Source organism: Manduca sexta, chromosome 27 (genome assembly GCF_014839805.1).
Source record: "Manduca sexta isolate Smith_Timp_Sample1 chromosome 27, JHU_Msex_v1.0, whole genome shotgun sequence".
Classification (NCBI taxonomy): Eukaryota; Metazoa; Arthropoda; class Insecta; order Lepidoptera; family Sphingidae; genus Manduca; species Manduca sexta.
Window position 1 is genome coordinate 2,304,037 of NC_051141.1, and position 144,179 is coordinate 2,448,215.

Sequence of the window (144,179 nt, forward strand, 5' to 3'; positions counted from 1 at the left end):
CAGTAAATAAAGCTGACGGACATGCAAATAATAAGTGAATTTGGCAGTCTTGCTTTACATAACCTAAACTAACCTATCTTAAACTGTTTGAAGCATTCATCATTTCCCGCACGTTTGGTTTAACGTCGAGGCTATTTTTCGCCGCTAGACCTAACCCGGGAATATGGGATTAATACTTCAAACAGTTCGCAGGGGGCGCGAGATGGTCAGCACCCCTCGCAAAATGGGTGTAAGCATCTTAGGGGTCCCTAATAACATGCTACTTCCCACTTTGCGAAAGCACCATCAACACCAACAAAATAGAGCCAAGTTAACATTTATTCGATATTTAAAACTGGGCTGGTAAGTTTTAAATATCGAGTAAGTTGGAAGTCGGCTTAATTCTGTTGGTGCGGGTGATGCTTAATCCCTTAGTCGCCTCTTACGACATCCTAGGAAGAGATAGAGCTGCCCTATTCTACGCCGGGGCCAGCACGGCCCAACATTCCAAAAGGGGTTTCTGAATGGTTCATAATTTTCCTCAAAATTTTGTTTATATAAGTGGATTTACTTTTGGAAATAATTTGGTTTTAACAAATAGTGTTAAGTTGACACCAGCCGCCATAAGTAACACGATGTAAAAACAAAAATCAATCAAATGGATAACCTTCTCTAAGTCGGTTGAGAAATAAATGCATTCATAAATTACCAACATTATTTTCGCTACTTGTCCATTACCTTCTTCGTTATTATGAACCGTTCAGGTACGGAAGCAAAGGTGTACGTTTCAATGGAGCCTGGTTATGAATGGGAAAAAAACAACCACAAATTTGTTTTTGCCATAGAATAAATTAACTTCGAAAAATATTTGTATCTGGTCTTCAATGGTTGAATCATATAGATTAAAATAACCTAAACATTGTCATTAGGATATAATAAACACATTTCGAAAAACATTTCGAATTAACCTCCGCTTAAAATGTAGAAGAAGAAGATTTAAACAAATTGATAAGCGTGTGGTAATTCCCACGTAAATAATAATTATTAATAAAAATATATTATTTGGAAATAGAATTTGTGATGTGAATATTGACAAAATTTGGTATTGTCGATCCTTCTATATGGTATATCCTTAGTGTAACAACTGTTTTCCCAAGTTAGAACCACTTCACATGATGTTAAACATACTCCAGAGAGATTTGGCTTTCATTTACATGGGCAGGTAACATCTTACTCACTTTGAAGTCCTGTATTTAGATCTGTATAAATAAATCATTGAATTTAATAGATTATTACTTATTGAGTTAGATTTAAACGTAACAAAGTTCTTAGTAACAATACAAATGTTTATGGAAGTTGTTTGGATGTTTGTTCGAAGTAAACGCATAAACTTTAAGATTTTGATTAAGCCGGTAGGTACTCAGATACATCAAGTCTTGGAATAGCATAGAGGCTATTCTTTATCCCGAAAAAATACGCAGTGGGATTCTTATACCGAGAAAGGTCTTTTAAGTTGCCGTGAGCACCATCAAGGTTTTAGTCAAAATTAATTGATTTACTAATGTTAGTATTTATAATATTATAGTTTATTGTTGTAATTTATTGTTCTGTTGTTATTGGTAATGTAGAAATAATTAAATACCCATCCACAGTATTCACGAATTCTATTAACAAATAATATAATTTTTTGACGCCACAAAATATATGCGTGTACCTTAATGTCTAATTTTGGAAGCTGTAATGCAGATGTTAGCTATGAATTTTACGTTTTTTTAGATTAAATAAATGTATGATAATATCAGTTCTGTATTATGCACTGTTCCGCTGTTAGGAAAGGGTCTTTTATACTGCTGGGAGAGATTAGGCCTTAGTCCACCACCCTGGCCTAATGCGGATTGGTAGACTTCTCATACCCTTAAAATTCCTCTAGAGAACTTCTCAGGTATGCAGGTTTCGTCACGATGTTTTCCTTCACCGTTAAAGCTAGCGATAATTCCTAAAGAATGCAAACATAACTTTAGAAAACTCAGGTGCGTGCCCTTGGGTTTTGAACCTGCAGATTTTGGTCTTGGCAGTCTGCTCCACTCCCAACTAAACAGCTATCGCCACTTTATATTTATTACTGTTTCGCTAATATTGTATCATGTATGTCTTCATTCTTATAATTTTAGATATTGAAACTATAACTTTTGTTTTTATGTTTTTGAATAATTGATGATATATAAAAAAATATGACGTTTTAAGTTTGTGTATTTTGCAGCCGCGCGGTACGGTCTACCATAGCTAGTATTCCTCCAAAGATCGATAGGTTACATTTAATTTTCTCGTTGCAGCCTGTCTGAAATTCTTAACTTCTTAATTCTACGTAGATGATCTTAAAAATGTATATGGCATAAATAAACAATAAGAGTACGTACAACTTCCAAAATGTGCCATCAGTGGTGCACCGAAATCTTTGCAGCGCCAAAACTCAAAGTAATTTAACTTATATAATGTATGCAGTGCAGAGCAACGAAATGTTAACGTAGTTAAAGATCTTACACTAGGTCAACGGCAACAACGCTTACATCCCTAGGCAAGATGCGTATAATTTAAACATGATTATTAAAATACATTTAGATGTCAAGTTATACTGGTTAGTTTTTGTGTAAGTTATTCATTTTAAAACAGTAAATAAAATATGTTCAAAATGATTCCAGTTCTATTGCAGTCATATTATGGATAATTTTTAAATAATTAAAAAAGAAAATGGAATATGTTTAATATTGAAATGTTTTGTTTTATCGGTTCCAGAAAACTTACAGCTAATACGGGTTTATGTAAGGAATTTGCTTAATTTTATTACGGCAGTTGTAGTTCCAATCAAAATATTTTTATTCATGAAAGATATAACCGTTGTTGCCGTCATATGTTTTTGGTATTTTTGTTTTTTTTTGGCGTTCTAATATAGTAGAAATGAACAGTACCACTCGTCTCGTAAACTATATCCTAAACATCAAATCTCTAGTCTGCTGAATGGTTGGTGGGTCAAGAATGAAACTCAAGCCTACATACCCTAAGGTATAGGTAGACTTTAACAAGTACACTGAGGGTTGCCTGGACTTATTTTATTACCACAGGTAGGTGGGTACCGATATTAATATGTATCGCTCATTGTGGAATGAGCGATACATATTAATATCGGTCAATCCTTATCATTGTGTACTCGTTTAGCTACTAAACATGCATTCAAATCCAAACATACTTGCACACAAAAAACCATGCAGGCATCGTTAACCTCATAAAATTACATACACATTCGCCGTTACGCATACATACTCACAACCTATTTACTCACTCTATTAACAGCGCATTAATTGGTATCAATGCTTTCCCTATCTCTCTCTCTTTCTCACTCATACAGACAAACACAGACACGCACGCATGAATAAATGCTCTCCCTCACGCACACAACTCACTCACACCTACCATTAAACTAATTCTTAATTTATATTGATTTATGCATTATTACATTGCAATCAAAAATATATTATCCTATCGAAAAGTAATGGTTCGATACTGTTCATCTCTATATACTATATAACCCTTCTCTTATTCAGTACAACAGATAGAGATTATTTCGCACAGGTATTGTGTCCTTTTCAAATTAGTGAAGACAAAATATAACTAACATCAAATTGTGTTATTAATTACTTTATAGGCCAATCATAAAATAACATTAATAAATAATTATATCCGATTAGAAAAAATAATCGATAATTGACGATTAAAACAAAAAATAATTAATTTTGACAAAATAATTCAAACTGTGCCGTTTTCATTAATTTTGTGTGCTTTCTTCAGAGACTATGATATTGGATTTCCCTGGGATGATTTCTCTAGCTACGGTACTGATTACGAGGCTCTACGAGTGATAAATCTATATGTTATGATTATACTAATTCTTGTAAAAGCAAAAGTTCTGCTACCTTATATCTATCTACCTTATCTATTTAAGATCAAAAAGACATTGACTGTCTTGCTACGAAGTAACTATCCGCTTCAACACTTAAATTTTTTAGAATCAGATGTTTATAATATTGTATTACCTACATAAAGAAGTCAATTTATAAAAGGTAGTATTAATGATTGTGTTATAGTTATAATTAACAGATTTTATATGAGATAAATTCATAAATTAACCATTTCTATCCGGATAATTCCATTTATACACAAAAAGAAAAATGTTGTCACGATACGTACTGTAGTAAGACAGCCAATGTAATTATGTTTTCCTTTTGCTTTCAAGATCACTACTGCAACTGTAATCAGTTGTCAAAAATATATTCCTCTACCTATACTTCTTATGTTATTATAAACTCTTCGTATATACTCTTTCTATTTATTTACTTTTATTATAATATAATCTCTGAAACCAAAAAGGTATTTTACCGAATTTCCTTATCTATTTACAATAATTGAGTATAAATCTGCCTTATATTTGAAAAAAGATATAAATTTTTTATTTTCATAATATCTCTTAATATAATTTTAGAATCTAATAATTAATTTCTAACAGGAGTCTCGAAATTATTTACATTAACTAAATGTAAAATTGGGTTGAAAGAATTTTAACTTTCTTTTCTTTTTCTTAGCCTTATTATGAAAAGTGGTCCAAAATTAATATCACAATGGAACGGATAAATTGGCTGCTATTTTTGTTAGAATTATAAAAATTGAGCTCCATTTTCATGGAATGTTTATTTCTGACATTAAGTCGAAAAATTATAACGGTCAAATGGCTACCTTCTGCATTGATGCACACACACATATACGCACACGCACACACACTTGCAAATTCCTTATATCGGGATTGAGTTTAATTCCTGTAATTAAATAAATAAATATAACTATACAATAATTAATATGATTGTAATATGAATAAATTTCAGTGGCAGTGGAAGGTTGTTGGTGCTTATGACGTAAGCACTCACGAATGGCACAATAATTTAGACTAAGCAATTATTTTTAAATAAATTAAAAAATCAAACATCAATAGAACACAAAACTGCTATTTTTTTGCTCGAAAGTTGCAAATATTTTTACAAATACGGCGACGACAGGGACAGCATGATGACGTTTGATCGTTATCATGTTTTCGACTTATTAATTATACAGGGTCATTTTGACACTACGTTACCAAATGAAACTACATATTCGTCTTTACCTTTGTTGACATTGTACCAAAAATCATCTATTAATAACGAATAATTTCACCAAAAATCCTGCTTTTAGTTTTCCGATTTTTTGATAATTTTTTTAGTTTAATGCGAATATGGCGTGTGCGTGAGTATATTTCGGACTGAAAGTATGATGTTGCCGCTGCGACGAATTCTCCTAGAGTAGTAGTAGCGGCATTAGGGCGCGTAAAATTAAAATTACTTTTTATTAATATTTATTTTGTTCGAAACTTATTTTTTTTATTTTACATCTTCGGCTTAAGTAACATATTGTAAAGTGTTATTTCTAAGTCGATAAGAATGTGGTTTCATTTAGTAACGCAATGTCAAAATGACCCCGTATACATTTGAAATAAACTTTTCGCAAAAATGGCACCATTTTCTAATTCAAATCAAATACAGATTCCACACACCATGCGAAATTACTTTTGCCCGACTTTCTAAAATCCCTGGAGGTAAAATTAATTAACCAAAACAGAATGGGATTCTCATAACTATTTGCCAATTAAATTTCAATTTCGGTTGAAACAATTATATATATTTTTTTATTTTCCCTTAGTTGAATTATAAAATTTCTGGGGGTGAAATAAACAATTTAAAAATAAATACGATATAGCACTATAACTCAAGTCGAAATTATTATAACTTTTTTTGTATTTTTTCTTTTTTAGCTTACATTATTGTAGTTATATTTTTATATTATATTACCTACGTGTACCTAGTCTGAAACTGAAATATTTGTTGAACGAAATTAAGAAAATCTCGCGTATTGTGTCACAAAACTCAAAACCTGTTTCTATTGTAATTTTGGAAAACTATGTAGTGAAAATATTATAACCAAAATCAAAATCATTGCATGAACTGTGTTGAAAATTTTAATACCAACATAATATATTATATAACATACGGTTTGGAAGTCCGCGTGATTCTAAATACTAATACTATATACATCTCGTGGGATCGACTGCGCGATCAGTTCATTATCCTAGAATGGTCTAGCTGCTTCTACATGGCAACATCGATTACTTTCTAAATGGTGTGACAGGAACTAAATGTAATTGGCGGGTGTCGTCATACTCGACATTCATTAGGATTATTTTTTCATTTAGTTCTTCGTGCGATGTTTTAATTTTATGTTTACCTCTTTTATTTTGTTCTGGTTCTTAAGCCAATATATTGTTAAATGTATTTTTTTCTTTGAATGACGAGACGAGCTTGCCGTTTGCCTGATGGTAAGCGATACGACCGCCTATAAACAGTAGAGACACCATCCAACAACTTGAATTACTAAGTATTGTTTGGTATTCCACTGCGCTCGCCATCCTGAGACATGAGATGTAAAGTCTCGTTATGTCCAGTAATTACACTGGCTACAATGTCCTTCAAACCGGAACCCAACAGTGACTACACACGCTGCTTGGCGGCAGAAATAGACATTGCGGTGGTACCTACCCAGGCGGACTGTCACATATGAGAGACCTACCACCAGTATAGTCCTATTATTCTACCGTAAATGGGGGATGTTGAAACTGATCTAAATGATTGGTACATTTATTTAATTTGCCGAATATTACGAAATTTGAATGTATACGTTAATTGTAATTACTATTGTATTTAATAATAAATAAATAAGATATAAATATTATGATATTTAGCAACATTGATAATGCGTTACGTTGCCAGATGTTGCACAACATGTATATTTTGTTAGTTAGAATCGACATGACTCGTGTCGTGAAATGTTGCTAAACATATTGGTCACTGGCTCCTAGAGTTGATATATATGTTATATATGTAATAATGTTAAACAAGGGTGTACTTCAGAAAATATATACTGTGATTAGTAATGCTCATTGTAAAACAGCAACGAAAGACCTTGATCGTATATTTTAGATTGTATGTAAAGTTCTAATAGTGAAATGTTTAACTTCCTGATAATGGTATATATAAATAATATAGGTCACAAATGTCCTTTAATCATCAATTTACCGGAAAATTACTTAAAATTGAATGCCGCGGACGACGACACAGCCGCTTGAAAAATTAAAACCATATTACGAAGTTTGCAATGCTATGAAGAGACTAATGCACTTTCGAATCCAAATGATTCCGTCTATTCCATTGCCTAACATAATTTTCCTTAACTTTAATGCCGTCTTCTCTGAATTATACGCTATGTTTATCCACTGGTTCGTTTTTAATTTTTATTTCACTTGCATTCCTAGTCCGTTAGCAGTCTTCCATATGATATCTTACTTTCCTAACTCTAATCCTTTCTAAAGATTTCTGCTCTTCAGTTATTCTATACTTAACCTTACATCCATCTTTAGTCTCATTTTGCAAACGAATAAAATGATAAATTTACCACAAAAGTTAATTTGATTGAACATATTGGTAACAAAAGCATTTTTGCAAATATTGTAGCTATGTTATTGAAAACGTCTAGTAAACGTTTGTAACACACAGAAATCGTATTTAGAACCAAATTGTAATAAACTGGCTCTAAGTACATTTCCTAGGTGTTAAATAGAACCGCTTATCCCATCATTTTCAATAACAATACACAATCAATAAAGCTAATTATTATCTAAAGGTGATCTTAGCCTACGATGATCAAATAAATAATAATAAAAAAAAAAATTGATCGGATCTGTTTTTCCGTAACATTCAGATAATTTTGAATAAATATTTAAAACAAATATTAAAGAACTAATAATCAACTTATAAATAAAATTAATATATAATGTAACGCCTGATAGAAATAATAATGGCCTAAACGAAAATAAGAATAAAACACTTACGGTAATTATATTAGGTAAACACAACAAAAAATCCAGTAATATAAAATTTGTCATCACAGGAGGCCCCCTCAACTGCGACCTTATTTACAATTCTTTCCAACGGGCACCCTCGACATGTTGCAAACCTTACGCGTACCCAAAGTAAACCAAATTTCCCTTTAGAATACTTTGAGACAATAAATAAACTTAACCTACTTAATAACTTATACTATTATTGCTTGTTCATGTGGGAAATGCGCGTAGTATTGTGTTACATAAAGCCCGCAACACGTAAGGTATAAGTATATATTACTGCATTACTTATTATGTTTATAACTATACTATTATGTAATACATGATTCGCTACTCTTGTATTGCTGTGTGAGAGAATACACCGTTCCGGTTTTCCATAAAATATACAAAATTAAAGTAATGGAACCAAACACATTTATAAGCGTTGTATACAAGCGTTTCTTATTCAAGCTGTCAAACAACTTTCCCGCCATAGCTGAGTAAAGTTAGGATTAAAATTATACGAAGATCTTCATATACTTGGCTTTGTGGATTATTACTATGGACTTTGTGTAAATATCAGATTTTTAATGCTTTTTGTACTAGAGAAAAAAAAGATTGAATTTTAATTTAGAAATATATCCTCACGTACATTATTAAAAGGCCCTGATTTTATATTCAACTTTCTAAGGTCTTAATCTTGACAACCTTTCACACTGTAAAAGCATTGACTTCTCCCTTGGTTCCCTCACATCAACATAGCAAAACCGAATTTAGGCTAAATCTAGATTCAACAAGCGTTTTGTCACTGTCATTTTACTGTCAAAGTGACAGCCCGATTTTTAAAACTCGATTTAGTCCCAATCCGATTTGGATCGTTAAACCTTTTGCAACTGAATAAGTGCTTTGGATTTGCGCAACACAGCACACAGCGTGTTGCACGCAGTTGCGGCGTCTCGCAAGGAGACTGGTTAATTTATTTGCAAGTAAGGGTGATATAGTTGGCGGTGGAACAGTAGATCATTGATTCATTTACGTAAGACGCAATCTGTAGTCGCAAAGTATTTGTTTGGGACCATCGAGTTCTGGGTGGTGGATCATTGATATTTGTGAACCGCTAAACAATTTAATACTTAACTACGAAGAGAATGATATTCAACAGCTTGTATAATATGATTATATATTAATATAGATTATATGAGTATAAAATGTGCAATAGGGAAGTAAAAAATTTTAGAATATTAAATAAGAAATTAAATTATCAGATATCAACAAATTGTTAGTATGTTTCGTAATTGTGAAGTGTCAGTTTTTAAGGCCAGGTGGTCGGCTATTTCTTAATAAAATATAATGAAATGATGTGATACCAATTGTCCTTATGCGACGCGCTTTAAAGTTGTTAGCTGTTCACCCATGGCCTTTTGGGCAATATGATGAATAACAACGTACATCGAGCGTTGATTCGTACGGAAGTTTCAGACGCAAGACGCACTTGGAAGCGCAGGAGTGCGGATTTAGTTTTATGTTCGCAATTTAGAATTAGTATGGTATTTTTTTGCTAAAAGTGTTTTGGTGTATCTAGAATACATATGTGAATTAAATAGGTATGAAAAATACATTCCTTATGCCACGAGACAAAATGTAAAGATTGTTTATAAATGTGATTTTTAGTTGTAGTTTTTAATTAATAACAATTTTAGGAATACAATCCTTAGACTGTTTTTAGATGATTCGTATATTTGGACTATAGCGAAGTTACTTTTATCTACAAAATGAATCAGCTTGACTAGTTGCGCCGTTAGAAAAACCTAAATGTTGCTCTTTTGAAACAGAATTTTGATATTTATGGAAGACTCTTACCCACCTAACCTTACCTAATAAACAATCCATGGTGGGGTTTGTCTAGTATTCCTTAGGCAACATGACGCAACACGTGATGCTCAACATTGGAATAGTACTACAACAGCGCAACGTTGCCAGATGACGCGCAATTAAGTATGATTATCAAAATAAGGCGCGGTGTACAATACCGAAGTTGTCGCATAACACATGTTGCTTATGTTGCATACAGAATTGACTTCCCTGTGTCCCATGCCTTCCTATACATTTTGTCTCAAAGCATATCGATTGGATATTAATATATCTATAGTCGATAACGTGTTGACGTTCAATGCATGAATAGTGTGTTGTCATCATTGACTTGTTACATAAAGGTTCGATTCTCGCATCGGATTCTTGTTGGATTGAATATCAAGATTGTTATATCGATAAACGTTAGATGGTAATTATGTTCTGGTATGAATTTATCACCGGAAAATGATGGAAATCAATGAATTTTTTGTGTTACTTTTAAAAATATAACGGTACAAATTTGTTTTAATTTATCTGTTTTTTGAAATAAACCCGTTGTCCGAAATTTTGATACTTAAGCCAATACCAATTGCGTTTGAACTTAATAGTTTTAAACGGTGCAATTATTGTTTTGATACTTGTTGTTTTAATCCTAAAAATATATTTGCGTGTGTTTGAAAATGTAAGATTTTCCTTGATTTTGAAACATGCTGCAATGAACGTCATATTGTTATCTCCGCGACTCCTGCGCAATGTCGCTATTAAATACATTAAAACGTCTACACAAAACGTATTGCTTACTCTGTACCGGCATTAACCCTTGAATGCTTATAAAATATGGTTAACAGATGTAAATCGTATCTGGATCAGAAATGTTAAGGTGTTTTTTTTATAAATTAACCTGGTTATTTGGTTTCTATTGGATTATATTTGTAAAATTTCAAGAATATTATTTTTTAAAATGTAACTGACTGGCCAGTATTGTGATTGTTCTACTGTGATTTGTAAAATTATAGTATTTTTTTTACGTGGAACTGTTACTGACCATTTTTGATATTGTTCTATTGTAATGTGTAAAAAATCGATAAGATTTATTTTTAAAAATGAAACTGTGTCTGGCCAATACTGTGATTTGTAAAAAATCGATGTGATTTATTTTTAAATAAAAATGTAACTGACCGGCCAGTATTTTTTTTAAAGGTAGGTTATTAAAACTACCGGAAAAGGGTATTGGCCCATCAGGCCGGTATAATGCAAACATGAGAAATACGTGGCTTATGTAGACAGTTTTAAATGCAGTAAACTCTAAGCAGTGGCGAGAGGACAACAAATCCATTGAGCTGCTTTAAAAAGTGTCATAAAAAAATTTAGATATAAAACACAGGTGATAATTTGTTTAATTGCAGACATTGCTATTGTTTAAATATAAAGACAACATTTATCACGTACTACGTTGTACAACCTGTTGAGTTTCTGTTCTGTTATTTATAATTTATATTAGACGTAACCAACTGTAATCTACTATAAGTATATATTTACGGAGTAGGTATTATACAAAACGAAACAGTACTATAACGTTCTCGTCTGGAAGTAATTGCCTTTCGCCACTGACTGACTGATTGACTGACTGATGAAATGACGCTATGTACAAAAGACAATGGTTTTGATAAAAAAGGGCTGACTCCTCGCGGCCGTTAGCTCCGAGGTCTAGGATGGGGTAGGTGTTCCACGCACATTTAGATATGAAAAAAATAGCAGACCTCACTTCATTGTACCGTGGGTGTCGAAACTTAAGATGTTTATCTCACAACGAATGTTGCAAATTTTGAACGAGTCTTAAATTGCCAAAAAGAGCAAAGTTTAGTTGATAAAATTGAACTCATACTATTATGGAAGTGTCTCTTAGGTCATTTGTAGGGGAAACGTCCACCAATCTAGGTAAATCTATGCGATGGTATGTAGGTTTGTTAAGTTGAAATTAAATGGTATTATAATTTTTTGACAAATTAATCTGTTACTGTTAATACAAATGTGTACCCACGTCGGTTACCAGTTTTGATGGTATAAGTCGTGACAATGAAGTGCGGCCGCCACAACTATATTACGGTTTCGAGTAAATATTAATTACTTATTGAATAATCTTACGTGACATCAAATACACCGTACTATTGAAACATCAAGTGATTAATGTAATATGTCTTACAGCTACGTGGGGGTGGCAACAAGACAAGGTTGAAAGCTATAGCTAAATGAGTAATTCGGTGTGAGTCACATTGTGACATATGCTGACACGCCGCGCCCGAAAATATTGATTTAAAAGCAAACAGAACAACGTCACCATCCAAAAATTGGCCCTTCACGATCATATGTCGATCACATTCGTGTTACTAAAATATCTCTCTCATGAAATTCGCTTTGTTACATCGATATTTGCGGAGGCAGTGTGACCTCAACCTTACGTGCCTGATCGAAGAAAACAAGAAGCACAGGGGGCTAACGACGCCCTGGAGGCCTTCTCCACCTCCCAAAATACAACCTTACATTTTTAAAACAGGTTAAAAAAATAGGAGTTAGACTTTGGATATACTATAGACCAACGGCCGACCTTGATTTGAAATCACCATTATGTTTTGCTTTCCATTTTAGATCTTGCATCATCTGACTTAAAAGTCAGGTCGGAAACTGGTGTGATGTTGAAGTTCAAAGCATGGCCCGCTCCTAGTCTAGAAGGCTACTACTTAAATATTCGATAAAAACAATTGCCGCTCGGCAGCACGCAATAAATAGATGTTCAGAGCTGACGGCATGATCTTAATTAAATATATTAGATTTTTACAGATAACTAAGGATGTGGTGAAGCTACTGTAGAAGCAATAAGAAAAGCCGTTAGCGTAACCATGACAATAGAGATAGGGTTCAAATTCGAGTGACAGTTCAGATTAGCATAGGCCGTAGAAGACATTGCGAGGAACGGAAGATAGCAACTAGGGAATAAAAGAAAATAGGCACTACGCGACTGGTATTGTGTAACTGACATCCGACAGCTGGAAGCTACACATGTCGTGAGTAAGTCCCTGGGATATATGTTGACACACTTACGCCACATAGCTAAAATTCGGAGCTCGAATGCGTTCAAAACGGCCAGCCGAATCCAAATCTCAGATTCGAAACCCGAATGCATCCGAACGCCTTCGAGTTGCGAATGTCAGCCTGATCCACTTCGGATATCATCAGAGGTGTCCAAATCGATGATCACGGGTCTACAATTCGCCTTTGCCCTCGAAAATATCCCAACCGTAGGTTTAAAGGCTGGAATACTTCCGAAGGCATCCGAGTTACAGCTATCGGGCGCAAGAGTCCGACGAAAAATCCCAGTTCCAATCCACGGCACGTATTGCATGCCTGTTACTCGTTACCTGTCGCGTAGTGTCTATTTTATAATCGTCTAATTAGTATTTTTCCTTCTTCGCGTCTATTTCTGCCTGTGCTGCCTACATAAAATATACTTCGAAGTGTGTGACTAATAAATAGTGTGACCGTTAGGGTTGGATGGTTTGTTCTTCCGTGCCGTATCCATCTGATTTACGTGACGCTCACAGCCTTTACAGTTCGCTTCTACAGTAGCGTATGTTTAAAAAAAATTCATATGGCACTAGTATACTTTGGGTGCTTATGAAATTAATCCTGTCTCTATATATATTGCCGGCGAAAAGATAAATGACATGATTCTTGTCTCTTTGATTTATTTAATTAATATCATGTGCGATGAAATGTTTCTATCGTACATTAAAGTAGTACTTAAAATAGGGGCTTGCCGTAAAGGCAATGATAGTGGAAGAACATGGGAGCGCTAGGCGAAGGGCGCTGGAATTAGCGTGAAAAGGTACGCGAAAACGATGCTCCTGCCAACCCCGTCCAACAGCTCGCAATGGTCAAGTGAAGTTTGTGACTAGACATTGGGAGCAACATCATTTAAACCGCAACTAATCGATTTCTGAACCGGCATCGGTATCGATAAGTGCAATCTTTACAAGCGCACTGGTGCGAGCGGCTTCAGAAACCAATTTAGCCGCTCTAAGCATCGACTCCGATTAACATCGGAAACATCGATACGTCCTAGGTGTTTATTGTGTGTTCTGCGCGCTCGCTAACACACGTTGTACACACTACACTGTGTGGTTAGCAAGCGAACTTAACAGCGCGAAGCGGCACGCCATTAGGACGCGATGTACCTTAAATACATTACTTAACCTACGTTAATACTGATTATAATACTGCCCGATTTCCCTATCGTATCCTCTATGCAGTCTGTTCAAATTTTCCTAGATTGTCCACGACACTTCGGGCGTCTTAGAAGCTATCGATATGCTATTATACCTTAAACTACAATAAATATGTTTTCCTATATCATATGACAAGCTCGCACGATTTTAGGCCCTGACGTTAGTGGAGCCCGCACAGGTAAAGTCTATTTAGCGGTTTGATGGGGGTTTGTAGCCGTGGGTCATCCGCTCCAGGAAGCGGTGCAGGTCGTGGAAGCGGGGTCGCTGCATGGGCTCGCGGCGCCAGCACTCGTGCATCAGGTCGTAGAGCTCGCGGCGGCAGCGCGGCGGCGGCGCGGCCGGCACGCGCGCGCCTCGCCCGCCCGCGCGCCACTCGCTCGCGTTAGCTACCACCTGCAACGTTTTGGGGGCCTAACTCAAACTGTCCATCCTAAACCTACCGTCCTTACCCGTGTCCAGTTAATCAGATCAGTTTTGGTTTTAAGTCATCAGGACCTATCAAGAGAGGTCAGAACACTGCGCACGTCGGCTTTTTAACATCATTTTAAGAGTCGCGTTGCCAAGTGCTTTATATAAAGTGATAAATGAAAACCGTACCTGGTCGTCGGTCATTTCTTCGAATGGTTTCGCGAGGCAGTAGGTGAGGACTTCCCAGACGGTCACTCCGAAGCCCCACACGTCACTTGCTGGGGAATACATGCCCTGGGAAAAAAATAAACATCATAAATAATTTAATTGAACACTTGTCAAATAATTGAGTAAGCATGACGCCATTCTACCCATGTTGAAATTATTCATAATTTGTTGATAAGTATACTATAACATTGCACAGCATTAATCCACTGTCAAGTTAGTGAGGACAGCCTGTATTCAAGGAATAAAGAGCACCCCTCACCATGAGCAAGCACTCCCAGGGCATCCAGCGCAGGGGCAGCCGTGACCCGTCCGGCATCACGTGGTAGTCGCCGATGAACTCCTCGCAGAACATCGCGTAGTCTGACACTTTCACGTTCAGGTCTTCACTCACTGTTACGTTCCTATAACGGCAATTGATGAATTAGGTACAATATTATCCTGACAGCATTATAATATAACATGAAGATGAATATTTGGAGAAATCGTACGCGTAGAAATAATTAGCTAGTTCATATTGAATTTTAGACTTAGTTACGTGAATATGGGTAGCTTGGTAGACAGTTTTACTTAAAGAATTAATACACTCGCCCAGGTTATCCTTGATTATAGAAAGTCCATGTACAGTGACAATGCTGTAACCTCTTTTTGCGATGTTAGCGGGAGTTAGATTAAATAAGATCCTGATTTTTAAATATAATGTCAGCAAGGCTCGAACCCTTTAGCAATACAAGTACATACTTACGTGGCAGATTTAAAAACTTGACTGACCGAAATTTAGCTCACTTACTGGTTTACCGGTCTGTTATTCTAAAATATATTAAAATTCTTACCGAGCTGCGAGATCGCGGTGCACTAACTCGAATGACTCCAGATACTTCATGCCTGCTGCTATCTGACAGCATATGTGTATCAAACTCGAATAGCTGAAATGGTATGGAAGCATTGTATTTACACCCATATGGCGTGGATTTGTAAGGTGACAATGGTCGATTACTATTATCGTCAGCTACAAACATTTTGACTATTTTCATAATATTAAATAATTATTTCCATTTGGTTGTAATTAATAAAAATATTAATACTTTGGAAACGCTGTGCGAGCTTCGGAATCGATAATCGGGTTTCTTCGTTTCTTATATTGTGCAGCTAACATTTATACTACGAAAAATTTGTGACATTTTGATTCGAGTACATGTTACTGATGTAGTAATATTTGGGAGTGACGATTTACCCAAACCCACTTGCACATACACGCCAGTAGTGTTATCTGAAGTCACCAAATTAGATGCTACCAAGTCATTAACTTGTAAATTCCTCCAACGAACCTGTTAAAATAACAACAACATGGCCTCATTCGCTAAACATCGCACGATGTTATTTCGCTTAGTTATAGAACTTGTTTAAACATAGTTGCGCCAAAATCCCCGACATGAGAAGTTGAAAATTGATCTCGTTACAGCGAGCTGGACTGTAACTCAAAATTTACAACGATTGCTGAAGAGTTTAAAACTAGAAAATTGAGTAATCTTGAAATTCGCGCTTTGGACTCAGCGGAATCGGGGCCCCGTTACTAGTGTAATGCAGTGAGTCTTGCCTCAATTTCCTGTCCATCCTGAGCACGTTGGGCAGGGGCGCAGCCTCGCCTCGGTCGAGAGCAGCGCACGGGGGTTCGAGCAGACTTAATCCGAGAACTCTGGCTAGTTGAGGGTGTTTCAGGCCGGCGCCCCACGTAGCCTCGCGGGCAAACGCCGCTCTGTTGACAAACATTGACGATATCATTTTTCTTTAGGAAGTTGTTGCAAAGGAAGCTATTGGAAATTGCCTACATGGATGAGGATTTTTCTTATATAATCAGTAATCTTAAGAAATCTACAAGTCTATTCATGTAGATACAATTTTGTCACGCTATAATGAAACCTATGTTGTAGTCATGGATTTAATATCGATAGTCCGCTAAGAACCGTTAAAAACCGACAGTCTTAATACGACGAACCCAACCTCAACTACAGTATAATCAAATCCTTACTTTTTCGTCATTATTCATACACTCCACTCTGCACGGTCAGTATGTCGGTTTGTTTAATCCAGTTACTGCTATCATTTCGTAGGTATTCACGTACAACGTACTAATTCTACCGAATGCGGTCTCCACACGGAACCTATTTACCGAACGTTCAAAGTTGGGTTCGAACTGATCGTTAACAAGAGATAATAGGTACGACGTGCTCGGCTGTCATTCATGTATCTAATTTTTCTAGACGAGATGGATGACTAAAGCTTAGTTCAAACTGCGCAAGTAATTTATCGAGTAATATAGTAACTCAGCGTGTCTAAACACAGTAAATGCAGTCGAGGTGTCCAGACACGTTAAATTATTAAATAGTTGCTACTCGACTAAACTATTAGCGTATTTCGGGTTAGTTTCGGCCAGTTTTAATGCTTGGACGATTCGTAAACCCTGTGGCATGTGGACTAATTGTTCAGCGTGGACTTTGTGGAGTGATAAGGCAAAGGTGTCAGGGTCTGTTTTATTCTGCGACACGGTAATGAATATTTAAGCCAATAGACAACTAGATCGTATGCTTTAGTCCTGACTATACTTTTATTATATACCCACGTTCTAAGCGAACATTTACGACAAAAAAGAGTAAATACAATGAACTAGGAGTCAAAATATTTTATTACTGTAGTGCGAGCTTTATAATACAGAGCAAGTTTAGGTTGTAAGTCGGGTGCATAACACGCAAGGACGCCCTTAGTTTAAAAATACGCTAATAAATGAATTTACTGTGGACAGGTGGTAGATATCGTAAAGCAAATTGTCTTGAGATACGACGGTACAGGTTAGAGATTATTTTTATTGATTTGAATAACGAGACTGGCTTGCCTTGCGCCTGATGTTAAGCGATACGACCGCCCATAAATAGTAGAGACACCATCCAACACTTTGAATTGCAAAGTATTGTTTTGTATTCCACTGCGCTCGCCATCCTGAGACATGAGATGTTAAGTCTGATGTCCAGTAGCTACACTGGCTACAAAGATGTAAAATGTACTCACTTGATATCGTTATGGCAGCCGCGCCATAGGGTTTTTACAACAACAAGCCGACGGCGGCCCCCACTCGGTGATTCCTCGTCGCTCAATTCTTCGATTCCATCCGTCTCGCAGATCTGGAGCTGTTGGCAAAAACAAAACATGGTATCTACTGTATTGAGTAAAGTATTCCTAAGGTAGGGAAGTCGTGCCAAGAAGATGAGTTTGCTAATTTTATTTTATTAAAATAAGTTGATAAAAATTTTTTAGAGGTGTGTGAAGTTCGCCAAAACGCGTTAGGCTAACGTGGTGGTCTAAGGTCTCTCAGTCGTAGAGGAGACTTGTGTCCAACAGCGGGTATTATATAAAAAGTACAAACGAATTCCAATCATATTTCGCCCTAATCCTACCTAATAAAAAGTGGAGAAAATACGACGCCGCTGAGAACAGGTATAAAATACCCTGCTAATTCGCAAATTTGTTAGTCACGTAGCTCCATAGACAAACGTTACTAGGATATGTTAAACTAATTTAATCGCATTGATGACCAGTGTATTAATTATTGTTCAGTAGTTAGCAATTTAGACATTTGATATAATGTAAAAATATTAAGTACCAAATTATTAAGAATATAATTTCAATTGAATTTAATTAAGAATTGTTTTTCGTAGATAACTTAACGCTAAGGTTCATTTTACGGGTAAATGCGTAGGAAAACTGGCCTTAACGTAATCCTGTAAAGATATGGAAGTCATTTCAACAACAAGCATGCTCGTCGAAACGTTACGCTCAATATTTTCATGAAAATATTGCCGATTTACGGAACAGGTTTACTATCAGATTTGGTTGGAGAGGATGTTGCGAATTTACATTTTTATTCTACGACACGCGGGTATATCACGGAGATAGTTCTTAAGCACGTAATGTTGTGAGGGTGGTAGTTTCCTGTATATTTCGCCTAGGCCTACTTTGGCCCAGTTTCTAAATTTACCGAGCGTAGAAAATGCTTTCGCGCTCAACGGATTTCCAGGCCTTGAGAAAAATCACACCCTTTTTTGTTTAGAACGACGTTGGTTTTCATAGATTTTTTGTGGCATTTTAAACCATATATTTGTGTAGCACGTTTGATTTTTAAACTAACGAAATATTGCTTATCGAATTCTTTTTGACAATATTATATAGTTCAGAATAAGAACAATTTTATAAATATAGATTTGTGTGTATGAATTGCAGAAGAAGTCGAATGCTTGGTCCATAAATCGGCAAGTTGATCTAATGTAGACTATAAGGTGATATTGTATATAAGTAAGATTAGTTTGGCTCTCAAAATGTTTGCTATCATATAGCAACAGGTTAACATCGCGAATGCGGTTCCAACAAAATGATATAAAATATTGTTTTATACATATTACGAAACATGGAAAAATCTTGGCGTGTTTTTATAAAATTTGCTCTTATTTTAACGTTATGGCGGCCGCTGTTATTCTTTCATCAGCACAGAAATAACGAAGCAAAATGTCATGTTAAAAAAATTATACAAATTTTTCATCAACGTAGATATGGATTGTTTATGATAATGATAAGACGGTTTATAAATATTTATGGCGGGAATTTGTTTTCTTTCGTTCGTATTATTTACGAGCTAAAATGAAAACTAAATAAAAAAGGATGTCGTTCCACATTTCGTGCATAATTTAGTTTCGAGAATTCGTAATGGAGATGTTTTATGTTTATTATACTTGAATCGTGTTAATAAATAATCAATAAAGTGATGAGGAGGTCTCAAATATATGCGCTGGAGCTATAATATCAGTTATATAATGAAATATCTGCCATGCTTTTGTTTGTTTTGAAAATACTTAAATGTAAAAGATATAAATTGTAATTCAGTCGCGGATAATCTTAAAAATCTGAAAAATTTTGTTTGCGAGGAAACAATAAAAGTAATAAATGCTATTGTGAAAGTACTCTTAATATTTTATCATTGGAAAATAATTAGGATACAGACATTCGACAGCTAATCCACAGTTGCAATAAGCATGTAAAAAAAACCCGAATGTGTTATATACACGGCACTTACCTATTTGGCGCAAAACATTTGCATACTCTCGTCTGCGAAATTAGCATTTTTACATTCAAAAGCTCGTGATTCACACGATAATTATTTTTTAATATCGTTCCATTAACAGTAGAGTGCTCTATCTCCCCTTTTTTATTCCGTTAGGGTAAGCAAGATGTTTTTGTCCACACTTAAAAAATGACGCTAAAATTTAATATTTCCCTTAACGCTTCACACTCGTTTTAAATTCAATTTCATGGCTCTATGCATATATTGACTGGTACATTGTTAATTATAAAAATAGGGAAAATAAACGCTGCAAGCCGGGGGTGTGGTGGCGCGAGGAGGCCGGCGGGGAGCGTGGGCAAGATTGCATACTCTTGCTACGGCCAGTAATCAATTTTTATGGGTACTTTTGTAGATCAACGTTCTAGCCCCTTTCACGCTGAGAATGAATGCGGTGTACTAGCTCGCTCATCGATAATAACATCTATTGTATTCAAAATTACATTTCGCAAAATTATTTAATTCTTCGCTTTTATAGGTAAGATCGAAGCTATCTCATCTACTAAATATACCTATCCAAGATAATACGTGTGCAAATGATTGCACATTGTAAGGGCCTGTGCGCATTGAAGCTGAAAAGAACGAGCCAGAAACAGACTTCGAACATCAAAGTCGAGCAAGAAATAGTGATTATATTCGTAGTTGTAACAAACATTTTGTATTAAAATGTTCATTTCTGACGAAGTCTCAGGTAATAAATCATTGGCACAGGCTATCTACGTGGACTGAGCGATTACGTGAGCTGTCGTCAGCTTATCACAGGCGATGAAAAGCAGGGTTATGTGGCATACGGCTGACAGGAGACGAATGGCCAAGGAAACTAAGGAAGCCTGCACATTGAAGCGGGGCGGAGGTACAAAATATCCGACCTTAGAATTTAATAAAATGCACTTCCCTATATCTTTGAAAATACAGCAAGAGACTTAGAATTGTGTGATAGTATAATCATGTTTTATTCCTGTTAAATTTGGTGATAGGTATCCTCAAGTGTTAGGTATATGCCATAATATGCCATTTCTATAAGTTTATTGAAGGTATATGATCGCAAATAACTCAAAGAATATAATAAGAGATAATAATAAGAAATTCGTTTAAACGGCAGGTACAAAATATCAGAAAATAACAAGAAATGTAGTTGTAATAGAAGGCAAAGTAATAAACCTAATAAATGGACTATGAACTTTATAGCCCCATTATAAATAAACCAAATAAAAGACTTTGTTTGTTACAATCCAGTAATTACGACACAGGTATGAATAAAAGTACTTTGGATATGAATAAAAGTGCTTATAGCGATCGAAAGGTGAAGTAATGAGGGCAATTATTTTAAAAGGTGCAGATTAAATGCCAGACCGGCGATATTTATCTTTTGCAGTAAAATCTTTAACGTACAATGTAAATTTAAAAATGGAATTTACTAAATTGACGTTGTTTTTATATGAATTATAGAATAATAAATATATTCATAAATTTTATGTGTGTATTCTATGTGAATTATCGCTTGCTTTAACGGTGAAGGAAAACATCGTGAGGAAACCTGCACATGTGAGAAGTTCCCTATAGGAATTTCGAAGGTGTGTGAAGTCTACCAATCCGCACTAGGCCAGCGTGGTGGACTAAGGCCTAATCCCTCTCAGTAGTAGAGGAGGCCCGTGCTCAGCAGTGGGAAAGTATATAATACAGGGCTGATATTATTATTATACATAATTAACGCTTTGAGACACCCGCTCCCCCCGCCTCAGCCTTCATAATAATTTGAAATCTGTTTTCTTCTAAACGCATATAAATGATTTCATTATAATAGTATGTGCCTATTTAAATTAATATATTTAAGACGTATGCATCAAAACACGCGATATCTTCAATTCATAGTTTATTTACAGCCCCTCCCAACCATCTTACCTCTATACCTCGCACTATTAGTTACAGTAACCAACCTTGTGTTATACCAATGTCAATATTAATACGTACCGTGTTCCGGGAATGGCCGGCTTATTTCCGTTAATTAGACACGGCCAAACCGCTTAATGACACGGGATTATAAGCATAACATGTCAAAGTCGCCTGAAGATATCGACTGTTTGATGACATGGGCAAACGTAGCCAGATAAGAGATGGTTTCTTTGTTTAAACACGTTTAATTCGGGAAATAGCTGTTTGAATTCCGAAAATACTTTCATTATGTAATTATCTCTGAGCGGTATAGATTAGTTTATATTCTGAATGAGAACTTTAATGGGGCGGAGCTGTAAGTGAATGTTATTGAGAAATCACAACTTCCTGACTCCGAGCTGCGACTGAGTTATTATATTTTGGCCCGACCCGCGATTCGAACCCAGAACCTCAGCGCTGTAGTCGTAGTAGTACCGATTTGTTACAATTACGCCATCAAGATAGTTTGTGTAAATATGTATTGCCGTATCTCGCAAAGCTACATACATTGTTATATATTTATTGCTCAAGCGTCAGATGTCTCCAAGCAAGCTGCGCCCTACATTTAGTTGTACAAAAAATCTTTAATTAAGCCCGTTTTGTTCAAACAAAAATGCCTTAATAACGTACTTGATGACATAAAGAGCATATTTCAAACGGAACGCGGTCCCAAACAAACGTACATGGAAAAATTCCAAGAATTAATTTTAATATCCCCCACATTTCTCTCCAGGGGTTTAGGTGTTTTCTTTTTGTTAGAATTCTTGTTTTTACCTTATCTCGGTTAATTAAAAAGTATATTCAAATATTATACAGAGTTGTTATTATAACATCAATGTATCCATTTTAGGGCCGCCGCGCTTGGCGGCAATTACAAGGGGGGGAGCAGGTCAGGGGCAGGGGCAGGGCAGGATTACCACGCGAAAATGTTCTACTTTAGGCTATTAGGTTATTAAAAACTCTAGAAAATGGGATAGTCATAAGTTAGATAAAATAGTTAAACGTTTTAAAAATACGAAGAGCTATCATTGGACCCATGATGTAGTAAAGACATTCTAAAAATTATAAAGAAAGTAATGTCAATGATGTATAAAAAATATTTCGAAAACTAACAGTTTAATAACTACTAACAGTATAATTTACACTTACGCTAGAGTTACTAAAATGCAGCCCTTCAAAGTATAGATATACCGGGGAATGGTTAAACAAAACGGGATTATCCGGAAAGGGTATTAAACGGTGGCAACCCTACAAGACCCGTAAGCTGTCTAATCGGCCGGCTGAGTCCAGGTGCCGGTATAATTTCGGGGCCGAGAATCGATATATGAAAAGTAAAAACACACTTTTACAGATAAACAACAAAATTTAAACAAATCGAATAAAATTGCGGCGTTCAATCGCTGAATAATTGACGTGACATGTAATGCACGTGATATCAAACTGGACACATTTGGCAGGGTCATTATAAAAACGTTAACTTGATCCAAATCATGTTATACGCGATAGTTGGCATGAACTGTCCCTGGGTGCCAGGAGCTAGCGGTCGGGTGGACGACATAGCATCGCATGATTTCAGCTACCAATTATCTACCCATCTGACTGATTGTCTAATAACCGTCGAGACGCCAATAACCACGCTGCCGAACTAACGTTGGTTAATCCGTCGTTTACTGAGGTTCACCGCCTACTGTTAAGCCGCACTCGGCTAAAGGGGTAATGGAACGGACTTAGTTAATTGATTTCAAAATTCGGACACAGTTATTGAGTATAGTTATTTCATATGATTTTAAATGTGTGAGGGTCAATTTTATGTGCATATTTATATTTCACGCTTAACAGAGATAGTTGAAGTGTATGTTTGTTCGCTGTACTTGTTTCTATGATGTCACGGGCGAGTACATCACTACATCACCACACTAAACATAAAAATTCTTTTTTATTTTTTTTTCATATTCTTATTCAATAAAAATAGTGTTCGCATTTGGTCCTGGATTTGTCTTAACCAAATAAGGCGGATAAGTGGATTAAGTTGTTCATCAATGGAGTAAGGAATAGTACCTATTTCATTCCAAATTCAAAAACAGACATCAAGCACTAATAATTATAAATCGTTTTTTCTTTCAACAACATTTTACACATTATTGTGTAGTTTACGTTCAGCCTATGTCAAGAAATAGAAAATTATTTTGAATTAATAATTCTTAAGATTATTTGGTACCAAATACCAGCTTAACCGCAATAATGCTTGCCCATATCTTATCATGTAGAACCCGCGGACGGCTGGCGCGGCCACAGAAATGTTGGGCAAACAGAGGCGCGTGCCGCTGTTGTATTTTCATTAAGGATGTGCAAACAAAGTGAATTAGGGCCGCCGCCACCTGGCTCTTCTCAATGACAATTCACATCACACACGGAATACTTTCATGGCGATAATTATAAGAAACTTTTTCGACGTGTCTTGAAAATGAAATCCTCGCAGTTTATCGTAGACACCGCATTATTTTACATCATGCTTTTATTGATTGTTCTCTATACAATAGTTTTATAATTTATCTAAATATATATTTTTACTGAGACTGGTTAATATGATTATGATGGGTCAAATATTTTTAACGGTAATTTGTTTTTATTTAATAAATTCAATATCTGCACCGTACTACGTATTAGCCGTATAAAATAAATACGTACTTACATCAATGATTTCGTTGGCAACATGTTAATTTAAATTTAATAACGGTGGGACGTCGCAGCTGGTCGCCAGATTAAGCTAAACCGTTTGGCAATAGGCGATAATTATACGAGTATGCCGCAGTTTACTCCGCTATCAGCTCGCACTGTGATTAATATTCATTAATATTTACTAACTACAGCGCTTTGCCTATTGTTTGTTGTATTTAGGGTAATTACCAGCCATATTTCTTGTTCCATTCTCGTAATAATTTATAAAGCGGAAAAAGAACATTCGATGTTCACGAGAAATTTGTTAGGCAAACTTTTTGCTTTCCGATGAAACCGCTGTCGTCTTTCTATCACAACTGTCACATGAAAAGACTCGAAAAAAATCATACAAAACCTTGACATCTGACAATAAAATCATGTTTGGGATATTGTAAAAGACAGTCTTTCAATAACAAGAAAATATAAATATGGATACTTTTTTTAGGAATTTGAGAAAGAGGCTCTCTGTCGACAATCTGTTTATGAAAGGTAAAGCTTATTGTAGTGTTTTGACACATCCGTGATAGTGATCCGGTTTACAAATATTTGTTTACAGGAAGCGATGAGCCGTTAAATAAGGAAGAAGACCTTCGCAAGACGCTGGAGAAAACCGAACCGAACGACATCATCCACGTGACAGAGATCACAGAGAAGCTGAACGAAATCACGGAACTCTCGAAGAAACAGTTGGAGGAGCCGAAAAGCAGCCAACCAGACAAGTCCAAATCGAACTTCAGCGTGCTGCAGAAGACCACGCCAGAGGAAGAGGAGAACCCGAAAAAACAAGACAATGTTATGGCGTTCCTCGACTGATATTGCTATTCATAATACAGCTAAATTACAAAAATTTCATGCGAAATAAAAGTAAACTCTAATATGGTGTTTCATTCAATGGTTTCATACAAACGCTTACCGCAGCCTAGCTTGTAGCAGCAGGCACTGTTGCTGAACTAATAAACTATTCCTATTATAAATTGAAACGGGTGACGTGAAATATGCATACATTTTGCAGTTTAATAATATTACTTAGCTCATTCACGTCAAAAGCACCTTAACAATGCCGTAAAACTAAAATAACTGCGGAAATCACCACAATTTGTTCAAACTGCTTCAATAAAGACTTAATTGTTCGAGAGAATGATAAGGCCGACATGTTTTCATGAGCTTTATAGCTGATAACTCAATGCTATTGGTTGTATTCATTTAAATAAATAATTTTAATGGTGCAGAGATAGTATTGGTGTGTCCTACATCTCTAACAAATGATTATCTAAACAGCTCTGCTAAAAACTCCCTCTAGGTTACAATGTCATCATTTACATTTTAAAAACGATTTTAAGGCGACACGGAATTTATTTAAAACGATATTTTCTTGACATCACTAAAAATACAACAAAGCTAAACATGTGCTAATCTCAAAAAGATCAAAGAGGTGTCTACAAAGGTACTACTCACACTGCCATGAGGTCCCTCGCCTAGGAAGGTAACTGGTCGCATGCGCCCCCGCGGGAAGTCGAGCAGGGGCGCCACTCCGTTTGGGGGCTCGGCCTCAGGAAGTTTGATGGAGGTGAACAGCCCGGGGGCCGGCCGCTCTCGGCGGCATGCACGCTCGTCCGGATACGTCTGTGGGCAAACAATAACAAGAAATATAACTTATGATATACAAAATAAGGATGAATTTTACTAATATTGTTATGCTAATGTTTGTGAAAATTTTTGAAGGTTTGGTTATTTGGATGTTTGTTAGAAGTAAACGTTGTAACCGCTGCACGGATTTGATTCAAGACAAATAGACTATGATTTGGATTACCATAAAGGTTACTTTTATCATTGTATTTTGCTTCAATATTTAAATATTTGAATTAAATTAGATTTTTAAGTCGAATGCGTCGTATAGATGGCACTATTGATAACTAGAGTGATTTAGGGATATTTGTAGCGATAATGGTTTATCACGTGAAGCTTTTTCTCTTTTCAGGGATAGGCAGAGCGTTTACCACATGTCGACGGCTACGATACTTTGCATGTAGTAAGGGGCATATTGGCATTTACTTGGCACAATACCAATCTTCGCCGACCTGGGGTTTGAACTCAAGACCCTAGTGCGGTTATCCCACTGCGTTACAACTACGCTATCGAGACCATATAAGCAAGGATAACGGTTGGCATCTTCAAAATGGTTTATGAAAAAAAAACACGTTTTAGTTATAAAGATAACTCTGTCCCATTAGAATATTCAAAAAAAAGCGACTCCTAAAAATTCGTTTCATTTTGATGTTTGTGATTGGTCGAGAGACCAATGCAGTCACGTGTTGTTTCTCAACCACTTATAATAAAACGATATGGAGTCGTGTCGTGTTTTTACCACATTTTAAGAACTCTGATCATCGATGTAGTTTCCGTGGATTTACATCAAAGGTTCACAAACTTTTTTTCTCATAGACCACCTATTTTATTTTTTTTTTATTTTCCTTTTTTTTTTGCTGGTTCCTGTGGATCCCCTGTGACTAAATTTATACCATATACCGCATGCAAGTTTCTACATGTAACAATCGCTGAGATTCTTAAATATATTATCTGCCTACATTGATAGGTGAAGTCGAGGCAACATTTTATTTCTTTACTATTAAAGCCATATAAATCCGTAGTTGACCTTGGTTACGAATTGTGAGCCCCCATTTTGTGGTGATGCCAACGTAGATCACCGTCGCGTCTCCTGTGGATGGAGGGTCCTGGATCACTTCGGGAATCAAAGATCTACATCCTAGCCAGAATTAGAAGTAAATATACGCTGTAGTTTGGTTCGTGGCTTCGCCCGCGTGAAACACGTCTTAGGAAAAAAAATGCCTATATCGTTTTTTAAGGCCCAAAAATTCTTAAGGCCTATTTCACAATAAAGTTCATCAACACCGGTTTAGTGGTTTAATTGTGAAAACGCACTATACAATGTTTTGCATATTCAATGCCACTAAAGCATGCTATTCATTAAAATTCCATATTACCTCGCAATTGAAGTGATATTAACTGAGCAAGTACATTTTATATGAGTCGGTAAGTAACAGGTTCTCAACTTAATTGCTATCCCCCCGCATTGTGCTGTAATTTATATTGTTCTATGAATCATTGTATGTATGTATGTATGTATGTGAACTGTAATTATTGTGTAGATACGGTATATTACGTGCCGTAGGGCTTTGTATATTGTGTAAAGGATTTTTACAGGAAATTGTCAGCAATTAGGGTTTATTGCTTCGTTAAATGAATTTATAACGTTCTTTTTTATTAAGTCGTTTGCGTGATAAGAACGTGAATGCATAAACAGTTGCAACGTAAAGAACTTAGAAACTAAGCCAAATATATCAGTTCCTACTGATGTATGCAAACAGACTCGAAGACATTACAATATTATCGTAAATAAACTAATTAAAAAAAAAAAAACAATAAAACTAAAGCACCATAAAACTTGGCAGATAAATGGCGGGAAGTATGCCCCAAATACAGCACATAACCTGCGAACTAAATACCATCAGCCCGCTAGTATAACGTTATGAGCATTTATCATTTTCTAAATGGCCACATAATACCCCTAATGAGTAAATCCAAGCATACCTTGCAGTGCCGTTATTAGACCCGTCTCCCCTCACGTTAGGTAACGGTACAAATAGGGGGTGAATTTTTAATTAATTTCGGACGTGGCTTCGTAATCAATAAGTTGAATTTCGTGTTACGAATGTTTTGTTTGAAATTGTCGAGTTTGTGCAATGAAATAGAATTTGTTTCATCATGAATTATTTTGTGCATAAATTTCGATGCATTCACTGTTAAGTAGTCTAGTAAATATAAAAATTAAAGAAATAAATAAATATTATTTGCATGAGTGCAATTTTACTTTGATGGAGTAGACCAATAACTTAATATAGTCTAGATTTCAATCAGTCGAGTAAATAAATTAAAAAGGAGTTTTTATTGTGCGAATACTTCACTGCAGACGAGATAAAAAAGAACACCCTTTGATTTATTGCACTCTAAGGCTTGATAAAAATAAAGGAGAAATATCTCCAGCACTTAAAGTGTAATTATGAACAAGGCTACATTGAAACTATATTCTCTACTAATATTTTAATGGGTGACGTTGTTCGTTCACCTCTTAAGTGCTAAATATAGAAACGAAATTGTTTCATAATTACGGAAAACAGAACACAATTCACACAATAAAATTAGAAACACATTTAAATCCCGAAAATTCATAAGATTTCAAAAAACGTATGAAAATGGGAATTATACAGCGAATTTAAGTATCAGCCCGGAGTCTGGAATTTGTGCCTGATATGGCGATAGGCTCGCCCCCTATCACATCATGGGACGGAACATACTTGGCGAAAAGTGGGTGCTCTAGTTGCGCCTCTGCATACCCCTTCGGGGATAAATGCGTGATGTTATGTATGTATGTATGTACAGCGAATTTGTAATATGAATATATATTTTATACTTAAAATGTTTGCCAATCGAATAAAACGAACATTAAATTCATCTCAAGTGACACCCCTAATAGTGGGTAGAGTGGGGTGTTCGGGGACAAGTGACATATTCCCGGTGCACACGGGGGCTCTTACAGTAGGGCTGCGGCTACACCGAGTAATGAAGTATCGCGGCAAATGCTCAAGCGTTTTCCACCATTGTGTTATTGTAGTTTCTTAATTTTAATAGTTAATGTATGTCATAGAACGGAGTGAATCCCACCATTAGTGTTATTGTAGTTTCTTAATTTTAATAGTTAATGTATGTCATAGAACGTAGTGAATCTCTTACCAAGCTTATTTATATTTTAAAGCTAGGGATAATGTAACGTAAACATTTTTATAATGCACGATATTTTTTCTCGCGTCGCTACGGAAGATCGGATCTAGAAAATTGACGCTTAAATTTGAAACTTAACTACATTGAGAGTTGAAATGATGATGTATGCAATTATTTAAAAAAACACACTTAAAATAATTAGGGTACTGCATCTGTAAATTTTCACCCCTTTAAAATCTCGCCCTTTATCACAAGGGTTGAGAGTAAGCTCGGCTGATCGAGCCATTAGTGCCTGCACCCTCAAAATATTACGCTTCAAAATAAAAGTGTATAACAAAATACACGCTTTCCATCCAAACATGTTAGTGAAATCCGCGATGTCAAAACGCGTGAACGAGCAGCATAAATCGCATCGTTAACCTAACCATTGTTAGTTTTACGTTGCCGTTCGATCATACGCAAAAATGTCCTCTCAATTTAATACTAGGGTCACGAATAACGTTATTGAGCATGTTAAAAATGTTGTAAAGCGTAAAGTTAGTGACAAATAAGGCTGAGTTAATAGTAAAGGATTTTTGGAATTGAACAGTTTTGTCTTTACTTCAAGAGTTGAAGCACAAAAATATAACGTTGTAACTAAAATTTGATTTGTATGTAAAACGAAATATAAGATCAATCTTATCTATATATATCTTGAATATTCAGTATACACAATAATCATAGATGACGTCATTATTAAATGATGAGTAATGGATCTGCTTGATGGTATTGACCAATGCAAAATCAACTTAAAGATCAATTCTACTGACGTATTTATCAAGTTTGCCATATCCCCAATCTCCTCATTTCCACACAAATGTAAGTATAATCAAGTGCATTCTATATGACCTATAACATAAACGCATAAATGCCGGGAATGTTATTATTCCCCATTGAACGTGGTGAGCATTATGTAACTTTTAAAAAGGAAATAATGTAGTCAAATCGAGATGTAACTTACTAGCAGCTATATGTACCGCGGGGTACCCACGGGAAGCGTAGGGAAAGTTGCTCTGAAGTAGTTTGTAATAATACTTTAGTCGGTAGACTGGCTCGAATATTTTACGCTGGCGTACCGAAAGAGATTGTAATTTAATATCCGTCTTTTTGTTAGGTTTTCATGTTTATTTTACTTTAAATTTTACTTTTATGCGAGCACGCCACGTCACCTCACTGCACTCCAAGTAAGTGGGGTGAAGTCAAATAGAATGACTGATGAGAGATGATTAGTCCTCGGCATTCGACACGATTATGCCGGAACCGTATGTACTGGCTGATTCCGGAACGCGACACACTTACGTGGGCCATTAGGGCGGGTTTTAACACCCTGTGTACGGTGGTCGCTATCCGGGCGGATATAAAATATATCCTACCATTAACATCTTATAGCCTTAATGCTGGAAAAAAATGCAACATTTCACCATCAAAAATAAACTTCGCACACTTTGATCTGATTTCTGATCGTCGGTAAGGGCCTTTAATTATTAGGGATTGGGGCATCGATATATAAGCCGGCCAAAAACAAATGTCGTACACTAATATATGCTACAAAATAAGTGGTAATAACACGAGTAATATTTACATTAGTTGTTTAAAGCAACAATTACGGTTAAATAATTACTTGAAACTTGTGAAACATGCCTTCAAAATACGCTATTGGTGAAAATCTTAAAGTTTATTAAGAACACCTCGCAGGCGTCTAAAACCCACATATTAACCAAGGAACATACTTCATTATTCACTTCAGCATCCGACAGCGTTCAGATGACGTCACTAAGAATTACCCGCGTCTCAGGTGCGCACCACTAAACGCATTAATTAAGATTGTAAAAACCTTCAACAAGCACCCTACAGCGCGACTAATTAGTTACCGTGTGTGCCACACTTCAAATAGTATGTAACAACGTGCTTTATTAAATCCAACTGCGCAACTCGGCTTGAGAATTTAATTTTATTTCAGTAATTTAGGTATAACTTGTATTGATTTCTTGAGGTTATGCTTATCGATATTTCACATAAAATCGATTGCAATTATAAAAAAAAAAACAAAGCAATCATAGAAATTATAAAAAAATAGACATTATTGCTCCCACATACCTCTTTAAGGCAATTTCATTCAATTCACGAAGGTATTTAATCTGTACTTAAAATATATGAAAGAATTCCATCTTGAGAAACACAATAACAAAACATCTCGACATAAAAACATTCCAACAAAAGGCGCAACCCTAAATGTAATCCCTGAATGGGCAGCCAGCACATGTCGTTTGGGCAAACTCCCTGTGTCATTATAAAATACGGGTCTCTATGTGGATACACTTTGAGAAATAGGGGGTGGCCTCGGAACACCTGCGGCCCCGACTACTCGTGTTCGACACCGTAGTTTTACAGAGTTCCGCACATTAAGGGGTGGACCTTGGCCCTAAATAATCACTTGTGGACTGTGAGTGATTTCACCCATATCTATTGAATTGAAGTTATAGTTTAAACATTAATTATGAGATACATTTATTTCGTTTTTAATATTTTTCTCTACCCGGTTATCAGTACGATTTAAAGTTAAACCTCTAATCACTAAATGTTATATTTATCACAAGATTTCGATTATTAAACTAAAACATTTGATTCCGTTTATTCCGTTTCCTTTGAGTGCTCTCAATGACCTCATGAACCAACTATTGTATTATATAGATAGCTAAGATGTTGTTCGGTAGTAAAACAAAAAGTTGTTCAACCACCGTAAATGTAAATATTTGTTCTTAGGATGTTGGGGATCAGTCCTTCGTACCGTCAGGTTACATCTGATTGCCAGCGAAGCAACAAAACAACCCTTCCTTTTCTTACAGTTAGATAACTTACCTTAAATTGTTTATTACTTTTAGGCCTAAATAAATCTTCGTCCATGCCTTTACTATAAAAAAACATGCTATTAATTAATCCATTAAAAATTATAATTACGTAGATCATTTTAATTTTGTATCGGGGAGAAATAGCATTTACGTTCATCGAAAAGTATTTTGCTGTAGATATACAGAAAAATACTATGTAGGTTGAAATGCAATTGGAATATTCTAAAGAAACTTTATTAAATAAAATCACGCATGCCAAGCTTCCTTTGCCTTCTCAACACGGAAAAATAATAAGTGGAATAGCAACTATAAGTATCAATTTATTCCATTGAACTTTTGTTTCCGTCCATTAATCCCTCACAATTTATTGCTCAGTGCACAGCCGATAGAATTATTGTTGCAAGTTGTTTTATTTTTGCCGGCGTGTTGAATGTCGGTACAACATGTGGGGAGCAAACACCGCCCCCTCTAATTTGTTTGCCGCAACCGTGTACCGTGTTTTACCGCCAAATGTGTCGGAGAGGCAGGGACGGACTTGATACTTTGTGTACAGTTACAAAGGAGTTTGTAGATTTCTAAGGGTTATTTATTTTTATTCAGCGATCGCCAAGTGAGCAAATGTATATAATAGACGATGATTTAAAAAACAATCAAAAAATAATTCCCAATGTGTTGCCATTCCATGAAAGATAAAATTAACTAAGTACTACAATTGTAAATCTGTTGTCATTTGGGTAAAGTAGGTTATTATAACATATTTTTTCTAATCGGTTCCCTATTTCCACCGATTATCCAACGAGCAAATAGCTCTTTATTATATAAATCAATATTAACTCAGTTATTAGTTGCAGCTGTTCGGTTACAATGATTCTACATTCTATAGTTTCCTGCAGGGGCTACTCAGTGATTAGCTAATTTTAAACATGATTGTTATTACCAATATGTAGAGTAGAAAAACAAAAAGATTAACAGGTATGGCGAACTTGTATATTAATCGCAGTTTTTGGAATCTTAGTCGACTACTATTATTAATAGAAGTAAATATTTTTTTAGATTTTATAATACTGTATGAAATTCGTTCGGCTCGCTCAGTGCCGTGATTCAGACCCATTTACAATGGATACAATAACAATACATTAGCGCTTGCAATATCCTTTTTGGAAGAAATTAACAAGCCTGTAGTAAACAAGGTCTAAAAATAGTTGGTGATTTTCATTAAACTATCAAGTCAATAAGCATGTTTCTAATCAAGCGCTTTTGACGCTTAAAATATTTGTCGGAATTAATTTTAATATTGTAAAATATAATTATTAAATTTTACTAATGACTTTTCTAAAGGTCTGCTTTGTGTATTAACATACTTTAACTGTATGTAGACATATCGATCGCTCCTAAGTAAAACTAGAAAATATAAAGTTATTAAATATTGTTTATAAAAAAGTTATTTTTAATGGGTATAGTAGTAAACAGTACCTAGATAAACGATAAAAAAATTAAAATCGCAGTTTTTTTGATACGGTAGTTTACTTGGGAGCTATCGATATTTTTTATGTAAAATGCACATAAGTTTTAGAACTAGTCTGATTGCATGCCTGCTGCTTTACATTTACGTAGGGTGAACATTTTTTGGAACAAGACAGAACATATTATATTTAATTTTATTTTTACAAAAATACATATTCTGAATTGTAATTAAGATTATGTAAATATTTTCGGATAGTGATTTTTGTCACCCATCTTAGTGTATTGTCAGTTACAGTAAGATTGATTTTTTTCTTCCTAACTCAATTTCAGCGACGGCGGCCAATCTCAATGAAGATCAGCCAACTGCGCAAGAGATATTATAGTGCACAAGTGTGTGCGCAATACACAGGTGGACTCTCTGTTCTTTCACACTTATAGTACGGGGAGATGGCAATCCGTCACGGCCGAAAACAGATCAGGCGCAGAACCAACTGCTTTACGTGCTTTCCGAGGAACGAGGGTATCACAGAACCAACTTCCTAACTCCGAGGTGCGGTTGATTAATTTTGAAGATAGAAAAACCCAGTCGCAGTTCTTTTGGCCCGACCCGGGATTCGAACCCAGGACATCAGCGCGGTAGTCCGTACACGTACCGTGTAGTTAGAATGAATATTGTTGAGCCGGGAAATGGGATGGGAAAACTAAAATGGAACTTTAGGTTAACTCCGCAAAAAATATAACGGTGAAACCTGCCGTGTGGTTACCCTACATCCGCCGTAACGCCACACTTTAATTATGAGTTTTCCTCTGAACGCCTTTCTCAGCAACCATGTTTTGTGAAGTCGAATTTGAAACAATATCAGCCAAATATGAGCTTTTGAGGCGACCCTTAAGATGTATGGAGCTTTCTTTGTTTTGTAAATATTTTCGTACAATTACCGCCTAATAAATGTGTTTATGTGCGATTCTTGAACGTATTTTATATATTAAATGATATTTTAAGTCAGAGATAAGTCAGGCTGTTGGTATTGTTGCGACTCACACTTATCATGACTGTTACACCCACAACTTTATAACAATTATACTTCCAAATGATATTCAAAAGCAGTGCAACATTTCCATTAGACATATAGAGAGCCTAATTTTATATGGCACACAAACATAAAAATCCACAACATAATCGAATTACAAATTTCGAACCTAGAACCAAACCCAATAAATAAAGGACTAGACTTAGTCCCAGCAATAGTATATATGTAAAGTAGCACTATATATGCAAGTAGGGCCAATGTTAGCATTGACGACCGAAGCCCGAAGTGAGAAAGTTCCGTGGAGCTCGCTTCTTGGCAAGTTTTAATAAGAAGGCAGGTGTGCTTTCAATGAATGTTTTCATTCAGCTATAATTGAATTTTTCAACCTATCGTATAGATTACTAGTTTTAAGAGAAACTCTTGGGATATCTTTAGAAGTGACCATTGTTATGTAGCATTAGGTGCGTTTATGTCTTATGACGTCGTTATGTTGTTTATAACCGGTCTTGTCCTTATTAGACTTGTCTCTATTTTAATTGCTTTGAATGACGCGACGAGATTGCCGTTCTCTGATGGTAAGCTATACGACCACTCATAATCAGTAGAACCACCAACACCTTGAATTATAAAGTATTGATTGGTATTCCACTCCTCTCGCCATCCTGAGACATGAGATGTTAAGTCTTATTATATCAAGAAGTTATACTGGCTACAATGTCCTTCTAACTGAATTACAACAGTGACTACACACTGCTGTTTGGCGGCAGAAATAGACATTGCAGTGATACCTACCCATGCGGACTCTCGATTTACCACCTTCTATAAATTAGTCAAGATTATGACGAATCTCTTTGTCCAGTAAACATGGCCAACCCTCAATGTATTTGTATCATTCTTGTGACTTATGTTGTTTACATACAAAATATATATTGAATACCGCATTACGCAAGTATTCTAGTAATTTCGCTACTGACCCGAATATAAAATCGATGTTTCGCAATGATATTTGAGAGTCAATTTTTGTATTTCTACATTTATTGACCAACTCTACAGCAGACACATTTTAGAAGAATTCATGGCTTAAATTTATTTCTTTTCAACGAAGGATGTCGTTTTTCATATGACACTTAAGTTGGTATCCTGATGATATAGAAAGATGTTTAGTAATGTGGCGGGCGTTATTGAGGAACGACATTTTTTAATCGATTGTATGAACTGATTTAACATGTTTAAAACGTCCCATTTTGACTTTTCACTGGTAATGATCTAGGGTCAACTGGTATACAAAAGAAGGAAAGCTATAGTCTATCCTTCATTTTATGTAGTCATTTTGCCAGAACAAGTGTCTAATAGTTTTTATTCTTCTAATAATTAATTTCTATATGAACATACGTTTATAAAGAATACATATTACTTTATCTAACCTTACGCTGAACGAATCTATGGAACCATCACATTTTTTTTGTACCTATTACAAATTCGAAATGAATTCATAGGCTTAAGATGTCACATGTCAAGTTTGTTACTATCGGCTGATACTTGTAACAGAAACAGTAATGACAGGCACCGACTAATGAACGCTAGGCAGAGAGCACTGCAGTTATAAATTGTACTAACGTCGGGCCAAATGTGCTATTCTGTTGGCGGATATTAAAACGATATGAACTGCTTGTTTTTAAACGAGCACGACAAAGTTACCATAGTTAAGAGCATCAAGCAGCGTAAAGTTTCGTGCCTAGGTCATATCCTGGGACATGTACGATCTACTGAGAGTCATAGTTATGGAGAAAATATCGGGAAAAAGAAGTGTAGGAAGGAGATGGAAGTTGTGGCTGCGCAATATACGGGAGTGAAATAAAAACGGTCGAAGAACTGTTCCGGCTAGCCAAGAAAAGGTTCAAAGAACTGACTGTCAACCTTCAGTAATGGAGAGGCACAGTAAGAAGAAGAAGACAAAGTAACCTCTCTGCATCTGATGGTAAGTGGAGTGGGATCCAAAAGAATTTTAACTCATGAGAGATGATTACCTCTCGGCAGTCGACACAATAATGTTGGCCTGTTGGAACTCGATATACACAGCCTGATCCCAGAATGGGCACTTACATGGACCACTATGGTGGGTTTTAGCACCTACACACTTATTGTTCTGTGGAAGCGATACTTTCCAATGTGTATAGTTCGTAATTTCGTATATTGTAAAATATATACTATTTTGAGAGGATAATAATTAATACATGATTTGGCTAAATAGAAAATATTGTACATGTACAAAAACAAAAAAATTACAACGTGGACTAATATTGTGTCTGTTTAGGCGACGTATGCGTTTCCATAGGCACGTCTATTTCATACCTTTTTTTGGCTTCCTTTTAATGAGAGTCTACTGAAGCGAAGTTTCATCTTTGACCAATCACAAAGCCCTGTTCTATCTTAAGCCTACGCGTTGCGAACAAACTCTATAGCATGGCTTTATATTTAAAAGTAAAGTTTGTGTACTAGTATACGGTTCAAGAAATACTTATTCTCAATATGTAATACAAATGGAAATTATATAATTCCACGGAACCATTTTCCCCTTAAGAATGCTCAGTAAAATACTTAGGAGGACTATTTCGATGAGCATTAAAGCTATCGATTCTGCCGTAATTTTGGTTGTGACTTAAAAAGTAGCATAAAACCTTAATGATAATATAGCTTCCTATTGTTTGAAGACTTTTCATAATCGGATTAATAAGATATTACTCATATTTACAAAAATTACCTTTTTACAATATTAGATATAAGACTGTATATATTGAGGCAGTATAAAATTTAATTTAAAAAACAATTTGTGAACACGTATGCCGTAGACATTATTTTCGAATGAGCGTTACTCTCCGTGGTCATTATGCAAATGTTAAGCGGAACAATTTACATATCGTTTTAGTATCGTCACAGTATCGATTTATATCGATTCCCTGCGGACAAAGCGACACGTGTACGATTTTTTTAAAACTTTTTTAATCGCCTCGGCAGAGAATGGCGTAATATGTTTCGATTATCGTTGCATTGGCTTCTATGGAATTGAAAAATGCAACTTTGATACGATAAACTCGTAGTCGTTTTAAAGTCGCGTGAGCTTTTGCATGAAACCTCTGATGCGATTACTCAAATACGTTTGAAGATTTAGGGGATGATTTTGCATATTTTCAGCGAAGTTTGTTCAATAAAGCCTTTATTAGTTTAATAGGGCTTTACCTGTGTACAGGCTTGGATATAAATTTGTTTTAGTAATATCTATATTGTTACATAAACCTGCAGGTATTTGTTCGAATGCGATAAATTCTAAAGCCGCTATTCAGCTTTTAAAAATTCCATTGGTAATTTAGTGATAACGGCTTTTTGTTCAGGAAACGGATTGGTACGGTTGCCTGAGTTTTGTCGGCTTGCTTCCCACATACAGTATACCCACCGACCCCTAAACCCCACTCGTAGGTACAAGTCAGGTTCCGCCCTGTGGAATGGGGGCGTTTGGAGAATTCCACCACGGTATCCCTGCCTGTCGTAAGAGGCGACTAATAGGGGCCACGAAGGGGGTCGTCGGCGGGCAGCAGGGGGCTGTCCGCCCTAGTGCATTTCTGTGCATCTTTGCATATTTGTCGGTTAACCCCCGGGTTGGACGGCAGTGTGTGTAGTTGGCCTCACGCTGCCGTAGACGCCGAGGGCGTCCTTCGGTGCGTGCTTCTGAGCCCCCCCCCATAGGAGACGGGCCGCAAGGCGGCACCGCGCAGGGGCGGCTGCGGTCGCAGACTAGACACTTCAACGTCAGAGGAAGCCCGCAGCCGTCCCTAATGCGCCGAAGAGGGCCACCGCGGAGTTTTAGCTGGTAGGCCGTGCATAGGTTTAAGTTGTATATAGGGTTAGGGACTCGGCCCGGCGGTCGCCCGAAGGTCGTCATCAAATCCGGGCGGCTCAACGCCGGGCCGTAAGGCACGGTTACCCCAGCATAACCGCTCAGTCGCCCCCCACGAAGGCTGGGCGTTAGTAATAAGGGACTTTCTCCCTCCACGAAACCAAAAAAAAAAAAAAAAAAGGTACAAGTCAGGTTAACCTAGCGTATCTGTTTTTTCAAGTCCATTATACACAATGATTATTAAGTATTGATAATTCTGCGATAATTTAAAAAAGTATTCCATACCCACATACACATTTTTAAAGTTGATACAGGAGTACATAGAAAAGATAGCTGCTATTCGTCATTTAGATGTGTGCAATACTTTCAATTGGAACAATGTTGAGTCCTCGGATTGATATTGATATTATATTTTTAGTAAAATATTGTTGGAATTACCACATAGTAGCATCACAGAGACAAACATCGCGGGCTAAAAGATGAAAACAAGTCCTTCCGCCACATAAATCAGTAGTCGAGGACCTGAAAGCCATCGTGTTCTTAACAGTCCGTTTCGAGAAGTTATGGGACGTAGTTCTTACGGACCACTTTCTTACTATGGGAATTCATTTCGACAAATTATATTTATGGTCTAGTTCTTGGATTTATTACGTATCTTAAACGACAATGTTATAGTAATCTGTGTGGTACAAAACGGCTATTTGGATGAGTTATTGTTATTCACTGAAACTATTTATAAATGTAAAATTGAAGAAAGTGACCACTATAAAAAGATGGTCACTATGTAATTTGTAATTTTTTAAACAAATTATCATATCTCATTGAGCTTCGATGTCCCTAGAGGGGCAATATCTGTTCAGGATATGTCTAACATTACCGCCATTCGGTGCACACTACAGATTTCAAGTCTTGAGCAATTAGGATCCGTCTTTCGTAAATTGTCTTTGTTTATATAGTTAAGCTTGTGAATAAAATCTAAGAGATGGTTTGCATAATGTTGACACTTTACATGTCGGACTAAAGCTGACTTAGTTGGTATGTTAAAAATGTATTATTTTATTGCTTTGAATGACGAGACAAGATTGTCGTTTGCCTGATTAACCACCCATAAACAGTAGAAACACCAAACACCAAACACCTTGAATCACAAAGTATTGTTTGGTACTCCACTGCGCTCGCCATCCTGAGACATGAGATGTTAAGTCTTATTATGTCTAGTAGTTACACTGGCTACAATGTCCTTCAAATCGGAACCCAACAGTGACTACACACTGCTGTTTGGCGGCAGAAATACACATTGCGGTGATATCTACCCAGGCGGACTCTCACATATGAGAGACCTAACACCAGTGACAAGCACCAGTGTTCCAAGACAATGCTATAGATCAATACATTTATATAACTGTCTGCATTACCAATGATGCACAGAAGACAGACCAATCCCGGCCTCATTTCAGTGAGGCGTAACCGGCTTTGAGTTCGACTCGGCTCGCCTTGGAGTCGTGACCTCGACACCAGGGCTGCCACCTGCATGTAATCTTACTAACTTTGTAATACGCTAGACCAGTTTTAGTATGCTTACAGACACTCACCCCTTTTACCCCGACGGGGTAGACAGAGGCGCAAGTAGTGCACCCACTTTCCGCTGATGATGTGATGGTGGCGAGCCTATCTCCGTATCGGGCACATGTTTTAAACTCCGGGCTGATGCTGAGTAGAAAACCAAATTGCCCATTTTTCAATTTTTTTTATTACTACAAAAAGCTAGAGTTATTGTGTTTTGCTCAATATGACCATTAATGGAGGCTGATCATTAATTCAGTCATCCCGCATATTTCTGACAATATTCGTATATCTTTTGTTCCTCAACAACATGGAAATTTAAGACCGTAAAATATGATTATTTCGATGTACCAAAACGTAAATATTTACATTAGAATGTAATGGACATGTGAATTTGAGTTTTAAAAATTCATAGACTGATGTACTCGCAAAGAAAATACGCAAACGCTCCGTAGTTTTATTGCTCTTCGGGCAGTGAAATAGTAAAATGTCACTGAAATGTCCCTTTTACACCTGTTTATTTATTAAAGGCGAACTGTATAGCGTTTTAAAATTATTTCTTATTTGCTTATCTTGTTTACTAGCATTAAGAGACTGCGAATGCTATTTGCTGTTTATATCAGGTTTAAATGATTTTTGGGTAATTAATAAAATTAGGAATGTTTCTAAACATACGAAAAAGGTAAATATTTAGGTTCTGGTCATGGTGTCATATATTTGGGATTTAGCGGTAATTCTTCAAAGAATTATACAAAAGTAAAGATAATTTAAGGAGGAAGGATGATTTAACTATAAACAATAAGATTTGAGGTCACAGGTAGACTCGACTCTGCAGTCGCGATTAAGGTTTGACAAAATAGTACTACCCTGTCGACAGTAGTCTACAGCGTCAATAAGGGCTCGGGTAGGATCACTGTCTCACAGAAAACGAACATGAGGCGACAGTTTGCTGTTCCGTTTTGTATTGTGACTGCGAAATCCGAAGGCCTAAAAACTTCCTCCTCCCTAACTTAATCCCTATTAACTTCCTGGACCGGCAGACCATCCTTAATGCTTCTAAAATGAGTATTCTTAGCAAACATAGGTAAATTTTGACAAACTCGTTTAATGGTTAAATGGTATTCAAAACTATAGCGAGATTAATATAGGTCAAAGAACCTCTCTATATCTCCAAAAATAACGCAGGTGACACGAATAAATGCTCGTTCCACTTACTAACCCAAATAAAGATATGTGAATAAAGTTCATTAGAGAAGTGGGCGGTAAACGAACTAATGATGCATTCAGATTTCAGTATCTGAGCCTCTTGTCTTTCAAAGAGGTGCTTACGTGTATGCCGCGGGCGGTTCCGGGGTCGGTGTATAGTTCACTTGAATGCCATTAGCGATTCATTACTTAAATGAATTATCCTACTGTAAATGCGGACGTCAAAATCTTTTGATGTTTTTTAGATTAAACCTCAAATTAAACATGAAATATAGATTCCGACTACAATGAAAGTTACGAAACATCAATCTTATTCAACCCGGATAATACAGTTTCTATGCGAGAGTGAGTGAAACAATTAATGCTTCATGGTTTTTAATAATTTCCAAAGTTAAATATGAAATGTGGATAGACAGGTTAAAATTATCCTTCTAAATTAAAAATATGCGACCTTAATATGACATTTTTCGAAATATCACACCATCTCAATTTAGTTGGATTGCTAATGTGTCTGACGTATAATGGACGGTAAAAGTATATTTGGTTTAAAATATTTATTTTTATGATATATTAACTAAAATAAATTATAAATATTTCAAATTGATATATCGACTCTGTCTCGAAATTTATGTTGAGCATGGCATGTGGCATGTGTAAAAGCGGCAATAGCCTAGTTGGGTGTGGAACGGACTGCGAAGACGAATGTCCGCAGGTTCAAATCCCAAGGGCACATACCTCTGACTTTTCTAAAATCATGTGTGTATTCTTTGTGAATTTATCGTTCGCTTTAACGGTGAAGGAAAACATCGTGAGGAAACCTGCACATCTAAGAAGTTCTCTATAGGAATTTCGAAGGTGTGTGAAGTCTACCAATCCGCACTAGGCCAGCGTGGTGGACTAAGGCCTAATCCCTCTCAGTAGTAGAGGAGGCCCGTGCTCAGCAGTGGGCAAGTATATAATACAGGGCTGATATTATTATTATTATTATTATGGCATGTGTGGTTATATGTTGCAAATCACAAATAAGCCGGAAAGGATGAAAATAAAGAAAATACGTATAAGTTAGTGACTTTTCATAGCTAAGTTTTTCAGCAGAGTTTCCATTTTTTCCTAATCATTGAAGAACTAGATGTTCAGAATATTCTATTAAATTGTTTGAACTATAGTTTCCACGTAATGTTTGGACTCTTTCATTGCATTTTAATTCAACATTTACAAATAATTTCATTTATTTTAAAGATTGTTGTTTTAGTTATTGTTCTGTGGATTAAACGACAGATTTGGATGACATTTGGCACACATACAAAACATGTTTTTAATTAACAGAAGAAATAATCCACAATGGCAGTTTTATTTTTCTACAGTTCTTTTATGCGGTCTAAGTATAACTGTATGAGATACTTATGTTATTTTAAAATAAGTTTATAAATTGGGAAGGGATATCCGAAAAACTGATATTAATTCTTGCTTGCCATGAATTATTGTTACTTTTGTATGCCAAGTATATAATCGAAATATAAACTAATTAATATGTCATAATGTTTAAACAATTTAAATTAAAATATTTGTATAGTGAATAATCAACTTGCATCGACGCGACAACCCTATAAACTCGTGGTTCAAAGTCATCCATTGTCTTTGACGGAGCGATGGCAACGAAACAAAGTTAGTTGCGGTTGCTGCATAGTGCATAGAGTTTGCATTGAAATTTCCATAGGGTTCGTTATTGCTTTTTGAAAAGGCTATAAACTCGGACTTTCAGATGCACTCCGCGATTTAATAATAAACCATTTTAGTTTTCATAATAACTGCCATCTAAGTTATTTAATTAAGGCCGTCTTCTGATTGTACTTTCTCGGTGGCTAGAAATGGTGCAGGTTCGAAGCGCAGTTGTTTAATTGCGTAATCTCAGTGTTATGTAGTTGGAAGATCCTTGTCACTTTTTATTCTTGTGGTGCGATTTGCAAGTTTTGTATCTTGCATCATTCATTGCCTTTTATTCTAAAATAGTTTGAACATGCTATTTTACCTGCTTTAGAAGTTTTTTTGAAACTGTAGATGATAATTGTCTTATCTTACCATATTAATTTAGATGCAACTAAAAATATTATAATTTTTTTATTTAAGATATAAAACGTGTAATACCTTTATAATATCGGTAGAAATAGAGTGAATAAAATCGAGTTCAGACCAATTCCTTATTCCTTTGCCAATGACCGCCTTACTTGTTGATAATGCACGTCAGTTTTTACGTCTACGCACCAATATTTGATATACTAGTACTACTCATGCATTTTATCATTCTCTCACAGTTCCGATTCGAAAGTCACTAACTCCGATATTAGAACCGATTTTCCCACGTTTGTTCTGCTTATTTTATAAATATTATAAGCTCCGCAATGAATTACAAAAACTCGTTTTAATCTTCAAAGCAGTCATGTCCAGCTAAAAGTGAATTGATTACAAAGCCCTCAGGAGTTGAATCTGCACGCTATTAGTGAGCTGTCGGTTGCATTCCCAGTTGTTACCGGCTATGATGACCTCCGGCGTGGGCATGTAATTATACCCTTTTAACGTGTCAATCACGCTATTGAGGGCCATGTTACTTAATCGAAATTCTGATGACACGTGGCTTATAGCTATCTGTAATGGAATTGGGGATGATGTGGTATGCTTATGTTGATGCTCTTTTGTTTGTACTGATGACTATTCATCGATTTTGATGTCATGTGATGCTTTGATTCGTCATGTTTATAATTATCGATTGCGTTTGGTTTGGTAGGATTGTGGATTATATTTGTGATCATATTTAGACAAACTTATTGCTTGGTTTTGGATAATTATAAAAGTAATTAATTGTGTAGAAATTATTGTGTTTCTAATTTATATGTATGGTATTTAAAATATGATATATTATGTAACATTGATTTTTGATTTTTGGGATCAGTGCTTTAGTATTTTCGCAAGAAATATACTTAATTCATAACGATTATTGGTACTATATGTCTTAGAAGAGAATCAACTACTATACCTAACAATTCCACGATACCTACGTCAAACATTAAATATAAATATAGTATTATTGATCAAACTAATCACTTCATCTCAAACATAGAAGTTCGCGTTCAACATTAATAATGTATTCGGAAGCACTATATGACAGTATCGTGCAAATTAAGCTATGTATTTAATATTCAATACGTAGTAATGGCTGATTATGAATTATTCAATTAATCGTTTAATCTAATACTGAGATAATAGAATCAATTAGGTGAAAGTTAACTCCCTATTAGTAATGGAATTTCAGTTATATTAAAGCCAGCTCCACATTCTTGCCAAAACTACATGAGAACAGCCAAATACGAGAGTGTAGACACCATATCTGTTAAGTCTCGCCTATGTTCGTGTGGTTACACGTCACGAGGTATTATGGACTCGAATGAAGGGATTCTCTTATAGTTTTGGGTTTTTTTCTTGAATTAACAAACAATTGACAACATTTCAATTTTTAAATATACTCAAATGTTATATTTTATGAAACTAGATCTAAAATTACGAGACACATATTTTATTCTTTTTTCAAAATTCCCATTTTTTCATTTTGAATTTGGTGATGTCTAAAACGACGTAAGCACAAAATGACGTCATATATACGGCCCTAGACGTAGTGACCTTTGATTTGTAGTAAAAAAGAAGTGAAGTGATAGTTTTTTTTTCTTTATCTCTCTCTTTGAAAGTAACAGTTGTGACGTACCCATTGTAATATTGAAATTTGACATTGACATATGACGATGTCTTAGTTGTTTTAAATAAATAGTAAGGCCAAGGAACAACTTTATTCCACCGTATGTGTGACGTCATCAGACATAGTTCGGGTTTTAAGTTCTTTTTTCGAAATTAAATCTTAAAAATAAATAAAAATACATAACCGAACTCAGGGTAGAAAAATTAAGAAACGGTATTTTTGTTTTAGGCACGTTTAGATTTTGAAATGTTGTCAATTGTAATGTGCTACAGCACATAATGCTACAGCGACAGACGTTTCTAAAACGTCCATATTATATAACTACCGAACGGAAAATTGGTAACCGGGAATATGGAGAACTACTCCCTGTTCATCTTCCCTTCGTGCTCCCTGTGTCATCCTGTCTTGGCGAGACCTGAGACCAAGAACTCTCAACGAGAATGTAAATTGAGCTTATGTACAAATACAAAAACATTTATTCGCACAACACCATGACGCATTCAATTTAAGTAACTTTGATATTGTTTGTTTCTGTCTTGTCGTGAGGGTCCTAGTTCCTATTCCAAATGTGGCAATATTTTGTGTCAACATTTCTAACATTTTTTATCTCGGAGTCGGGACTGGATCTTTCAGAGAGATCATTGAAAGATTGTTTAAGGTTGAGAGCTAGTCACCCAAGATCTAATAAGTCTTAACCATTTGAAGGTAACAAATCAGTAATTCGGGCAATAATTAGTTCTATCACGGCCCTAATTCGATTTCGATGTCTATAATGGATTACCCTCGTGCTTGAATTTCAATTAAGTCGATTTGAATAATCGTATTGCTGTTTTGCAATTTTAATTGTCGACTTTTGAACAAATTAGGCACTTCGACCGGCTGCCAGATTTTGCACCGGATCAATTACACCGATCATTTGGAAAATTGATTTATAGTTCAATCTCAGTTGAAATTTGATTTCCGTCTTCGGTTCCGATTTGTTTTTTCGAGTGAATTAGTTCTTTTTTTTGCAGCAATGTGAAGAGTTTACCGATGTTAGAGAATATGATTTTTTGGGTCTTCGGTAACCTGTGAAATGATGTTTATCCTTGTTTTACATATTTTCAGTTCTTAACACGTGATTATGATTAGACTCACATGACGTCAGACTGATGATATAAAATTAAGAAGCTATTTTGATCCCTGGAATCTAGCACTTTCCTCACATCAATACACCGTTAAACAGATAAAAGTTAATAAAATAGGTCATTAGCTCAATCATGTGCGGCTATTTCAGACATCTAAAAAGTTAATTAGTTAGACAGCTAATGAATAACTAGCTTTAGGGTGTTGTCGCATTCATAGTTATGCGGTAACTGTGCGGTCGCTGTGCGGCCGCGATGTTGCAACCATGAAGCATCCGCCTTGATATCTGCGGTTACATACAGCTATACGATGCCTTATTAGATGTATGATTCAATTAACCAATTTTGAATTTCGAATTACATTTTTGTAACAGATTTGTGTGGAGTCCGATGCGAATCTCTTTCTGTCCGAGATTTAAAGTTATTGCTTCCGCAAACTAAAAATGGAGGTAGATAAAGAATTTTTTGAGATGGTTATGGAAGTTCCAGTGCATTGTCAATAGTTGAAGCAACTGTAAACTAATTAACTAATGTGTTACAGTGCTTTTTCTTTTCAGCCGTAATGCACTAATGCTATTATTGAAGTACCAATTATTCTGTAGTATTTACCTTTAGCAACAGTCCAGTTGGGAATGGAATGGTTTATTAAGACTAAAGTCTTCAAGAACTTTAACAATTCGATGTTTAGGCACTTGTGTATTAATTTCCGTTATGTCTCGCTTTTACGATGAAAAAAACATCATGAGGAAAACTATATCTTATTTAAACAATAATCTCGAAGGTATGTGAAGTAAGCCAATTCGCACCGGGACAGCGTGGTGGTCTAGGGCCACCTTTCTCATTAGTAGGCGGTCCAGCAGTGGGATAGATTACACGGGTGGTATCATTAAAACTTAAAAATTAAACTAGCCTTTAACTCGTTCACTAGTAGGCCAATTCCCAACAGTGGAAAATACAAAGTTAAAACTATATAGTTTTCATCACCCCCTAGACTAAAGCTTCCGGGATAGTTTTTCCAAGCAGTTATAAGCTCATTAGAAATTGACACTGCATCGAGGGTATATTGCGGGGGCTGCGCTCCCTCGGGAAATCAGGCAGGATCCGCGAGCCCCCACCGGGTGCATAACAATACTTTACCTGTTTACTTAACTCCACGTTTTTTAAGTCCTTTTGTGGAAAATAGAATTATATTGTTAGTTTAAATATTTGTGCAGCTGAGTGGTGTTTTCTTTATTTGTAGACAGTTCGGCTGATACCATAAACTTGGTTGTTCCCGCCTTTCGGGAAGGGTGAATAGCGATGCAACTTATGGATCTATGTTAAATAAATATTGTCGAGCTTATGTTTAATATATTGCTGAACTGTACGATTTCTCATGAACTATGGTGGATTAAGACTGGACTATGATACAGAATCTGTGAATAAGAATCCCGTGCAACCTTTAGTTCGAATGTCACATCTCACAATTTATTTTACCAATGATAATCGAACCGAGAATATCACGATTTATATTATGTTCGCTTTAAAGAGAAATCTGACGCTTAGTCTCAATTGCATATATAATATATTTAAGATGAACAATAAAGTTTAAAATGAAATTAATGATTTGGCATTATCGATCTTATTGTGACCATCAAATCAATCAATATCAAGTAACCATTTATTTCAGCGATAACCATTGACGTATATTCTATAAACACGAGCGTCCATATAAACTATTTATTCAAAAACTGAATGAAAGTAGCATCCTAAGCGTCACTGCTACAGCTTATTTATTCACTTGAATAACAAATAATTGTACTTATTTGATGAATATTTTTTATTCAAATCTACGTTTACACTTAGACTTGAGTTCTTATATTATAAACGCCACTCTGGATACAACCACAAGCTCAGTATTGACCACACAAAAGTCAATTTGAATGGATTGCAGTTAAATTCAGTTGAAAACAGTGAATGTTCGGAACGCCAAATCTAGTACGTAGTACATATATATCGATGACGATTACTGTTTTCATACATCTGTCATTTGTCAGTAACCTGTGCAATTAGCCTGTTTGCTCGTAATTCTCGCCCATAAATTATCTGCCTAATTTAACGCTTTGATCTAATCATCTGATATGAGACCAGATGACCATGATTTGGACAGTCGAAATTCATTTTACTGTTCACTGATACACGTTTGACATTTGACAAACAGGGCCGTTTTGGCGATGTTTGACGTGATAATTGATTCTCGACTTGACGAGATTAAATGGATCGGAAATCACAATCAAGGCCGCATTGTCGAACGTGTTATGTATACTGCCTTAATATACGATGGTTGGGTGTCACGCTTGCGTAAATTAACTTTATGTCAAAAGATGGAAGGAAGACGCGCAATTAGGAAGAACATTTCGTTGTGTTTACATCTCATGTTTTGTTTGGGGCGACCGCGTTTGGCTGGTGGTATGATATTTGTACCTGCCTAGACAGCGACCACCGTACAAGTCGTTGAATCCTCAAAGTTGCGTGCATAAGTCGTTTTCGAGATCAGAATATCAAAAGAAGACATTCGTTACAAACTGTAATCACATGCAACTAAGTTAATTTTTGTACTGACAAGAATACAGTCGGTAATCGAACGCAAAACACGGTATAGAACTACACTACCACCAGACCAGAGACGCGATTAGACCCCCCCACGGCCCCTAATGAGGGCGCTTTATCCCTTTAGCGTTTAACCCTTTGTGGCAGTACTGCTGTAAATGCGAACCGACTACCTGAGTAGATCCTTTCACCGCAGATCTGTTGGTAGCCGTTTGATTTATAAAATATTTCAAGGATCAAGACTATTTTAGTGTTTGACTAGAACACGGCTTATAATTTGCTTAAAAAAATCATTATATTTTCGCTACTTTCGGTGATTCAATTTGTAAAAAAGACATTCGCTTAATATTTTCGGGACAATGTCACTCAAAACCGGATTAGTGTCATATCCGAATTAATCTTACAGCTGATCGCAATTATTAGTATCATTTTAGTATTAAAACTGCTGGATTTAATTAAATAAATAAATAAAATCGGATGGTCACCTTAATGGGAGAAACTTTGAACTGCACCGGAATGCGAGCGATGAATCTCGGCAAAGAGCGAAACTTCGAACTATTGTTTGCGTAGTTTTCGCAAAATGTGGATCACTTATGTTTTCTATAGGAAATTTATAGTAAAGAGTTAAAGTTTGTACTACGAAAAACAACCTTAAATGAGCAATATTGTGTCTTTTAATTGTTTACTCCGGGATACGGGCGGTGCCGCGGGCAGCGGTCAGTCCACGCTTTACATAAGGTTTTGTAAAAAACTGTCTAGACACGATGAAGGGACGTGATTGATTGCGGCCCCTAACTGGTCAAGGTGGGAGGGAAAATTAACGAAATTTTCGGAGCATAAAAATTAATTACGCTGGTGAACTTTTAAATTTTGCGGATTATAAAGGGCATCATCACGCGTATCTTGAAAAGGTGGGTAGATGCATCGAATTGCATTTAGTATGATTCTTAATCTTATGTATCGCAGTATAAAATATTTCCATGAACATTTATTATCAATTATAAAAACAACGAAAACACATTGTGTTACGGCATACATTTTGAATAATATTTAAATAGAAGGTCACTTTTCTAAATTTAATATTCTCTATATTTTCGAGACAGTCCATCTTCTACGCAGTAATTTCAAAGGCCTATGAATAACTGCGTATTTCGCCTCGGGAGTTGAGTACTCCTAAATACTAATGTGCGCGCAAAAAGTGTTCATTAAATACGTCGTCAGCATGGCTTTATTATTATAAATTTATATATCTATGTACTTACATGATGTATAATGTCGGTGGCAGCATAGAAACTCTCGTGCGGATCAGGTCGTTTCATCATGTAGGGACGCGGAAACTCTGTGTCCTCGCAGATTTCTAAAACAAAACAAATAATTGTTCAAATATTTAAGAAAAATGGCAATGACATAGATGGGAATTATGCGCCCAAGGTTACCTTGTCGAATAAGCAGTTTATCGTTCTGGGCTAATATTTATACTCAGCAGAAAATTCAAACATGGAACCGGAAATTCGAGTTAAAAAAAACGAGAAAAATAAAAATAAGTAAATCTTCGAAAAAAACAAACTGTTCTTTTTCGAAGCCTGGGAATCAAACCCTACGTAAAACTAAAAAAATACAGCACTACCTAAAAACAATAAAATAACACTAAAATATTTCGGTATTTTAGAAAAGTTAAAGCATGACAGAGCTGTAAACATTATGAACATTGTGAAACACGATATCGTCTAAATTGTACGAAAATATTTTTAAACCTGTCCACAATTTACACAATCTTATCCCACGCCATTCAACAACCGAAGCCCATTATCCTTTCGCGGCATCATCTTTTCAATATGGCCGGTGAACAATGCCCGCCTTCCATCCGGACGTCCGGCCCTCGTAACGAGCACACATCCTATCTCAGTTTTATTTTTAAAGTATTTTCGTGCTATTTCGGCCAGTACGAAAACTAACGTTGTTTAAAAAGGTTTTATAAAGGCTACAACGAAGTGTTATAGTCTATTATCTATAGGGTTATGTTTGGCTTTTCCTAATCGAATTTTGAAAATATCGCGTAATAAATACTGGCAACAATAAAGTTTGTTTTTATTTTTGTTATTGTGTTAGGTTGTTGTTTTTTAATTAATGCTTGTGTTAGTCAACAAGTATGGGATAAATCAATAATATTATTGCTTTATCTTTATTTCGTCTACGTGACAGGATAATACATTACAAATAAATACAATTTTTTTTATCTTTTAAAAAAAATAATAAGTATCTGAATATTTTATTTCAAAAATGTTTACATCACGAAGAAATGATTAAGTCGTACCGTATACAGCGCAGACGAACGAAGCCCGGTAAGCGAAAGCTAGGAAAAGTAACAATCTAGGGGCAAGTGCTCTCAAAAACCTAACGAGTGCAGTGGAGAGGCGAGTCAAGTGTCGCCGGCGAGCTAACTAGTGCCAGTAGGAAAAAACACGAATATTCCACAAAGATTTTGTTTCGCGCCGTAATTTAAAAATGGAACGCGTTTGAAAAACGCCATTGCGTTATTTAAAAATTCGGAAAGAAATATACTTAACTTCTTTTTTTAAATTCATTTTGATTTATTAATTACACAATACTTGCCAGTAACATTGACTTTTGGTACATACTTCTATTAGGTAAGAACTTATAATTTTAAGACAAAAAATATTTAAGCCCCCATTTATTTTTGATCTATAAGTATTAATATATATTTACTACGGAAACAGTTCTTCATTATTACATTTTTCGTATATCAAAATACTTTTAGCTTTTAAGTTAAAACCTAATAACTGCTTGAAGCTCGAGTTATCCGACTTCCTTCGTCCATTGATCAAACAAGTACGAAATTACTACATGAAAACTGGTTTAAAATCGAGATTTAAACCCAATTGCACATTGTAGGCCGCAGTCGTTCCTTATATTTGTAACAAAAATTGTTCTATAGTCTGTTCGTTTGTTAGTATTGTTTACAATAAGGGGCTGACCCCATGGATTAAACAACCCCAGCTTTATTACGTTTTTTATCTGTGTACTTAAATTCTTTTATGTTTTCAACCAAAACAGCCCTTTGGCTGTTTGGATAATCTGACAAAGAAGGTTTTTGTGTCAATAATTGTAAATGATAGTACTACGTTAAAATACTGATTCAGTATAGTACCACTGTTTTCTGTAAATTGAATGAATGAGACAGCTTTGTGAGCGCTTAAAAGTCACAAAAAATAATACAAAAAAATATTATGGTTATGGAATCAAACTCAAGGTGTCGCAATCCTCCGACTTCATTGCCACTGTATCAATATACCATAATATATACTTTGTATATCAGTATAAATTATAAATCCGATGTACCGTTTCATGTTCTGTTAGAATGCTACTATTTCCCGCGCGTTCGGGAAGGGTCAAGGGTGTAAGCCGAGTACATTTTACAAAAGCATTCCTAAGGTTTGGAGCCTATCGCTATATCCATTCTGTGATTATTACGGTTTCCGCAATAAAATTTACCGTGAAAGATATCCTCATTAGAAAATTGAACCTTGTGTATTTTTTATAAAGTCTTTAATTAATTGGCAAGGAACAAATTAATATAAAAAATGGCATACACCTCTTTAATAGATACCAAATAATAATGCCTTTTGATGACTCCAACGCTTACAAGTACCAAAAAATGTTTGCACTACAGACCTTTTACAGCAAGTACGGGAATTAGACCTTTGGTGGTTTTATTAGCTGCTTAAAAGGCGAATTAATATTTCTCGGAATTTCCACTTACAAAAAGAAACTAACCTAAAATATAATATGTATTATATTAAAGAGTATCAGTTGTATTTATATAAGGTGAAGAGGTTTCCTCAATGGCTTATAGGTCTGATGAAGTCCAATAGTACTGGTATAATATACCCACCTGGGTACGCAATGTTTTTTTAGCGACAGAAACTTTACTAATAATATTAATGCAAAATTTTGTGAATATTACAATTTTTTTAGAAGTATGCCGAAATCGCTAAATGGAATTGCTTAAAAGTTGGCACATAGCAATACTGTGATATCTACATGGTACGGTACTCTAGATTATATAGGCTCCTTTTTATCACAAAGCATATAAATAGATTTTTCATTCCCTGCCCATCACGCAACGAAGCAATACCCAGTTAATGAATAAAATGAGTGGATATTTCTTGAACAGAACAATTTACTTTTATCAGCTTGTTGGTAGGATAAGAAACTCACCGTTATACTCATTCTGGTCGTGGACTTCTCTCTTGTCACGGCGTCCGAGCGTCTCTCTCCAGATGTTGTACGGCTCTCTGTAGTCCTCATCCACCACGGCAGGTCTGGAGAAATATTTGTATTACAATCTCGTTGTCGCAAGGGTCGAAAAGAATATCTTACAATTCATCGGCATCAGAAACCATAATCGAATTTAAAATGTCTTTATTATATAAATTAAGTACGCTGTCATTGGACTTACGACACAATATTATATTAATAATAATTAATTTTCGCTTTCATAAGTCCACAGAAATAATTAATTCCAGCCTTCGAAGTTTCAGTTTTATTCGTAAGCGTAATTAAAAATGAGTAATTAACTATTAATTCGTGTCTGAAAATTAATAAAAACGGCAATCTAATTAACTTACCGTAGCATGTGGATGGGCGGGCAGTTGGCGAGAGCCAACGCGAGTCTTGGTGCTCTACGATTGTTCCTCGAATTTGAGTTCCCATGTCTAAGGGATGGGCAGAAAGGTTTCTTCAGGACGTTCGGTATTCTACGCCTGGTGCGTTTAGTCAGCAGTACTGCAGTGGCGGCTATGAACGCTCCTCCTCCTACCAGGGCTCCGCAGGCCAGTCCAACTGACACTCGCAGTGAGGAGTTGCGTTTCTTTCTGGATGATGGTGGCATATCAGTTCTATAGTATTCTTCTAGGAATTCCACCGATGCATTGACCACTGTCGGTGCTGTTGACAAGGAGAAACAGAATCATATTTCTATAGCTGACGGTCGCAAATCGACTGAAGTAAAATCACCACGCTCTTAAAGGAAAAGTATGCTACACATGAGAAGGTTTGGTGCATAGTCGAAGGAATGAAATAACAATTTTCGCGACGCGACGCGGATGGTGCTTGAATAGACAAATATTTATGTGATCACAATTTTCTTGTTTTGTGTGTTGTAGGATCGATAGTACACCTACGTTGGTATACAAGAGGTCAGGACATGAGTTAAGTGTTAATAGGTGTAATGGCTCAAGTCAGAGAATTATAAGCGTGTCTGTAAGCCTGGCGATACACATTTTACAAATTAGAATTCTTCTTGAATCAAATAGCACAATTATTAAAATAAACATTCCATTGATTGTATGTAATGTAATAAACAGACCATAAAATTTTTGGCCGTAGCTCGAGTAGATCTCAACTAAGTTCCGTAACATTTTTCTAGACAAAACCTAACTTTTACAGCGAAGTTGCAAATTGTTTTCCCTCTCATAGCTCGAATATCCGACATTAAGGCTGTAAAATCCTTTGTAGGTCACCGCTTTGTAGCTCAAGATGAGGTCAGATGGTAGCCGGTCATCCGAACCGCCCACTATCTGTGTCGAATTTTCGGAACTACCCGTCCTTAATAAAGATGTTATAATGTGGAGAGGTTTCCTTTGACAACTGATAGCTCATAGGATGGGATGTACAGTTCTTTACTTTATTGTGTTCGATTCCAATTTGCGAATGTCCATAACTCAGTTGCAAGTTCGATGCCCGTTCCTACCACATTCCTACTTGGTAAGATAATGCACACTCGTGAAAAGGGCGCGGTACTGCGTGAAAATAGGCCCTCGGCTTTGACGTAACTTGGCCTTTAGGGGCCTTTGTACAATATGGCGGTGTATAAAATCGGTTTAAAGTGAAAAGAACAAGGCAGAAAACCATATTATTGGCGCAGGACGCTAACATGTAGTAAAAGAGAATAATTGCAAACAGAAATAGAGTATCTAATTCTCGGCTCTCTTACTCTCCCTAGCCTCCGTTACTTTTTATGGAATGACAGGTGGTTGCAGTAAAGTAATTTGTCAGTTAGAAGAGTGTTAAAAACAATTTATTACCACAGATTTCATTTAAATTATCACACGAGTCCGTTCGAAACTGATGTATAATATTTGTTGTTAGCGTCACTACAAGCAAAGATATTTTCCATCATTTCGAGGCTGCGACAGTAACCGATCTACCGGTCTTAATATATGCGATAGATCGTACAAACTATGCAAATTTGCAAACCATTTGCTATTTCAGGACGTGTGTTTTCGGATCCATAATAGCTTCACGCATCGAATAAGGGGAAACAGAGCCGGCCAAGACAATGCGAGCTAATGAATGGCTGTCCAGGACAGACCTAATTGTTCGTTCACAATACGAGACTTGGAGCCTGTGGATTTTGTATTCGGTGTCTGAGGTATCACGTACAATTGTGTAGCTGAAGGTCAAGGTATATCGTGAAAGTTCATTGCATGTACAGCTAGGAGAAAGGCGATGCGATATAGAAAAACGATAGCATAAAGGACAGACATTTGGTCATTATTAGCCATAATAAAACAGTGAATATTACCCATACTTATAAGTACACTTTGTACCCATGATAATTAAGCGAAGTTCATCGCTTGATTGCGCATCTCATTAAAAATTTTAATTTCTTCAAATTCCTATTAAGTCCCACTAATTTTAACCGCTTGTAATATAATCTAACGTAACTGCAAAGCTGCATTTTGTTACACAAAAATATGATTCCCAAAACACCTACAAAATTTTGTTATGATGCACCAAGTGTTAGAGAACAAGAATTAGGTCGGGCACAAACAGTCAAAACTGGTTGAAACTGAGGTATACGCGAATGGCAGCATGCCAGTACAGCTGTAGGTGCCAAGAGTCAGCTAATTTCTTATTGTTCTGCTAATTAAGTGTATCTCAGGTCAGCAGAGAACAAGTTTTATTAGAATTGGGGCGAGGTACACGATGTGCGAGATATTGAAACAAATACAATGTATGTGCTAGATGATTTAGAGATTAATTTGAGAACTTAAGGGTAAAAAAATATACGCGTTTCGGTTGGAATTGCAGAAATAGACCTTTATTATGAGTGTAATATTCCACAGTATACAAGCCTATATAGGAGCAGGACTATTCAATCCATACTCCTGCTACTACAACTCCTGGAACTGGGAAAAAAATTGCTACATATTTATGAGAAAACTGTGATTACGTTTACGGGTACTTAAAGTCTAACAAATGATACCTATCCTAATAACCTTAGATATTTATATTGCAACTCGTCCCAATGAGTACAATCAAAACAAAAATGAGCAATCGAACGAACACATCCTCCCAAAATATTGTCGCTTTCGCATAAATAACTATGTAATGTAAATCGTTTAATACTTTTACCATAATCTATATATTTAAAAATTAATCCCTATTTCCCTTGGTTACGCCATCATTAGAAAATTTAAGAAAAACTTAACAAAAATATAAATTTTATTTAACTGTCAATTGTTTGAAACACCTGTCAGCGATTGACAGAAATTGGCGCGCTGCAAATTCATAGTTAAGACGGGACAACGTCTGTCGGGTCAACTAGTGGAATATAAACATGGAATGCAAAATTCAAAGTAATAAACACTCGTCGTAATCGGCCAAAATACACCATGTTCCAATAAAAATACGTGAAATAAAAACTGAAGTGTGACCCGATTGGTTTTTGGAATAAAATAAATGGCGTTAAAAGGGAGATGCTGTTAAATCAAGGTCGAGAGATATCTATATATATAAAAATTAATCCCTATTTTCCTTGGTCACGCCATCACGCGTGAACGGCTGGACCGATTTCACAATATTTTTTGTTGTGTTTGTTATTGTCTGGAGATGGAAAGAATGAAAGAAAAAATTAAGGAAGTTGAGCGGAACGTTAGAAAATTTAAGAAAATTTAATTTCAGCGATTGACAGAACACGCGCTGCAAATTCATAGTTGACAGGACATCGTCTGTCGGGTCAACTAGAATAGAATATGTATATCATATTGCGGAAGATAAGATACGCTGTGGTTCCATCACGACTGATGGAAACAGTAACAAAGATCATAGATGCCTTTACATCCTTCTATAATTGTGTTATTAATGTAAATTCTGATACATTTCAAGGGCTAGAACTCATTTTGATGAAATTTATTACGAAGTACCCTTGGTATTCAAAATAGACATAGGCTAGGTTTTTTTTACAAATTAATCAGTTATAATATCTCTCGAGCTGGCTTTTTCACGAAAACAAATTTGGCTTCTTATGTCGCTAAGATCGAAATATTGTATCGCAAAAAAAATAACCTTCCATAAAAACCGTTAAATACTCATGAATTATGTTCTTAAATGTTCATTTCTCCGCATATCTGCAAACCACGGAGTGCTCTAAGATCTCAAACAAACCTTTTTGAATGAATGGACATAGTGTCAGTTTTTTCTTTATTGTGACACGGCAAAGGGATCCCCTACACCTGATGGTAAGCAGAGTGGGGTCCAGATAGAGTGTGAACTAACGATATATGATCACCCTCGCCAGTCGACAGGATTATGCTGGCCTGTTTGAACCGCCTAGTTTATAATACAGGAAAAAGTTTTCACTTTCCTCCCGACCTCCAAATATTACATTGGAAACACATCTCATTGTATTCATACAGCCTTTTTATATGTATTAGGTACCTATGTACTAATGGATTACGTGTCTTGAATTTCCATCGGTTGAGTGGCTTAAAATGGAACCAGTATTTTTCGTTCTGTCTGTTCCTGCCAGTCATTATTGAATTTAGAATTGTGTTTATTGTTTTAATATTTAATAGTGGTCTCTAGTAGTCTATATTGTTGTCAAAATAAGTTATAGCTAGCTATGTGCAAGGTCTAGTTAATTTTACGAACTTAATTCCATCTCAATATTGATTGAGGGAAAATCTATTTCCATATAAAATATACTGCATAATTTTTCTTAACAAAAACCATTAATTAAGTCTTATATCAGCAATTGTTTTATTACGTAACAAAAATTGTTAATTTTAACATCTCTAACCCCGTATCTAAAGGAAGTTAATATTTATACTGACCTTCGGGGTAATTCTCAGCCCTAAGACGGTTTTTGTCGACTTTGTGAACACCCTGTAGTCTCAATTACTAAACAAAATACAACGTTAAAGCCTTCGTAAAGCAATTAGGGCATAGATCAAAGGTTATTTGAAGTCTATATTTTAAAGGGTCTTGGTATTTGCTTTATTATTCGTTACGCAAAATTATAGGCTATGTTTGGATTGTAAACGAAGTCTTGTTTCGTTTTTGTTAAGCTGTGTTTTTTATATATTTCCTTTAATAACATTACTTTTTTTGTAGCATTGTGTGGGAATTGGTCGGTGAAAATTTTAAAAAAAGTAACCCATGTTCATTTTACACCTTAATACTTCCAAACCTATTTCATAAAAATCAGATTATTTCTTTAACCAAAATGCAACAGCCAGATATTTTTGAACGTATCGTATTACGTAATAACTAAGACTATTACAATAGTTCCTTTATTATAACTTAGAACGAAACGAGTGAATGAAACTTATAAAGGGAGTAAAGATTTCGTGCAAAGTTGACCTGAGGATCATCGGACGATCGGCTAAGCCACTGATTTCATGTCGAAGGTTAGAATAGCGTTTAACCCCGCTATCAAGTTTTCTTTTAAAAGATACGAGAGGAATTTGAAAAGCACAAAGATGTTTTCCTTAGAATGAAGAGGTTTTGTTTTCGGTTCATTTAAGGGTTATTTTCAAAATTAAAATGGGGTCCCCATTATTGCATAAGAAAGAGGTGAACATAAAGTAATAATTATACAGTTGAGTTCCAATGAAGTCAGTGGCACTGCGTTTGTTAAAAGTAAGTTTTAAATGATATTTCAAACGGAATTAATCAAATTTATTTCAACGCGCAAGGATACAGGCCGCTTGAAGTCACTTTAAAATCTTTTCTAGCGGGCTCTGTTCATTAGTAGACATTCTGATGATGATCAACTTGGATGAAATTAACGCATTTATGTACTGTATTATGGGTTATATCGTGTAGTTTTAAGGTGTAATTTTAAATGGCCCTAACAGAGCAATAACAATACTTATGTAACCTAATTGGAGTATTATGCATTATGCTGACATCGGTGTTTCGCTGCGGTGCCTTAATTATGGACCCGGTTCTGGCAACTTCCGGTTTTAGGACTCTCTATGTACTATGTATTATTATATCTATATGTAGATAAATAAACGTAGACGATACATATTCGGGAACTATGTATGTATGATAGAAGATTGAAAAAAATGTAGTACTGGCCACATGGGCCTAAACATCGGTATTATTTTTGATAATCACGTGGCCTTTTAGTATTTTGTTTGGTTAAATGTTTTTTTGCTCTTCAACTACTATTCTTTCTGCGAAGGCAAGCACATATGTACATAACAACGTTATTGTAATCTTCATAGGTAACGACTAACTATAGCTTACTCGTTTAATCTTTTGCTATTTTATAGCACAAATTATAAAACAATGTCTTTTAAGTATATAAAGTTGTTATAGCCTGGATTATTTTCAAGGTAAGGTCTCTGTGACAAATGAAACAGAAAGAATAAGTCATCTGTTAAAATCGTCGTCAGAATTAGAATACGCAATCTGTATATCGGAACTTGTGTTCGACGATATCAATTAAAATTCATTTTGAGCCGGATAATACTCCACCTCTCCGCTCTCCCCTCCGAGCCGCGGGTAACGTATCGTGGCCCGTCCTAAATATAATTGGGGAACGGAGTTATCCAGATCAAAGATTTTCTTTAATTACAAGTTCTTAATTTAGCGCGCAGCGATTTATCACTTAATAGGCGATTTCCTCAAAAGAGCTGTGGATTAATTAGTGAAAGATAAAATTTGTGAAATAGCCGCAGGCGTGCGAGTGCTCGGAACAGATAAGGGAGGCTCGATGAGGAGTAATGGATCTATTAGCGTGCCTGTCCGTCCTATGCCCTCTGGGAGACCGTCTTTTTGTTCGCGCGAAAAATCGCCCGTGCTCGCTCGCTCTTTTTACCCCAGTAATTTGCCCGAATAATTTGTTTGTATAAAACGTTTGATTCGATAAACAGTTTTGGATTCTCGTCTGCAAATTTCAAGTATGTTTATTCCCAGAGTTGCGATGTTTATTTGTACAGTGTAAAATCAGTTGCGAACGAATTCCAAACAAATTATCCTCCGTTCTGGTTGATTTGTTTATTTTTAAGAAGGGGCATTCGATTTGATGATTTATACACTCGCTGCACATTCTTGTAAATCGTTCTGGGATTGGAATTGGTTGGAATTCTACATTGTGTTTACAAAGGGTTGATGTAAATAAAAATACATTATACAAGTTAACGGTCCCGATGTCTCTACAAACCAGCATTAACCAGTATTGTGTCATAGGCATCAGGAGCCAAAATAAACATTCGGCTTTATAACAGTCACAAAAACATCTTCCCTGAGCAGTGATTGTAGGCACCCGCGACCTTCCCACAAAATAGACAAAAGTACTTACCGGATTTGAAAGTGATCTCGCTTATCAGTATCCATTCGTGCTGGAATCTGAACTTCAGCATGATGTGCTGTGCTGTTCTGTTCTGTAGATCAACGCGGACGACGCGCGCGTGCTCAGACACTTTGTCTTGCTTGGGCTCGTAAGACACGTAATCTTCTTGCCATCTCTCTCCTTCTAGAGAGAAGTATATCTCGGCTTCTTTGAAGAGCTAGGAGGGGAAGATATTAACGCTCATTAGTAATTGACATTTTTAAGAAATATAAGTTTTTCTTAAGGGGTGAGGAAGTGTTAAATTACTAATGAAGGCTGTTTAACTATGACGTCACTATCATTAGGGCATTAGTGTGCGAGGAAGACAATAATATAACTGTTTACTAATGCTTAATTTTTGATTATATGTCAAAATATCCCTTACCAGATATTTCAAATACAAAACTACTCAAATTTATAATGCATCAGTCGCGTAAGCATTAGTACTAGTGAATTAACTTACTTGTACGTCTTTAGTAAACATGTTGTTCGTATGTATGTCGATGTGGAAAAACACCCGTGTTGAGCTGAAGTTGAACGTCATTTCAGCTTCATCGTCGACCAGCATGGACCGGTTCCAGCCGACCCAACGTGTTCCTAAAAGGGGCGGATAGAATTTTTGAAAAATGTTCTTATAAGCTGGATTTAACGTATTGAATGAATCAGTAGAGCACTCCTCATTACTAATGTAACATTTAATGATTCTCAAGTTAGCTGGATTCAAAGTAGAAAATGAATATTACACCTCTTAATATTTATGTAATGTTTGATGTTTTTTGATTAAATAATTTTATTAATCTTTTGGCATATACCATCGACTTTATATCAGACAAGCTTGGCGATCAGGGTTTTGAGACTGCATATAGATTCTCACGATACGTTATCTGTATCTTTCCACGCTTCCGAAGAGATCGGTTAATTTGGCCCCGAGGGAGTAATCCTAAATGGCCGGGCGAACGTTACTTAACTAAGTTAATCAACCTTACGTGTAGCCGAGCTTACACGCCACTTCACTTACACGTTAACTGTTTATCTGTATGTAATATGTACTTTGTAGGTAACATGAATTTGGTTTGCAATCTGACCTAATCGAAGCTTCATTATGATTAAATCACGAGACGATTGGAGAGTTGTATTCTATACTGCAAAGTAACAACTATTTACCGCTAGTGTCACTGGGGTCAGGCAGTTCAAAATCATTGGGCCCGAGGAGAGAGTCCGTGATCTGCCCGAGGCCGTCGACGAGCCTCGCATTTCGCATCACGCCGTCATACGACATGTCTTCGAAGCGCGCGCCACCTGTCATCGCCTGCATGTCGCCGCCTTTCGACGCTGAGTACGACACTATCGCCTCTGTGGAAAATAGTTATAGATAAATACACCGCCATGCGGCGGATTTTCGGTCGCTTGGCTATATCGCATGAGCTACGTTCGCATTGCATGTCCCAGGACGCCAGCGTGTGCCATCAACCTACGTTTCCAACGGCATCCGTATAGTTCCACTCGCATGCACGCGGTCCTCGGGTGCGCTGCGTACGGGAAGAACCGCACTTTCGAAGCCACGAAAGGAGCTTCGAGTGTGGTCTTCCTTGGTGTGTACGTGTTGACGTTGCCGGGTATGAGCTGGAACAAATTTACTTATTTGTATGTCTGTTATATATTATACCTATACAGATACACACATACCTATGTTACCAATAATGTTTATTGATTCGTGGTTCAAATGTTGTGTTATTTTAAATTCAATTTCAATTATTGCAATCTGAATAAGAGACACTTACTGAACCAGTGGTTGCATAAAGATTTTTTTCCATTTATATAAAGAACTACCGTGATTTAGTATCAACGCCAAGGCCATCGAATACATTTGGTAAATAGAAACATAAAAGTTCCATAGCAGCGGTGCAATATGAAAGGATTTTCAAATATCCATAGGGATGAAATGGAGGATGAAAGATTGTCAGGATTTCATGAACCGGGGGAGCAAGTTTGGAGAATATATCCTTTAGGGTGTAGGCAGTAAAAATATCGCGAAAAAACTATTATAGTATAAACTAAAAACCATTAATTATGTTTGCGTGTAAATAATAAATATAATACTAAAAGTAGAAGTAAGTAGAACATCTAACTAATCTGGTAAACAATGGAAGCATCTGAAAATCAATAGCGTTTCCCGTTAATTATTAATAGGTACGATAAGACAAGAGCGTAGGCAGTATCTAACCTCTGCAAAAACTGGAAGCAACAGAAAATCAATAATGTTTTCGCGTCATTTATTTATGGGTACGATGCGTGGTAGATATAAGGTTACTTTACGCTGTGGGCTTAATTTCGCGTAACCCGAGCTCAATGTTTTCGTAAACCGACACTCGGTTACTCTGATCTTTCATATGTAGAACGGGGCCACTGATATCTGTCTAATTTTTAAATAAATCAAAACGTTTTAAAATATCGGATAGAAAGTTTCATATTGGATTAACTTGTCAAATGTTGGGGTCGAGAGTTAGCATTCTTATTAAAAATTTGCTTGATTTTTAAGATCGGTATGTGGATGAAAGGAGCAACAATGACACCTAACATATTTGGAGATTTTGTGCGGTAGTGGCATGAAGAGTTATAAAAGAGCGAAATAAATTATATTAAGTCATATGCATGTCGTTCTCTGTCACTTCACACACGGTAAACTTTCTTCACATTTCATTATCTTCCATTTAAATATCATTAATTCCTGTTCCACAATTAAAACAAAAGTCCTAGATGATTCTAGAAGGGACTTGCTTGTCTCGTGATATATTAGCAGAACTGCCCTGTTAATCCATAAACATCCATCAACTATAGAGCATTTTGGAACACTAAAAGGAATCTCTAATATACTTACCCGGCTTCCATTGAAGTCTTTGTATTTGACCCAGCGGTTAAGCGCCGCGCGCCAGTACTCGACCGAGTAGCTCTCCACGAATTCCACTCCGACCGAATTGGCGAACCGTCCCTGCGATTCGGTGGCCGTGATAAGATATTCATCACGCAGATCTATTTCCAGAAATTGGCGGTTCTCCGGTGATATGAGGCCGTTCGCACACCACGCGCCGCCGCGGATTTCAGTGCGGATCCTGTTGAACATCGTCATGTAAATCCATGAATGTGTTTAAAGATAATAATAATAATATTAGTAACACACGAACGCTTAGTACACCCGAAAGTTTGCATGAGTTAGAGTTGGCTCTCGAAAACACCAAGTGGGACATCTTGGTTTAAAGATAGGTTTTATGAAAATCTTTACCCTAAGGCAAAAGAGGTGTAGCTCAAATATGATCTCGGATCATAGGAGACGTAATTCCAATAATGAATTCTATGAAGGATTTGAGTTAGATTTGCATGGACTTTATACAGAACTAAAGTACAAAATAAATTACAATTAAAATTAGAACACATTAAAAAGTTGCAAGTTGGAGTACAAAGTGCGAGACATCATAAACATTCGTTTAAGGCACGTTCCCGCATAAGTAAATGAAATTAGCGTAATAGTCGTTGCAAATACACTAAACCGTTTGTTTCGTCTGTCAACAGAGGTGCGGCGGCCGTCCCATTTGAATATCTATGCGGCGATCTCCCCAAGAGAAGAAACAAAGCGCTAAACACCGAGGTACGACCACGTTGAACTGGGCAGACGCCGAGAATGGGGTATTGTGTTTTTGCCTACGACTCTGTATGAGAATGTCACGTAATATTTACAATAACTTTATATGTAGGTGGGACAAAATAGCCGCCACTATCTGATCTACTAATTATCTCAAAAGTCATATTAAACAAATTTCCTTATCGCAGTATTTAAAATTAATCAACACATATTCTCAAAATATTAAAGATAAAACTAAAATGTTCTGCATTGTTAATACAAGCAATAATTAAGAGAGAAGATGTTGATATAACTCCGAAAAGTTAGACGAACTCGTCCCTAAAGAAACAAGCTATTCGATTCCATTAGTTTCCTTTTTAAATGTAAGCATCAATATTTTTCCTAACAGCTCGGTCGCACCTCCGCCCGGACCCTACACGTTTGCATGGCTTTATCACAGCATTTATCAAATCCAGACCTAAGAAAATAGTCTAGATAAGGTCTAGACATATCCGACATGTCTGATCCCTAACAAAGCCCAGATAGGCTTTTAGGATCACAGAATATGAAAATTTAATTTTCTGACAGCGAATTTCACAAATGACAGTTGAGTTTTCGCGCTATTGTCTACCGAGGGGCTTATGCGGGCTCAAGGTCCAAATGTGGGACCCTCTGTTAATTGTTTGAACTAAGCATGAGCATTTTGCGGTCGGGGATTCGCAATTATTGTAACAACCCGCCCATATCATATCAGTTTATTGTGGAACAAAGGCCGCGTAAGATGTTATATCGATTTAAAAGCCATTTGCTCTGGATTTGTGGGATGAGAGTGTTCTCTGGACGTTGTTTGCCACTAGTTGCTTTTGTTATGTTCGAAATGGTTTGCGATTTGTCGGTGGATAGTTTGTGATTTTGTTATCGTAATGCATAGTTTTATTGCGAGCCGTTTTATTGTCTGTGCTTTGTTAGAAACTTGTGCATGTCAGTGTACAAGATGTGGGTTAGATTGTTGAATCTCAGCGTAGTCCTATAGATGCACCGCAATTACTCAGGAGTGGGATATTTTTTTAACTCACCGCGAGCTGAGAGGCGACACACTCTGGTCGTAGCTGGAGCTAGCGGAAAGAGATTCATTGGATATCATCCCGCTCTCCATACCCAGGGGCACCTCGCAGACACCCACGTCGGCTGCAACAAAAAAGTATTTATAATACTGTAACAGTATTTGAATTTAGGACTAGGCTCTGTGTGAAGATTGGTAGTCCTGTACAATCGTCTTGTTTGGGAAGAATAATGTAAGGATATTAGATAAGCACGTATAAATGGATGACTTGGGTTGTAAGATACACTGACAGACAAAAACCTGTCTTAATATAAGTTACTTTAAACTCAATGTTGAACCATGAAATCTTTGTTGCGGAAAAAACTCCATTAATTGTAAACGATTAGGTAGTTTCCACTTGATATTTTTCCGGCAAGACTCATTGGGCGGAACCGCGGCCAAGTTATTAGTTCGCCCTCCATTGGGCAACTCGGCTCTTTATACTCAAACGTCTTAGTTTCATTAGAAAAGAACTAATCTCTTAATCCTCTCTGGGGCGTGATTTTCGCAAGTTTCACGACTTGATATAAAAACTTCGGAAATTGCCTAGTTTAGTCGAAATAACATGACGTGACGTTTACTAAGTTGTCCGAGTATGATCTGTGGTTTTTGTATTAATGAGGAGATTTGTTAAATATCGTGTATCAACCACATCTCTTAATGGTAAACGTTTACTTAAATGTATTCTATCTCAGTGCTGGGCAAGAGGTTAGGCTAATGGGTCGGTAAGGTATGTGAAATACTCGGATATTATGTACGACTAAGGTATTTGCAATAACAGATTTCATGTGGCTGATGATGATGATAAAATTGTGTAGTTTTCTTCGCTCTTTTCCCTGGGCCATTGGAGCAATAATTAATACCGGTTTTTTTAAAATTAGAACAAGCCTTGATCATCAACCACTCACTCACACCTTCGCACTAAGCTTCGCTAAAACAAATATTTTCGAATATACTTCTATATCGATATGGCGTAGAATCATTCAGAAGTCGGGTGATATTTGCCTAAGTATCGTATCATTGGCATTTCGCTGCGGCGGTATCGCAAGTAATAATACTCAGTTTTATTTGACATTGCGCCAAACAGCTAGCACGTTTCGAATAATCGCACCGGCTTTTTGTTTTATCATTCGAATGAATGTTCGATAATATTTTGGCATTTGCAGTTATTTTGCCGATTGCAATACACGAAATCATGGTATTGGACTTCTGTCAGAGACAGTGGGATTCGGGTATTATCAAATAATACGTCTAAAAAAATATTAGAATTGAATTTTGGTTATGAAAGAATTCCAATCCTGGTATCGTACTATCTACATACATCGTCTTTATCGTGTCAATTAGTAAAGCAAGTACTGCCTTTTTCCGAGGAAATAATGGTATTCAATGCAATTAGTGCATATTATGAATAAAGATTAAATGTCGTGATGAACGCAGTTAAATGCTACATAGAACTTAATTTCCTCTATGCTTTCATGGCAGAGTGACATCACTGCACCTGATTGTAAGTGGAATGGAGTCCAATAAAATGGCAACTGACGACAGATGATTACTCATCGGCAGTCGATATAATTATGTCGGCCTGTTGGTGCCGGATATACACAGGCTAATACCGGAACGCGACACACTTGCGTGGGTCATTATGGCGGGTTTTAGCACCTTGTGTACGGTGGCCACTGTCTGGGCGGATATCATTCTACCATCATAATATACCGTACAAGGGTTACATGCTATTCTGATTGTATAAATGTTTCCATTGTATTACATTATTACCGCATAATCAGAGCGCAGCTGAGTTATAAGCCCCAATGTAAATAATACTTAAGTCCCCACTGAGGTCCAATATAATAATTGCTTGGCGATATATTTACCGTGTTACGTTCTAACAGGGCTCAGAGCTCGCTATAAGCGATTTGGGACATAGTTTGTTATTTATTACCCGGTAATTGAACGTTCAGGCGGAAACTTACTTTTATATACCTGGTTAATATAAAAAGAATCACGTATTACGTAAATCTTATAAGTGACATGAGATACACGAAAAGATTTTCAGGGAATAAATATAGTTAAATTCAGCTTAATGATCCTAGTCATAGTAGATATGGTATATATGACTATATTAAGGTGGATACACATCGAAGTGGTGGTTTTACTATGTAAGGCGGTGTTACTGAGCGAGTCGCTACTACATCGCGCGGTGTCACCTCGCTTAAAGAGCCAATGACCATCGCGGTGTGTTAGTTGGTATCAGTGTCGTCGAAGTAGTATTTTTCAATTCAAAATTGTAAGTTGACATTAATCTACATGATTAGATATGGAAGTACAAAATAGGATACCACTTTGCACAATCCTAACAATTTGTTATTATTATTGCTATTTGTTCTCCTATTTTCAACCTCGAGACTTCGAACTAGTCTGACTAATTAAATTACTGTAACGTTTGTAAAGGATACGCGATAGATGGTTCTAATAGTGTGCATCATAACTCAGTTGTATTAACCGATATTATGTAAGTGCATGTATGTAAATAAATTTTATACGTCTTTCCATAATGTTTTCTTTCCACGCAGTTTACTAATCTAATTAGCCACATTTTAAACTTCTACATTTCCAAACCTTCATAAGAGGTCTATTCCATTTGCGTGAACGCGCATTTTCAAATGAATCTTTATAAAGAATATTACTTTGAGAGGGTTCCAAACGCAAATGTACCCTGTAATGTAGCAGGCATTAATTTTATTGAGTTTTTTTCTTTCGTTTGCTCTCATTTACGTATCTAGTTATGTACTGGCGCCGCGGGCGGAGTGCGCAGACATATATCCACTTCTGAGGGCAGGTGTGTTTGCCGGGACCGTCGGAAATTTTTGTTTGTTTTTCCTCCTTTAATAAAACGAACACAATACGAAACACAAAGGGAAAAATTCAAATTCAGCTGCGCTTACATTAATATGTTTCGGTTCATTTTTCATTTACTTAATCGTATTTTGGAATTATTCGCTGTGTACATCCGTTTGTCTTCGTTTCTTTTTGGTATCTATTCTTTTTTGATAGTTATAATGGCGGCACGAAAGTTCATTGATTCCGATTCCTAAATTGATGACAAAAAGGATATGAAGCTAGGTTAAAGTTCAATGTTCGTTGGCAATCATGTACAATTCGTCAGTTCATTACAAGTCGTATCTAACTTTGTTTAGAATACTGCTAAAACTAATTTATATTTAAAACATATTTTTTTTATAAGTGGAATTACGATACGATGATAAATATCTATTGTTGCTAAGACACTGATAAACATTTTGTATATGCTCTATAATGTCGTGATATTGGTCCTGAATTCTTATATTCAGTATAAGGAATGCATCAGTGTTACGCTGCTATTAAAGTTTTCCATGTGTATTGTAATTTAAATAGTAAATTCAACGGCACTAAGTCCAAAGTTGATAATTATATCGGTGGTCTCTTGCTCTAACTGCAACACAACGGTGGTTTTCTAAATGTTTCAGACATAATCACATCAGTTCCACTGTTTTCGCTAAACTAAACTAGGCAAATATAATAATATCAGCCCTTCATTATATACTTGCCCACTGCTGAGCATGGGCCTTCTCTCCTGAGAGGGATACTATATAGGGACCTAGGCAAGTCTGATGACCTAATCCAAACTGGACCACGTGATTTATTACCCCAGCAAATTACATGAACCGACGAAAAACTACAAGATGAACGAGGTAATTGTCACAGGGTTTCAATTACATAATTGGTCTGATTTAATTAACGGATAGCACTTCGAATAACTCGTATTGAGGTATCTTGTATGTGAGAATACAAAATATATTTAACAGCTAGGCCTACAGAAAACGCTGTGGTTTTGAAATGGAGGACACAGCGGCTAGTGTGATTCCTGGGTACGAATATATGACGTCTTTCATGATGAAGAGCGTAGTTTAGTGCTCTCAAATTCTGTGTTGGTACTATTTCGAGCAGTGATTACAATATACGCTGTATTATAGTAGAAACTGGAAATATAAAACAGATTAGCATTTTATGACCCTAATAAAAATTTAACTCTGAACAATCAACAACTCTTGGACATTTGACTGCAGTGGTAAAATAAGGCGTGATCTTAACAAGAATAAAGGCTGAAGGGACAATGAATTTGGGTAAGTTTATTAGTATCCGCATCAGACACATTATAAATACGACGTACAGAAAATATTATGAAATATCCTTGGTGTCAGATAGATACTTCGCCAATATTCGAGATTTGAAAATAAGAATAATGTTATTTAGAAGCTAAGTTGCTACGACAAATATAAAGATAAATGATACACAGCCAAGTTGATCACAGCTTCAGTTAATAATACGCGAAAATTTAATAACAATAACGTTAAATAAACATAGCGAGGAAATCTAGCGGGGAATTAACTCCGTTTTGTAGTCCTCCTCGAGGGTGAACTAAACTTGCTACGTCATTACATTAATTGCCCGTCGCAAAAGAGAATAACTATAAAAAATTCATTGTAGCCAGCCTTCCGCCAAGTTCGCTCGAATAGCATTATTAATATTTAATACTACCGAGACGCCGCGCCTAATGCTCTTAATTTAAAATTCTTACCAAACTTAATATTTGAGCTGCCTGCGCCCCCAAGGATATTGTGCCTACCGAAATGTATCGAATTTTTTGTTTATTCGCAGTGGTTCGCTTTACGTTGCTGCATGTGTAGGGAGCGCGGCAGGTGCTGGCGAGCCGGCGCGGCAGTAGACAGCGCGCTGTGGGAACAGCCCGCGGCTGTGTAGTCACACGGCGTGACGCGGTAAGAGGCCCAGTCTTGCACGCTCAGTGGTACATAAATTTTCCGTGGGTACCGCATCGGAACCGCAGTAGCTAGAACGACGTCCGTACCTCGTACGTGTTGCGGTGCTAAATAAAAATGTGGAAGGAACCTTATGTTGAACATTAGGTACGCCGCCATCTGCGAGTAGATACGTACGTCGAAATGGGATATCTCGGCCCGTAACATGTGTCCTAGTGCTTTATATTTTATTATACAAATTTATTATGATGTGTAATATTCTTTCGTGTTTATTTGTGACTTACTTTGGCGTTTCTCATATAAGCTTCTGTTGTGGGAGTAGAGTTTTCTACATGACAGTTTCCTGGGTATCCACTTTGTATAGCGCAGTGCTAGGTTTACTCTAAGTCTTGGATAGCATTGTCAATGTTCCGTTAGCTATAAAAAAGTTAAATTACAAACAGTCAGATAGAATGGTATCTAGATGTCTTGAATAAGATGTCTGAAAAGTGGGTTACGAACTTGAAGTTTTATTCTTTAACGAGCAAGTTTAATGGAGGCGTCCGCGATCGGAGTTTCTCGGTATCCCTTCATTCTATATTCATATTTCAATTGTAAATATCCATCGGCATTAAAACTTTGTTATTCGAACTATTTGTAAAAGCAGGAATTGGTTCACAAATGACCGTTATCCACATTTTGTGTCGGTGATTTCTCTAACCATGTTTTTCCTGACTCAAAATATCGGTGGTAAGATCGGTGATTAGTTAAATAATTGAATTATAAATTTATTTATCAGGAAAGTTTACTTATCGTACTTACGTTAGTTTCAGCGGACAACTCACAAAAATTTTAATTTTCGTGAAACATACTCCTTACGAACACACTAACGTTTATAGACGTTTTCAAATATCCCGCACAAGTATCTACACATATTGAAAAATTTACGACGGCTCTGTGTTTTATTTGCTTCCCGTGAGACTCCCAAAAGGATGTATTACATATTAAAGTTCGTCTGATTATGTTATTTAAGGTGGAAAATAAAATTATTCATAAGAAAAATGTTGCAACGTAGCAGTTCGACGTTATATGACGTTAAGATAATTAAAATTGAATGACTCAATTACTGAGTGTATCGTAGTCTCGTCTAATGTTTTGTCTATTGTATAGGCGAGTGAAAAACAAAGTAAGATATTATGAAACATTAGACGTCTGTTGACGTCTGGGTAATTTAGGACATTGTAGCATAGAGCATAGAGCGTTAGTAACGTTGTGAATTTATAGGGCCTCATACATTACCACTAAAGTATAATGCACTGCGACACATGCGCGAGATACCGATTGTAGAAAACATATTGTTCATCTTTACATTACGTTGTATAGTACCTCCTACGCCTCAGGACGTGATTATCAATAGAATACATTTAATATATTTTGATAGATTTATTAGAGAGTTAATTAATTTGAAAGGTGTCAAGGCTGAACTAATCAATTCCTCACCTCATACCACTATATATTTCGGCATAGTTAAGAGCTTTACATATACATTATTAACAGAATATGTTGCAAACGTGGAAACATCGTAGAGACGTGGTTACACGTTCAACGCGTGAAACAAACAGGGGATCCGCTGGCTTTGTTATCGTGGATATAAACATGATGGATGCGTCAGTATTTTGCATGTCAGCGTACAATTTGTTTGGCACGCTTTACCATCAGATTTTATATGCTTAAGTGCATTTTACACTCGAAGAAATACGGGACGTCTTTCTTTGTAGAGGAACCCCTTTACAATACCGTTCTGTTAATTCTATGCTATATAGTCCTACATTACTGACGTTTATGTTTAACGGTCGTACACAAAAAAAACTCAATACAGAAATACAAGTCTTAAGTGATGGGTACCATTAACTACGGCAGGTATTTCTTGAACTGAAACAAATATTTGTGAAGGGCGAATAACGAATGACGTGGGTTTTGATGACTTAAAAGCAACTTGGTGCAGTGTTATCAGTAAGATTTAATCTGGTCATGTAACATTTGTTTGAAATAGCAAATATACATATGATATATAAACATTGCATTGTATTATTTATGCTGTACACTGTCATCCACAATCCGCACAATAATTCTTCGAATGAACCAACAAAATGTACAAACAAATGTAGCTGAACGGTCACGTGTGGTTTTGTTGTAGCCTGTAGCTAATCTAGCTGTGTTAGGGCTGTGTATGTGAACACAAAATGTGGTAAGTAACGTCGCTTCGCCCGTTTCAGACATTAGGTAGAAATTAATGATGTGGCACCGTGTGCCGCGACTGACAGACATCTAGCTTCGGGTTCATTACCCTGTCTTGTTAAACACACAGGGTAACAACGGAAACGTCGAGCGAGAGAGATAGTGTGTTGGTAACATTGTATTTCGACAGATGATTTTTTGTTTTGGTTTTGATACCATGAATAGCTACAGTCTTTTGTTAGTTAATTGTCTTCGTTCTAGAATGTCTTGCAAAGTATACGTTATATTTTGCAGTGGTGTTTATTATTATATGTGAACCTTGCATCATAATCATCGTTCGATGGATTCGAGGTATTACAAAATAAAAATATTGCATTAAAATTATTTGTGTGTAAAGCATAATAGTATATTCTAATTTCTCATTACGAAAACAGCTTACGTTCTCAAAGTTTCGGAATTTACACTTAAAGATTAACAGTTAGAAGGGAGTTTGTAGGGAGCTGTAACTACCCTTCCACTACCATTGTAATTGTTTTGTTTACTGTTTTCCATCCGCATTGTTTAACTTGACGACGTCAAATAACGCTTAAGTATTCTCTTCAATTGCTTGTTCAGTTAATACCTGTTGTTGATCCGTAATTGTACGTTTTCGCATTAATTCTTTGCATCACTGATGTAAACTGCTTTAGTTGTCTTTTATCTTGCCACCCAATTTTAAGCTTTAACGGCCAACAATACCGCTAACCGGCTTTGGTGTTAGGAGTCTTTCAAATTAAGATTAGGTGAAAATCATGTCTATTAAGTTTAACTTGGTTATTTTTTTTTATTGCTTTGAATGACGAGACGAGCTTGCCGTTTGTCTGATGGTAAGCGATACAACCGCCCATACACTGAAGAAACACCATCCCACACCTTTAATTACAAATTATTCTTCGGTACCTATTCCACTGCGCTCGCCATCATGAGACGTGAGATCTTAAGTCTCATTGTAGCCAGTGGCCAGTGTAACTACTGAACATATCCAGTAGTCCATCAATCATCATCAATGTCCTTCAAACCGGAACACAACCGTTATTGAAAATGGCGGTTAATTATTCTCTAATGAAGATTGAGATTGGGATAGTTTACTAACAGCTGTAAGTCAATAATATGTCTTAAATCCAAACAGTCGACTTTGATAGACTGCGCCCAAGAATACCCGTTTCTCTAACTGAACAGTGATGTTTCATTGTATACAAAATATAATAACTTCCGAATAGCAAAGTTACCATCCCGTTTAAACATTTGTCTAGTGTCTGGAGCTAGAGAGATAAGTTGTTGCTGTCTAGCACTCGTGATAACAAATTAGTGGAGTGGCTAAATACTGTCAGCCGTCGATGTATAGTAAAAACAGAGGAACAGTTAAGTTTATTGAAACTCGATGAGGTTTCTTTGGGAGGTATTTGGACTGGCATCGTTGGATTCTAACTCTAAATACACAACATCACGCATTTCCTCCGAAGGGGTGTGCAGAGGCGCAGCCAGGCCACTTTTCGCCAAGTGTGTTCCGTGATTCCGAGCCTATCGCCTATCGGGCACAAATTCCAAACTAAATATTAATATAGGTTTGTGAAAGATGATTTTGGAATACATTTGAGTTTCGTAATATTATGTTAACGATATTTGTAGTTATGGGAGCTTGGTGCAAATGGTAGACGCGCGTCTACCTTTTCAGCATGCAAGCCATCGCCATTATGAGTTGTGATTCATGATTACCTCTTAGCTGAGTTTCGACCACGGCAGCTATCACAACGTAGGTCGGCCAGGTAAGCAGGAGATTTTATACTCCAAAAGTGTGTGCGCAATACACAGGTGCAATCTCTGTTCCTTCACTCTCATAGCTCGGTGAGACGACAATCTGACATGACCGGAAAGAGTTCAGGCGCAGGACCAACGGTTTGACTTTCCGAGGCATGGAAACAATATCACACCGCCAACTTCCTGACTCTGAGCTGCGACTGAGTAATTTTTAAGATGGAAAAACGCAGTTTTATTTATTTTTTGGCCCGATCCGGGATTCGAACCCAGGACGTCAGCGGGTTAAGCGTACTCATACGTGTACGTATTATAACTACGCCACCGAGGCCTCATTTTTTTTATTGGATCCAATAATGTGATATTGCAGTGCAATTTTCGTTACTTTGCTTTTGAAAACATTTAATAAAACGATTGAATATCAAAACGAGAGACTAAAGAAAGAAGAAAATATTAAAGGTAAACAATATTGAGTGGTACAAGTTGTTTCTTTGAATTTGCACATATTAAGAAATATGCAACTAGCAGCAAATAAAGAGTTCATAGGGAAACTTCGAGTGCACTTGACGCATCAGTAGATACACTAATTGGGTAGCGAAGCGGCTCACATAACTCCGTACCAAGTAATATAGAAATAATTTTTTCCGATACGAACAATCTGAAAACTTTGCGTGTTCATCAGATGGAAGAGATCGTCAGTATTTATTACTTAGTTTTTTATAAGTGAGTCGCCTGTTTTACTACTTTTTATAAGCCTCGGAAGTTTCTTTCACTACAAGGTATTGATGCTACAGTTAGATTTCTAATCAAGGAATTATAATGATTATTTGGATCAGAATAACTGCTCCGTTATCGTTGGGGACAGAAATAGACAAAACTTGAGTACCACCTCAGATGTAGTTTCTCATGTAGGAAGTGCGATGCAGCGAAATTATAAATTAGTTCACTGTCAACATGGGCTATATTCGCAACTTTTTGTTATGGTAAACAAAACTCTAATAAAAACGAATACGGACTAGATTTGCTCGAGTTGACAAACTATCTGAATTCTAATTACACTAATGGTGCGAATAACTGAGAGGTAATTAACAATAAGTATAGACGAAGTAAACTTCGAATGTTTTAGAATCACAAACTCCCTTGAAAAGAAACAACGTTACGCAATGTTTGAAGTACTTAATTGGAGGCAATGAAAAGGAATCTAAGTAAATGACAACTTCATAATGGATCAGGTCGACTGTCACCATCTCTTTGAGAATACTCACCAAACTTTGCTGCTATGTTTTAGGGTGAATGCGATTTTTGCTCACTTAAAGTAAACTTAACAGTAACCATCTCCCATTTTAGAGGTATTGAGAAACACCTAAAGGAGGTATCAGAGTTCTGTATAGTTTCGAACAAGCGCATTAGGAGAATATATCCAAAAAATAAAATATAGGTAAACTTAAGCATTATGAAAACCACATTGACATAACCATGTGCAACCAAGTGATTAGTAACTCCTTAGACTAACTTCAAATTAATTCAAGCCAAAATACATTTTAATACAGCAAAGATCACAGAAAAATCTATCGAAATGGCACTTTTAATAACACTATGGTTAATTGTAGGATAAAATATTGAACTAAATCTTTTCTAGACATATCATATGTCTACTTAAATGTCATACATATTAAACTAGTATTGACTCCTGGAGGGCATTATGCCGTGTCTCCAATCAAGATAGCAAACGTTCTACGTAATATAGGCTACTGGCAATTTAGTTTACCAATCTGATGTATGATTAAATTATCAGACAAAGGTTCTGATGCTCGAGTACCAGTTGTTGAAATGAATTCAAGTTTTTAAGTTCAATTATTTTGCCTCAAAATAGATGTAATTATGCCAAAAAGATCTAACTCGTAAACTTTATTGAAACAGAGTTATGTGTACGCAATGGTTCCTATTATTTATCAGGTATAAAGGTTGGTAGGTACCAAAGTACCTACATATAGTTTATATATACTTGTATGTTTAAATAAATCTCTCCTGTACCAGATTTAATTAGTACAATTATAAAATAAACTTTTTAGTAATGGAGATTTTGAGTTGTGTTTAGTATGCAAAACGTGGTGCCCGACACAATGCGACTGATTGCCTCACTGAACTACAAATACCGTTTCAAATATTGATCTCGAATGAATGAAGACTTTACAATTCTCATTAAATAATTAAGTAATATGAACATATCATATCAAACATGAACATATAAGCACTGACAACCAAAATTTTTATTAACATGTACGTAGTCATGTGAATTACCAGTTAATGGAATTTAAGTCTTATTTGGATAATGTTAGTACGATTTTTCATTAAATTGTGAAGTATACAAATTAATAACGTAGGTAAGTCGACCGCATCACGGAAACTTGGTGTAATTTTGCGGTAAAGGTACAGCTATCAAGCTATCAATATTTTATACAGCTCGTTAGTGTTTTAATTAAAGTCTATTAATTTGTTGCCGTAATATCGTTTGCCGCAACATTGGCCGCCGTAAGTTGTTCTGCTCGATTAACCCCTAGCCTCGCTCTCCTGAACTTTATAGTAAGTAAAAAAATATTATCCCCGAGCCGCATTAAATATACTGATGAAGACTAGAGATTTTGGGACACAGTTCCCTCTCAATTCAAACTCTTTAATGAAATTATTAAAAAACTACACGAAACAACTGCAAAAGACGAAGTCGCGTCTTGACTAAAAGTTAGATGCGGACTTTTTATGTGTAAAAAAATTAAAGTCCCCCTGAAAGGAGGTCTGTTATAAATAGAAAGTCTAAAGTAAATAAAAAAATACTTTTAGCTTGCGTGTAGTATTTTAAGAGCAGGAACAAGATTCGAGAAAGAAATACAGTTTGTATAAGAAAACCACTTGCACAAATGGACCACGTTATGAAATGTAAGGGGAAATAATAAAAGATGTAGACGGCATAACCGTTGCGTATAATTCGCTCGAGTAGTGTTTGTACTCATTTTTATAGTAACAGGGCTTTATACGGAATTGATTTAAGAGTCTGGATCTCGGAAACTTCGCTCTAAGACGTGTGTTTCGTTTTAATCTTACGCCCGATATTCTACTGCAGGTTGAATGTATTTTGTACAATTGATTAACAACATTAGCCGGTAATTGTATGGGAGTATCACAGTTCGTAAACACTAAATCAGAATAGAATCACAAAATATTAAAAGTATCGCTAGTGGTAACGCACCTGATCGTTCCTGCGAAATATATTGCGGTAAGAATTTGGTAATCTTAAATTAGAATATATTAAAATTCTATTCTTGATCATAATTACTTAATTTTCCGACATCCAGTTGCGTTTTGTTTGTTTATCCATTTACCTGGCTCACCATGTTCCCGCCTTTATTGCACACCGTTAAAATTGTGTTTACGTTGAAAATGTCGAGTATAAATTGCCTACCCGACAAATATGTACCTGTTAAGTACACGTTGTCAAAATAAAGCCAACGTTTTCAGGTACCTACGGCGACCTTTGCAAATTAGCTAACTTATGTTTTGGACGGTGGTGTTGCTCCTACGGGTTTTGTTAACGATATCAAATAGTAGTAATAGTCCGGCTTTGATTGATGGAGCTATGTAAGTTTTTCAGTTTAAGCAGAGTTGTCCAGGAATGGAATATTATGGCTTGTCAATGACAAAGTGACGTGGACATATTGAGGATTGTTAGAGAAACGATTACGTCATCAATTTATCAATACAAATATACAGGCATGAGTGATTTGTCTGTGGTAGTGAGTGTTCCTTTAGCGTATATTCAAAACCACCCCTAATCTCTTCGTATTACAACAACAACTTTAATATACCACTTAATTTATTTTACACTTGTATTAATAAAAATTGGCTACAATTATTCCGGTACATTCATGTTATGGTTCTGCATAACAACAGAGCTAGAGAGGGACGCAAGATACTCCCGGTCACGTGTAGAAGAGGGACAAACACACCATCCTCTTGCGGGAACAATTTGTCACTGTCTCCGCCAATTTCCTCTTGTAACTAGTTTTTTCTTTGCGCCACGTAAATTTAATTTCAGCTCTTTGTTGAATCGGTCTGAAGCGGTTGCAGCTAGTGGTCGGTAACTTTTTTCCAGTGTTCCCGTTGTTGTACGAATTTCCTACTTTCATTTAGTACACATTTATCAGGGTTGCGTGCTATTTGGGCAGCTCAGGAGTTAATGCGGAGTGTGTTTAGTTTTAATTGTTATTTAATTGGGGACTGGGGATATTTATCATCCTCGCTTTTGTGGCTGTAGAAACGTTAAGGAGAATATCGAACAATTTTGATGACGAGCATGAAACGAAGCGTCTTAAATGCTTACATCAGAACAAGTCACTACCGTGACCATATTAACAGTCAAGTCTGATACAAAATATTGTGATATCCAATATCCGTATGATACAAACGCGGACCTCACCTCCTGCCTCCGACGAGGTGACCATACTGAACGCGCAAACATTTTGCAGCGGTGTGAAAATACAAACAAGTTCCAATTAACTTCGATATCCTTTAATCCCTCTCTGTGCCGCTCATAATGATTTTTGCATCATTACAATAATGATGCACTTTGCTCTGAATTACATCGAATTTCAGTAACCAAATTTGGCGTGCTACGAAAAATAGCACTTATGTATTTCTGTATAGAGTGGAAATTACGTAGATTGTATATGGTAAATTTGTTACTTGCTAGTGTTACAAAAAAAATACAGTTTAGCATTGCATTACGTAAAATGAGCGAGATTTCCAATGTCCGACACATTCTCGTTCAAAATCTTTATTTCTCGACTCAGAAGTCGGCAACGCAACCTCAATTCCTCATCAGTATTATATTCATACATCAATAAATTAATACTATCAGTTGACCTATCGTTTGCCCTCTTCTGCCTTAAAACAATGAACGTTAAAGATGTTATTTAATAATCGCATTTATCTCCATCGCCAAAGGCTAGATAAAATCCTATCACCAATAGCATTGTATGATCCAAACCTTAACCCCGTAGGGGTAGGCTCACTCTATGATCAATATTCTCGACCCTAATGGTAAGATTACAGTTTTTTATTGCAATTCAATAAGGAAACGAGTATTCCATTCGCCTGAAGACAAGCCATACGATCACCCATAAACAGTAGCAATAAAACTATAAATTAAAATGTACTGTATGTCATATACGCTCGTTACCCTAGCATATAGTCCCATAATGCCCAGTGATTATTGGCTACTGCGTCCTTCAAACCGGAACAAAACAAACATACTGCTGCTTGGCGGTATAAATAGACATTGCGCTGGAACCCAAACGCCCATACGCGCACACATATAAGAGATCTCCCACTGAGAAATTGTCAAATGTTAAAAAGGGGTAGCCTAGGGCATTCCATCGCCGATATTTCCACCCCAAGTGATAGCATGATTCAATTACTATTTGTGTCGTATTAAAATTCTGTTCATAGTTTAGCAGATGAATAAACGGCAGCGGGTATAGTATCGTGCAATGGCACGGTGCCAACCCGACGAAATACTTGTAATATTTTCTTAAAATTTAAGTCCTGTACATTGTTTTTACAAATCTGGAGTTAAACAGTCTTATTTACTTAGGTTTTTCGACTTAACACTCTATTCATTTAGAAATGTTTGTAATAATAATATCAAGTTTAGTTGCGTTTTCAACTTTTCAAGGAGTTCATGTATCAATGCGGAATATATCTATACTGATACACAAAGCTGAAGAGTTTGTTTGATTGCGCTAATCTCAGGAACTACTAAACCGATTTAGATTTTTTCTTTTACTAATATATGTAGGCAAAATTGTGCCTAAATAAATAAATAAATAAAGCGGGTAATTTATCCCGGAAGAACATTTTCACGTGGCCGTAGCCGCGAGCTTAGGCTAGTATTACAAAAATCTGAGGACGATGACCGCTAAACAGACTTTTGTCTTAAATAGAACAAGACAACATATTGGATTTCCTAGTCTACTCCACGACAATTACCTTCTAATTCGATTCTTGCTCATTCGTTTTTTTCTAAAAGTTGCTCGAAAATGGAATTTGCTCGTCATGGCTATAAGTTCGTTTACTACCCTCCGAGATGTAAACTCAGCGAATTATAAATAGGATGCATCTCCCTATCTTTTGCATATTAGTGCATACGCAATAATGCAATAAGTGCGCCCATCATTCTAGTTGTTTGGAGTTTCTATAGTAAATCACGGAAGCTTTAAATGGATGGAATGGTAAAAAAACATTTTACGTCTCGAAAAATATTTTAATGAAGTATTTATTCAGAAAAAGACTGTTCCGTGGTTGGAGACGCGAGACGAGCTGTACAAACATAATTTCATTTAATAAAGCTGCCTATTGTATTTATTTTACACAATGGTTCCAGTGCTTAGGAGTCACGGAGGGTCGAAATTTAAGGGTCTTAAAAATTTTGTTGTTACATTATAAAATCCATTCTACTAGCCGAACGATCGTCCCTTCCCGTAATGGCGAGGTCTTTCTGTAATAGACCGATAAATCTATTTCGTGGAGCTATTTTTGTTATTTTTGGGCGAATATTTTGTATGAGATCCTATCAAGTTTCGGGACTTTTGCGAAATATTCGGGATCCATTAAAGCATTGCGGCCACGGTTAAATACCTCGCAATCATACGACTCTAGCGTGGTATCGTGGATAATGTATAAATGTCGTAAAACATTTATTATTGTTTCATATCCAGTGGCATTTTATGTATCATTTGGTTTCATTGCTGCATTGCCATTTTGTGGTACTTAAAATGAATAGTTACTTTTACATCTATTATCTTAATTGGTGATTTGCCACACGGACTATATAAAAGCGTTTTGTTGTTTAAAATGTGCCAACATTACGATATAAGCCTAGTTGTATTAAGTGGCTACCAACATACTAAAAAAGATATTGTTAAAGGCTACTTTAGTTAATGGTGTAAAATATAGGACACCCGAAAAGAAAAAACAAATTTCAATTATCAAGTTGACTAAGTTACAATATCGATACTAAAACGAATAAATTAAACAGAATTCGGGTGTTCAGTGGCTCATCTCTCTAATATACCTAATATTGGTACGTTACGCGTTCAAGAGCCATGAAATGACGATTCGGGCACCGCCCCGGGGCCGGCCAGTCGACTGCGACCCTCAATGTTTTTATTTTCTTTAGGGAAAATTAGAACCAACGAACATTTGAGACAAGTTTTAAGGTTCGATTTATTTGGTAGTCAATATTGGAATGATTATAAATTTTTAAAGCTGTTGTGTACGAAATTTGATAAAGTAGGTTATAGGAAGTTTGTATACTGGAAGATAAGAACCGTGGTGCCAACTCAAATTATTTGTAATGTCTGAGTGACTGGGTACTGTTTCTATAATGTCGCTCGAGTGGTTTGTTCGTCTTGAAATTTGCATAAAACTTACCCACATTAATATACGCAACATAATATAACTAAGGATTTTTTAATACTTTTCAGGTCAAAAATCTGTCAGTAACGTGAGTTAACCATTAACGTGGGTATAATAAAATGTTTGTGGCATCATGCCAATTCAGAAACCGTAGCGCGATATTAATGGAGTGAAGGTGTTTAATTAGCTCTCATTTCACTCGTATTTTAATAGCGATATCAAATCTTAAATGGGAACGTAGGGTTATAATATAAATCTTGTACCATCTATTACAATGCACAAGATTACGTACAGAATTTAATGTGGCCGTATTCGACACAAGTTACAATTACAGTAGTTCATAATTGTTGAACCCGGGGCATCGAAATCGCAGTCGAAAATGTAGTACATTTTTGAGACACCCTTACAATTATATATTTATATCCTAAACTAACCTACTACTACCATAAATAAATTAAACATCACCGTCGGGAATATTAAAACAGTATTAGCAGTTTCGTAGTGAGTGAACTCAGCGCATTCCGTCGATGACCGGGAGTTACTTTCTCAAATTACACCCGCCCTTTGTTTGGGGGAAACAATTTGGATGTCCTCACGTCCTTGATGGAAGACATTCCTTGAACCCCTCGCAAACTATTCGCCTTAAACGAACGCCTAACCGTTGCATGCCTGGCTACTTAATGGTTTCTATCTTATATTTTTAATTCATTTTCAGCATCGTGTGACGTACAGTTTTAAGATACCTAGAAATGTTATCAAATTAAAGAAAACTTAGTTTTGGGTCTACCATTGAGTTTTATGGCGTGTACTTAACTCGTTTTTGGTGGCTATGGGTCAGTAATAGTACAGATTAATGCGCGTGTAAATGTATAACACGTTTGAACGTTGTCTCTTTTAATTATATATATTTTAGGTTCAACGCTGCTTTATATTTTTTCGTTCAAAAATCTAGAAATGTCCTGAAATTGGATCGTGCTTAAAAATGAATGACGAAGAATACTGACTAAAATTATTTAATAGTTATAATTTTGTCCGACGTGGCCATCTTGAGTTCTTGCTGCGGAAAATTTATAGAAATAATAAAAAAATCTTACTATGATCCAAAGTCCTTGGGTCAATGGTAGTGGTTGATGGTGTTGTGATGTCCTCTTCATCATCATAATGTTCCGTGGTGGTGGTGGTGGTGGTTGTGGTGCGCCGGCGGTTGCGTTGTCTGCGCTCTTGGCGCCGTGACGGTGCCGCCGTCAGGACTGGCTTTACCGTGGTAAGTGGTGTGGTGACTGAGGTGCCGTTGCCACTGCCAGGGTCGGCAAAGGCAAGCGCCACTAGTGACACGGCCACCAGCCGGATCACCAGTGGCGCTGAGGGCCACATCACGCCTGGGGAAAAGAAAAATGTATTAAACAAACGTAATCACTAAATATTGAACATAAATAAACTGACAGTAAACAAATTCATGAGGCAACTGACGCGCAACATAATCAATAAAAGTTGCAATTGGACGAGTCGAAATAATTTCCTTAACTAACGTCATACGACGTTCTTCACAAAGGTATTAGGCAACAGTGAAATAACGATACGCAATATCGCAAAACCGTTTGAAAATAATATCGGGTTGTTGACCACGGACATCTGTCAGCGGCGTAATGCGGCCATTCCGAAACGGTTAATGTCGCAGGGGTCAAAACGGCCATTGTAAATTCTTTATAGCATTCAATACGCCTACCTCGCCAAATGGGATTTTGCTGTTAAGGGACATCAACACTTAAATCGAAGTTTCATGGTCCCGGCTACCGCGCAAGGCAAGTCGCATATGAACACTGGGAACGGACGGTGACGGACGTATTATCACGTCCATATTGCGTTTCTAATATGGCCTGAATCCTGTATGGTAGTATAACTGAAGTGACTTTCAACACTAAAGCGTAAATATATTTCGATATATCTTCGCGAAAAACATTATACACAAATTGAGTGTGATATTAGAAATTTAGACAAAAGCATTATAAACAGCTTTGTGTTGTTACAATGTGATATCACGTTATTTGTTAGATACGAGTTCGTCACATTATAAAGGTTATTATCAATATCCTACCTATTCTTTAACAGAAGTTTAAGGGAATAATCTTTATTCCCTACCAATTTATATGATACCTGATTATTCTTCTAACACAAAAACGTCTATATACGTTATATACATGATATAAACTACCAAATATTGTACGCAATAAATTAAAGAATCCACGTGACCATAATGCTCTTTTTAATAATATCCAAGTATAAGACATTATTTAATTATTCCCAAATATTTGTTTATTATGACTTCGTATTTACAAGTTTAGGATAACGGGATCTCAAATTCACATAAATAAAAAATTATAATGAAATATGAATCATAACGCCTGTTTACACGTGTCCCGGTGAAAACGGTACAAACATTTTTGTAATATATGTTGTTCTGTCAATGACAGTCATTTATCCCGTATCTCCCCGGGGAGCACACTGAAAGCCATCTCGATTCACTTCGCGTCAATGATGTCGCCAAACACCTTCCTTATTTTTCGCTTTTCACCGCTGACAAATAAGTGACAAAATTCTTTCTTTGTATAAGGGAAATAACGTTTCGATTTCTGATCTTGAATTCGGTGACTCGTGAGGGGAATTACACGGCAAATTAGAACGTAAATATTTAACAATATTTGTAATGTGGTTTTATACATGTTAATTATGAGATAAATTACTCGCCTGATGGTGTATCACTTGTCGCTACGGACTATATTGCGTATTGCACGATGCTGCAGTACGCTTGACATCTTGAGATATTGGTTGTAAAGTAACGAGATATCCGCTAATTATACTGGTAATAATGTATTTAACAAAACGCGGAAGGCGGAAATTAATTGGAAATGGAGATTTTGATAAAAACAATACTAGTTGCGTTGTACAGTAAATGGATCCGTCTATGATAATGAAAAAGCTCAGCGGAGAATGCACTAGTTGTGCCCTGCAACCGATTGAAATATAAACATATTTGTATTTCCCAATAAATTGTAACTTTCCCACCAATATTATTAAAGTAAAATGTCAAACCGAGGATATGAAAACATAAATTCCAAATATTATTACTTCTTAAATTAACAATTTCGAGTTTGAATCGAGTTCCGTTCGAAAGATCAATGTCGCGCCAACTTTAATTAAATTCATTTTGCTATTGAATAAATGGAAGGAGTGGGGCGGGCAGACTGTAAACGTTAAAGTCACGTATTCACTAGCCAACTTGTTGGCCATCCATAATTTTCAACGTGTTGTCAAAAATGGACCTCGATTGCAAGGGTATTATTGCATTATTTTATCACTACGTGTTTTACTATGTAGTGAATATACGGTTTTATGTATTGTAAACAGTTCACTGCGATGTATACATACGGATATGAATATATAACGTGCGTTGTTGCCTAAATAGCTAAACTAGCTACTAAAATCAATCATATTTTTTATTGATGCGTAACTTTGCCACGTGAATTATTAAAGTTGCGCAACTGTCCTCTCATGTTGCTATCAACTCGTTGCGCCACTGTTGTGTAGTGTACACGTGGCTTAAAGGAAACAGTCGGGCAATAATAACTTTGACAGTTATATCCTAGCAGTGCTCACTTTGCCGACGTGAGTGGTTAACGTAACTTTGACACTTTAAGTCCGCTAGCTAAACATTGCCTGTCTTTCATTGGTTGTTTAGGTTAGATATTAATTTATTAATTATAAAAGTAGTAATATATAATAATATAATATATAACAAAAAAAAAAAATTAAAAAATAATTTATTACAATAAAATATTTTAATAAACAAAAGAAAGTTTTGTGTCGAACATAATGCCCGTTTAAGTTTAATTTAATAACAGGAAACCAAATTAAAATATACTGAAAGACAGACTTCTAACATAAACAAAAAAGACCTCTTCGATTAAAACTTGCGAATCATAATTTAATTATAATAAATGGCAAATATTTATGGAAGGTAAAAAAGGAAAAGATCCGCTGGTTACAATTGAAATATATTACTACGTACCTGTAATACGAAAATACCTCATTATCGGGCGTGTATGCGCAGCGGCGCGGGCAATTTATGACCACTTACAATAATAAGCAATAGGCGACTATTTCTCTAGCTTCATGAAAAATACTAGCCTTTCTTTATAAAGTGTTCGTGTGTGGAAGAAATGTTAAGCAATACGCACTGTACCGATCAATCACTGCGTTTTATCGTAAAAAACTGGAGGCCTTTTCGCATAAACGTGGTTGTATTTTCTATCAGGATTTATATATCTCATCTGTAAGATTTTAAAGTAGTCTCGGTAAAACTGAATCCCTTGAGACGTGTTTTAGGGGTGGGATCAGTGATTTTCTATGAAACCGATATAATTTACAAGAAGAATAAAAGAATCAGGAAGAACTAAAGCGAGGTTTAGAAGACGGTATTGCAAGGACTGGTATTTAAAGGTATAAACATTGTTTCATTCAACATTGGCTCTTAAAGGCATAGGTGAAGTTATCGACAATCGCACAACTTGAGACTGACTGATTCTAAAGCGAGTGAATCTTCTCGAACAATCCGAACTGTAAAACTTTCTAAATACAGAACAATTGAAGGAAAAGGGTGACACGAACATTTTGGATCCAGAAGTATACCTTCTCATTAATAGATGATAAATCGTTTTATATGTGGTTGTCGTATATGTTTTTTATTTATTTATTTCGTAACAATATAACCTACACCATGTCGTTCAACTAACGATAGCTTTGTTTTAGACTTCTTACCGCCAATCACCTACAATAATTTATTCAAATCAATATGAATGTCATTGACTGGACATTTTTGTTCTTTTATTTTTTTACACTGCCCCATAGCTCGTGATCTATACTGACTTGCAATAAATCGAAAAGTAACTCGCGGAAGAATCGCAGATCACAACAACATCACAATAACTATGGATCTGATTGTAATCTATCGTAAAATGTAGCGAGGCTTCTTGAAAGAGATTAGATCCTACAGCTCTTTGTATAGATATCCAGTTCATAGAGCCACAGTACGCAGGTGGTAGATAAATGAATTTTCCCAACTGTAGGAAATTGATTTTCATTCAGTGGAAGAAAATCGACAGATTTTCCTCCTATTATGCCGGAGTCGACATCTCAAAGAAGTCACATCGAGCGCACTGATTATTATAAAATATTTTTTAAAACCATCTTTGTGTTCGTTCCCGTTCATTCAGCGCAAACAAAAATCACTCGTGAATCGTACATTTTATTGACGTTGAACACAAAAGTATTTGCAACTTTTCCATTTCGAATCACTGTTACAGTTATTATTTTAGCATTTACGAACGATACTGGATTACCTGACGGTATAAACTTTGTATTGCGCGGCTTAATTAAAAAAGTTTCCGTTGATTGCTTTATAACTTGATAGGTTTTCTGTGTTACTTGTCTATCATTGGTCGGGCTTCCTATTTAATTATGCTGATGGAAATGTCAAAACTCTATTCTCGAATGCCGTTACCGTTATTGTACTTTGTATTCGTCTTCACTATTTGTCGCTGAACTTTGTTCGGCTTGATTAACTTTAAATTTTGTGCTCTTATTTGCTTTTCGTATGTGAGACTCCGTCTGGGTAATATTGCTTTGTGTGTTTTTGAACAACTGTGTAATCACTTTTATGACTTTAGGGACATTTTATACATAATTACTTATCTCATGTGTTATAAATTTTATGTGATGCTATACGTACTTCAATTGTCTGTTGTCGTTGGCAATCATTATAATCGAAACTCATACTTTATAAGAATCTCATACCAAGCCTAGTAAGTGTATCCAATAACGCTGCAATCTTTAAATCATGGCTAGTGGCACAGCCGCCCGACGGTAAGTATGCGCTCTATGTGTAACTTGGAGCACGGCTGCTGAATACCCCTTTACTCAATTTATGACGTCGCCGTGCATTTGAATAAGTTTACCATAAAAATAGGCGTTCTGAGGCAGAAACTTTGGCAATAAAATGCAAATGGTGACATTTGTGGCGTTCCTAGATTATGGACCGTCTTCGGGTACGTACCGGGTATTGATTCAACGGAATGGAGTCGCTGATCATTGAGTTATGATGTAGTTTTTGTTTTACGTATATTTAGTACTGTAAATGGTGCGAAATGTAATCGTTTTAACTTATCATTTTATGTAGTATGTACTTTAAAATCAGAGTAATAAGGGATAAAATTGTTATTATTTTGCGCAGTCTAGTTTATTATTGTTAAAGCTTGCGAAACGCCACCCCTTTACCTGTAAAAATAACAGTAATTATGATTTATCACCTGGTATTGAAACGGTTAGAGTAAACAGACTTTAGTTCATTGAACTCTACTGCTATATATAGTTGATAGAGCATTGACTCGTGGTCTGGTACATACTGATGAACTTTATATCGGGTTTCAATAGGTACAATAGTCCAGTACCTGTAGCTGAGCAGTGCGCGAGGAAATAGGAAGTCGAGGGTTCGATTTAATTTTCTAATATTTGTGTATATTACTTTCGCTTTCCACTTCAAGGATTAAGGCAAGTATTAATATTTATTTGCCTTAGTATTCAAACTTACGTAATAATAAAAATCGGTTCAATTGCGTAATTTCTTTCGCATTTTAATGTTATTTATTTTAATATTATGACATAACCAGTTTTTGCTCGCGGCTTCGCCCGCGTGGGATAAAAGTCCCCTTAAATTTTTTCCCGGGATAGAAAGTAGCATATAACCTTCCCAGGGTCTTCAACTATCTCTATACTAAAATTTATAAAAACTGTTCAATAAGTTTTGAGAAAATCAACAAAAAAAAAACATACAAAGAGATAGAAAAAGGGACTTTGTTTTATAATATAGAAGTAGTGTGACTAAAATATTTATATAAAAGTCGTCATTTGATCAATAACGTAATATCTGGATAACGTAATGTGTTTGAACTATTTGGTAGACTATAAATACTTGTGAAAACTTAGATACGTAAGTTGGGCCGAGAAACTTTTGTAATGTAACTTGCCTCAATTTTATCAGAGCAGTTAGTCACTTTGGATAGATCTTTTGCGAAAGGAATTTCATATTGTTAGAAGCGATTTTAAATGGATAAGACTAGGCAGATGGTATTGCAATTGGTGACTTTGCTATTATAAAATAGGGTGATTTTTTTGTTGACGTTGCTTGTTTAATGGTATAGAAAGAACAGGTTATCTTCTCAGAACTTTCATACGAGGCCAAATTCAATTCCAAAGAACCATTATAACCAACAGTAATAATTATTTGTTTATTTGCAGTTTACCGAAACAAAAATATTTTTTGTTTGTTAATTTCCTCGACTAATCTTGGCCGAAACCAGTTTTGAGAAAACTTTGTAAAATATTTTTGATACAGCTTTACTTCCATAAATAATTTTAGATAGTAAGCCATCGCGATTATTTAATCATTTCTGCAATTCATATTACAATTTGTGGTATAAAGGAGGGTAGTTTGAACAATCTGTTGTGTGATATGTGAGACATTTTAGCTGATTCAATGGTGAGAATGATTGATAACATTCTGTACATTTCGCTTATCCGAAGAGACCATGTTGGCAACAAAAACTAATTCAGGGGGCAGGATGCATTTCAACCAACCACATATATTAATTATATCCTACTCATATTATAAATGCTAAAGTTTGTGAGGATGGATGTATGTATGTATGTATGTTCCTCTTTCACGAAAAAACTACAGAACGGATTTGGATGAAACTTTATAGTAATATGGGTCATACATCAGAATAACACATAGACTACAATTTTTAATGATTTTATGTAATTTGGTCACAATATACATATGTACATATCAAGTATGTCAGAGAAAAATAGCTATCTTGGTGTACATAGCCTAAATCGTTGGAGTTAGACAAAGATGATTTACCGTAGGATTGTTTGTCTTATATATTTCTAAATAAAAGTCCGGGACAGCATATATCTAACTTTTATATGGCAACCACTATGAACAAAATAGTGAGCCGTAAATATAATTATGGTCGTAAGTAATATATAAGTTAGTACAGATCAATACAAGCGATATGGGTGATCATGACAAGTGATTATATATATCAACACTGCCAGAAACCCTTCTTTAAGGATCATTATTGGATCAACATTACGCTTTTCCTTTAGTACCTTTTAAAGAGACTTGTCCATTCGAACATACTTGCAATAAAAATCAACTACACAGCAGTGTTTGCGCTATCCATATGATTTTAAAAGCGTCCGCATTGCTGGAATAATAAACAGGGGAATTTGAAAAACCCTCGGGAGCTAAACTATGCGGGATATGCTTCACGTTAGTTGTAGTATGGTAATTATTATGAGTTGTTAACAGATGCATGCGTTGCATATGCATACTAATGTTAGCTGGTTCGTGCTCGCAATTTTAAACAGTACCGCTCTTAGCATTTGGGTGTGTTTACTGTTACTCGGGCTCGGATAGGATTCGATTCGGGTTGAGATATGCGATGAGTTGCTTGTTGTCGGATGTAAGCTTGGCAAAAATGGGTGCGCTAGTTATTTATTTATTTATTAACACTTTGTACATATGGTATACAGGCGGACTTAATGCCATGGGCATTCTCTCCCAGTTAACCTTGGGGTGGGAGAGAATGCCTTATTTATATCTCTGTTTAATCCTTAGATGGTATGGATGAGTTTAGGTATGATTATTTATCCGGAAAAATGTTATTTCAGTTCCTAAATAGTTTATCGCGATGCTGAATACTGCATTACAATAATTTCCGCTAGTACTGTAATGCACCTTAAACAAGAAACGGAAAATTACAAGTATAACAACGAACAAAAGCCATTAAGCATTACACGTATTGTAATTTATTTAAATCGGGCAATCTCTCTCACATACGGAAAACGTTGCCGCAACCTGTAGAGTTTTGTGCCTTAAATTATTTCTATTAAAGTATAATTTGCGTTATATCTTTATCGTTATACTTTTGAATCTAATACAGTTTAGATATGTTAATATAATATGATTTAGCAAATAGGACTGTAACTCAATCTTAATACGACAAATGTTTAAACAGAGACATCAGTAGATATGCTATTTTTTTACAATGATCATATGCGACACTATAAACTGAACCTACCATTAAATCGATACTAATATACAAAGCTGAAGAGTTTGTATTTTTTTTGAAACCGTTAATCTCAGGGTCTACTAAACCGATTTTTTTTAGCTATTAGATACCTAAATTACTCCTGAGGGCTACAGGCTACATTTATTCCGAGAAAAACTTTCTCACGCGGACGGAACCGCGAGCGAGACGTACATATCATGGTTTAATGTGCGAAAACAATTCATCCACGGACTTTATTTGCCACACGTGAAAGGTCAAATAATTGAGTCCGAGTGAAGTCTGACAACACGTCACTAAGGTGCCCGAATTGCTTCTGCGAAATGGATTGAGGTGGCTTATCGTGTGACGTCACACTTTGTCGCAAATTAAAGCCAACAAAACCTATTTTCGGTTAAATTGTAGTTTTTATTGGGATGTTGTTTTGCGTTGCTAATTACATGTTTAACATTGTTTTTTATTGACTCTATTACTGAAAAATTAGGAATTCTTTTATGTATATTCTGAGATTTAATGGTAACCATAGGTACAAAGGAAGAATTTTGGCAAAAGCGATAGAAAAGTGTAAAAGAGATAGAGCGCTAATGCGGCCAAAGCTAAGAAGAACGTCTACAACACAGATCTACACCAAATAAACAGATTTTGGCCGCAATCGTTGTCTCTTTCTACGGAGTCCATCTTGTGAGGGTATTATTTACCATTCTCTTTGTATAGAATTAAACAAATCAAACATTAGATGACTGACCAGACCTTGATGGCGGAATAAAATATTTAAAACAATAGCGGAGTTTCTATTTCCTCCGACGGTCCTTTTCCTTTATAGTTGACCTTAGAATTTTTGAAACAGAATAAGATATTAGCTTACATCAAAGCGATATTTGCATCCACTCAAGGAAAAGTCTCTCTCTACCATGAATTTTGATACGAATATACGATCGGAATTGTTGAATATTTGCCCCCACACATAGACTTGGTTCATATATTTGAGATGCAGGACTTAGGATGCTGCGATTTTAAAGTTACTTTTCACTTATCAGACCTTTGCTATCAATAGGCACCCACCACCGAGCGTAGCGTTTATAAGATTATATCCTTTGTGTACTTAACATTCCTGCAAAATTTCATTTAAATTTTATATTGGAGTACAGTGAAATGATTATGCCGATTTTACCAAATCTTGTTATCATGTAACAATGTTTGAGCTTTTGTTGATTAAAATTATCCCATCTTTCTTTCAGCCCACCGTGATTAGACTGCCCATTTCCCAGAATAGGAAATGATAAAGTTTTAATGAAATCGTAAACTCCATTGCCCTTCCCTTATTTATTATTAATACTATTACAGTAAATAAATCTACGTTGTTTGTTCATTACGCATTCTTTAAGATTTAGGACTCTAATTTGTGAGTAAGCGAACACTATATTATTCACAATCGGTTTATGAAAAACTGAGCCAGCTTTTACCTACTTCTCTGTTAACCTTAAGGATATCAATAATGGCCAATGAAGTCTACCGCGAAACACTTGATTATAGATAATAGCAGTTTATGGGATATTAGTGTTTTTTTCGATGACACAAACGCTTTTATGATGGTAGTCGTCAAGTTCACATATACGAAGCCACTAGCAAAACCAAGTATATCGTTCAAATATACCTAGCAAGTCTGTAATCATTTCGATGTAGTATTCATTCGATCAATGGCCTCCCCGTTGCGCAAGAAAAATGTTTCAGTTATATGCCACGTTTCTCTCCAGGGTACGTAATTAACTGTAAGGGAACTTCAAAGGACCCCTCCGGTTACACGAAAAAGGAAAATAGGTGTTTCCCTTATTAATTAACAATAAGAAAAATCATTTTACCATTTGCTTTGTGTGCTTTGAAAATGTAAGCGGTGGGGAATGGGTGGCGAGTTAAAAGTCTAACTGGGTAATATTGTTTTGCCTATTAGTGTCAAGAGGTAAGAAGTATGTTATTTTTGTTTGTAAGACGATATACTGCCATTTACAATAAACGATTTTAATAGCTTTTTTCGATGTATCTCAAAAATTGACCAATCAGAACTGAGTCTTTTTGACACGCTTACAATTAATTCATTTTGATTGGTTAATTGGAATCGGATTGAGGATTGAGATTGGGATCGTTTATTGAAAAGGGCTGATAGCCGCTAAGAATCTGTTTCAAAATGTTCAAGTAAATTTTAATTTATTTATTGATTGAGTTTAAATAGCTACAGTCTTACTTATATTTTTTTAGAGTTAAGGAGTGATTAAGAATTGGTTAAATAGCTCTCAAAAACATAACTGATTTTTCTAAGTTTGCGGTTTGATGACAATTTTTTGATATACAATTCCTTTGTAGGTGATCGTTGAGTTATTAGGTACTTTATTATCGTAGAATTAAAATGTAAAAATAATTAAATATAGTTGCGTATATAACTATTGGTATGATTGGTTTTAAAGCGAGTATTTAGGTATGAGCTTCGATTCTCAGGTTAGACAATTTAAATTTTAAAGATTTTAAATGTTTATAAAAAATAATTTGCAGAGGTTTGGGATTAAGGTACCTGATATAAAGACTCTCTACACATAATTGTTCAGAAGTAACTGACCGGTCCTAGGACTGATTATATAACTACCTACCTACAGGGCATATGTGGTTAAGTATGTTAATTCGCAGGCAAAGCGTTGCGACCCATATGAGTCGACTTACGCTTGCGTGATAATGTTATTCATATACTTTTAAAAATCATAAATATTAAAGTAACGTTGAACGCAAACGACTGATTTTTGTCGGTGACAGTTTGGAACTCCGAATTTATCTCAGATTTTAGTCGGATCGATTGTTTGTACGGTATTGTGTTTATTGTTTGCTACCATACTTTCCGAAATGAATTGCCCAAAATAAGCATTGCGTTTTTTTCGATTATCTACAAATCTAATGCTGGTCGTAAGATATATTTTAAATCCGCCCGGATAGCGACCATGATACACAAGGTGTTAGAACCCGCCATAGCGGCCCACGGTAGTGTGTCGTGTTCCGGGATCAGCCTGTGTATATCCGGTTCTACTAGGCCGGCATAATTGTCGCAACTATTGAGGGGTAATCATTTCTCGTCAGTGATATTCTATTCAACCCCACTCCTCTTACCATCAGTTGCAGTGGGGACAGTTAGCCGTATAAGAAATATCTGGCAGTCGAATACTTTTTGATTATGATCACTTGAATTAATTTTACATGAAAGTTGGCGGTCATCTGGTAAATAGATTTGTAAACCATACTTTTAATCCACACAGCGTAACAGGTGCTTTTTTAAAAGTAATCTACTATGCATTTTTTTAGTACAGCTTGCAGACACGAATGTAAAAATGTAAAAAGAATTTTTAAATAAAGCTGTCTCCATTCATAGTTAATATCCGAACTCTGCCGATCGTACGAAATTAACAACATGAAATTAATTTATATTATTGGTTGTAGCAATCATGGATTTATCAATAGGCCGTTTAGGCAGCGGCCTAAAATCAGAATAAAATTGCATTTTGTGTTTGAACTATTTTTTTTTTGCAAAATGGGAATTTTTTTTTAGCTGCTTTGAGACTCCTGCGGCCGCATGAACCGAGTGGCTTATACTTAAGGACAGTATTAATATGGTACTGGGTCTTTTATATGTCTTAAATTAATAATTAAGATGATATGTGTATACCATTCCGAATAAATGAAGTCTGTAATTACATAAATAAATTGTAATTTGTACACCACACAGGCGAAACGTGATGGGACATTAATATTTAAACAATTTGTATATCTTGTATACAAACTTATGATTTACAATTAATAAAATTTGAATTTGTCTTCGAAAGACGTTTTTGATAAGTTATAGAGGTTACAATAACTAATTTAGTCACAAGACTTGTTCAACAGTTCCTTCTTATGAAACAAAAATATAACGGTTATGTTACCGCTTGGTTTTGCCTGCGGTTTCGCCTGCGTGGACAAGTGTTCCCTGATAAATATTTTCTCGGATTAAAAAGTAGCCTATAAAACTTAGAAATAATGTATGCTTAGTTCAAGTTACAAAGAAACAAAATTGGTTTTGTAGTTCCTCAGATAAGCGCGTTCATTCATATAAGCAAACTCTTTTACTTTGTCGCGTTAGTATATAGGTAGATATGGGCGAGGCCCTGCCAATACTCTCGAGAGAACGACAACAAAGTAAATATTTAAACTACTGCGTCGCGCCCATTTTTAACGAAACGTAATTATTAAAGGCTCACTGGCGATATTCATTCTCACTATTTATTCCCAAAGTTTTGTTACCGGTCATTATTCAATTAACAAAATAATATTAAACCCTATTTTTAACTGAACGAGGAACGAGGTCGATTGACGCGTCGGATTGCAAACAGAAGCTGTACAACTTTTAATTACTTACTACTATATTACTGTATTGGTAGGGTAGTGCACCCGTTAACCGGACACTAAGATTTTAAGTCGCATAATATGCACAATTTCTTTTGACCATAGAAATATATAAAGCTGATAGTGACAAAAAAGATGTTACATCTTGATAGATATCATATCGAATTTACGCTGTTGATTGCATCGAATTCTTACGTAAAAAAAGAGATAATAGGGTACCAGAGTCATTCTTGTCCTTTACTATTGTCAAATATTTACGTTTTATACATTCTAACAAAGAAGAAATTATTAAAATCCGATAAAAATTCAACAAGTTATAAGTCTGAATTTCGGTGGAAGGGGTAAGTAACAAGTAACAGAATAGAGGCACAATACCCACATGTGACGTCATCGGTATTACTACGCGTACGAAAGAAAGAGATGAAGCGATATACCCACAACACGCCCACTTCTGCACATTACAACAATATTTGAAATATGAATTACTGGCTCATTTTTTAACATTTTAATTCGCTTGTCGCAGGAGTGCTTTTTTTCGTATTAATAACCATTAAATATACCATTACATATAGAATAATGTACAAAATCAAGCATAGGACGGTCCTCTATTGTGAAGAGGAAGGCATGACAGCCATCAATGCAATATCTCCACAAAAATGGCGTAGAAAAAAACGCTTGACAAGTTACAGCGGATGCCCATGAATGCAGTAGTTAGGGCATATGTGGGATATAAAGGAATTATCGTGAGGGAACAAAAGAGTGACGTTTCAACGCGCTGCCGGCCCGTGAGTGTGGTAATGCCGGCCACACACGTAACGATAACTAAAATCGCATTAGACAAAATATCGGTTACGATTGTCGCACGAATCGATTTATTCATTGACTGAATTTCGTGGAATGCAATGACATTTTTCATAACAAATATTTAAATTATAGATGTCGAAATGTTTTTAAAGTTTCCACATACGTTAGAAGACTGTCGCGATCGAAGCTAACCTGTCGTGCAGTTTTTTTCTTGTAGCATCCGATTGATGTAGCATGAACTGTTCCGGCCGGAGCGTGTGTAGTCGTCATTAGGGAAATTCTATTGTGCAGCACGCTACGCCATATAGAATTTTTTTAAATACGGAACGGTGTTGGAATTTTTTTTACGCGTGAATATTTTCAGTGTGTATATTGTAAGCGATTTAGCTAGTCCATTGAGAACTGGTGTTTCGCATTAGGTTTTCAAATAGCTAATCTGCGTGTGAGTTGTTAAGTATCTATTAATATTAGGAAGAAATACTGTTTATATTTACCATTCCTAACGATCCCTGTATACAATATTACCTTTTTCTGGGATAAAACTATATATATCGGGATACACTATTGCACTCACGAGTAATGTAACTTGAAATACGTGAAAGAATTGTCAAAACTCCGTAGTTTCAATAATTAATTAGCTCCGAAAAACAAACAAAGGAATAAACTGACAAACTTCTTACAATATTAGTATAGATAAGAACGGAGCTATTGTCGGCTACATTCACATACAGATGATATTTGCATACTGTCTAGCATACAGTTGCGATATTAAATTCGTAGAGGCGACGCCCCCGGCTCGTCTAGATCATTTCCGCGAAGGGAGAGTACAAATTCCTATCCGAAGAGCTCACGGTTACAAATCTATAAACACCTATTGGGCCTTAATACATTAAGCATACCGATGGTCTAAGTAAAGTGGTAGACATTGACTTGAGCAAAGGTATTATCTTTTAGTTTTGCAAGCGAGGTTTCCAACGTCCCAATTTTTGTTATATAATAATAATAATATAAATAATTAAAAAGCCCTGTATTATGTACTATCCCGCTGATTGGCACGGGCCTCCTCTACTACCGATAGGGATTAGGCCTTAGTCCACCACGCTGGCCTAGTGCGGATTGGTACATTTCACACAACTTCGGAATTCCTATAGAGAATTTCTCTGGTGTGCAGATTTCCTCAAAATGATTTCCTTCACTGTTAAAGCGAGCGATAATTCACAAAGAATACACACATAATTTTTTAGAAAAGTTAGAGGTGTTTGCCCTTGGGATTTGAACCTAGGGACATTCGCCTCCGCAGTCCGTTCCACGACCAACTAGGCTGTCGCCACTTTTTAACAATAATCTTTGTTAATCCTTTTTTTTTGTTTACCCAATAATACCTTTATTTTTCCATCATGTCCCTTAGCTTCCGAAATAGGTTTAACCTGTATTTTGCATGACGGTGCTCCTCAAGTGTAATGGTGACTTGAATATGTTAGTTACATAATTTAAAAGGCTATAATAATATTTAATGTTTATCTCTTTTTTTATTTTTTGGCATTTGTACATACATATTTTCGTATTCTGTGTTCATTTTTGTATTTTTAAATGAATGTAATTGGTGCAAACCGTTTTAAAGAAATCATATAAATAATAAATAAATTGGGATTTATCCCCATATGAATAACAATATTGATATTATTTCTTTTCTTGAGTAGCTGGCAGCGTATTTAAGATTCTTCTGCTATTTGCCTGTACAAATAAAAAAAATACTAACAATGCCAAATTACCTCTTTATCTATAGTAGCTCTTTTTGAATATCATTAAAACATTTATTCAACGGGGACCATTCGTTTGTCTTCTTTTAATGCAAAACTTTATGATGGCCCTGCGGAGGTCCCAAAAGGGTCCTTTTATGTGTAATTAACGACACAATGCGTCAACTTTACCATGATGAGGGTTTACAACCAATGCAAACTGTATATGTAAGTACGTGCCACCTTATTGTGGTTTTGCTAAATCAACGTAGGAAGGTGCAGGTAGTGTTATTTGAGTAATAGTCACCTTTATGTTCGTTTAAATGTGAAATAAATTTATTTTGATAAGGTCATTGTGGAATTCTGTCCTTTTAGGATTGTCCTCAGCGCAGTGGTGATGACATTGTTTTAGAAGACTTCGGGATCAATGTTCAATTGAGACAATTTTATAATTTTTTATTTATAAACTATTTAACATTGTAGATTTATAATAAAATTTATGGTGGCATAGTATTGGATGCGCGGTGCGATACTGCTCTGAGGTCCCGGGTTCAGATAATCGGAAAAGTGATATTGGGTTTTTTCGCTCAGCATCAGCCTAGAATCTGAAGTTTGTGCCCGACATGGCGATAGGTTTACCACCTTTCACAACATGGGACGAGACACACGTAGCGAAATAAGTGTCCTGATTGGCCCCTACCTATCCTTCGGGGTTTAAAAAGCGAGATTTATGAAAACATGATTTTACGTAACCCCTTCATCTATCGCAACCGTAACCACAAATAGAAGCAACACCTTAATGTCTATTCCAGACGGAATTAATAATTAACAGAAGCATCTCAATTTGACTTCAATATTTAATAGCTACCGTTTGCAACTAATGGCAGAAACAGGTGTCGTAAAATACACAGAAATCTATGACAGTGTTGCTTTTAGTTTGTAAACGGCACTAGCCCGGTTGATTACTCAACCCGCCGAGCTTGATATAAAATAAGTGGATAATATTTACTAAGTAAATTACTCGTCGGGTACAGGAATAAAGTTAAATTAACTCCACCGTCTCCTCCTGGGAAGAAAAGCAAGGTAAAGGCCCTTTCTTTCAAACAAACTCTTGTGTTGACTATAAAAAGTTGGAAGGGTACTACGGATTCTCGATTTAAAATGCGCAATTCGAAGCGACTTCGAGATGACTTTGATTGGTTTGATTGCGATTTTACGACTGTAACTGGATTTACGTTCGACGTCGCATCAAAATATTCCCGAACGATTAGATTCAATGAAACAGAAAATTTGGCTTTCGTACTAACGTGGCCCGGCACAACGCGTTAGGTCTATTTGTGACCACTAACGATGTGCATTCTGTTATCAATTGTGATTAGATTTTGTCAGCAAAATTATGTTTGAACTGATTTATACCATTTGATTTGATTATCTTGAGTTAATCTTGCACTTAACATGCATTTTCGTTACACTTCCTTTTTCCTGTACTGTGAAAATGGGCAGAAATTTAAACATTAAATTAACCCGTAGTAGGCAACGATAGGCATTAAAGCGATCAAACAAAACTAGATTTTTTAACTTTCCACGCGACTGATGCTTCCACGTGGACGGTTCCGCAAAAGCCAGTATCGAAGCGTAACCGATAAGAGGTATCCAGGGTAGGCTGAACAATAGAATTACATTCATATGACCGCTCATGCCAGATTGACGCGTCATTCGCGCTCGTTTTATTTAACTCTTTGAAAACCATCGTACCGAACGCTCTCAAATCTGAAACCAGTTTTTACACTTGAAATTGTAAGCTGCGAAGGTGTGATCGAGATAGCTTGCTCGGTGGGCATGCAGCGAATGCATTCGAGTTACACAAAAGCTGACGGTTTTCCTTATTTTCCCGAGTCCCCCGTTTTAGCCGAGCGCGTTCGCATGGGACGGTAACGGTACACGATTTTTAACTTAGCTCTGTACAGGTAAGTCTGAATGTTAATGCAATGTTCGAGTTTCGAGATCCATTTTTATAAATCACATTTGTATTAAAACATTGAAGGCGAGACTGCGGTTCCATATACAGGGTGTTTCATGAGTGGATTTTACTTAAAATAGCTGAAAAGATTGAGAAAAGCAAGTTTTGCTTAACCGTTGTGCAATTAACATCGGATGTAGTTTAAATCCTCGTTTGTGTTCGCCGATGTTTTGAAAACATTCGGATCGACGTGCAATCAGTTCTAGCTGCTGGAAACTTTTAGCTCGCTGTTCAGTTTAATCTTACGTAAACACAAATATACTTTAAGCTGTTTTAATGCAAATACTACCAAATTTAAATAGTGTTGTGCTATAATTATGGTACCTGTCTATAAAGATAGTTATTAATTTATTTTTATCATAAATATTATTGAAGTATTGTTTTTGTAAGTGGTAGATTATTATAACTGTATAATTGTTTTACAAGACCCCACCATGAAGTTCTACTTCCGAGTATTGTGTTACGTATGATCGATAAGATATGCCGCATCCCTCATCCCATTTTCTTAAATGTCGGTAACTGTACCGCAATTTTTCTAACTAGAGAGTTTACGTATGGTGACATCGAATATATTTAAATAATTGTCTTTTCTGCTATAAAAAACCTGAAGGGTCCCACTGACTTAGTTAAAACGTTAAAAAAGCAATCAAGGGTAACTAAAAGTCCATCGGGCACTAAATTCAACTATGCTCTATCAATTTTAAGTGTCCTGGAAGCTTGAGTCCCCGGACAGACACTCGTAATTGTATTACGCAATTTACAACTAAATAAATTGAGTTCGCGCAACATCATCCGTCCACCGTGGAGAGTGCACCTACTATTAAAATATTTTTAAATTAATTACCAACATTATACAATTAATTAGTCGTAGAGTGCATGCCGGGACTGAAAGCCTCTGATGTAATTTGTCAACTGCACAAAGGGCCACGCTATCGATACTAGCCTTTATTACTATTGAGTTATAAAAATCGATGCGTAATTTCCGTATTTAGCCCGTGCGAATTTAACCGAGTGCAAGAGTGTGTACGAAAAATATTTCTCCGCTCAATATTTCCGGTAAAAAATGTATGAAAATTGCGGTTTCGGCAACACCACTTTGTCGAGGGTAAATGTGGAACATTTCCCAACAGAGAAACGACACGCGGCCTTTTGATTGCTGGCGACGCAGCGAGCGCCTGTAATAAGTGTTGTGTCCACAGAAACAGATACTACATTTATTGCATGGGATCAGACCAAACTCCGTGTGTACAATGGCTCCGTATTGTTTTGCTTCGTGTAAAATAAAGATATAAATGTGAAACAGTTATTGGCTTTAGAAAGGTGTAATTGTTGACCCTTATTTCTTTCGTGATAGAATTGGTATTATAAAAGTTGTTAAGAGAAACCGATATATACTACAAAGATTAGGTAATATATATATATTAAAAACATATAGACTACAAGGTTTCTCAGTAATAATTGATTAATCATCTTTTAGAATATAAACATTATGACTTGATAGGACTTTACGATGTTAATTATAATAATAATTGCTCTCAATTGGTCGTTCGGTCGGAGGCCAGATGCAGAAGGCGGTATTGCTGGACACGGCGCGCATTGTGAGGAGATTCCTCACTTTGAATCCCTAACCTTTGGTGGCCTGGGTCTCGAGCTTCGCCATCGGAGGGTCATTAAATTTTTTATATTTTTATATGCATGTTTTTTTTTAAATTCTATATGTAAAAATGTAAAAAAATCTTTAAAATAAAGAGAATTGACCCATAATAATAATAATATCAGCCCAATTTTATCTGGATAATAAAATTATATTATAATTATTAAGTAAAATTTATATTTCATTTTTATTTATTGATTCGCTACTAACCTTGCCAAAATAATATCTATTTAGAGCACATAATAATAAGTTATATCATATTGTATAAATAACTTAGTTTGGCGCCATCCTGTATAGTCGAGAAATTAACACAGACGTATTTTGGGCATGACAACTTTGAGTTTTCATTAGTTGATTGAAATTCCGGAACATGAGCTAAGCTCAGAGGTGTTAAGTGTTTTAATTTAGTTTCATAGTGAAACTAAACTTGTCTCTCCAGTTTGTTGACTTCCAAGCGATCTCCACGAGCGTAAACAATTCCGACTGAGAATAATGTCTGGCGTTAATTATTAAAGTCGCTTTAATTCTTAACGTTTAACGGTGCAAGGAAAATAAAATCTTAAGATGTCGACAGAGGCTTGCTATTCTATTATAGTAGTGACTGGTAGTAATATGAATGATTTAGAACTATTGAAGAATTGTTATATTGATCTATTTTCGCTTTGGTATTAATAGGTTCTGAGCTGCATTTACGTGATAAATATGGTTATAATTGGAAAAAATTAAAATAATATTTATATGTTTTGCGCTTGAATTCATTGGAAAATATAATTCATATTCCGATCAATTGTAAAATATACCCTTAGTCATAAAATCTCATCTCCGCACCAATCTTCTCTTGAGTCATGAACAAACTAGAGCTTTATGAAATGTCACCTATTTATGCAATTTTTTCCACGAAAAATTAACGCGGCCAAGCACACAAAAGATAACTGCATTTCACCATCAAAACGAGACTGAACCAGATGCCAAAACCCTTCGTAATTCATTAAATGGCCTCATCAGGTACATGCATAATGAAGCTTTGTTCAAGCAAAGCCGCCGCAAGCTTTTGTATACGGCACACTCGGCTCAGCTAAGCTGTTAGTTCTTATTCGGATCTGCAGCTATAAGTTTATACTTATAGCTGCAATTAGCGAAGATTAAGTCGCCTTTAAGCAGGGTCGGGAGGAGGTCAGCTAGCGAAACATTTAGTTGCATCCTGAATGAATTCAGGTTTCTTGATTATTTAATCTTCTTGTAATGTGTATTTCATGAAGTTCTTATAACTATAATTGGTTGTTTAAAATGTCTAAATATTATTATTGTGGTTTTTTGTTGAATATTTATTGACGCTCGACGCAGTCTGCAGTCGCTGAACACTCTGAAGGAGGCGCCAATCATTATCTGCGACTAGACAAGCCACAAATCCTCGCCAAAGAACACCGATTCCTGCCCAGGATGATTCGCGAGGCTATTGAAATTAAAAACATCCTAATTTCAATAGGGAAGATGGTTGGAAGCTTGCACAAGCCTGGGATCCAGTTCTACATTTAATTAAATCGGAACCCAAAAGACCGGCTGCCAGACTTCAAGACACTGTGAGCTCATTCTGCGTAGATCGGACCACCAACAGCTAAAATTTTAAAAAGTTGTATAATTGTAAAATGTAGTTAGATATTTTAACATTCACATTGCGGATGAACAACACCTCAGTCACCCCGTGACCATGAAGGCTGCAAAGTCTTCGAAACGTCGGGAGAAAAATAAAAAACAAAAAACCGCGATAGAATCCGGAAAATTAGTTTAATTTCAATGTCTAACATTCGCGTAAATATAAGAAATCATTATTTATTTTATGGTTCAAAAGCAACATACCCTTTGCCTCGAATTCCCTGTTGCCAGATCGGTTATGCCAATTGCCAGTGCTAATCCTTATTAGTACTTAGAGGACAGTTATTACACCTATTACCATAAATATAGAAATAAAAATCATCAAACTGGCGTCAACATTCGCGAAAGAAACCCCCATGCCATAAAAATCTAAACATTTTAAGTGCATTAAGACTAAAAGCTAATGGATTATTTCGCAATGGCCAATACAAGTCAATGATTCAGGTCGGATCGCGGCTTATTGAATTATTGTTCTGCCGGACGTGATTCGACACCCTCCGAGACGGGCTGGGCGTTGTTTGTTCGTTTATACGTGAGCGTTTGAGTTTAATCGATTCAGAATGATTCGCGCGTGACGCACGTTGGTGCGCTTTGAATATCTTTTATTTGTAGTAAGAATGGACAAACGGATAATGTTAAGGAAGAAACACTTGCTAAGAAAATTGGAGTAGATCGGTGTCTTGATTTAGAATATAGAGAAATACCATTTCGTTTTAGCTAGTATTCAAGGTATGAAATAAGTATGCAATTAAATTTTAAACCAATATGTGGTGGTTCAATTTGATAGTTCGTAACTAATATGGAAGTTAAAAAATGTCTCCGTGATAAATCCGTAGTGCTGTGTTTTATATAAAGGATCTATTGTTTACAGACTTATGATGGTAAACATCGTACAATACCACAACGAAAATCAATGATTCAAAGAACTCACCTATTCGCGAGCAAAGGGTTATTTTTCAGGCACCTCGACTCTAAAAAATTGAAGTAATGGAACGTGAATAACAATTCGGCCGTGGGGGGTCGGGGGGTCGCGGGTGGGGGGTAGATTGATGTTACCCGTTTGTAGCATCTGTCGTTTAAGTGAACATCGATTATATAACAAACCTGCTTGTTTCTTTTGGCGTGTTGACGCGAATCCTTCACGCGAGAGGGATTCATTTTGCAAAGTAAAGGCTGTGTTTTTGTTACATGTCCCGATGTTAGGCAATGTTAATTTTATTTTTACCTTTGTGTTGGTGGACGTAGTTTCGCGATGGGATAGGTACTATCATGTTGTTTTCAGCTTTGTTTGCCAATAGAACTAACTCATTTTAGTAGGCCGTTGAAACTGTAAACTTGCCCATACAACCCCTTCAATCTACATTTTAATTTTCTATCTAAACATATCGATCTTCATAAAAATACCAACGCATAATCTATAAAATTTCACCCAAGTTTTCGCATAAAGCATACAACACATTTTATACACGCGTGACGTCAAACAAAGTCAATATGTGCAAGTAGGCTCTGGTTAAGCCGCCTTTCAAGTCTGCTTATAAATAAGGCTCAACGGATTATTGTCAGGCGAGTATACTCCAGGAAACTAGGGTTTGCGACGCACCGTCACATTGTTAAATATTAAATGCAATATATACATTGTACAGGAAATTTTGGCGTTTCCGATAAATCTCAGTTTTCGGCTGATATTTTAGTGCGTTATATAAAAATTACATTCACCGGTAGTTTTATATCGCTTATAGTTTTGTATGAATTTATGATTGTATTGATTTATGTGTAACTTTTGATGTTAATGGCGTCTCAATATTTGTTATACTTTGATTTATACTTAAACAAATCACCAAAACAAGTAAGTAACCACAACTTGTTTCACGGTTTTAAGCCAGCACTAGGCCGGCGAAATTCTAACGTAATGACAACGGGATTAAACATTCCCCAAAGTTTTTATATAACAAGCAAATCCGACAGCAAAATACATTTGAAATCCGAGATTGCACGTTTTACTTACTCAGGTAGACCGCTACCCTTGTACCCTTTGCGGTCACATGCAACTCGTCACTGCCTATAGAGCTCAGGGGTGGCAAAATAAGCTTTATGAGATTAGGGAGCGAAAACCCTGAAGACTTCCTTCTGTAGATTAGGATAAAGAGCCACGTCGTGGACGTCTTTCACATCTCTAATGTTTGTGAAGCTTCGTGTCTAATTAGTGTTGTGCCTTTTGATTAGGTACTAGTCGGTTTTCTGGACTGAAAATAGGATTTAGTGAACGGGTTTTAAAGTTTATATTTCAAATTGAATTAGTGAAATAAATATTGTTTTGTATGTAATAAGTTGAAAAAACACTACTACGGATAAACTACACACTAATGGCTTTTATCCCCGGAGGGGTAGGCAGAGGCGCAGCTGTTGCTCCCACTTTCCGGATGTATTGCGTCCCAGTAGCCAGTGTAACTGGACACAAAGAGACTTAACATGTCACGTCTCAGGATGGCGACCGCAGTGGAATACCCAACAATACTTTGTAATTCAAAGTGTTGGATGGTGTTTCTACTGTTTATAGGCGGTCGTATCGCTTACCATCACGCGAACGGCGAACTCGTCTCGTCATTCAAAAGAAAAAAAAATTTACTATGATATTGAGTACAAAAACCAAATATCACTTTGCGCGACCCGGGGATGGATTCCGAAACCTCAGCACTGGAATACCATAATACAACTATGTCACCGAGGTATAATAGGCAAGGATAATGCAATAAGGTAAAGGCAGGAGTAAAAACGAGCAACGAAATCTGTTACTACATTAATCATTCAATCATCTAGTTGGATATTCTGCCGTCCCTGTTATGTCACTGTCAAGGCGAGCGGCCAGCTCGTCCAACCATTCAATTATATAAAAAAAAAAAACTCAATAGTGTCTTTGTTTAACTATATTAATTAAGTAACAAGATATGTCCATCGATATTAATTGTCCAATTAATACGAATATTAGCACGAATATGCTCTGCATTTACAGGCAAGAGGTGAAAACAAATATAGATATCAATGCCAATTTATAAATTCATATGAAATTCGATATATATTTTAGAAGTGCATGGCAAAGGGACCGTACTACATCTGATAGGTTGTGGAGTGGGCTCCAATAGAATGTTGTCGAGATATGATTACCCCTCGACAGTCAACATAATTATGCCGGCCTCTTGGAGCCTCTTGGAACGCGACACACTGGGATCACAGTATATTATACAGTGATGTATAGTATACAGTGAACGTTATCCAGGCGGATATAAAATATATCCTACTACCAGCAAAAGCGACATTAATCACATTCTAAGCACCATTAGCTAAGAGAATATTTAAAGCAAGCGGACACCTGACTCGTTCAGTATTTCGCAAGGATAAACCCGAATTCTATTAAATTTCTGACGCAGTAAAACAATGTAGCGAGAGGCGCAGTCCACAACATCGGAAATTTGGTAAACCATTATCAGTCAAAGGGTTGGTTCACATGGTTACTTAGATACACATTTCCTGCAGGACGCAATCCTTGTGTTCAAATTTTTTTTTTATTCGTATGGTTCAACATGATGGGTTACAATATTACTAAATACTAAGTTACAATGTTTCTGGTTCGCATAGGGGGGGGGGGGGGGTGAAGTTCCGCTATCTGATTACCATAAAGTTTACAATGACAGAATGTGAAACAATAAAAAATATTTCACAGAAATACAGGTATACTTTCACTTATATTTCACCTACCAACCGACTTTTATGACAGTCAATGACTGACTGACAACTCAATGAAGTCAATGACTGACTGATTCGGTCTGCAAATCGTTCAGCGTTTTATAGCAAAAGGCATCACAAATAGCCGCACAAGAATATTTATCCTAACAATATAATATCAAACATAGTCTACCCCCATGTGAACGCGGCTTTACACATCCATTTAAGGGGCATGTGTTTCATGTAATCCTATCAGGCGTTATATACGTTATCTAAATCAGTGTACGTTAATTATATAATGGCGATGTCAGCTTTAAACCGATTAGACTAAGTTAGTTAGAAGGAAAGATAACACGTTCTGTTTCAATGGTTTGCTTGTTCAATGGACTTTATCAATAAGGGCTCGTTTAAAAGCTGCGTTTCGAGTATATTAGAGAGATACTGTATATAGACACTTGAAAAACAATAGTGTTTTAATGGACATTAGTTTTTGATATTCGCTTGTTTGGAACAATAAATTGTAGCTTTGAAATACTCACTCATAATAATGAAAATATGTAGTTCATTGCATTTTGAGCTGGTCACAACTTTGATGCAGAGTAGATTTCATAAGTAATATCTTCTGACTATTTGAAAGACAAAAATCGCATCAATATACATTTTTTTGAGAGTTACGAAACGGATACAAATTACACCTCTCTCTTTCCTTCAGGGGATAAAATAAAAACAAGACAAACTCGATAAACCTATAGACTACATACAGAAAGTGCAGAAACTTGTACCAAGATTTGATGCGAACAAAACCGCGATTAAAAACCACATAAGACAACAGAAATTGTACGTCCAGTCATTAATTAAAGTTTGGCTAGTATCAATCGGAGTTGCTCGTTACTCTAACTCTAAGATCGAGTTAAGTACTTCAAGAACCTATTGTTCAACAGGCGACTTAAGGTGGTAGTAATTTAGTAGAATACTAGTTTAACTTTAATCGAATTTAACTAGTTGGATGCCGCTAAGCCGCTCTCGCTTTACTAAATATTGTACGGCTGGAAACGCAACGTTAACTTGTAAGTAAATGTTGAGGGTTCAGGGAACGCGACTATACGCCCAGACGTGTTAGTTGAGATGGTGTTTCAAGACTTGAGGGAAGACAAGCACTTATCGTTATCAAGCAGCATGTAATGTAGTAACCAGAGTATCTGATCTTTTGCATGTATTTACAAATGAAATACTCTAGTATCTCTTTCTATACTTTTCTTTTACGGCTTACCATCGACTTTACAAGTTTATACTCCACTCAAATAAACAGTAGAAGGTAGCCAAGAGAGTCAATTCAAATCGGAAATACAAAGCAACAGTAAAACGTTATTCTCTACCCGTTGATGCCGAATTAATGGTGTGTTTCGCATAACCTGGCAAACAACGGAAATAGACAGGTTAACAATATAACTTATAAAAATGGCAAATTTTATTCGCTTTGACGACGTGCGCTTAGCGCTCGCTCGCTGCGTGCTTTCTACGCGCATGTGTGAAAGTTAATTGTGTCACTGTTTTTTAGACCAGCGCGGCAAATTTATCCACTGCACTTGATAGTAAGAAGAGTGGGGTCCAATAGCATGTCAGATGATTACCTCTCGGTAGTCGTATGTCGGCCTGTTGGAACCGGATATACACAGGCTGATCTTGAAACGCGACACCATTTGGGGGACACTTTGGCAGGTTTTAACACCTTGTTTACGGTGGTTGCTATCCGGGCGAATATAAAATATATCCTACTGTAAACAAATCACGTTAACTACGCGTTTTTGTTGCATTTGAAGTGAATTATCAGCGTCTAATAACTGCAGTATTTTTTAATGAAGATTTGAAGAAGATAAATGAGATAATATTGGGTTTTATGCTTCACAATTCTCTGTTATCAGACTGTATTGTCCTTTAAACAGAAACGTCAAAATGTTTGACCACTCTTCTTCAATAGCAAAAATAAAGTGGTACTCAGATAAATATTCGCATGCAAGAGACCATTGAGTTGAGGTAAAATCTGGTAACACAAGTGTTAAGTATTTCACAAAAAATTTCATCTAATATTAAAGGAAACTCAATTGTAAGTCAATATTGAAGGAGAGAATAAAAGAAAAATAAGGTAAAATCAAATCGCAAATTTAACCGATTCCTACAAGACAAAAGTAAACCGGACTGAATAGAATTCCATTATTGTGGGTTTTATACCTTTTTCAGAAAATTGCATTAAATTTTATTTAGCCCTTATTCCTTTGCCATAAAACCACGTGATAAGCTTAGTTTGTATAAGGGAGGGTAGGTAGAAAAGTTATTATCACGATATGATTATGTAACTTCCCTCTAATAAATATATAATATAAATAAAGACTAATGCATAAAAAATGTAAGACTCTTACACAGCCACTGTTAACAAAAACATGAATATATTTTTAAAGAACAAATTAACTATTATTATTTGTGTATTCTATTATTTTGTTTCAAAATGGCGGCCATATTTCCTTTCCCTTTTGCGCTAAAAGTCTATAATCAGTGTGCGATTTGATTAGCGAAATGCGCACTCTCGCACATTCTCATTTCGTACAAAATTGAAATCTTGTATTGGTCTTCGGAATATGTGAAAATTACGATACTCATTTCTCGATAAGTAGTTTTGAGCCATTTCCACTCGATCTGGGAACGGGAATTGCAATGTTTGCCTAATTTTGTGTATAGATTGACGCCGCAATAGTTGGTGTGAAACTGTTTACAATTCTGGAAGATTTATATTGAAAATTGTATTGAGTTTTGCAATATACTAGAAATTTATTTTGCTACTATATATTTTTTATAGTGAAATAATGAGATGTAGGGTTAAAATCAAAGTTCCAGGGACTGTTTACGTAGCTATCTTAGTGCAACTAGATACCTCGGGGCCGTTTCGTAGGTCGAAGAATCACTGTGGATTGTTTAGTATTACGGTGTAAGGTATATAAAAGGTTAGAGACACGGTTAAATGCTCGCTGGTATGATGCCCTACTCTCGAGTGTAACATTGAGCCGTAACACTGGTGAAACCAATACAACCGTCCTCTCCCTCCCCAAGAGGTGGCAGCGGTAATACGCTCTCCTTCGCGGAAAATAAGGGTCGAAATCAAAGTTCTAAATGCCTTTCCATATTTTAAAACAGTACAATAAATTTTGTTTTAAAAAAGGCCTATTCACACAACCCTGACTTCACATTAAGATTCAAGTCTCGTGTCGGGGACTAAGTAAGTGAGAAATTCGGATCCACAACAAATATTTGCGGATTACACAAACACTTGTCGAGATTCGAATTTAGAATCTATCATTGTTGACTTATGTGGTGTCGAATGAGGTTTCTTTTAAGTTTAATTATAGTTGCTAATAAAGTAGATATTTCTCTGTTTTAACGAATCACTGAATGGTATCAAAAGGTTTATGTAACATTAAACTGATATGAAATAATGACTGTAATAATCTCGTTTTATTTGCGTGAATAATGGTTTTTATAGCTGTATTAAAAGGCTTGAAGTTATAAAAACAATTGCACTGGAAACAACGATAGGAGTATTAAAGAAATTCAAATCTATATTACTAGCTTTTCTTCACTGCATATGTGTATATATTTATAATACATAACTGCATAGTATGAGATTTTAAATAATTTAATATTTTAAATATTAGATTTTAAATACTAAAATAGTGCCTAATGAATAATGGTTACAATGTTCTTCAAACTAGAACGCAACAATATCTACACACTGCTGCTTGACAGCAGGAATAGACACTACAATCAATAATAGACGAATAATACTAGGTACAGACAAACGTATCCTAACCAACCCCACGGCTACGAAAAGCCTTTCTGAACTATATTTATCCCTACTTTTTAAGATAACACGGATAATTTAATATTTACGGCGTCAAAACTTGGTCACGTAATATTATGAAGCTAATATAAAAAGTCGAGGTGAGGTACATGCACCGGTCCAATATATGACTAATAATAAAATTCACAAAATTCCCTTTAAGTCAGGAAGAAAATTCACCCCGAACTCATTTTCCACATTGGGCTGTAAAACCTGTAACTCACGCGTGAAAAGCTAATATTTCCACGGGGAAGCCTTAAAAACGTTCATTACAGTCAATTTAGAGATACGTTTGGAAATTATCAAACAGATGCCGTTTGTGCGCTTTATAAAGAATCATTTGGAAAATGATAATGTATTTGGGGGCGGTGTGGAAGATATTTTTGTTAAGGATAAATAAAACAAAATACTTTATTAAAAACTACGCGAAGAAGAGATAAGGAACTGAAAGATTTGAATTGAAATAAATAATGAAATTAAAATATTCAGCTCATAAACGCCATTCTGCTCGAATTGATTTTTGACTCTTCTAATCATAATATATTTAATCACAAACATACCAGAGCATTTCCAGCCTATTTGCATCTAAAACCAAGTTTTAAATTACGGAATGGAAAGTGCCAATCTTTGCATCCTCTCGGCTATTTCTCTGCTCGCTACAATCTAATTTCTTCGTCGACCACTTAGTAATCAAGAGTGCCTAATACAACAATAAAATTATAGTTGTAAGTGCAGCTCCACTTTCTGAGATAATAAAGCGTTAAGATTTAATTTTGTTTGTCTCGTAGATATTCCAGTTGTGGAAGGTACTACTAACTCTTTTCTATTACGCAATAGAGACACTATTATTCGGTATAAGGGAAATTAAACCTAGTGAGGTTAATAGCTGCTTGTGGTAGGATATATTTTATATTCGCCCGGATAGCGACCATTGTACACAAAGTGTTTATACCCGCCATAGTGGTCCACGTAAGTGTGACGCGTTCCAAGATTAGCCTGTTTCTATCCAGTTCTAAGAGCCGGAACAATTGTGTCGAATGCAGAGGAGTAACATCTCTCGTCACTCATCGATTCAGTAGAGTCAGAATGTCGTTTCTTTTGGAGCCAACTCCATCTACCATCAGGTGCAGAGATCTGATGCCTCACTGACGAGCATAGTGCTGTGATCTAAAATTTTTCCTCCAAATAATTCGTGGTGTTAACTCTAACAATGCTTGTTATTTCGTTATAAAATTCTTGTACGCAATGTTCGCATTATGATAAATCTTATTTCATAAGAATAAAATGACATACACGCCTCTAAAAAAGAAGAGAAAAAGGCAAGAAACTTACAGTAGAATAACACGCCTTAAAATAACACTATGAGAAAAAAGGAATATCTATTTGTTAAGACTTCTCAAATGATGTAAGCGGGAGTTGTAAGGAAGGGGACTTGTACATTGTACAAAGAGTTGCTATTACCACGCGCAATGTTCAGACAAATGTGAACCTTTTGTTGTTTCCTTATGTATCCATTTGAGTTTTTGTATTTCTTTTGGATTTTCTTTTGCGTGAATAATGTGTGTTTAATAAGTTGTTTTTTCATGTGATAATTTGGTGTTGGGAGATGCTCTTTGACTACAGCGTAAATGCAGTTAATATGGGTATTTGTTACTTCGATAACTCAAATGACATCGCTAACCATGACAAACTGATCTGGTGTCAAGTCTCGTGTATCGTGGGGCTGCAAACTTTGCTCACACACACCATTTGCAGTCACGCTATCAACTACTCCTTTTATAAATTCCATCGTTACATCAAATTTGATTAAATTAAACATTTCCTGTATCTTCCCCGAATTAATTACTAGACGTGTAGCGTATCCCTCGAATATTTGGATTTACATAATTTTGTGCGTAGTAAAAGTTCCCTTACTCCCTAATTATCCAGAATCAAATTGGTTCGATTGCCCCGAAGCGTACAACGGCTACGTCTCCCGTATTATGTTGCTACAATCTCTAGTTTCTAATTCATCATTAATGCTATTAAATCTATCACAAATATTCTGTCTATTAAGTATTACAGTGTTCTTTATTTAATAGGAACAACATTCAATAATTACTGTAGTTAATGATGGTTTTAAAAAAGCGTCATTATCGGATTGCTTGACACACGCACATATACTTAGGTATTTTTATTCCCGAAGGGGTCAACAGAGGGGTAACTAATGCACCAACTTTTGTCCTATGATGTGATGAAGGGCTATCACCATATTGGACATACATTATAACTCTAATCTGAAACTAATACAGAGGAAAAATCTAAGATTGAACCCGGAGACGAACGAGTGGTGGTGGTACCGCTCACGCTATACAACATCGCCATCGAGATAATCGATATTGACAAGTATTTTTTAGATTATGGCATAATATGTAATGGAAATTTAAGCCTTTGCAAAATGGCATCAAATGTGTGGAACAATTTAATGCTAAGTAATTTAAACGACGAAAAGAAGACAATTTGCAAATGTGAAAATGTAATTGTCTCTTTTCACTCGCATGCATTTTAATAGCAATGACGTCACTCAAGAACCATTAATCTTATAAATTAGTAAACTATCGATTTTTTATGGATTAAAACACTTCTTTAATAAGGTATTAATGTTCTAACATAATTTAGTTTTAAAAATCGAATAAAGAACGTTAACTGATAAATCTTTGCCATACAACTCAACTGAAACAAAAAATATGTACACAAAATGTCTATACATTGTTCAAAACAATCCACCCCACAATAACATCTCAACGATATATTATTCCTAGAACAAGGAATATAATAAGGGCGTATGTTTTCAAAGCGACGTCTCCTTCTACGTCCTGTATTTTGTTATTACATTACTTCCACTCTTTTATAGTTAAAACAAAGTCAAGTGGGTTGTATAAACGTGGATTTGTTTTTTTACGGCACGCGTGGAAGAACCTATTGTGACTTTTAATATGGTGGTTGTATTGCGAACGATATTTTTTATTACTATAGCTTTTCGGTACCGTTGGGCATGCGCGGTTGGTTTGTCTGAAAACATTGATATATGGTTTGTTGGATATTGTAGTTGAAGAAATAATAGGTTTTGGTTAGTAGTTCATTGCTGTAAATATCTTTGTCTGGTCTATATCAATTGATAATCGTCAGCCTTTATTAAGCCACTGCCAGCCCTTCCTGTCTGCCTTGCATTTATATATAAATCAGATTTACGCATGTACCGCGCTGAAGTCCGGGGATCAAATCCCAGTGGGGCTAAAAAATAACTTACTCGGTTTTACCATTTTAAAAAATACTCAGTCGTGGCTCTGAGTCAGGAAGATGGCGGTGTGATACCTCTGTGCTTCAGAAAGCACTTAAAGCCGTTGATTCTGAGCCTGACCTGTCTCCGGTCGTATTGTAGTCGCGCTGGACTATGAGAGTCAAGGAACAGAGAACACCTGAGCATTGCGGACACCCTTATTCACTATAATATTTCCTGCGTACTTGGTGGAACTCCGTGGAGATACGCCGGGGCCGAAATTCGGCGGGAGAAATCAATATATTTAAATGTTTATCTTTATCTTCCCAATGTTCGTGCACAAACAAATTATAATCTATTCTCCATGGGTAAAGTTACAATGTAACCTAATTATGTTATGTTATTTATTATAGTAACAGGTGCGGCCTCTCGGAATGTTAATTTAATAATGTAAAGCGCAACTTTTTACGCCACAATTTATTTTGAAGAGGAAAATATTATGATTTTGCCAACGTGGGTCGAACCAATTACCAGCTTATATATTTTGTACTTCGTTGGTTAGATCTAATGATGTTTTGTGTAGCCGATGTAGAAGCTTAATTGACTTAGATCACAATGTTTGAATGTTGAAAGAGTTCAGATTTGTATAAACGAAACCGTGGAAATCGAATTCTAAATATGACCAATAAGGGTCACGAAATATATATTATAGAGGGCCAATTTTACCGATCAATGTCTGGATAAATGCTAATTGTCGAATGTAAATGGGGCGATCAAATATAAAAGTTAACAAAAGAGAGTTAATAACGTAAACCATAGGGTTATTATATGCATTAAATTTCTTATAGGTTAAGGGCGCCTTTAAATTATTTATTCCCACCGCTCAGTAGCAGCGCTGTTAATTTGAAGGTTAATTGATTTTATTTACAATTTCTATTATGTTAGGGGGCTAGCATATTAACTACAAAAATTATACACATACCCACACAAATTAAAGTTACAATTTGATACCCAATAACGTCGCTAGATGTTCCCTTTAGCTTGAAAACCGATAAACGAATTTTAATCAGGGTTCCATATATTGTCGTATAAATTTTTAACTCAAACTCTAATTGTGGGGAATTAGTTTATTTTTATTTATGTGTGATTTTTATTTTATAATTTTCTAGATTTTTCTCAATCAGTGTTAGTAACGCATAGGTTTTAAGAGGAATATATTATGAAAATTTTGATTTTAATTTAAGGATTGTGGGGAAAGGTTAGCAAGCCTATAAAGAAAGAAAGGCACCGCAGAAGCACTAATAAAGATTTATGTTCCACAAAATCCAAAATACTTGGAAGATTTACTTGCTCTTGAATCTTGTGGCGTTATCTTTACAATAACGATAAAATCTTGAAGCAAGTTTGTAATTAAAGGTATCAGAATAAAAATAAACTATTACATTGGTTCACATTAAATGTACGGTGAAAAAGGCAAACGGCGCGGGAAGAATGCTTTTTACGGATCGGCTAACATTCCGCGGTTTCACTAGGGGTTGGGGAACAGGTACGTGACGGGTGGAGGCAAGGTGGGGCCGGGGAAAGGGGGCCAAGCTCGCAGAAATGAATTGTTTTTGGGTTACCGTAAGGTACATTACGTTATTGCGTACCTTTGTGGCTTTTAAAGTGTGTTTATAGGATTTGGTCTCGGCACATCGGATGTCTGCGGGCGACATTTAATTCCACGAGGTCTTCATAATTTTTCTACTGTCAGAAACATTGGTGCATTAGTTGTATTGGATAACGCAGATTGGTAAGTGGAAAGTCGAAGGAAGTGAGAGTAAACTGAATTGAAATTTAAGTGAATAGAAATAAGAATCGATTAGCGTTGCGCGTAGTCGCGGAGCTGCCCGGACTACCTAATCAGGCAGCTCAGGTTTTTTTGAAATTGATATACGATACGGCACTTGATTCAGAGTTTTAAATTGGTTACAATTAACTGCTTCGGAATTATTTATTTTGTATATTGCACATGAATCTCACGTTCTTTTATTCAGCGACGCAGTGACTTCTTATTTGGGAATAACTTCATTTAATTTAAATAATTATAAAAATAAGTTCATTATTTTAAATTCATTTATATTACTTATAATCGAAATGAATCAATTTTAAACATTATATTTCTTAGATTCTTTTACCACCAAAGGGATCTTAGTTACAGCCAAAAGCTTTACTTCATTAATATACTGTAATTAAAAAAATATTTTATGTTTTTATTCTTCGGCCCCACAGTATAGTCCGGCCGAATTACAAGGTTTCGTTCCTTCTTGAACAAATTTGAATAAAGCTACGTTTTCGATTTTGAAGCATAATACAGTTATGTGGAAATCGATACGAAGTTGAGGTGAGAAGAAAAACGCCCAGTGGTAACGCTAGCTTTTCAATTTGCTCACCTGAGGTGCATGGCCGCAGCGGTGAAAGTAATTTAATTTCCCTCGTTAAACGGAATTATTCGGAAAAAGTGGAGGGAATCTCATAAAGCAATTGCTCTGCTTGGAAATGGCCGACGAAGCGTTCACGGTTGTACCGAGGGCGAAATTAATCTCAGTAGTCCTAAAATATCGAATTTACGTGACTTGTTTCTGGTAAGGTTATATTTAACTGTAATTTGACTTTCGGTTGCGTGTTGAAGCGATTGACAAGTCGGAATGCCGGCAAAATTAAATACGAGTTACAAATTAAAATAAGTTATATTCAGTATATTGTATTATTCGGTGTTCGTAAAAAAATATGTTTTCGATGTTTAAAAAAAATCTCGAATGTATAAACGGTGATAGAGTTTACGTGGTGTGCATTTTTTGTTTTTGAAGTGCCGCATTTGATTCAATTTCTTAACAATATCAGTTTTCAGTTCAAAACAGCTCGACTGGACGTGATTTCAACAACTTTCCATCACTCGAAATTGTCCATTTCTCGGGAAGTAACCGTATCGAATGTTTTTTCAGACATTCTTACAAAATCGTTTGAAACACCATTACATACCCTTTTAAACGCTACGGTTGTTGATTACGTTCCGTTTGAACGTTAAACACTAATGGGTTTTTAACTATACCCTAATGTCGGTCATGTCAGAAATCATACACTAAATCTAAAGGAAACATTGACGTTTATTTTTGTATAATAGATGTTAAACTTATATAATTATAGTATTTATTTGATTGTTTTAACAATGAAGGAAGGGTTTAGGTATGGCTTTAAGGTGCAGTATAGACTATCTTTTTAATACTTACATATTTGTTAATGGGTTGGAGTGAATTGTAAGATAAAAAAATTCCATTGATTTTTTAAGACTCGTATTGGTTATTGTTTCTCACTGTTTCTGTTACTTATAAACATAAATAATGAATTTTTCATCTGACATATATCATAGTAGTAAAGTAGGATACTAACTATACCAATGTAAACAGATTTGGTAGAATAGCGCGTTAAATTGTATCTACTAAAACTAGTAGACTAGTTGGAACTGGTAGAATAGTTTGCAAGTAGACTCTATTGTTGACTCTACGCGTGTCCACGCCTTAATGTGATGAAATATAATAGAATATATCCGCCGATGGTTCAATTTATAGGCACTTAAGGAAAAAATGTAATCTCGTTCAGTCAATAATAGTAATTGCGTAAGATTGTCCTCTTAGGTTCTATCGAGGATTTGTGACGTATTTTATTTGATCTACTGCGTATTTCGGGAAGATGTATATTTTTTATTACTTTGAATGACGAGACGAGCTTGACGTTCGCCTCATAGTAAATGATACAACCGCCCAAAAACAATAGAAATACCATTCTACACCTTGAATCACAAAGTATTGTTTGGTATTCCACTGCGCTCGCCATTCTGAGACATGAGATGTTAACTTATTATGTCCAGTAGTTACACTGGCTACTATGTTCTTCAAACCGGAATACAACAGTGTCTACACACTGCTGCTTGGCGGCAGAAATAGACATTGCGGTGGTACCTACCCAGGCAGACTCTCACATATGAGAGACCTACCACCAGAAAAACAGTAAATTTGTCTTCTTATATAATTTTAATATAGTAATAATCAGGTAGGTTAGCTCGTGAATATTTCATAAGATAAATTTGATACTTTTATAAATGTAGATAACGAAAACAATATTAAGTCAGGTTAATACCTACTTTAAAAAGTACTGTCAAGGTAAAAATAATATTAAAGAAAACAATACATAGGCCGCTTCGCGAGTTGGTTCGCAAAATGCCGAGGCACTGTGTTATTTTTTAACAAATCGAACCCCCTCCACGAAATATACAAAGGAGGTCGCATGTATTACCGGAAAATGTTACAAATACGAAATAAAATTTCATGATCCAACGAAATGAATTGTCTTCACGCTAACCTGAAATCCTTTTACAATTTGAAATGTACAAAAACGGTAGACAAATTTAAAGGAAAGCTCTTTCGTGTTTCCCCGCGATAAATTTTGTCTATTTGACGTGAATGTCACAAAGCGTAAGGTGCGGTACACGGTGGTACAAACCTTTTCTTAGTCGCGCGGCATGCAAACTCCTTTCTAGGAGTATAAAAATGCTCCACAAAGGTGATATTAAACAAGGCGAATGTTTTAGCAACAATATTAAAATAGCATTCTTTGCCGAAAATTCAAATATCTTTTATGAATATAGCTATCATTTTAAACGGCGTTGCCATTTTATTTTCTGAGTTCGTTCTAGAAATATCGTAAATGTAATCAAGTTGAAAATAAAGGCGTGTTTTTTTTGCTATAATGAAGCCAAGTACGTTTAGTGCTGGCCGTAAAGTGGGAAAAAGTCGTCTCATTTATTTCCTCTTAGCGATAAGCAGGACCGCGTGCCATTGTGAGCTGGACCCCGTCACTTGTCAGACTTCAATGTGCCGCGAAAGCAGAAGAAACCTCAAAAATGTACTTTACAAACTTGTGATATAGATTTTTATTATTTGTGAAGTATATTTTAAAATACAGATTTATATCGAGAACTGTACCTACAACGGGTACTTTAGTCGCTCTTCCCGATGAGTACCTAACCTTCTGGCCTCGGTGGAGTAGTTGTATAGCGTGTACGATATGCCGCTTTGAAGTCCTGGATACGAATTCTGGGTCTACCAGTCTGATATTAGGTTTTTCTGCTCAATATAGTCTGGAATTTGTGACCAATCTGGAGATAAGCTGGCCGCTTGACATATCATGAGACGGAACACGACTTGTCCCAACCCTTCGGGCGCAAACGCGTCATAAGTTTTGCGTTCCTGATTTGACGAGGAAAGCAAAACAAACTTTACTGCTACTCGGCATTATATTGGAACACTTATATAACATCGGATGTTAGAACATTTTCCTTTTAAAAAAGAAGTAACTCGTTCTATCTATTTGAAATATGCTAGACGTATCAACGTTATTAGTCATGAACCGCCGAGTTAATACCGCAAGGGTGAGATGCTCAAGTGAGATGTCACTTGGGTTTGCGCGGGAATCCGTCGGTGACTACGTTCGGGTTTTGAGGTTATTTAATAATCACAGCACTGGTTTCAGGGAATAGTATGCGTTCCTGAATGTAATATTTGTATTATATTGTATTTTTATAGTAATAAGGAAAGTTATCGCCTTAGTTGGCTGTAAACAGTATTTACTGGTGATAGGTCTGTCATATGTGAGAGTCCGCCTGGGTAGGTGCCACCGCAATGTCTATTTCTGCCGCTAAGTAGCAGCAGCAGTGTGTATTCACTGTTGTGTTCCAGTTTGTAGGTTATTGTAGCCAGTTACTGGACATAATGAGACTTAACATCTCATGTGTCAGGATGGCGATCGCAGTGGACTACCAAACAATACTTTGTAATTCTAGGTGTTGAATGGGGTTTCTACTGTTTATGGGCGGTCGAATCCCTTATCATCAGGCGAACGACAAGCTCGTCTCGTCATTAACAGCAAATAAAAAAAAGTACCATCATCCAGAATTTAATTGCAAGAAATAGCGTAGTGATTATTATTTTTTTTGCTATAAGACAATGCTCAATAAAACTCATCTTAAACTATTTACACTACTTACATTTTTTTTGCAACTCAACTGACAAGGAAAGACGAAATTGTCCCAACAAAAAACATTGACAGGAATTAGAAAAGTAAAAAACAAGTTCCAAACAAACGTAGGTATACAAGTTGAGATCGCTGCGAAGTGTTTCTGCAACTTCAGTAGAATACATATTGATCGTTACTCGTAAACGTACCCGTGGTCCCTTTAGAATTAGGACGAATGGTCACGGCCGCATGGCGTGACTGCCACTGCCTGGAGATATAAAATATTTTTATTGCCACATCTAGCGGCCAATAGCGGCTATTAGATGGTTCATTGCTTTGTTTATCACGCGTGTACCTTATGTACTTAACATAAGAGTATTTTTATATAAATTAAAAATTTATTTATGATAATTATTTCATATTCTGCATGGAGATTTGAAAGTTTGAAATAAGAATCATCAATAAGTCAAGAATGTGGGTTTTATATTAAATTCTATGTTTGTTTTTATTACAATACTAGCTTTTGCTCGCGGCTCCGCCCGCGTTATAAAGTTTTTCAGGCTAAAGTTTTCCGTTATAAAAATAGCAGTTTCCCGGGAGCCTATGTTCTTCCCAGGGTCTCAAACTGTCTCCATACCAAATTTCATCTTAATACGTTAGGTAGTTTTTGAGTTTAACACGTTAAGGCAGAGAGATGCAGCGGGGGACTTTGTTATATTATTTAGAACTTTTTAAGTGAAACAATCCCGTCATACATCATTGTTGCATAACTTTAACCGCTTACGCAGCGCAGGCAACGGAAGCTCTCAAAACTCATAATTTTCCCCGTTTTTGCAACATGTTTCATTACTGCTCCGCGCCTATTGGTCATAGCATGATGATATATAGCCTATAGCACTCCAGGAACAAAGGGCTATCCAACACAAAAAAGATTTTTTCAGTTCAAACCGGTAGTTCCTGAGATTAGCCATTACTGCTCCGCTCCTATTGGTCATAGCGTGATGATATATAGCTTATAGCGGTCCACAAATAAAGGGCTATCCAACACAAAACGAATTTTTCAGTTAAAACCGGTAGTTCCTGAGATTAGCCATTACTGCTCCGCTCCTATTGGTCATAGCGTGATGATATATAACTTTGAGCACTCCACAAACAAAGGACTATTCAACACAAAAATATTTTTTCATTTCGAATCGGTAGTTCCTGAGATTAGCCATTACTGCTCCGCTCCTATTGAATATAGCGTGATGATATATAGCCTATAGCTCTCCACGAACAAAGGGCTATCTAACGCAAAGAGAATTTTTCAGTTTGGACCGGTAGTTCCTGAGATTAGCCATTACTGCTCCGCTCCTATTGGTCATAGCGTGATGATATATAGCTTATAGCGGTCCACAAATAAAGGGCTATCCAACACAAAACTAATTTTTCCTCTGAAACCGGTAGTTCCTGAGATTAGCCATTACTGCTCCGCTCCTATTGGGTATAGCGTGATGATATATAGCCTATAGCACTCCACGAATAAAGGGCTATCCAACGCAAAAAGAATTTTTCAGTTTGGACCGGTAGTTCCTGAGATTAGCCATTACTGCCCCGCTCCTATTGGGTATAGCGTGATGATATATAGCCTATAGCACTCCACGAACAAAGGGCTATCCAACGCAAAAGAATTTTTCAGTTTGGACCGGTAGTTCCTGAGATTAGCCATTACTGCCCCGCTCCTATTGGGTATAGCGTGATGATATATAGCCTATAGCACTCCACGAACAAAGGGCTATCCAACGCAAAAAGAATTTTTCAGTTTGGACCGGTAGTTCCTGAGATTAGCGCGTTCAAACAAACAAACAAACAAACAAACAAACTCTTCGGCTTTATATTATATAATAGTATAGATAATATGTTTAGATGTAATACAGAGTTTAAAAGCATACATGACTGCAAGTTCATGTCTGATTTATATATTAATAATAATAATAATATCAGCCCTGTATTATATACTTGCCCACTGCTGAGCACGGGCCTCCTCTACTACTGAGAGGGATTAGGCCTTAGTCCACCACGCTGGCCTAGTGCGGATGGGTAGACTTCACACACCTTCGAAATTCCTATAGAGAACCTTTCAGATGTGCAGGTTTCGTCACGATGTTTTTCTTCACCGTTAAAGCGAACGATAAATTCACAAAGAATACACACATGATTTTTTAGAAAAGTCAGAGGTGTGTGCCCTTGGGATTTGAACCTGCGGACATTCGTCTCGGCAGTCCGTTCCACACCCAACTAGGCTATCGCCGATTTATATATTATTATTTATATATAGGTTGCTGGATGCGGGCTGCTTCCAATAGGGCGATCCGGAAATCTTTGGGAGAGGCCCATGTTTAGCAGTGGACATCCTGCGGCTGACGATGACGATGATTTATATTTAAATTCTATGTGGGTTTATATGATGCACAAACCATCTCAATATTGCAATAATAATGTGTCTAGTAGAATATCTATTTACTTCAATATAAAACTAAAATGAGGAATTTTAAGCAAGATAAATTATTATTAATCACAATAATGTTGGTAAATGAAATCCTTTAAAAATAACATTTACTAGTAACGGCTTCGCACACGTTAGAACACATCTTCGCATGAAGTCCATTGAACTCTAGATCAAGAACAATTTGCTTCTAAACGTGCAAACTCAATCTAAAGTTGTTGTAAGAGAGAATAGAATTGAAATTACGTGTGAATACAAATTGGAAACTCAATAGTGTTCTGTTTCTTTTTAAAAAATAATGCTTTGAGATACTAATAGCTTTGATACATAAAGACAAGTTAAGTCTCCAGCTGAAGGTTATTACAATGAAGACCATCCACAAAAGATACATTAGCCAACCCTTTAGGTCACAAATAGGACGGCACTGCCTCACTACTAGTGAAGTTAAACATTATAATAGCTAATAACTAAACGCCTATACCTGTAAACTGGTAAGTGTACTTACAAATGCAACTTGGCGATGGAAATACACAAAATGGTTGTTTTGTTTGACTGTTGTGTGAGGGAGAAGAATGTTTGTATGAACTGCTGTGTTATATTGTTATTTGTAGAAAATAAATAAATATCTTGTTTATCACATCACACATCACATCACATCGATTATTGACTGCCTCGGTGGCGTAGTTGTATTGCACGTCCGGTACAATAGCGCTCTGAGGTCCTGGGTTCGAATCCCGGGTCGGGCAAAAGTGATATTTGGGTTTTTCTGCTCAGTATCAGCCCGGAGTCTGGAATTTGTGCCCGATATGGCGATAGGCTCGCCCCCTATCACATCATGGGACGGAACATACTTGGCGAAAAGTGGGTGCCCTAGTTGCGCCTCTGCATACCCCTTCGGGGATAAAATGAGTGATGTTATATGTATGTACATCGATTATTATCTTTCGACATATATAAAAATATTAGTAATAATGTTTCATTATCTACGTTGCATGCTGGTTGAACATTTAAAAATAAATCCATTACCGACTATTTGAAATAAAACGTCTTTGCGTTTATTTTATTCGGTTGTTAAAGATGATTAGATTTTGAATAATTTATCGAGACTGCAAGGCGCCGCGCCGCATATTTAATAGTTTCCCGCCTCTATTAAATATGTCTGATGGGTAATTATTCTATAACTTGTCTTTGTAATAAATATTTTTATTTGTAATTATATTAATTACCTTATTTGTTCCTATTGTTATATTTAAATTACGCAAATAAATAAGAACATTGGTTAATACATTGTTTAATAACATCAAATAAATATCAGGTATGTGTTTTTCTCTCAATTTAAAATACGTATTTTGAACATCGTCATAACCATCATATCTTTATTTATCACCTTATTAGTGACAGCATATTTTAATGTTAGTTAAGTATTAGATAAACGAAGAGTAATGTAAATTTCAACACACATTCAAATGTAATAAACATATAGTTGCCAGGAAAGTAGTGTCATCTGACGAAAGGCCTCCACATGTCAGAGAGCGGAAATAGCCTCGGCGACCCGTGCCATTAATTGCCCCACACATGGGAGCGAAGATATATTTAACATATATTTTTTACCGTCATACACAATTTCTGATTGAGAAATGTACCTGAATTTTTTTTATATAAGTTTCGAAAATGAATTTTGTCAATCTTTTCCATAATAGAGTTTAGGGCAGTGTTTAACACAAGTGAGATATAATTACTAAATTTGATATTACCCACTAAAAAGCTGCAAAAACGAAATCATAATGGAAAGAATACGATGTGTCATTCAAATATGATTTTAATGAAATATGTAGTCGCTTCAGCTTTTTAAATTGGGGTTCACTGGGATCGCTGTGGCGTCAGCACAACGTACAACCGACTCGTGCGAGTGCAATTTTCGAGGTAATTGGAAGAAAATACCTAGGATTTGCTAAGGGTTGTGCACCATATCTTATAATTTTTTAATGGAATTCAGATAAATCGGTGAATACACATTATCCACGAACGAATTAGGTTTTGTGATTCAAGAGTTATTGAGCTTTATTGGGTTTTGGATTTAAATAGGCCTTTGGGCCTCCTCTACTACTGAAAGGGATTAGACCTTAGTCCACCGTGCTGGCCTAGTGCCTATTGGTAAACTACACACCTTTCAAATTTCTATAAACAATTTCTCAGGTGTGCAAGTTATTTCATGATGTTTCCTTCACCGTTGATGCAAGCGTTATTTCACAAAGAATACACACATAATTTATAGAAAAGATAGAGGTGTTTTCCCCTGGGATTTGAACCTGCGGACATTCGTCTCAGCAGTGCGTTCCACACCCAACTAGGCTATCGCCGCTTATGATGAATTCATATTATAGAAGACCAATTTAAAATTAAAGCTAATTACATATTGCTCATAGAATAACATTTCTTGATTTTTTTCTAAGTGTCTTCGAAAGTTGCATAGGAATGATCTGGGCCAAGAAATAATGTGTTACACTCATACTTACTACACATTATGTTATAGTATAGTATACTTTATGATCTAGAATCGCAAGAAAAAGAAATATATTTTTGTAAGTATTAATGATGTGAATATAGTATTCGAATTAACATAATTTAATCGCCTGGAAAGTGGCATAAATGGGACCTATAATTTAGATTAGAAAACACTATACCTACTTGAAAATTAGGGCTGATATTGTCAACTGTAATCTTTTATTGAAATAGCAGCCCTAAGATACCCTATACTTATTGTTTCAAGTCTAAGCGAACAATGCAGAACGTTCACTACTAATCCGTAGGGATGGAGGTGTATCCTTATGTCGTGTAAGTCAACAGGTTATAAATGTGCCATGGAAACGGTTATCCGGGAAGCAAATCGGCATATATCGCCGCGTTATTTTGCATATTCATGGCGTAAAATACCCGTGATTAAACAACCGTGGTGTAACAGCAAAGCCGGCAAAAACAGCCGCCTCATGTTTTACCGATACGAAGAATAAATCGAGTTAGGGCTTCCATATATTTTTAATAAGTAATTAACCTGTGTGAATCAATATTTTGAGTCTTTATTATCCGCCATAGACTTTTTGTCTAGGCAACGGAGTTTACTACTAACTAACTTTTGTCTGCAGCTCCGCCCGCGTGAATAAGTTTTTCTGGGATAAATATTTGTCCCAGGATAAAATATTGAATATAGCACTCAGTCATGTAGCTTCCTAATAATGAAGCAATTTTTAAAGTCGGTTTAGTAGTTCCTAAGATTAGCGCAAACAGACAAACACATTAGCTCTGTAATATAACTTTAGATATTGCTAATCAACAGGGGAAATTCAAATAATAGTTTTTAAGTAATATTCGTTTTTATTTCTTTCCCTTCCTTAAAATAACCTTATAGGTTGAACTTTTCACTATATCTAGACCTAAAAGTTAAATTTACCTGTTCCCGTTCCCTCGCGTTTGACAGACGGCACAACTCCGGGTCTGTTCAGATAAGGTTCCTTCGAGATGATTAATGCGCACCCTTGTCCCGTGACGTCATGGCTACGTTTTTAATGTAATTAGCGGGAACAAGTTTTGTTTATAACAAATGAAGGCTCATTTTCGTAGCTGACGCTTGAGTCAGGTTATGTGTTTTGATTAAATGTTGATGGTTTGCTTTAATTCTACCTGTCTTACTTATAAACTTATAATAATAATAATATCAGCCCTGTATTATATACTTGCCCACTGCTGAGCACGGGCCTCCTCTACTATTGAGAGGGATTAGGCCTTAGTCCACCACGCTGGCCTAGTGCAGATTGGTAGACTTCACACACCTTCGAAATTCCTATAGAGGAGACTTCTCAGATGTGTAGGATTCCTCTCGATGTTTTCCTTCACCGTTAAAGCGAATGATAAATTCACAAAGAAAACTTATAAACTTGTTTTAACGTTAAGAGGTGTTTAAGAATTTCTTAAATGTCAAAAAGATCACCGGTTTCCTACTTTAAACCTAATTAAGAGGCAAGATGGTGGTTTTTGACTTACAGCTGACCGAGTAAATTTGTGTTTTAAAGCATAGCTTTGCGAAATTTTAATAAGTAAGACTGTATGTGTATTACGGTAGATATTATTGATTTTTAATAGCGGTTTAAATAAAATAGCCTTTTCAATATATGAAATGTTCATGTTGGTTTGTGTGCTTTATTTAATTTGCGCTTGATGCGATAATTTCTAACAAACCTCCAAACACCTTTTTTATACGAGTACGGTGAAGTGGTCCCACTGTACTTGATAGTAAGTGGAGTGTGATCTAAGAGAATGTCGACTGACGAGACATGACAGAGATGATTATTCCTGGGCATTCGACACTTCTATAATCTTTAACAAAACATTTATAGTATTAGTGTGGTTATAAGACGAATTCCAGACATAAGTCTTCGTAATTTGACGTATTAGAGCACTTGTCAAAATCATACGTTCTCATTCACTTGGCGACTGAAGAATCATCACGAAAGTCAATTCGTAAATTCCATAATATTGTGGTGGAACGCGTGGTGAGCTGTAAATCTACTTGTACCAGATGTATGCAACCACAGCTGTCTCCGACTGCGTTCAGCCTAATTAATTTGTACACACGCACTAGCCTCGCAAACAAGTCACTCGCACAGTTAACTTACTCGACAAACAGTCGGCCTAACAATCGAACGAAGATATTCCGTGATGCGACAGTTCAATAGTTTTGATTATTGGATTTCGAATCAACTAATATGCAACAAACTTTGTCTTGTGTTGCTCGGTCTGAGATTGGACAATATTAGGAATTTCTTGAATACTAGGTATTAGATTGCCAAGAATTTGAAACTGAAGACAACTGATCGAAGACTGTTCTTCAAAGTCAAACAGGGCCCGTGTGGTTTTTAGCGGACTTCGCTTTGTACCCGTCTGATTTAATGGATCAAAGTTGATTAAATCCGAAATGATTCTCACTAGTAGGTACAAGTGTATTATGGTATTTACAATGTTTTGTTTTTTATAAAATAAAATACAATAAATATATTGTTATACGGTAAAATACCCAACAAACAGAAGCAATAAACAGAAGGAACGTTGCTACCCCAGAATCAGATCACCTCAGCTAACACTCAATCAATGTGTTGGCGTATAATCCCATGTTTACAATGTGAACGTGAGTAGACGTCCGCTCGAGACCTCAGTTATTGTAACTAGATTTGCAAATGCATTTAGACTAAGACGGTTGTGTTCCCAGTCATGTATATGTATACAGGATGCGTATTGTGGCTTAATTACAAGTAACAGATTGCCGTTTTGGTTGTAAAGTCATTTAACTACACTCTTAATGCTGTGTCGAACGTGCATAGACGTCGTACCTCTCGATTGCCGCCAGCTGCAGAAGATCCTTCCGTAAAAAGGTATCGGTTTATTCTACCATGGAAAGCGCCTCGTTTTTCACGACGATAAATATTTAGTTAAGGCGATTATAATAAGGACAAATAAAAAAGGAATAAAAGAAATGCTGACAACCCTAAATAGCGATTGAGGAGACACATTCACACCATGAAATGAAAATAACCACTAACTCCCTATCCTTACAGACGTTTATGAAACGTGACTACACGATCAACTACGTCTACAGACGTTTCCCTCCGTAATTGAGACAACGCCTACACCATGTTTGCGACACAAATTGTGTTATCGAGATTAAACTATTGCTAGTTGTAAACTAACTTGAATGTTATTGTGTAAGGGAACTACGTCGACATCGCGGATGGGAACTTTACTCAGCGCATAGTATGTTGTGGAACTGGGAACTTCCAAGACGGATTATCGGTTGGATTAAACGCGCAACATGTTGCGCAACTTTGAGTAACTAATGATTTTGCTTTACTAATTTCCGAAATTCGTGCATTTGTTGCTTCAGGACAGAAATGGGGTTTAAAAATGGAAGTAAAAATTCCTTTAACTGTACCTGTAACGGCCATATTGCTTTGTAAGCGCTATGTATACGAAGTGTAGTCGGTCGGGAGAGAGTGGTGTAACGCGGAGTCCGGTACTGTGTACACGCGTATAATTACATACATACATAACATCACGCATTTAACCCCGAAGGGGTATGCAGAGGCGCAACTAGGACACCCACGTTTCGCCAAGTATGTTCCGTCCCATGATGTGATAGGGGGCGAGCCTATCGCCATATCGGGCACAAATTTCAGACTCCGGGCTGATACTGAGCGGAAAAACCCAAATATCACTTTGCCCGACCCGGGATTCGAACCCAGGACCTCAGAGCGCTATTGTACCGGACATGCAATACAACTACGCCACCGAGGCTGTCTAATTAATTATGTAAAATGTGTTTCCTGTAATAAACTTTTATTCATATATAATTATTTTATTGTGGGACACTCACATACTCCTATAAAAGGTTACCCCCCTTACGACCCCAAAAATTGTTATTAATGTGACAAAAACACAAAAAGAAGTATTTTTGGTGAAGGTATTATTATTCGTTTACAGTATCTGTTACTGTTGACCTTTTCGGTTGTGTTTCCAACCTGGGAATTGTGTTTATTTTTAATATTTACGTTACAAAGGAACAGTGAGCACAGTCGAATGGTTTTTTTTTGCCATATATTCGAATAATACTGGCTGCAGTCGACTAGACAGTAATCTATTAATTCAGTTTCAACTAAATTTAAAAATGAGTAGAGTTTTCATTAAAGTTTAACATATATTTAGTATTATTCAAACAAGACATGGTTAACCAAAACCAATGATGTAACACAAACCAACCAAACCAAAAATGTAACAATTATTATACTTGCGACATTCACGAATTTTAAATAAACATCATTAATATTAAGTACCGTAGGGTTTAATTTAAATTGTAATGTGTTATGAACAGTTAATAGATAAATAATGAAGGTGATTATTTAACGCTACGATCATGCTGGGGGCGATTTAGCATTTTTAAGTCTGAGTGTTTGAATCATTTACTTAGTAATAATCTTTCTGTCAGACAATGGGAATTATCATAAGTATCGATAAAACAATAAATAATTTATATCATTCCCAAAGACATGTTGATAGATAAAACCATACGATCCCAATGACGTTTTACAAATAGACACATCATACACTAACAAAATTACACATAAAAACAGCGAAGTATTTACTATAGTCGCAGCCCTAGCGGCTCGCATTGATACGGTCCAAGTGGGCCCGAGTGTGCCCGAATGGGCCCGAGCGTCGACCGCCCCGCCGCCATGACAGTCGAATAAAAATGCATTTATTAGTTAAAAAATAAGTTAAATAGTGTATACTTTTTACTAACGTATGAAATGAAACGTGTTTTTCATTCACAGTTGGAGTATAATTTGTACATAATCTAAAAACACAGGAAGGCATTTTATTCACAAAAATACAACAAGTTAGTAAGCCGACTAGCCGCGACAGTGGTTGGAGGTTGACTAAATGAATGTCGGGCAATTACTTTGCTTTCGTCTTGCCAGTATTGAGCTCGGACAACGTATCTATGTAATAAAAACATCTTAGGTATGATCCGGTCTATAACTAATCGGTAACATAATGTTAGGCATTGGCTGCTATTGCACTTAGCACAAAACCCATTTTCCAGATATTTCGCTGGTGGTAGGATGTATTTTATATCCGTCCGGATAGCGACTACCATACATAAGGTGTTAGAACCAGCCGGAGCGGCCCACGGTAGTGTGTCGCGTTCCGGAATCAGCCTGTGTAGGTATATCCGGTTACAATAGTCCGGCATAATTGTGTCGACTATTAGGGGGTAATCATTCTATTGGACCCTACTTCATTTACCATCAGGTATAGTGGGAACGCATTAACATGCACGTATAAAAATAAATACGATGCTGGATTTGAAACCTAATATGGGTGGTGCCAAAGGAAAAGTAGGACAGTATTTTTGAGTGGACTTGACAAAGCCGCGTTGATTGCTCACAGCTTGTTTTTTCTCATGGAAATTCGAGCATGATTTTTTCTTTCAATTATATCAAACTATATAAAATAGCAAAGATAACACATTCTGTATATACTTAAATCGCTTAAACAAAAATGGTTTGTCTAGTCCCTCTCACCACAAATGTAAATTAAATGGGACACCCTCGCGCGGCACAATGTAGTCGGAATTAATGTGTTTACTAAATTAATCTTTTTAACTAACCTATTTTTGTAGCGGAGTTTGCCCAGCAGTGGGATAAAGGAATAAAAACCTTCCTTTTCCCCTGGAATGGCCTCGTAGATTATTATCATTATGGTTAGTTGGTAACAATATTTAGAATACTATGAGTAAGTAAAACTACAGGAGATATGTCATACACGTTGATGACACTCCTAATTCCGTTCTAAGATGACTATTTCTCAAAACAAAATGACGCATACAAGAGGCCACTGTCGTATCCAAAACAACAAACAAATAAAAAAAAAACAAAATACAATTATAATTTCTAAACCGATTACAAAACTTCACTGTTTTCATTTATCTCCGGTTAATTGTTAAACACATTAGACGTAAGAAAACAAAGGTGGAATACAACGAAATACTCTCCCTGTAAAAGATATCCCCATTACGGCCCTTCTCGCCCCTGGGGTTCGCCCCACAGCCATGTCTAATAATTAAAATATAGGGAGAACAATGATACGTCTCGTTTTGCTCAATGTTTATTGACGGGAAACCCTGAACCCTTTGCGATTTCAATTTGCAAAGCCCGGAGAGCTCTTTTGTGTTAAGAGGGAGAGAGACGGGTGTATGGAGATGAAAGAGCGAGAAAAGGATGGATAGCGCAAGGTAGAAGTATGATTTCATGGTATGTTCTTTTTGTTTTAAATTATTTGTTTAATATTATAAAGTGCATGGAATGCTGTTGTAATTGTTTGTTTTATAGTGAACGCAAATGGTGAAACTGGCCACAAGTCGGCACATAGTCGGTACGTTTCCTTAATTATCAAAACAAATATAAACTGAAAGTTCTATAATAATTATATTAAAATTATTGTGGGTGTTACTACTTTCTGTTTCACGACTCGCGACTTGTGTCCAAGTTTGTTCCAATTTATACCGCAGTCGCATTGTAAAACACTTTAATATGAGGGTAATCCTAAAATACATTGTTTTTAAATTATTTTTATTATTATACTAAATAACAAGACATGCTAATTAAAAAATAACACAATACTTGCCTTCATACTATTTAATTTTTCTTACAAATCATAGTTATATTCCAAAAGATGCAGTTTAGACCAACTTACCGTTTAATTGAATTTATTTATCTACAACTACATATTATACACGACAAAAAAGACCGAAAACATTCTTTAACGTTTACAACTTTCGAAACTAAAATAACTTAAAACCCAGTGCTATTCTTATATAATGCAGATGCAAAGTACTCAGCGACGATACGCGTTCAATGTCGACATAAAGGCACGTAAGTGTATCCGGAGTGACTTAAGTTATTATTCACATATAAGTCACACAAAGGCGACTATAAAGCCGGGCTTCGTAATCTAGCCACGGTCGGTTGGCCTTCGTAACCCAGACTCCTTCTGAAGAGTACTGTAATACAATTTTATCAAAAATTACTGGCGGTTCCGCGCACGTGCAATACTCGTAAAGGTGTCTTCCCCCTTTCTACCCTCTCCGTACACCCCACAAGAGTGACCTAAACGGCACACGCTCCGCCTCGTGGAATATTTAACACATTTTAATAACAAGTTTGTTTATGTACCAGAACACTATAAATCAACATTATATAGTTTTATTGTAACTCCACGGATTTCGTGGTTTGAGCGTGGAACTTGGTAATATTTAATGAAAATACCCAACGTGTACTTGTGCCGGACAATTAAATATTAACACGCTTCGTAATTATGGTAATTAAAATCGGTAGAAGAAAATGTTATTTCTCGAATATTGTTTCATGTGAAGACGTAATATAATAAGTCGCGTACGCGTGACGATTTGATTTTAAAAGCCTTTGTTCCAAACGGTAGATGAGGGACAGACTGTCCCATATCTAAAAGATTATATAATATTGTGATGAAAAAGTTTAGGGCAAAGCAATGTACAACGCTAAAGCAGTCCGTACTGTCAAATATTACTGAATCTACTTCAGTCTAAGCGAGAATATGCTGGACAATATTGCAACACGCCACCAGCTTCCATAAATCACAAGCATAGCGATTCATGTTTTGGAAATAAATATAACAGTACGGTCGAAGGTTCCCCTATCCCTCCCGGGCTCATTTGAATTTCATAAAGGTGTATTAAAACAATCGTAGTGTGGAGAGGGAATTCTATCCTCTCAAACTTAAGAGTTTTTAGTCGTACATTCGAATGGATTGGGTATGAACGCGAGTTTATATTTTATTAGATTTACATTAAAAAGTGTATTGTGTTTGTTTTGGATTAACAAGAGCTGATGTTTCAATTGTCAGATAAAAGTTATTCTTAAGATAAAATATAAAAGACACTAATTAAAAACGCCAGTTTTATGAATGAAACAATTCCATTCTTTAGTTTTTCTATATTGGGTCAGGTTATAATATATTTCATGGATAATTTTTAATTGAAAATATGATCTCTTTATTAAGAAGATAGCGACGAAAATTGGCTACGTAGACAACTACTATGTTTGATAAGATTGTACACGATTAAATTAGGAATTTGAAGCATCTTAACCCATCCGAAATACCAATTTCTGATATAAATTAATTCACATAGTTTCCAAATACATGTCACGATCGTCTATAGTTTCGAATAGACAAAATAGTTGATATTATCGTGCGTTAACTCAACTATTGCTGCAATTCTAAAACTTTTGTTTGCAATTACGATACGTAAACTTCGTTATTACCGTTTTGTATAATATGTATTATTCATTCACATAAAACAGTATCTTTCGGTTATAGATTACTATCGATGGTTGCTTTAATTATGCCGTTCAGATTGGTCGCAGTCCCTAAAACAAACATTAGGGAGATCGGGACCCATGAGCAAGCAGATTGTTTATAAATTAATGACGCGGCAAAGATACGGCCTCCGAACCACACGTTAACATTTACAGCCCCAAGGCAGAGTTTGACCCGAAAATCGTAGTTTTGTTATACGTAACTAAAATATTCTCGTTGAAAATAGACACTAAACTAGTCTAGACCTAACCTATATAAAAGTAATCTAAACTCTGCTCATACATCAACTAGAATTTATATACCAAAAGGTGGTAATTTATGTATTTATTTTTCCAGACATGTTTCTTGCAAGACTTATTAAGATTATCTTTCACAAACAACTTACGTAATCGGGTAACTTAAATTCATGCGATAATAGAATTTTCTGGACAAAAATTTCGACAGTCGAATATCGTAATAAGTATTTTAAATTACGGGCGATCGACTAAGCCACTATAAAAGCGTTCGCGTCAAATCCGCGTCAAGTGGTTCAAATTGCCCGCTCTCCCCCTCATGATAAATGTTGTGCAAAATTGAAATCACGTTCTCAGTAAGTACATGAATGTATGAATAGATGTTTTGGGGCCGAAAAATCAACGCCGGAACATTTTTCAATATGACGTGTGAATGTTGTGGGTTGCTAGTTATTAATGACGTTTGTGGTTTGTGTACGAGAGCTTGGAATGCCCAGTTTGTCTACGAAAGCTGTAGTGCATGCCACGGCTTTGTAGATGTAGGATAATGCTAGTATAACTATTAGACGTTGTGTCATATAAAATCCCGAGGCAGCAAAAAAATGTCTTCTATAACATGTTCTTCTCCAATATTAAATGTTGAAAGTAAAACCGAAATTAACGCCATATATTTAAAAGAACGTTACCTACTGAAGACTTGGATTTCACAGTTTTCATTTAAATTGAGAAAAGGTTTAAGCCGCTTAAATGCTTAGCGGCAACATTATGTTTTGTACATACATACCTATAGATATGTAAGTGCATATACTCGGTAGTTTTAAACCATACGTATTTAGAAACATTACTTCTTACAGATTTTTTTAAATACTGTGTTATAGTCTAACAGTGTAATATTCCGGAGCTTACTTTCCGGTTGTACGACTAATGCTAGTTAAAAAAATATACATACGCGCATGCCAAAGTGACCCCAGTGCACCTGAAGGGGGTCCGTAAAATGTTGATTGACGAAAGATGATTACCCCGCGACCGTCGATACAATTGTGCCGGCCTGTTGGAACCGATCCCGGAACGCAACACACTTACGTGGGCCCTTATGGCGGGTATTAACGCCTTTTTTATGGTGGTCGCTATCCGGGCGGATATAAAATATATCCTACTACCGGCATACATATAGCATACAGTGTAAGTGTAGTATAAGTACTTACTAGTCACTGTAATTTTGACTTAATATACGATGTTGTAAGGTGGTAAATTCAGCAATCTACTTTCTCCAACATTGTGAGTGGTGAGGAAACTGATATTGGGCTGTCATTAGATATCAAAAGTCATCATCTAGTGGTCAAACGGTAGCAAATAAGCCCCAAAATCTCGTTTTCAGTCGATTTGATACACAAACTTAGTATTCCGTTTTGGTTTGCACATAAATGAATGTAAGGCAACTGGAATCAGAAATTGAAATAAGCAAACTTGGAAACCAACTGCAGAAGTTTAAACTTATGGTATTAAGGAAGTACAAAGGGCGTAAACCGGGAACTTTAATATGAGAATATGCGTTCGTTAGAGCGAGAGAAGAGTTAGTAAATAAAGTTACAGGAAATTCGTAAATCTTACGTTTAATGTGGAGGATTTAAGGGCTAAGTTCGATTGTACGTTGGGTCGCTGTCAAACCTTTGTCTCACTTCCGATCTTTGTAAATAATATTGAAATATGTGCTATTTCCTTGCCTAATTTGTATTTGTAACGCTGAACAAAGTCGTGTAAGTAGATTGTAAGTGACGTGCCGTTAAGGAAGTTTGTTGTTTATGTCGTGGTTATTACGATTCTCTTTATACAAAAACTGAAGAATATTGATCCCAAATGGTTGCTTTGAGTTTTAGATGTTAATAACTTAAAAACCGATTTTAAAATGTTTTCTTTCTTGACATTTGTAACAATCTGAAATATTTGAATTAATTTTAACACTATTTTGGTAGAAAAACGTTAAGCCTAAATGTGGAGGAAGGTGGAACTGATATATGTGCATTAATTTCGAAATACTCTTTGTCTTTTCTAATTTGAATAGACGCGAGCGAATACTACAAAATCAAGGATTGTTCGACCTCAAACACAGGAAGCTTACAACTCACAGCCTTTACGCTATAGCTTAATAAACCTATTTGATAATTTACAAAAAATATATTTGAAAGACCAAGCCTATGCATATAAGGTTTTTACCCACGTTTCACACAGTAAAGACACAGAATAATCGAATTTATTAAAAATATGTAGTGATATCGCCATGCGCCCTGCTAAAACGACCAAACACGTTTACCTAAAATAAGTCATATGCATAGGATTTAAAGTCTATTGACTACGCAAGGCGAGTATTTGATTTTAAACGAATGTCACCCCTATAATGATTGATGTATGGACGTAAGTATGCACACACTGGACTTCAGGAGTGTTGCTCTAGCGCTGTTTAATAACACGACAGATATGGTATCTGACATGCAGTCATCAAGCGCATATTGGATTCATTTTATAACTAATAACAAAGCTATGAGTCTTGAGATTCTTAGGGTTTTTGGCCGACAAACCTTTTGTGTTTCATGTTATATTCATTTATTAACAATCAGTGCTACACTTCTGCCCGCCCCTTTGTCTATCAAAGGCGGAATAAACAAAAATCCAATCCATACAGTGTAATATCGGTTTTGTACTCAACTTTGTCACCAAATAATTATACATTAAAAGTGAAAGGCTGTGTAATTAAGGGCAATAAAAATGGCGTTGCTAGGAAACCGGTAGTAAACATCACACCAACCCCGATCAACGAAATATCACTAGTAATTTATACATCCATTGTAGTTTACTTGTTGAAATGTGGTGTATTGATATGTTAGTAATTGCGTAAAATTGATAATTAAATTTAACAGTCTTATAAAAAATTCTCAAAGTTATGCTTACTTACGTCTTGACTAGTCTACTCTTAAATTTTTAATCACCGACGATGTTTCATTTGGCGGCTATTTAAGCAATGTTTAACCACCTCTTAACGCTAATACAAGATTCTTAGTAAAATTCTTGGTAATCGGTGGCAAAGCAATTGATCAAAGCATAAGACGAGTTTATAAGTGTCTAATGTATATGTCTATATATTTAAACATAAATGTGTGTATGCATGACCTCTATGGTCAGCAAAGCGGCTAGAGTGATTTAAATTTTTAGATAATGTTCTGCTTAGCCTAGCGGGATATACTGTGGAGTTTGACATCGATTAAACTACCCGGGTGAAGCCGGGCTGAACACTAGTGGGCTATAATCATTGAAATATTCTTTCTTGATAAGCATTCATTTTATTTTCCCTTACCTGCCAGTCCGAGTTGGCTTTCTCGGTTTATCTTGAACTTTTTTATCCCTAATTAAAAATGTCCGTACAGTCACATAATTTATTTAACTTATAGAGAGACGCCTGAGGTAGTTTGGTCACGTTATGCCCAGTCACGAAAATCATGTTGTGAAAAAAGCGATTAGCCTTCCAGAGAACAAGAGAGGACGAGGACGGCCTCTACCTGGTGGACCAGTACGACCAAATGGGTGGCCGTTACGGGTATTTTATTTTGCTTCAATAAGCAAAATAAAATACCCGAAACGGCAACCCAAGACAGATCAGCTTGGCGCAGGCATATTAGGAGAGCCGACCCCATATAAAGTGGGAATGAGCAAAGAAGAAGAGTTATATAATTCATCTTATCTTGGTCTTGAATTATTCGTGGAGGTCTAGGGAAGATTTAAAGGTGAGAAAAAATTCGAATAATTGCCGGGAAAATCCTCAAAACAGCATTTTTCTATTTCCCATACAAACGTTTTCTAACTAATACGTAGAGTCAATTTGTAATTTATTACCGCTGCATAAAGTTCAAATTCGCGTGCGCGTTGGAGGATCTAATATCGCGTTCTGAAACTCAACAAAAGTGAAAGTGAATCGCGAACGCGCACGTTTCATTTTTGATAAATAGTGGTCGGCTTCGAGAAACTCAATTTTAGCTAACTTCAGTTGTTAATATAATATATAACTCAAAGGTGACTGACAGTGATATATCAAGGAACAGCCCAAACCATTGGACGGATCGGGCTAAGACTTTACATGCATTAGCTACTATGACGGGCATCCCTAAGAAAGGATTGATAAATTTCTAATGGGATAAAATAGGGATGAAAGTTAGTATAAATGTTCTTAGATTTTCGACTGATTGAACTGAAATTATAGATTGGGGATAAAATTAGTTTGAACCTATAAGTACCGGGAAAATATGTAGCAAGACTTTTATCAAATCAATTTTGGGATTCTTGCTCAAAAGCTAGTTATTATATAATTCATTTAAATGCAATTAAGTGACACTAACTATCATTAAAACTTGTTTTGACGTATCATAAGTGTAACTTTGTTCATCTACGGGATAAATAAAGTATTCTTATCTTTTTTTTTCTTCAGGAGCTAATTAATCATAAAATAACGTTTTAAAATAAAATCAGTTTCAGAGATCGTGCACGTTTCATTTTTGATAAATTCCATAGAAACATCACCCCTTGTTACTATTCCACAAATCATGTCAGTACCCGTAATGACATACAATATGAATAAGAGGTCCGATTAGTTCCACGGGTACGGAGCCCGATGTCATTTCTAAAGATTAATTGCCCCGCAGATTTGACGCGAGGCATTTATATTGCGACTGCCGGAATACATTTTTGGAAATCAATTTTGGGATTCTTGCTCAATATCTTTGTGTAATGTATTTGTAGCACATATCGCACCCTTAACTAAGGTCACTTAACTCAACAAAAGATTTGTCGTAAACGAATAATAAAGTTTTAAAAACAATATGAGCAGAGAGTTGGACGGTTGTCGAAAGTGAGAATCTCTGTTTCTTTTCTATAATTTTGTCTCTTTCTCATCATAAGGTTATAGAGGACGTTTCGGAAGGGCGTTTTTTAACAAAGTCAGAAAATATATAAATTTTGAGTTAGATCACTTTAGTTCTAAGGGTTGCGATAATTACATAAGAATTGGCGCCAAATAGCTCCTACATCATTACTGGAAATAAGTATTATGCAGAATTTGAAAAAAATACAGCAATCATCCCGAGAGATGTCACACATTATAAAGCCCAACACGACATCCAGACCCAAATCCCTTGACAAGAGAGACAAAACGGTAAGTAATTAGGCACACAGGCTTCACCTAGCTAATTTCCATAAACCAATAAATTATTCCATTTGTTATTAAAGCTAAGATAAGCAAAATTCATAGGCCATCGTCGAACAAGTTTGGAGGACGGCCTCTCATTATTAATAAAATTTAATTAAAATCTCTTTACAGGTAGATAAAGGAGCCGTCAGTTCAAAAGGACTATGTGTATATAAATAATGGCGCATAATAACGCTTCTGACAAATTAATGCGAAACGAATTATAGCAGTTAGATAAAATATTATAAATTTACAAATTTCTTGATTCTTGGGAATAGATTTTAATTATTGATTATACTTTGTACGTACTTTGTGTTAAAACTGTTAATATTACTGTTTTGATCTTTGATTAATGCATGCCTAAAGCCCAAAATACTCTCTATCGTGCACCTTGTAAAACACAGAAAATCGCTCATATTAATGTGAAAGAGTTAATATTTAAAACGCAATATTAAACCGTTGAAATAACATATAAAACCAGAGATAAAAACGTTGAATTAAATAACAAAATAATAAACCTATTGCATCATAAAACCATCGGTAAAATACGAATAAAACCGTACATCACGTCACACATCCGTCAGAGAGAAGCTGCATGGAATCGAATAGCATGTAATTTAGACATTGGCCCGATTCCCGTCCTATCTCGCAAACGTCACGTCAAAATGTCATCCAGTGACACGCATGGTGAGCGTGACGCGAGTTGTGGAATTCTATATTTATACCAATGAAATACCATTCAAGCAATCCATATTTAATAAAATACCCTCAAACGACAATTTTAAGCGTGATGCCATTTGTGAATGATTAATATTGTTCACCGTTACAAGCAAAACGCATTAAAGCTACTGAAAAACGCAATGGGGACATGAATTAATTAAAATCTGTGGTGGGTTGCTATTTAAAAAAAATAATTCGATTTGGATAATAAACTTCGAAGTTATTAGGCCGAGTATTTAATAGAGAAATTAGGGCATTGGCCGCAAAATTAAGAATCGTTTAAACTTAATTATGTATGGTTAAACCTATAACGACTTTCTATAGTAAAGTAATTACAACTTTTATAATTTAGTTGTCAATTATAGATATTTCCGTTTTATTTACAGTTGTTTGACAATTAAATTTAGTTGCAAAATTAAAATTGGAAACGGCAGCATTTATACCATTTGACAGTTTACAACAAATGAAAGGATTAATAATGTACAGCACAATCACTTAAATGGAGAGCGTAATGGAATATTCATACTAAGAAGGCGAGTATTGATCGATTAATCTCATAAGGACGGCAAACTTACTAAAACTAAACTTGGCAGTGCTTAGCCCCTTGACGTATCTCAGATTTGACCGCGGTGGAGTGGCTCGATAAAACGATTAGGAGATTCTTAAATATCTCTAAGATGTTTACTATTGGGAAAATGGTGATTATAATGTTCCGTGTTAAGTAGTTCTCAAGGAATCTTTGGAGTTAGTTTTATTAGTAACGTTGTACGTCACGTTCGACGTGGCAACACTATGTTTCAGATTGTGCTATATGTTTAGCTAGATGTAAAGCATGTAGCAAAACGATGATTAATGAATCTGTTTAACAAAATATTACTCACTAGTTGATATGTGATACGTTTTCCAAGTCAAAAGACATTTTCAAAAAAAAAAAAATTAAACGGCAGATTTCGAAATTCTAACACAAAGGAAACAAATGAAATAAATATTTAACCAAAAACAAGCAAACGATGGAACATCGATCATAGATGTAGAATAGAAAACCATGCGTATTCGAGCGAACCAGAACGTCACTGCAGATGAACGCCCCTGCAGATAACCTGTCATGTGCGAATGGGGAAATCAGGGGACAGAAGCCATAAAGTTCACTTACAACGTATGAAAAATCAGTAACAAACCAATTTCAATTGAGTCTGAGGAAATGTTTATAGGTTTTGGATGGAATAAAATGTATTCCATTGACTCTTATTAATGTAGTATATTAGCTTGAGTCCATAGTTAATCAAAATTCCTATAAAGAGAAAGGAAACGAAATGTATATATAAAGACATGTGCAAAGTGTCTTAGCTCGAATGTAATAAAGTACTGTGGATTCTTAATCGTATGCTCGCCCTCGACGACTTTCTGCGGAGGATTTCTTTATTACCTATACAATAATATTAAGTCGAATATTTTTGGGGCTAGCGAATGCTTGATTAATTTTAAACTTAACCCATTCAGTATCGTTACAAAAACGTGACTTGAGATTCCTTATTTCTTTAAATATTTCAACCCGCACGCAGATCTAAAGAAATTTACCCATATAATAAAAGAACAATAAATATATTGTATTATAAATAACTAAATTATACATATATTCATACATCCAAATACCTTTACCACCATATGTTATGCTACGATTTATTTTAAAGGTAAATTTATATTCGATAGCGTTGATGTCAATATAACAGTGTTTCCAGTTCCATATTTGTATGATTCTCTTTAATACGGTATACTTGGATACAACGGCCAATGAAATCAATTCAAAAATCCACTTCGAAAAATATATAAAGAATAAAGGGACTGAATCAAAAACATCGATCTTCTACGCCCAGTCAGTTTGGATACTTTATACTAAGAAATTTAGCTATTTGCAAATATTGGAGAAAATATTTTCAATTCCCGAGGTAAAACTAAGCGGTATCAATCATTTACAAGTTGGATACCAATGCTTTATTTCCAAAGACGTCGATCTTTAGATGAATTTCGTGAAAGTTTTAGAAGCGGATTCAAGATATTTTATTACCTTAGTTTATTTCAAATTACAATAGTGCTCTTAACTTGTTTTCTTTTTGAAGAGTTGGCTTAGATGTAGACGAAATTGATCGATTATTTTATAGGAATAATGATTGTGTAAACTCATATAGTAGAAGTTTGAAATAATTTAATTTATTATTTCTTTATCCTGTAAATGATTACATTCGTAATCTTATTGTTATGAGACATATTAGTATACTGCTTATCACCAGAGATATTTTAATATTTTAACCGTGTGGCCTTAAACTAGAATTAGGAACGGTGGTATTCTAGACCAGCAATTAGGAAGATGTAATGCAATGCTGTTGTTACACGTCAGTTTGAGACAGTAGTGCCAAGCTACTTGAGTTGTGTAGCAAGCAAAACCAGCTCAACTTAAACATTAATTTTACTTAATGTTTTCTTATTACACGAATGTTAGATATTGAAATAAAACTGCTTTACGTAACATGACATGTTTATAAGATACAGAAATATGATTCATGAAAATTCAAGCAATAAATATTGACGATTCCCAATCAAACCTTAACCAATTTTCTTGAAACGTTATTTCTTTTTTGAAATACTTCTTTCATCGTATGCACATGATATTAAAATGTTCTTCTAAAATTTTATAACCTAGTTACGTCGCGGGAAGAAATAACGAAATTCTTTGCTCTTTTTCAAGTCGCCCTCCGACATTATAAGTGTTATTCACGTAAACTTGTGTGGGACTAGGTTAAGTATAAATATTACGAACTGTTGCATCCACTTTGCTTTCATTTAATTATCATTCATAATCATATTTTCCTTTTTAAACGTTCTGTCCCTTGTTTTTATAACAGAAGCGAAAATAGAGATAATACAATGAATACATTATTATAGCATGTTTTGATTATTAGGTGAATTTTGTATTGCCGTAGGTTTAGTGGTGTTTGTAAGGTATATGGGATGTGGACGAAGTCTTGGGTTCGACTCCTGGTACGGATATATTGTGAGAGAAAATGAAATAATTATTAAGCCCGAGAAACAGTCGAGGATAATTCATACATCGAACTTCAATTATTTAAATATTTTGTTGAATATTAATGAAATGACACAAAATAAATTAATCGAGGTGCTTCATCAGATCTATTCAAATTCTAGCACTATTTCATTTATTCTAATTTTAAAGTGCCCAAACAAATTCTAGACTATAAATTTAATATTTATTCAAAGGATTGTGAAAATATTTAAACGGTTTGAATCTCAATCGTGATTATGAATTTTGCATAATTATATCATTTTCCAACGTTTTAACACTGAAGAATGGTTAAATATTTTAACTAGATTTTGAGCTAAGCACACAAAGGCAATGATTTAGTGGATTTACTTTATAATGATATATTCATTAAAGAATGTTTGTTAATTAAAATGTATAGCTTCTACTAAAACTACATTATCTTTATTAAAAAATAATGGAATATCTGTTTAAGGTATCATTTGGAAGAATATTATTTTTTGTTTAAAAAAAAATATCTATTTATCGTATAATTTGGCAAGAATATATTTAGTACGTTTTGCATTTCGTTCTTTAATAACTTTGTCTACAGCACAAAAAAGCCATAAGTCTTATAGAAAATCAACTTATAATAAAATCTTAGCTATAAGAGTGCGATCGCAGGACTTCAATAATTCCAACCACACTTTCCCATCGTCACAACAGCCGATACAAAACGTTCCTGGAATTGTGGTAGTTCATCATCATCATCATCGGCCGTAGGATGTCCACTGCTCAACATGGGCCTCCCCAAAGATTTCTAGATCGCACTAACGAAAGCGGCCCGCATCCAGCGACCTCCTGCGAGTTTTATGAGGTCATCTGTCCACCTCGTATGTGGACATCCGACGTTGCACTTGTCAGTTCGTGTCCTCCACTCCTGAACCTTCTTGTCTCATCGGTCATCAGTTCTGCGAGCTATGTGCCCTGTCCACTGCCACTTTAGCTAGTTAATCCGATGGGCTATGTCGGTGACTTTCGTTCTTCTAGTAGTTAGTACTTAAGAAATACCTTAACTCGTCTTCCGTAAATATTATCTGTTAACTTAATAAATAATATAACCTATGGACATTTTAAAACATTTTAAAATACAAAAACTGTGTTAGTTTCTTAAACGAAATTGGAATTGCTGTAAGAGACAAATTTGGCAATGAAAATAAGCCAACCCGTGGTACCAATCTGACTTCAATATCCCCCGTCGACTCGTTCCAGATCTAATCTTGCTGGAAAGCTGTTTGAACGGAATTCGCTTAATTTTCTGACCTAATAAATATAAAGCCGAATTTAGAAAAACGTACAACTGCAGTTTTGTTTCTGCCATTAGGTTTTTATTTGTAATTGAAAATGTTATTCTGAACTTTATTGGATAAAGTTTTTTTTTTAATGCTTATTTTTATATTTGTTACACCTTTCTCGTTTTAAAGTGAATGAATATCCGACTTGTATAAATTATTCTAGGGCTTCTTTTAAAGATTTAAAAATTGGTTCTATTATAAAATTAATTTATGTTTATAACAAAAACAAGTATG

The 144,179-nt window shown here is 35.9% G+C and overlaps 3 protein-coding genes across 3 annotated transcripts; 1 reads left to right on the forward strand and 2 right to left on the reverse strand.

Annotated features, from left to right (window-relative positions):
• Positions 1 to 14,313: 14,313 nt before the first annotated feature.
• LOC119190878 (epithelial discoidin domain-containing receptor 1-like) lies at positions 14,314 to 24,781 on the reverse strand. The gene is made up of 7 exons (XM_037444120.1): positions 24,761 to 24,781; positions 17,821 to 17,939; positions 16,355 to 16,513; positions 15,591 to 15,683; positions 15,020 to 15,161; positions 14,722 to 14,826; positions 14,314 to 14,517 (listed from the first exon to the last, which is right to left on the reverse strand). The coding sequence occupies exons 1-7, from the start codon at positions 24,779 to 24,781 to the stop codon at positions 14,314 to 14,316; spliced, it is 843 nt and encodes a 280-aa protein (XP_037300017.1).
• A 97-nt stretch (positions 24,782 to 24,878) lies between these two features.
• LOC115448527 lies at positions 24,879 to 25,446 on the forward strand. Its single transcript, XM_030175978.1, has 2 exons — positions 24,879 to 25,060; positions 25,128 to 25,446. Exons 1-2 carry the CDS (start codon positions 25,000 to 25,002, stop codon positions 25,382 to 25,384), a joined length of 318 nt encoding a protein of 105 aa, XP_030031838.1. The 5' UTR covers positions 24,879 to 24,999; the 3' UTR covers positions 25,385 to 25,446.
• A 193-nt stretch (positions 25,447 to 25,639) lies between these two features.
• On the reverse strand, positions 25,640 to 83,227 carry LOC115448521 (discoidin domain-containing receptor 2). Its single transcript, XM_037444121.1, has 13 exons — positions 83,164 to 83,227; positions 82,628 to 82,912; positions 65,213 to 65,324; positions 63,399 to 63,630; positions 61,996 to 62,143; positions 61,685 to 61,873; positions 60,984 to 61,117; positions 60,491 to 60,698; positions 53,520 to 53,838; positions 53,110 to 53,213; positions 50,133 to 50,227; positions 26,027 to 26,194; positions 25,640 to 25,648 (listed from the first exon to the last, which is right to left on the reverse strand). The coding sequence occupies exons 1-13, from the start codon at positions 83,225 to 83,227 to the stop codon at positions 25,640 to 25,642; spliced, it is 2,067 nt and encodes a 688-aa protein (XP_037300018.1).
• Positions 83,228 to 144,179: the final 60,952 nt, after the last annotated feature.

What these genes read in the sequence shown, in the direction of transcription:
- LOC115448521 (XM_037444121.1), bottom strand. Translation starts at nt 83,227, where the DNA reads ATGGCCGTTTTGACCCCTGCGACATTAACCGTTTCGGAATGGCCGCAT. An exon ending in GTGTCGCCTCTCAGCTCGCG is followed by an intron (nt 63,631 to 65,212) that starts GTGAGTTAAAAA and finishes GATGTTCAACAG; the next exon opens with GATCCGCACTGAAATCCGCG. An exon ending in AAGACTTCAATGGAAGCCGG is followed by an intron (nt 62,144 to 63,398) that starts GTAAGTATATTA and finishes AATTTGTTCCAG; the next exon opens with CTCATACCCGGCAACGTCAA.
- LOC115448527 (XM_030175978.1), top strand. Translation starts at nt 25,000, where the DNA reads ATGGATACTTTTTTTAGGAATTTGAGAAAGAGGCTCTCTGTCGACAAT. An exon ending in CGACAATCTGTTTATGAAAG is followed by an intron (nt 25,061 to 25,127) that starts GTAAAGCTTATT and finishes ATTTGTTTACAG; the next exon opens with GAAGCGATGAGCCGTTAAAT.
- LOC119190878 (XM_037444120.1), bottom strand. Translation starts at nt 24,781, where the DNA reads ATGGAACAAGAAATATGGCTG. An exon ending in CACCGCGATCTCGCAGCTCG is followed by an intron (nt 15,162 to 15,590) that starts GTAAGAATTTTA and finishes TTGCCGTTATAG; the next exon opens with GAACGTAACAGTGAGTGAAG. An exon ending in CCTGGGAGTGCTTGCTCATG is followed by an intron (nt 14,827 to 15,019) that starts GTGAGGGGTGCT and finishes TTTTTTTCCCAG; the next exon opens with GGCATGTATTCCCCAGCAAG.